At 52.7% G+C, this 133,739-nt stretch overlaps 11 protein-coding genes and 1 long non-coding RNA gene across 27 annotated transcripts; 6 read left to right on the top strand and 6 right to left on the bottom strand.

Annotated features, from left to right (window-relative positions):
• Window positions 1-2,158: 2,158 nt before the first annotated feature.
• Window positions 2,159-7,438, bottom strand: GATD1 (glutamine amidotransferase class 1 domain containing 1; the record flags this gene model as incomplete). 2 transcript variants are annotated; one of them, XM_084772325.1, is made up of 8 exons in its annotated part: window positions 7,310-7,438; window positions 5,814-5,890; window positions 4,861-4,966; window positions 4,667-4,774; window positions 3,725-3,819; window positions 3,171-3,264; window positions 2,844-2,955; window positions 2,159-2,725 (listed from the first exon to the last, which is right to left on the bottom strand). In XM_084772325.1, exons 1-8 carry the CDS (start codon window positions 7,371-7,373, stop codon window positions 2,719-2,721), a joined length of 663 nt encoding a protein of 220 aa, XP_084628451.1. In that variant the 5' UTR covers window positions 7,374-7,438. The 2 variants fall into 2 exon arrangements, with proteins under 2 accessions (XP_084628451.1, XP_084628452.1); XM_084772326.1 differs by lacking the exon at window positions 2,159-2,725 and having other exon boundaries at window positions 2,840-2,955.
• A 185-nt stretch (window positions 7,439-7,623) lies between these two features.
• LOC311592220 lies at window positions 7,624-13,064 on the top strand. Its single transcript, XR_014777345.1, has 3 exons — window positions 7,624-7,852; window positions 11,912-12,045; window positions 12,353-13,064. It is a non-coding gene; the product is annotated as an uncharacterized lncRNA (long non-coding RNA).
• Window positions 13,065-21,803: 8,739 nt separating this feature from the next.
• Window positions 21,804-24,855, bottom strand: CEND1 (cell cycle exit and neuronal differentiation 1). Its single transcript, XM_084755632.1, has 2 exons — window positions 24,706-24,855; window positions 21,804-23,386 (listed from the first exon to the last, which is right to left on the bottom strand). Exon 2 carries the CDS (start codon window positions 23,286-23,288, stop codon window positions 22,836-22,838), a length of 453 nt encoding a protein of 150 aa, XP_084611758.1. The 5' UTR covers window positions 23,289-23,386; window positions 24,706-24,855; the 3' UTR covers window positions 21,804-22,835.
• Window positions 24,856-25,141: 286 nt separating this feature from the next.
• SLC25A22 (solute carrier family 25 member 22) lies at window positions 25,142-33,479 on the bottom strand. Its single transcript, XM_084755622.1, has 10 exons — window positions 33,372-33,479; window positions 29,518-29,687; window positions 29,252-29,377; window positions 28,946-29,001; window positions 28,068-28,158; window positions 27,430-27,548; window positions 27,148-27,322; window positions 26,917-27,071; window positions 26,756-26,831; window positions 25,142-26,662 (listed from the first exon to the last, which is right to left on the bottom strand). Exons 2-10 carry the CDS (start codon window positions 29,535-29,537, stop codon window positions 26,509-26,511), a joined length of 972 nt encoding a protein of 323 aa, XP_084611748.1. The 5' UTR covers window positions 29,538-29,687; window positions 33,372-33,479; the 3' UTR covers window positions 25,142-26,508.
• A 489-nt stretch (window positions 33,480-33,968) lies between these two features.
• Window positions 33,969-41,413, bottom strand: PIDD1 (p53-induced death domain protein 1). Of its 2 annotated transcripts, none has more exons than XM_084772322.1 (16): window positions 39,916-41,412; window positions 38,999-39,384; window positions 38,159-38,572; window positions 37,597-37,806; window positions 37,464-37,518; window positions 37,160-37,361; window positions 36,956-37,081; window positions 36,665-36,844; window positions 36,440-36,587; window positions 36,213-36,348; window positions 35,985-36,135; window positions 35,766-35,889; window positions 35,572-35,690; window positions 35,377-35,490; window positions 35,080-35,279; window positions 33,969-34,800 (listed from the first exon to the last, which is right to left on the bottom strand). In XM_084772322.1, the coding sequence occupies exons 2-16, from the start codon at window positions 39,306-39,308 to the stop codon at window positions 34,542-34,544; spliced, it is 2,748 nt and encodes a 915-aa protein (XP_084628448.1). In that variant the 5' UTR covers window positions 39,309-39,384; window positions 39,916-41,412; the 3' UTR covers window positions 33,969-34,541. The 2 variants fall into 2 exon arrangements, with proteins under 2 accessions (XP_084628448.1, XP_084628449.1); XM_084772323.1 differs by having other exon boundaries at window positions 34,576-34,781; window positions 39,916-41,413.
• Window positions 41,414-50,275: 8,862 nt separating this feature from the next.
• On the top strand, window positions 50,276-54,241 carry RPLP2 (ribosomal protein lateral stalk subunit P2). Of its 2 annotated transcripts, none has more exons than XM_084771868.1 (5): window positions 50,276-50,429; window positions 50,620-50,743; window positions 51,152-51,200; window positions 53,895-53,993; window positions 54,125-54,241. In XM_084771868.1, exons 2-5 carry the CDS (start codon window positions 50,621-50,623, stop codon window positions 54,196-54,198), a joined length of 345 nt encoding a protein of 114 aa, XP_084627994.1. In that variant the 5' UTR covers window positions 50,276-50,429; window position 50,620; the 3' UTR covers window positions 54,199-54,241. The 2 variants fall into 2 exon arrangements, with proteins under 2 accessions (XP_084627994.1, XP_084627993.1); XM_084771867.1 differs by having other exon boundaries at window positions 54,122-54,241.
• Window positions 54,242-56,795: 2,554 nt separating this feature from the next.
• Window positions 56,796-62,223, top strand: PNPLA2 (patatin like domain 2, triacylglycerol lipase). Of its 2 annotated transcripts, XM_084771852.1 has the most exons (10): window positions 56,796-56,811; window positions 57,442-57,704; window positions 59,461-59,693; window positions 59,776-59,841; window positions 60,192-60,401; window positions 60,590-60,650; window positions 60,750-60,911; window positions 60,990-61,122; window positions 61,301-61,423; window positions 61,515-62,223. In XM_084771852.1, exons 2-10 carry the CDS (start codon window positions 57,518-57,520, stop codon window positions 61,792-61,794), a joined length of 1,455 nt encoding a protein of 484 aa, XP_084627978.1. In that variant the 5' UTR covers window positions 56,796-56,811; window positions 57,442-57,517; the 3' UTR covers window positions 61,795-62,223. The 2 variants fall into 2 exon arrangements, with proteins under 2 accessions (XP_084627978.1, XP_084627977.1); XM_084771851.1 differs by lacking the exon at window positions 56,796-56,811 and having other exon boundaries at window positions 57,399-57,704.
• Window positions 62,224-62,768: 545 nt separating this feature from the next.
• Window positions 62,769-69,039, top strand: CRACR2B (calcium release activated channel regulator 2B). 4 transcript variants are annotated; one of them, XM_084771855.1, is made up of 10 exons: window positions 62,769-62,790; window positions 65,712-65,900; window positions 65,985-66,096; window positions 66,448-66,607; window positions 67,004-67,150; window positions 67,248-67,344; window positions 67,563-67,655; window positions 67,799-67,965; window positions 68,044-68,115; window positions 68,645-69,039. In XM_084771855.1, the coding sequence occupies exons 2-10, from the start codon at window positions 65,739-65,741 to the stop codon at window positions 68,820-68,822; spliced, it is 1,188 nt and encodes a 395-aa protein (XP_084627981.1). In that variant the 5' UTR covers window positions 62,769-62,790; window positions 65,712-65,738; the 3' UTR covers window positions 68,823-69,039. The 4 variants fall into 4 exon arrangements, with proteins under 4 accessions (XP_084627981.1, XP_084627980.1, XP_084627982.1 ...); XM_084771854.1 differs by lacking the exon at window positions 62,769-62,790 and adding an exon at window positions 63,262-63,414; XM_084771853.1 differs by lacking the exon at window positions 62,769-62,790 and adding an exon at window positions 63,476-64,157.
• A 661-nt stretch (window positions 69,040-69,700) lies between these two features.
• On the top strand, window positions 69,701-74,180 carry CD151 (CD151 molecule (Raph blood group)). 3 transcript variants are annotated; one of them, XM_084771864.1, is made up of 9 exons: window positions 69,701-69,837; window positions 70,789-70,917; window positions 71,601-71,691; window positions 71,814-72,005; window positions 72,305-72,379; window positions 72,796-72,900; window positions 72,988-73,146; window positions 73,241-73,327; window positions 73,415-74,180. In XM_084771864.1, the coding sequence occupies exons 3-9, from the start codon at window positions 71,608-71,610 to the stop codon at window positions 73,472-73,474; spliced, it is 762 nt and encodes a 253-aa protein (XP_084627990.1). In that variant the 5' UTR covers window positions 69,701-69,837; window positions 70,789-70,917; window positions 71,601-71,607; the 3' UTR covers window positions 73,475-74,180. The 3 variants fall into 3 exon arrangements, with proteins under 3 accessions (XP_084627990.1, XP_084627992.1, XP_084627991.1); XM_084771866.1 differs by having other exon boundaries at window positions 69,749-69,837; window positions 70,822-70,917; XM_084771865.1 differs by lacking the exon at window positions 69,701-69,837 and adding an exon at window positions 70,346-70,562.
• Window positions 74,181-76,443: 2,263 nt separating this feature from the next.
• On the bottom strand, window positions 76,444-79,326 carry POLR2L (RNA polymerase II, I and III subunit L). 3 transcript variants are annotated; one of them, XM_084771871.1, is made up of 3 exons: window positions 79,208-79,326; window positions 78,570-78,684; window positions 76,444-76,709 (listed from the first exon to the last, which is right to left on the bottom strand). In XM_084771871.1, the coding sequence occupies exons 2-3, from the start codon at window positions 78,662-78,664 to the stop codon at window positions 76,601-76,603; spliced, it is 204 nt and encodes a 67-aa protein (XP_084627997.1). In that variant the 5' UTR covers window positions 78,665-78,684; window positions 79,208-79,326; the 3' UTR covers window positions 76,444-76,600. The 3 variants fall into 3 exon arrangements, with proteins under 3 accessions (XP_084627997.1, XP_084627996.1, XP_084627995.1); XM_084771870.1 differs by lacking the exon at window positions 79,208-79,326 and adding an exon at window positions 78,831-78,968; XM_084771869.1 differs by lacking the exon at window positions 79,208-79,326 and having other exon boundaries at window positions 78,570-78,744.
• Window positions 78,901-96,602, top strand: TSPAN4 (tetraspanin 4). Of its 4 annotated transcripts, none has more exons than XM_084771861.1 (8): window positions 78,901-79,041; window positions 85,927-86,006; window positions 92,792-92,983; window positions 94,313-94,387; window positions 95,040-95,141; window positions 95,243-95,374; window positions 95,450-95,533; window positions 96,058-96,602. In XM_084771861.1, exons 2-8 carry the CDS (start codon window positions 85,944-85,946, stop codon window positions 96,124-96,126), a joined length of 717 nt encoding a protein of 238 aa, XP_084627987.1. In that variant the 5' UTR covers window positions 78,901-79,041; window positions 85,927-85,943; the 3' UTR covers window positions 96,127-96,602. The 4 variants fall into 4 exon arrangements, with proteins under 4 accessions (XP_084627987.1, XP_084627988.1, XP_084627986.1 ...); XM_084771862.1 differs by lacking the exon at window positions 78,901-79,041 and adding an exon at window positions 79,214-79,343; XM_084771860.1 differs by lacking the exon at window positions 78,901-79,041 and adding an exon at window positions 79,370-80,008.
• A 2,510-nt stretch (window positions 96,603-99,112) lies between these two features.
• On the bottom strand, window positions 99,113-132,802 carry CHID1 (chitinase domain containing 1). Of its 2 annotated transcripts, none has more exons than XM_084771857.1 (13): window positions 132,651-132,802; window positions 124,598-124,751; window positions 122,789-122,938; window positions 122,268-122,400; window positions 121,569-121,613; window positions 120,650-120,756; window positions 119,632-119,693; window positions 115,661-115,753; window positions 112,656-112,757; window positions 110,688-110,843; window positions 99,745-99,825; window positions 99,521-99,563; window positions 99,113-99,298 (listed from the first exon to the last, which is right to left on the bottom strand). In XM_084771857.1, exons 2-13 carry the CDS (start codon window positions 124,706-124,708, stop codon window positions 99,200-99,202), a joined length of 1,182 nt encoding a protein of 393 aa, XP_084627983.1. In that variant the 5' UTR covers window positions 124,709-124,751; window positions 132,651-132,802; the 3' UTR covers window positions 99,113-99,199. The 2 variants fall into 2 exon arrangements, with proteins under 2 accessions (XP_084627983.1, XP_084627984.1); XM_084771858.1 differs by lacking the exon at window positions 132,651-132,802 and adding an exon at window positions 132,482-132,609.
• Window positions 132,803-133,739: the final 937 nt, after the last annotated feature.

The raw sequence follows: 133,739 nt of genomic DNA, 5'->3' as shown, positions 1-133,739 counted from the left end.
AGTGGGCACACACATCAGGGATACATATTGAAGTTAGAGGACTTTATTTTTTTTTCTTTGAGACAGGGCTTCTCTGGGTAGCCTTGGCTGTCCTGGACTCCCTTTTTAGACCAGGCTGGCCTCGAACTCACAGTGATCCGCCTGCCTCTGTCTTCCGAGTGCTGGGATTAAAGGTGTGCGCCACCATGCCCTGCCTTTTCAGTCTTTATTGTAAGTAATTCTGCCGTCAACATCTGTGTAAGGTTTCATTTCTTTTAAGTAATTATAAATGTGTTTGTAAACATACCCTGAGCTCAGATGCCACTTTTCCACTTTTCTTCATTCTCTCTTCTCTAGCCTGCTCTCCCCTCCTCCACCTAGGACTGGGCAGTGGGGAAGACCCTTGGAGCAGAGGCCTGGCACAGTCATTCACCTCATCCGCTATAGTGATGTGAAGCCTTTAGTGGTGGCACATGTCTGCAGTCCGGAGGCAGAGGTGTGTGGATTGTTGAGTTCGAGGCCAGCCTGGTCTACAAAGAGAGTCCAGGACAGCCAGGGCTACACAGAGAAACCCTGTCTCAAAAAACAAAACAAAAATACGCAGAGCCAGCCAATTTGAACCTCTAAAACCCTATCAGCATGGTACTGCTTCCCCAGTGTCTAAAAGCTGTTCCCTAATTCATGCTAAAACCTTTGCTCCCAGGGCTGGAGAGATAGCTCAGACATTATAAGCACTGGCTACTCTTCCAAAGGTCCTAGGTTCAATTCTGAGCAACGATGTGGTAACTCACAACTATCTATAGTGAGATCTGGTGCCTTCTTCTGGTGTGCAGGTGTACATGCAGGCAGAACACTGAATACATAATAAATCTTTAAAAAACACAACAGCCGGGCATGGTGGCACATGCCTTTAATCCCATCACTTGGGAGGCATAAGCAGGCAGATCGCTGTGAGTTTGAGGCCAGCCTGGTCTACAAAGTGACTCCAGGACAGCCAAGACTACACAGAGAAACCCTGTCTCAAAAAACCAAAACCAAAAAACCCCACAAAATCCAGGTGGTGGTGGCACATGCCTTTAATCTCCACATTTGGGAGGCAGAGACAGGTGGATCACTCTGAGTTCTTGCAAGACTGGTCTACAAAGTGAGTCCAGGACAACCAGGGTGACACAGAGAAACCCTGTCTCAAAGAAGGAAAAAAAAAAACACCCCCCCCACAAAACCCACCACACAGCTAAGGCTACACAGAGATCCTGTCTCAAAAAACCAAAAATAAATAAAAACCACAACAAAGCCTTGGCTCCCAACTGATGGTGTTAAGTGGGGCACCCAGTGACCTCTGGAGAGGTTCCAGAGAGCACCTAACCCGTTCCCACTAGGCAGGAAGTGGTCGGAGCCAGGGAGCCCTACCAGATGCAGCTGGCATGCTGACTTTGTCTTCAAGCTTTAAGAATATATTCGTTGTTTACAGGCCACCCAGCCTATGTCTGAACCAGCCACGTCTAGGCACAGACAGCCTGAGGGTTTTAAGGTCTTGTTCAGAAATACCCACCATTACATAGTGTGTATGGCAGTTGGGGGCAGTGCAAGGCCAGGGAGGACTCTAGGGAAAGTGGGCTGTCCTGTATCTTTCTTCCACTTTGTTCCAGACTTTCCTCATTAAAGCTTTATAACTTTTAATGAGCTTGGGATATGCTAAGTTAAATGGAGATGGAAGTTGAAAGGTCCAAGTTATTTGGGAGGCTCTATTTCAGAGCTAGAGGCGGCTCACCAGTCCTGGCTACAGTCCAGGCCAGGTACCCAGACAGCAAATGGTAGGCTACCCCCCCCCACCCCACCCCCCCCCGGTTCCATGTAGCTCGAGCCCTTCTGTGGCCATTCCTTCTAGGAGTAGATGAAATGCCTGGGCTGAGGCTTCTGTAAGCCAGAGGCCATTGGACAGGATCTCAAGGTGTGACACTAATATTTTCTTCTATGTGCCATATGCGACTGGGTGACATCACGGTGTCCACGTCAAGGGCCCAGGCCCATGCCAGGCTGAGGTGACACCTCAACTACATTCAAATCCACAGCCCAGTAGGAGTTAAAGGGCTGGCTCCTTCAGCAAGAATGCTGCCTGTTCAAGGCTGGGATAGCATACACTGTTCACCTTGGGAAAGATGAGTTCATAGCCAGGCAGTGGTGGCGCACGCCTTTAATTCCAGTCGTCAGGGAGGCAGAAGCACATGGATCTCTGAGTTCGAGGCCAGCCTGGTCTACAGAGTGAGTTCTAGGACAGCCAAGGCTACACAGAGACCCTGTCTCAAAAAACAACAACAAAGGGGTGGGGTGGGGATGAGAGTTCAAAGTAACTCTCATCCTACTGTTCCGCCCACGTGGTCCCCAGGAACAGCTCACAGGATGGGAATAGCCAAAAGGCCGCAGAAGAGCAACACCCCATCCCAAGACCCCAGAGCTGGGCTTCCATGGATGATTCTTCTTGGAATGTTCAGTTTGGAGTTCTCAGGAACTGCCTGGCCTGCCGACACGCTCCACACTGTGTGCTGGGTATGGAGGGAGGGGTGCGTCATCTGCATTAGAACTGATACTCCTCAAGTTTAATTCCTGGAGGCTTCTGGTGTTCCACAAGGTCCAGATAGAGGCTTGAGTGGCCTGTCCAGCAAGGACCACCAGAAAAGGCCACAGTGCATTCAGTTGTTGTCTGGTCTCTAGGCCACCAGGACATCTAGGCATCCAAGTCTACTTCCTATAGGATGAATACATGGTCCAGGCTCAGCAGGCAGAGCGTCACAGATAAAACTGCCCAGCAGAGGGAGCCAGTCACAAAGCAGGAATCCACCCAAACCCCTTCCCAGGAACCTCACCGGCTACCACAGAGGAAGAGCAGGTTCTGGACAGCAGGAACAGTAGAGTTGGCATTCTGGCCAGTGACCAGGTGGCGATCCAGCACCACGTGAACAGCGTCAGGCTCACTGGCTAAGGCAAAAGGCACAAGCCTTAGGCACACAAGGACTAGGCCCAGTCCCACTCCCAGCTACTGAGAAGCTGTGAGCACCCAGGGTCAGTAGAAGAGCCTGCCTACCCACATGAACCACCATGGCCACAGGGGTATGCAAGACCTAAAGCACCAAGCCCAAGACACAGCAGGTATCCCTACCCATCTGAGTGTAGAGACATCAACTTGGGCTCACCACTGAAGCCAGCACCAGAGTCCTTCACAAAGTCCTCAACGACCAGTGGCAGGCGGGCAAAGCCAGGCGCCCTGATGAGCTCGTACACAGAAGGCTGCAAGGGCAGGGACTGAGTCAGACCAGCTGGTGGCTCTACCAGGCCCAGTGCCCTCTTGTCCCCAAGACCAACCCCAGGGACCAGGCTGGCCAAATCGGAGCCAGCAGCCTCAGCTACCACATGCGGGAAAACAGGCAAAGGTAAAGCTCAGTTGTCGTTTGGGGACTAAGCCACTATGACTTGGAGTGCCTGGCTCTTGCAGCATCAAGGCATCTGTGACCAGAATGAGATGGGTTGACCTATGGAAGGGGTCCCTTGGAGGGTTCCCTGATAGCCATGTACGGGGCCGAGGCTCACTCTAGAGGGTTCCAGACTGTGCTCTGCCCTCTTACACTGGGCAGAGAGAGAATTGGTCTAGCAGCACAGGGAAGGGCAGGTCACATTGGGAACCTCCTGGTTCAAAGAGGGGGAAGGAGACAGGATGAACAGGACACTGGCTTGTCCGTGAGGTACTCACCCCTGTCAGGCTGTAGCCCTGGAACACCCAGGACCTGTCTTCACTGGTAGCACAGCACAGGGCAGCAACACCATGGCCAATGGCACAGATGGGTTCTAAAAGCAAAGTACTCTGAGGCCCTGGATGCTGTCCTGGGTAGGGCCCCCTCCTAAGTGTCCCCTTACCCAAGGTGGATGCCTCAAGACTAGAGTTTAGTTAGAGCCCGTGTTACCTCAGTTTTGAGACATGGGCTAGCACGCAGGACTCCAGTCCATGTACCAAACCGCTGCTTCAAGCTACAGAGAAGCCACTGAGGGTGGCACTCCCAGCCGATACCCTGCTCTGCGACAGAACTACCCTGGCTCCTCCTCAAAGGCAACTTAACGGCCAGTGCATTCTCATGGCTGAGGTGGCTAGGAACCAACTGCTGCCTGTTTCAGCCCAGACGACCAGCTCTCACCAACAAAGGACATCGTGTGTAGCCTGTCTGCATGCCAGCCTCTGATGAGCATCCTGCCCCAGCATACAGATGTGCCTATCACAACAGATGTTGCCCATTCCCGCTGGGATCCAGACAGCATCCTGACTAGCCTACCATGAAAAGCGCTAAGAAGCCATGGTCACCAGACCTCTCTCAACTTGAAAAGGTCCATAGTGCATAGACTGACAGTGACAATGCACATATTATGTCTAGTGGGATGACTCTGTTGTGCACATGGTCACAGAAGAAACTTCTCTGTGTGCAGCTCAGAGCCACTGCAGCTGTCCACCTCCATCCGATGGGCTGATGACATCACCAGGCAGGCCCAGTCCTGAACATAAGCCCTGAATCCAATATCCACTCCACAGCTCCCTTCCAAGCCTAGCCTCTGGTTCCCTGTCCCCCACTGTTTTGGTCACTCCCTCCTACTTCCCACCCGGGTGTCTGGCTGCCAGCCTGTTCTCCAGTTTCTTGTCACCCACTGCTCTCGGAGCGGAAGTGCTGCAGTATTCGAGCCAGCGACCCACTACTGGCAAGGTCAGCCAGGGCTCCAGGACAGCTAGGAATCAGGAGAGCATGGTACCGCGCACCTGGAGGGAAACCACAGGTCAGAGGCAAAACCAGGACACAGGGACCCACTACCTAGACGTCACCACTTGTCACTTTCCCCACCTACCATCTATAGACTCAAGCTTAGCAGGGCTGGCATATGCCTTGAGGCGGAAGTCTTGTACCCAACGGGCATTATTCTCAGTCACATCCACAAAGTCCATGGCCTTTCCCTATAGAAGCAGAGCCGACAGGTGAAAAGTCAGCACTGGATCTTCCCCCAAACTCAGATGACAGAGAACTTAGAAAGGCTGACAGACTTAAAAACAGCCCCCAGGGCACAAACGCCCAGCTAGACAGTCTCCACTGGCTGGCTCAGGCAGGGAGCCTCCAGTGGCTTTACAAAGAAAAAAACTCAAGTTCAAGGAAGACCCAGAGAACCAACCCCCAGTATGTGGAGCCCTGCGCAACTCAATGGCGAGGTCTTACCACACCATTCCCTCATGACCACCACTCGTGACTTCAAAACATGCAATGTCACAAATGCACAATACACACTTGCTGTGACCCATTTGTATCGTATGTCCCCAGGGCCACAATGCAAGAATCAAGAATCTCTCTCCAAGCTGGGCGTGGTGGCGCACATTTTTAATCCCAGCAGTCGGGAGGCAGAGGCAGGCGGATCGCGGTGAGTTTGAGGCCAGCCTGGTCTACATAGCAAGTCCAGGACAGCCAAGGCTACACAGAGAAACCTTGTCTTGGGGGGTGGGGGGGGGGTGGGGAAGAAGCTCTCCAATTAGGGGCAAATGTGCAGGACCTGCTTATTAGGGTCAAACCTTATCTTTCACTTACAGACCTGACAAAAACGAAGGCCACAAAAACCAAAACCAAAACCCTCCCTTAAAACAGGTAGTCAGAGTCCATGGAACTGGGGCCATGACTTAAGGATGACACCAAGTTTGGTGTCCCCTTACCTGCAGGGGATCTACTATTAACTATAGAAAACTCTCTACATTCTGCTACCCTCAACCCAGGAAAGGAGAGGACCTCAGGGGTTCCCTGGAGAAGGGTGATACTCACCCCAGGGGTGGCCACCTGCAGGTTGAAGGCAGCACTGGCCAGTGTGAAACAGTGGAAGAAGGACTGGGCTGACACACCTGCAAGAGAGGGTTCCAGAAAGGCAAGAGTATGACAGGGCCAACTGTCCCACCTCTTCCTCAGCGACTGCTCCAGTGCTCCTGGGGACTATCCTGGCCCCAGAAAGATGTGCAGGTGCCCCAGTGGTTCTGTAGCTTCCCAGAACAGGCTCTCTGCTTGACCTAATACCTTCAGGCCCCCAGCCCGCCTTAACTGTCCACCAACACTCCTAGGCCCTTTGGCACCATCCTACCCTTTCCCACACAGTTACTTCCAAAGGCAAGCCACCTGGCTCACTCCCTACAGACCCACCAGGATCCAAGCTCCCCACAGCTTGGGGACAGCAGCAGTGAACATGTTATGGATGTAAAAACAGCAGAGAACATGGCCTCTGGGGCACTCTCCACACCCAGGACACCTGGTGGGGGAGGTCCCATCTTTTTAAGAACAATATATTCTACCCCCACCATGCCATTCGCAGCCCTCTTCTGCCCACTAAAGACTCCATAAAAAAGGAACAAATTTTGCCCAGTTCAGAAGACTGTGCCTGCGTTTAATCCCAGCACTAGGGAGGCAGAGGCAGGTAGATCGCTGTGAGTTTGAGGCCAGCCTGGTTTACAAAGTGAGTCCAGGACAGCCAAGGCTACACAGAGAAACCCTGTCTCAAAAAACCAAAAAACAAACAAACAAACAAAACCAACAAGGCCCCAGAGGTTTTGTGGGAACAACTTAGCCTCCCCTTAGCTAGGGAGTAGAATTTTGTCTAGTTTCTTTACTTTTATGAGTCAATACATTTTCAGTGACTAATCCCAGATTATCCCCACCAGCTCCTGAATCTCTCCCCAACTCTCTCAAGTAAGGCCTACTCCAGGAGCAGCTGTAGATTCTCCCAAACCTCTTAAGGAGTGGCCCCTCCCATCTCCACCTGGAGGGTCACTTTGGAACCCAGTCTAGGATTCCGCAGCACTCTCTGGCTTACTACCTCTCTGGCTCCACCACCTCGCAATGACTAGCTCGGGCCAGTCAGTTCAATAAGGACCAGCGAAGTAATCATTTGCCCAGAGCCCCAGAAACACACCTGGCCGATGGAACCCATATGAAGCCAACAGACCCCCCCCTTATGTGTGCGGCTCCTTTCTGTGCAGCTCTTTTGAGCAACCTCTTTCAGGATCGCTTCCTGGAGGTGCATGAAAATAAGCCCAAGATCAGGGGAACAGAAAAGCAGGAACCGTGGGCAGAGTACCGAGCCCCTGCGGGTGACACAGGGGCAGGGTCATCTCCGCAGCCGCGATCCATCCCCGCCTCCCAGCGCAGACAACACAGGCCAGCCCCAGGGAAACAAGTGTAGGGTCCCAGGATCCCAACTCCGCAGGCGCAAACGTTGGCCTGGAGTCTGGAAGGCAGTCCACTGCGCCACACGGCTGCCCTGCGCGCCTCACCTTCGGAAGCGCCGCTGGCCACCAAGAGACAGGCAGGTCTGCTGGGCAATCTCTCGGACGCCATGGTTGCAGACCCGGGCTGATTAGAGAGCTAGGGGCGGGGTGGGGCGGGGCTCGCCTGCCGGGAGTGGAATACGCGTGCGCGAGGTACGGAGGGCGGGATGGCCTGCAGGATGAGCGGGGAGGGGGGGTGCGGGGAGAAAGGGGGCGGTGCAGAACCTGCTTGACGGCTTGGGCAGCAGCCTACGCGTGCGCAATGCGTGGGGGCCCGGACGCGCGAGTGTATGGGGCGGGGGCAGGGGCAGGGGCGGGGACGGGACACTCTACGGGTCCTTGAATGACCGTTACCCGAAGCTGGCAGGCGGGACTGGCTTGCAGCCCAGGGTCACACCTCAATTAAGCGCCGTGGGCCCGCTAGACGTTACTCAGGGTCCGAGTCCGCCACAAAGCTACTACGCCTTGGGCCTTTGCCCGCAAGTTGAGCCCGGCTAAATGTGTCCCGGAACGAACACCGGTCGGGCCGACTGGGTGAAGGGCGAGGAGGTGGGTCGCATGTGGGCGAGCCTTCCTCTGCGGGTTTGGGAAGGGCCAAAGACGCCTGGGTTCCTTGAGTTTTGTATGATCCTGGGGAGAATGGAATGTCACTTCCTAAGCCCCCTATGGGGGCTGATGTTGAGTTTCCTGAGGAAAGGCCAGGTGGGGAGTCTTCAGGAGGAAAGTATTTAATTCAACTCCCGGGTGTGAGATACAAGTTTGGGGTGGGAGATAAAGAGACCACCGTCCCTGCTAAAGTGTCTAGACAAGGCAGATTTTCCTCCTGACCCAGAGAGTGAGCTCCAGGAAGAGTGAACGACACACTAAGATGGGAAGCGCATTTGAATTTTATTCTCGCTTAGGCGGTGTCTGTGTCCTTCTCCCTGTTGCCTGGGGTCTGGCCTCACGATCTTAGACAGTTGACTAGGAGGAAGAAGGGGGAAATAGTCCCTGACTGAAGGAGGGGGGCTCTCTGTACCAAGACATCAAATTCCTAGACTAGAGAGTAGTAGTGGGTCTTTGTATAAACAAAGCTTTTACTAGGTGGGGAGGATTAAACACTTGCATAAAAGTCTTCTAAGGGCCGGGTGGTGGTGGCGCACACCTTTAATCCCAGCACTCGGGAGGGAGAGGCTAGCGGATCGCTGTGAGTTCGAGGCCAGCCTGGTCTACAAAGTAAGTCCAGGACAGCCAAGGCTACACAGAGAAACCCTGTCTAGCAAAACAAAATAAAAAAGTCTTACAAGGTGGGGGAGATAAAAATACTTTAATTCAGCCGTGCGGTGGTGGCGCACGCCTTTAGTCCCACCACTTGCCAGCCTGGTCTACAGAGAGAGTTCCAGGACAGCAGAGCTGTTACACAGAGAAACCCTGTCTCTAAAAACCAAAAAGAAAAAAGAAAAAAAAATTAATTCGCCGGGCGTGGTGGTACACAACTGTAATCTCAGCACTCCACTCAGGAGGCAGAGGCAGGCAGATTTCCATGAGTTCGAGGACAGCATGGTGTACAAAGTGAATCCAGGACAGCCAGGGCTATTACACAGAGAAACCCTGTCTCAAAAAACAAAAACAAAACAAAATATTTTACTTCCTTATTCTAAACACAAGTTTTATAGTATTTGGTAGAAAAGACTAATATTTGCTGGGGTTTGGTGGCCATGCCTTCAATCTCAGCACTCAGAGGCAGAGGCAGGTGGATCTGAGTCTGGGCCACACAGAGAAAACATGTCTCAAAAAGAAGAAGACTGGGCTGGAGAGAGATGGTGCAGTGGTTAAGAGCACTGACCGCTCTTCCAGAGGTCATGAGTTCACCACGTGGTGGCTCACAACCATCTATAATGTGATCTGATGCCCTTCTCTGGCCTGTAGATGTATATGCAGGCAGAGCTCTCTCTACATAATAATAAAACTTTAAAAAGAAAAAGACTAATATTTGTTATATTTTTTAAAAGATTTCTTACTATGTATACAGTGCTCTGCCTGCATGTACACCTGCAGGCCAGAAGAGGGCATCATATCAAAGGCCAGAAGAGGGCATCATATCTCATAGATGCTTGTGAGCCACCATGTAGTTGCTGGGAATTGAACTCAGGACCTCTGGAAGAACATTAACAGCCCAAGTATTTGATATTTTTATACAGGTTACAGTCCTGAGGGAAATCAGAGCAGGAACTGCTTCAGCGACCATGAAGGAACAACTTTTTTTTTTCTTCTTTTTTATTTTTTTGAGACAGAGTTTCTGTGTGTAATACCCCTGGCTGCTCTGGAACTCTCTTTGTAGACCAGGCTGGCCTCAAACTCCTCTGCCTCCAGAGTGTTGGGATTAAAAACATGTGCCAGCATGCCCAATGTCAGGCACCAATATTTTAAAAACAACCTAAAGGTACTTTTGTTGTTGTTCCTGTTTTTTGAGACAGGGTTTCTCAGTATAGCCCTGGCTGTTTTGGAACTCACTCTGTAGACCAGGCTGGCCACAAACACGGAGATCTGCCTGCCTCTGCCTCCCACTGTTGGGATTAAAGGTGTGTGCCACTGCCTGGCTTTAGGTACCTTTCTCTTTTTTTTAATATTTATTATTATGTATACAGTGCTCTGCCTACATATACATCTGAAGACCAGAAGAGGGCATGAGATCACGTTATAGATGGTTGTGAGCCACCATGTGGTTGCTGGGAATTGAACTCAGGACCTCTGGAAGAGCAGTCAGTGCTCTTAACCACTGAGCCATCTCACCAGCCCCTTAGGTACCTTTCTTATACAGCCTAGGCCCACCCAGCCGGGAAAGGCACCTCACATACTGGGCTAACTGCCCCCCACCAAGCAATCAAGAAATGCTCCACACATACCCAGGAGCCAGGCTGATGCAGAACCTCACTTGAGGCTCCCTCTTAGGTGTGTCAGGTTGACAACTGAAGCCAACTATGAAGCTTCACTCTGGGGTATCCACCGTCCCCACAGATTGCCTCCTTGTGCACCAGAACTTAAGTCATTATCTGGTTCTGAGTGAGAGATGGAGGAGGAAGTTGAGGCTCCATCCCTGACCCCAGCAGTGAGGCTACTGTGTGTTTCAGCCCAAGGCTGGTGGTGTGTGCCATGCCTGACAGGTGAGTCACATAGCTGGGGGGATGCTTAAGTAAGTCTGTGACCTGTGTCCAGAGTGGCCTGTTTGTGAGTTAGCAAATGTCTGGTTTCCGGTAGAGCCTGTGAGACTACTTAGGATCCCCATGGAGTTCAGCATTCAGGCCTAAACAGGCAGATGTTACTGATAAGCAGTGGATGGCCAGGGGCCATGCTCTGGATCTGACCTTCCCAGACCACCTTCCCTTTGTCTCCTGTGCTCAGTGGGAAGGAGTCCAGGTCTTAACACATTGCCTGGAGTCAGGTCTTAGTGTAGAGTTACCTGCCACATTGCCTGTTGCTGAGCAGCATCCTGGATCCTGAGTACTCAAGTAGGCACACTGGTCCATTCGCCCTGCCCCCCCAGGATCTTCCTGCTACAGTGACTAACATCTGGGCCTGGACACCTAGACAAGATCAGGGCTCCTGTGGGGAATAATGGGCAGGCCTTGCCACTTGAAGCAGAGCACTGATGGCCTCTGGATGTCCCTAGGCGAGACTCATGACCTCATCATGAGTGCGGCTCAGTGCCCCATCCTGCCCTGTGGAGCTTCAGTCTCCTTCATGGCCAAGTCAAAGGTCCTGATTGTGAGGCTTAAACACCTGAGCCCTGGACTTGGAGTGCTAGGACATCAGATCTGTCGGCAAGTGCTCATATGCTGAAGGGAGGGGGCAGTTGAGGACTACATATGTAGGGTCTGCTTGTGTTTAGAGATCCTGAGCCATAGGAACTCATGATGTTGATGGCAAGTCGGGTATCAAGAAGGAGGCACTCGGCCAAGCATTGGTGGCGCACACCTTTAATCCCAGCACTCGGGAGGCAGAAGCAGGCGGATCACTGAGTTTGAGGCCAGCCTGGTCTACAAAGAGAGTCCAGGACAGCCAAGGCTTCACAGAGAAACCCTGTCTCAAAAAACAAAAAAACAAAAAAACAAAAAAAAAAAAAAAAAAAAAGAAAGAAAGAAAGAAAGGAAAGGAGGCACTCACTCGTCCATATCCAGAACCTGCTTCTACTGGAATGTAAGGGGGGGAGGGGAGTGTCAGAAGTCCTGGGAGACTCCTGTCCTGCAAGGCCTCTGCCTCCTGTCATTCCTGCTGCCTCTGTGATTTTTCCTGCCAGCCACGCTCATCTGGGAGCGCCTTTCTATCAAGCACCCAACTGTCTTAAAAGCAGGGGCGCCAGCGGCAGCATCTGCTCGGTATTGCCCTGGCGAGAACACCCTCACATGCATGTTGCCTTGAGTGCCCCTCTGTTAGTTGAGGTCACCATCAAGTGGTCCTTGGATACGAGGACTAAATGTTCAGAGACATAGGGTTTTCTTGGAATTGGGGCGGGCTTCACAGGCAATCCTTGCCATGTAAACATTCTTTAGCGTAGAGGAGGTGCCTAGAGATGGGAGGGAGCCCTCAAGTGGCCTTCAAGACCCAGATGAAGCCTTTTCCCCATTATAGGGCTCAGGTGGGGCTCTCCTGGACCAAGCAGATTGGGTGAAGGAAGTCTGGAGCTTCGAAGCTACACAAGCAAGCCGAATGCAGCCAACAGCCTATCTGTCGTGAACGGGCTTGTGAAGGTGACGTCACCTGAGGTGGGTCCTCTGCAGTGTTGGTGAGAATGCTAAAGCAGCTGGCTAGCCCGATACTGTCTACCATATGGGCAAGTGATGGCATTGTGGCCTTAAGCAGGGTGATGCGGCTAGGAAGCAGGCACAAATGGGTCCCCATGAGTAACAAGGAAGGGGAACGCAGAAGACAGGGTTTGGAGCTTCACTCAGACACCCCTAGATCCATGGGGCTAGAGGGGCCAGACCGGAAGCTTAGTGTAGGGGTGTACCTTCTCCTGATGAAGAACTTATCTGGCCTGGGGACAGAGCGCCACCTCATCTGTCCTCTCAGGATTTAACTGCAGCACCGTGCCCTTTTTCCTTCTTGGAATTGTAAGGCCAAGAAATAAAACCAGTCACTGTGAAGAAGCCAAGAAGGTTCTGTTCTTGGCCAAAGAATTAAGAGAATCCTGAATTGAGCTCAAATCCATTCTCAGCGTGGCAGCCGGAGGGCATAGGTAAGGCTGAGAATACTGGGGGGCTGGTGGAAGGGGGTGTGCAGGCATGGAAAGAGATGTCTGTCTCCCCACCTGCTATTCCCCCCCCAACCCCACCCCACCCCACCCCACCCCACCCCACCCCCGTTTACTGTGTGGCCCGGAGTGAGTCTGGGATCGGGATTGCGGGTGAGAAGTTTCTAAGAATTGAGTGCTGGTTCTCTCTGACGCAGCCGTTGTCCTGCGGCTTGTCATGCATCACGGCATTCCTTAAAGGGCAGGGCCTTTACTGATGCACCCAGGGCTGAGTGGGCGGGCAGCTGGCCAACTTCCTTATTTCTAGGATGCAGAAAGCATGGCTCATGTACTCTAAGCCACTCTGAAAGCACCAACAAGCAGGCGCTTAGTTTTTGGTTACGTTTTTCTGAGACTGGCCTATAACAGGTGGGGCCACATCTTGACCAGGGCTGTTAACTATGTACATCCTGATGTAAGTTTCCTTCTCTCCTCCTACCCACCCCCAAGTTATGCGTGCCGCTTACCCTCTAAACCTAAACCTCTTGCTGGAACCACAAAGGTGGGCTTGAGGTCCACTGAACTCCAGTGTTTTCATCCACTGTGAATAAATCTCTGGTTTTCTTTTCTTTCTTTCTTTCTTTCTTTCTTTCTTTCTTTCTTTTTTTTTAAGACAGGGTCTCACTGTGTAGCCTTTGCTCTTCTGGAACTCTGAACTAGACTGACCTCGAACTTAGAGATCTACCTATGTGTGTGAGTGTGTGTGGGTGTGTGTGTGAGTGTGTGTGGGTGTGTGTGGGTGGGTGTGTGGGTGTGTGTGGGTGTGTGAGTGTGTGTGGGTGTGTGTGGGTGTGTGTGGGTGTGTATGGGTGTGTGTGGGTGTGTGTATGGGTGTGTGAGGGTGTGTGTATGGGTGTGTGTGGGTGTGTGTGGGTGTGTGTATGGGTATGTGTATGGGTGTGTGTGAGTGTGTGGGGGGTGTGTATGGGTGTGTGTGGGTGTGTATGGGTGTGTGTGGGGGTGTGTATGGGTGTGTGAGTGTGTGTGGGTGTGTGTGAGTGTGTGGGTGTGTGTGGGTGTGTGTATGGGTGTGTGAGTGTGTGTGGGTGTGTGTGGGTGTGTGTATGGGTGTGTGTGGGTGTGTGTGGGTGTGTGTATGGGTATGTGTATGGGTGTGTATGGGTGTGTGTGTGAGTGTGTGTGGGGGTGTGTATGGGTGTGTGTGGGTGTGTATGGGTGTGTGTGGGTGTGTGTATGGGTGTGTGAGTGTGTGTGGGTGTGTGTATGGGTGTGTGTGGGTGTGTGTATGGGTGTGTGTGGGTGTGTGTATGGGTATGTGTATGGGTGTGTGTGAGTGTGTGTGTGTGGGTGTGTATGGGTGTGTGTGGGTGTGTATGGGTGTGTGTGGGTGTGTGTGTGGGTGTGGGGGGGTGGTATGTGATTGCAGGTACTGATTACCAGGCCTTGTTTTTATTTTTTTTAAACAAACAAAAAAAAAATAAGTGGGTTCTGGGGTTGTACTCAGGGCCTCATGATTTCAAGGAAAGTACTTGTCCACTGAGCTATCTCCCCAGCTCCTCATTTTCCTCTTACTAATGTAGCTGGCATATTGGGAATGGGTGGCCAAGCCTCGCTTGGTAGGACTGTCAAAGGCCAGACTTTGAACCAAACAACTTTTGGAACAGTTTGTTTGGTAGTGCTGTTGACGCAAAACAGGACTTTCACTTCAAAGTGAGCAAGAGGTGTTTATTCTGACCCAAATGTGAGTGTTCATGGCCCAGGAACACCAGGCATGTCGCCCCGCGTGGGCTTCAGTGTGGAAGTGGAACTCTATAGTTATAAAACAAAAAGTCGAAACTCAAGGCATTTGCCAGGCGTCTTGGAACGGAGGCGTCAGCTGGCAAAGTCCCTGCCATAGGTTTCGTCAGTAGAAGTCAGAGTTAAGACAGTCCAAAGGTTCTTCCTGATAGAGGGATAGAAATCAGATGCCGAGATGGACAATGAGTAACTACAAAGGCAACTAAGGACAGCCCGCGATCAGCTGGGCTCAGATCTGGACCGCTCCCACTCTACACATCAGCCACGAGGCTCTACTCATTCAGTAAGCCTTGTAGAATTTTTTTTATGATTTGTTTCTATCTTATTTGCCTTGGTGTTTTGTCTGTGTGAGGGGTCAGATCCCCTGGCACTGGAGCTTCAGACAGTTTGAGCCATTATAGGGATGCTAGGAATTGAACCCTGATCTTCCAGAAGAGCAGCTAGCTTTTTTGTTTGTTTGTTTGTTTTTTGTTTTTCGAGACAGGGTTTCTCTGTGTAGCCTTGGCTGTCCTGGACTCACTTTGTAGACCAGGCTGGCCTCGAACTCACAGCGATCCACCTGCCTCTGCCTCCCGAGTGCTGGGATTAAAGGCATGCGCCACCACGCCCAGAACAGCCAGTTCTTAACTACTGAGCTCATGTCTCAGCCCTGCCTTGTAGAATCTCCAGTGTAGGTGTGGCTTTCCCCCCAGCATCTTGAGTTTGCAGGACTCAGCAATGTTGCCCTTTCCACCTGTCTCCTTTGCCCTGTCCACATCTAAGGGAAAGCTGAGAGGTGATCACCATCAAACTGAGGAGGCATTCTAGGGTGTGGGTCCCTAAACGAGCTGCACATGGGTGCTAGAGAGTGCCCATCCCACACGTGTCCTGCAGGAACCCCATGTGTGTCGGCGGCGCAAGACATGGACAGAGAACTGCTTTGTGCTGGCCCAGATGCTGAGAAGAGACAAGTGCTGATGGTGGCCAGGGCTCTTGGGGCTCATGAGCCTGGTGAGGACACAGCTTTAAAACAGGAACTTAGAAGCTGCTGCTTCTGAGCCTGTGAAATGGTCCAGTGGCAGGAAGACTGACAACCTGCGCCTCGTTCCTAGGACACACATGATGGGGAAGAGAGTGGATGCTCACAGTAGTTTCTTTCTTTTCTTTTCTTTCTTTCTTTCTTTTTTTTTTTTTTTTTTTTTTTTTTTTTTTTTGGTTTTTCGAGATAGGGTTTCTCTGTGTAGCCTTGACTGACCTGGAACTTGCTCTGTGGACCAGCTGACCTCGAACTCACAGAGATCCCCCTGCCTCTGCCTCCTGAGTGCTGGCACTTGGCTACTTTTGATTGTCTTGGTAGGTTGCAGAATTGCCGTGAAAACAAGAGTGCCCAGATGAGGTTGGAGGGTGTGAGATGACCCACACTAAATGTGAGGCCCCAATTCCATAAGCTGGGGTCCCGGACTCTGAGCTGGGCACGTGCAGTGTGAGAGCTGCCTCATGTTCTTCCTCCTGTGCCTCTCCATCCTGAAGGACTGCAGCCTTGAAATCTGGGCACAAACAAACCATTACGTTGCTTTCTTCCGGTATTTTGCCAGAGCAATGAGAAAAGAAGCTGATAGAGTGAGTAAGGGCAGGAGGAAAGCTTTTCTCATTTTCTTTGGCTCCTCTGCTTGCATCTTCAGGTCACTATGCTAATCACTCCAAGATTGTGTGTCTAGCCTCTTGTGTTCAAGACTGAAGACACAGAGCTAAGTCACTGTTCTAAGCAGGAGAGAAAAACACCCAGCTGTCTACAGAGCGAATCCAGGAGAGCAGCCAGGGCTGCACGGTAAAAACCTGTCTCAGAAAAACCAAACCAAACAAACCCCCAGCTCCTGGAGGATCAGACTGCTTCCGGAGCAGAGGTCATCTCTCCTGAGAGCCACATTTGAACCACTTTGTAGCATCAGAGACGAGACAGGAGCCTGCTCCTTACCCACTTCTTTGTCTGTGACAACCTAAAGCCCATGTCAGTATCCCTCAAAGGGCTTGAGGGTCACTGCGGCCCCTTTTGCTCTTCCTCTTTCCACCGTGACTGACTGGATCGCCTCCCTGTTCTCGCCATTAGCTAGCGCTTCCATGGCCCCAGGGACTGAGCTAGCCTATTCCTGATGCTTGAGCTGGAACTTTTGCCCTGAGACAGGAGTTAGATCCTCCCTCCAGCAGTGTCCAGCCCAAGGACACCTCTGTGGAGGTTATATGACCTATCAGAATATTTCAGTTCCACAGGTCTGTGTGTGACTTGGCATACATGAGCATGTTTTTGAAACAAGTGAATATTTTTCACCTTTTTCCAAGACAGGGTTTCTCTGTGTAGCCTTGGCAATTTCTCTTTGTAGACCAGGATAGCCTCGGACTCACAGAGATCCACCTGCCGCCTCCATGAGAGCTGGGATCACAGGTGCTCATCACCGTGCATGGATCTGAATATTTTCTATATCTGCATGTATTTAGACTATGAAAGTGATATAAAAAAATTAATTTAAGACAGGCATGGTGGTGCTCGCCTTTAATCCCAGCACTCAGGAGGCAGAGGCAGACTGATCTCTGTGAGTTCGAGGCCAGCCTGGTCTACAAAGCAAGTCCAGGACAGCCAGGGCTACATAGAGAAGCCCTGTCTCCAAAAAGCAAAAAACAAAACCAAAACCAAAACCCAAAGACTTGCACAGATAGGAAAGTGTCCCACTGGTAGGCCACACCGCAACCCTCTTTTTCACAGGGATCTCACTGAAGTTTATGATCCTCCTGACTTGGCCTCACAAGTAACTGAGATTACAGACTTGGACCAGGAGGACCAACTTTGTCTGGCTTTGTTCTCATCTGTTCTCGTGCTGTAGTCCAGGCTGTCGGAGACTCTCCACCCTCCTGACTCTGCCTCCTGCAGGCTGAAATTACAGATGTGTTCCTCCATGCTTATCTTGCTCCTGTTCTCCTGCTCCTCTGGAGTGAGCAGAGTAGGATGTGGGGAAAGTGCAGAAAGGATTTACAGAGCTGCAGTCTCAGGAGGCAGGTGCAGGCTGTGCTAAGAGCACGAGGAGATGGGGTCACGAGTGGGTGGCTGGTGTCACGAGTGGGTGGCTGGGGCCTGTCGGCTCTGTGAGGCTGAAGCCGTCTTGGCTCTAATGGAGCAGAAACACCTTCCGAGCCCTGACTGATCCCCCACAGAGTGTCTCCGTGCCCAAATGGACTAAGTGTGAAGGCATTCTCTGATTGTCCCACTAGATGATATGGCAGAGTCTCACCGGGTGTGGTGGCGCACGCCTTTAATCCCAGCACTCTGGAGGCAGAGGCAGGCGGATCACTGTGAGTTCGAGGCCAGCCTGGTCTACAAAGGAGTCCAAGACAGCCAGGGCTACACAGAGAAACTCTGATTGAAAAACAAAACAAACAAACAAAATGACAAAAACAAAAACCAGGTCTCCTAACCAAGAGTCCAAAAGCAAAGGGACAGTGTGACATTTGGTAAACCTCTGCTGCTGTACCAACTGAGAAATCATTTGCAATAAACTGCAGCACTAAAGGCTTAGAATGCAAAAAAAAAAAAAAAAAAAAAAAAAAGGTAAGAGGGGAAATGGCTCAATCAAATGACCTGAGTTGGTTCCCTAGAAACCACATAAAACAAACAAGGAGCTGGAGAGCACTGCTGCTGCTTTTCCAGAGGATCCAGCAGGGTTCAATTCCCAACACCCACAAAACAGCTCACAACTGTAACTTCTGTTCCAGGGGATCTGACATCCTCACACAGACATACATGTAGTCAAAACACCAATGTACATAAAAAAATTATTAACTGGGCGTAGTGGCTTATGCCTGTAATCCCAGCACTCGGGAGGCAGAGGCAGGCGGATTGCTGTGAGTTCACCACCAGCCTGGTCTACAAAGTGAGTCCCGGACAGCAAGGGCTATTACATAGGGAAACCCTGTCTTGAAAAACAAAAACAAAAACAAAAACACAACAAAATAGATCTGGGGCTGGAGAGATGCTCAGCAGGAAGAGTAGTCCTATTGTTCCAGACGACTGGAGTTCAATTCCCAGGACCCAGAGGAGAGCTCACAACTGTCTGTAATCCAGCTCCACGTGATTTGATACCATCACAAGACATGCATGCAAACAAAACACCAATGCACATAAAAATAGTAAATCAAGCCAGGCGGTGGTGGTGACGCATGCCTTTAATCCCAGCACTTGGGGTGCAGAAGCAGGCAGATAGCAGTGAGTCCAGGTCAGTCAAATATACACAGACGAACCCTGTCTCAAAAAAAAAAAAACAAAAAGTAAATAGAAAAAGAATAGCTAATGCAAGGCTTGGTGATTCAGTTGTGACTTCAGTACCAGGGAGAAACAGGAATTCCTAAGGGTTGCTGATCAGCTAGCCTAGCCTACTTACTCCCAGACCAGTGAGGGAGCCTGTGTCAAAACAAAAAGCAGATCGGGCTAGAGAGATGCCTCAGCAGTTAGTAGCACCCCCTGTTCTTCCAGTCCCAGTACCCATGAGGCAGCTGTAGCTCCACCTATAGCTCGACTTCTAAAGGTACTTACTGTGCCCTCCTCTGGCCTCTTGCCACCAGGCACGCAAGGGATGCACAGGCGCAAATGCAGGCAAAACAGTCATACACACACTGAAAACAAAGAGGTAGATAAACAGTGCTTAAGGCTTGGTGTCTGTGATGACCTATGATGTGTCTGCCTGTCTCTCTCTGTCTCTGTGTCCCCCCCCCCCCCCCGTCCCCCCCCCCCCCCCCCCCCCCCCCCCCCCCCGTGTTTTAGCCAGGCCTGGTGTTGCAACCCTGTAATCTTAGCACTCACAGTAGTCAGGAAGCTAAGATTCAAAGCCATTCTTGGTTACGTATTGCAACAATGTCTACAAAACCAAAACAGCCCACCAACCCCCAAACCAAGCACACAGGTCGGGAAGATGGTGGCTCCATAGTTAATTAAAACCACTTGTTACTCTTGAGAGGACTCAGTTCGGCACACACACGTGGCCGCTCACAACAGTTTGTAACTACAGTTCTGGGCATCTTAAGCTCTCTTTTTTGCCCTCCACAGGCACCAGATATATATGCAGTGCACACATACATACATACATACATTCATACATACATACATACATACAGGCAAATACTCATTTTTTTGGAGACAGGGTCTTTCTGTGTAGCAGTGACTGTCCTGGAATTCATTATGTAGACCAGGCTGGCCTTGAACTTATAAAGATCCACCTGCCTCTACTTCCCAAGTGCTGGGATCAAAGGTATATACCACCATACCTGGCTGGAAATTAACAATAACAGGCAAATAACAACCAACTACCCCCCCCCATGACCTGAAGTTCTCTTTCTTAGCTCTACCCTTGCTATTGTCACTACCTTCCAGTGGCATAGCAGCTGAGCACCGTGCCTACAGTACAACTCTGGCTATAAAGCACACCTTTAATCCCAGCACTCCAGAGGAGGCAGACGCAGGTGGATCTCTGAATTCAAGGCTAGCCTGGTCTACAAAGGGAGTCCAGGACAGTCAAGACTATACAGAGAAACCCTGTCTCAAAAAACAAAAATAAAAAACATCTCAGATCTAAAGATTTTCATTCTCACCTTGTCTAAGGGTGCCAATATTTCCTTTAACTATTAAAAAAAAAAAAAGATTTATTTAGTGCTCTGCCTGCATATACACCTGCATGCCAGAAGAGGGCACCAGATCTGACTATAGATGGTTACGAGTCACTATGTGGTTGCTGGGAATTGAACTCAGGCCCTTTGGAAGAACAGACAGTGCTGAGCCATCTCTCCAGCCCCCTTTAACTGAGATTTAAAATTATGTGTATGAATTCCCTGGAACTGCAGTTAGAGTTTGTAAGCTACCACATAGGTTCTGAGAATCAAAGTCAGGTCCTTGGAAGAGCAGTCAGCACTCTTTTTTTTTTTTTTTTTTTTTTTTTGAGACAGGGTTTCTCTATGTAGCCTTGGCTGTCCTGGATTCGCTTTGTAGACCAGGCTGGCCTCGAACTCACAGCTATCCGCATGCCTCTGCCTCCCGAGTGCTGGGATTAAAGGCTTGCGCCACCACGCCCGGCTTTTTTTTTTTTTTTTTAAAGACAGGGTTAGCCGGGCATGGTGGCGCACGCCTATAATCCCAGCACTCGGGAGGCAGAGGCAGGTGGATTGCTGTGAGTTCGAGGCCAGCCTGGTCTACAAAGCGGGTCCAGGACAGCCAAGGCTACACAGAGAGACCCTGTCTGGGGAAAAAAAAAAAAAAGACAGGGTTTTCCTGTATAACCTTGGCTGCCTGAACTCACTTTGTAGACCAGGCTGGCCTCAAACTCCCAGCGATCCACCTGTCTCTGAGTGGTAGGATTTAAAAGCATGTACCACCATGCCTGACAACCTAAAGGTACTCTAATTGAGAATCAATAAAGGAGTAAAGCATGAGCAGAATGTCACTTCACAGTGCCAGCTCTTCGCGGTTCACTCCAGCAGACACTCAGTCACCTGTGCAGCCTCTCAGGGCAATAAATGGCCCAAAAGTGCTTAAGATGCAAGGCAAAGTGTGGGTGGGTGAGAGTAGGTACATGAGGCAGCGAGCGAGGGGCCACCTGGCAGTGCTGACTGAGCACCTGCAGTGCGGAGGAGCTGGTCATGGCTACGTGTCTGTCCAACATGTCCAGAAGCCTGTTTTCAGGAATCCCTGGCTCAGGCAGCTGCCAGCCTGCACAGGGGTCAAAGGGAGACCAGGAAGAGTGGTCTGATCAGGGACAAGTGGCCCATTTCAGATCTCTTCATTTTCTTAGAGTTGTCCAGTGTTGAATGGGATGTGTTATGTGGGCAGAGCTACTACTCCAAGCAGGGTGGCTACCAAGAGATTGGCAAAACAAAACACCAGCTCAAAGAAGCCTCAGGGAGAAAGTGGTCAACAGGCTCTCGCCTGCCAGCCTCAGTGGTCTCTAGGGCGGAGGAGGGTCCCGGGATAGTGTATTCAAAAATGACCCTTGCTCTTTGCAGCCTGTTACCTCACTCTCAGCTGGAGCCACGGTTATCCCCACCTACTGAACACCAGGTCAGGATGGGCTCCGAGGGCTGAGGAAGAGAGCTGACTAGAGGAGGGGGCCCTACCTCCGCTGCTCCTGCATTTCATGGACACAGGGGCTTCCTTGCTGGCAGGCAGTTTTTTTTTGTTTTTTGTTTTTTGTTTTTTTTGGTTTTTCTGGCAGGCAGTTTCTGAGGAACAAAGGAATGGTGCTACCCAGTGCACTGTGGGTAGCCGTCCAGGCTGAGGGGTGGGGGGGAGGTCCTTGGGGCTGTGGATACACATAGCCCATAAGGCTCAGGGCATGAAGGAATACCTGGGACTTCCTACCTGTTCCCTGGAAAGCCCACATGGTCACTCTGTGGCCCACACATACCCAAGTAGGAAGTCTCTGCCCCTCCCAAGCCCCATGCAGGTGAGGACACCAGCCCAACTTTTATATTGTAACAGTTTATTTCAATCTCAGCCTCCACTCAGGCCCAAGGTCCCTGCAGCCACTGGCCAGGTGAGGGCAATGTTTCCGTAGAGCCCACTGCAGCCTTCTGGAAACCTGCCCGCTGTCACCACACCAAGGGGCAAGCTGGGGCCAGATGCACTAAGGGGGGCTGCACAGCAGGTCTTCCTGCAGGCAGCGGGTGCCTGGCACCCACTGGGCAGTTCTTCTCTACCTGTGTTATTGCATTTATACGCTGTTAGACTCAAGGGGGGGTTGGGTGCAGGCAGGAAGGGCAGCCTATTGGGGAGTATTGGGCAGGCAGAACTGTAATGTGGCTCCTCCATGGTTCCTGCCTCCCTAACCAGGCTTCCAGCCTCCCCCTACCCCCCCCCCCCCAACAATTGCTGCTCTGGGCATGAAGTAAGGTGGTCCTAGCCTCAGGAGCTGTCCTGGGGCACATATTGAAAAAGAGAAAGGGGGAGATCCCATCCCAAATTTAGCTGTTAAGCTTTGCCTTTCCACTCAGCCAGGAACAGGGACAGTGGGTAGAGGTAGCTCTGCAGATTTGAATCCCACCTCAGGTCAGTCCCCCTGCACCAGGCCCAGACAGACTGCGCTCAGTGGCTTAAGAGAAAAGTGGGAAGAGTAAAATAGCCATGCCCTTTAATGTCCCCACAGGGCCAGCCTACTCCACCACTTATCTTTCAGAGGCCATACCCAGCATCTGTTCCTAGTTGTCTGGCCCAGGCTGTCCCTCTGCCCCGTACTAGCACTTCCTGCAAACTGCAGAGCTGGGCGCCTGCCCCAGAACTTGGGAGAGGGTGTGCTGGGGTCAGTGGAGGTGGACTCACTGTCTCTTTCTCTCCTACTCCATGGATGTATGTAGCATACATGTGTCTGTGTGTGCGCGTGTCTCTGTGTGTGTGTGATGTGTGTGTGTGCGTATAGATAAGTATCTAGGACCTTGCATGCACTATATATTCATGTCTGTACAGAAAACGGCTCTACGCCCTGACCTGGACACCAGGCATCATTTTTTCCGGGCTAGGAAGGCCACACCAAGAATTAGGGCCATGGTAGCCACAGCCACACCCCCAGCTACCAGCAAAGGGGTCAAGTTCTCGCAAGGCCAGGGACCTCGGCTTCCCGTGTTGGACTCGTCCTCCTCTGCCCCATCCCCAGGACCCTTGGGCTCTGAGGTGGCATCAGGACTATTGGGAGCTGCCGCTGGCGCCGCGGGAGTTGGCTTCAGGTTGCTGTGATTATTGAGAAGTACAGGATCCGCCTTGGCCGGGGTCTTCTTGGTTGTGGCCGGCCCGGGGGCCGCGGGTTGTTCCTGCTTCTCCGCTTGGTTTTCCTTCTTCACAGGCTTGGTCATGGGGGCTTTCCCGTCGGCAGCTGGAGTGGTCTTGGCCTCAGCCGTGGCCTGAGGCACCTTGGTGTCTGGCTTGGGGCTGCTGGCTGACTTTCCTCGGGACTCCATGACGACTTGTGCGGGCGGCTGGTTTTGGGGCTTGTGGCACTGGCAGGTGGCTGGACCACAGAGTCTCAGGACAGCTCACCTCTGGGCATTATATGGGTCTGGAGAGAGACACAAGTGAGGTGGTCAAAAATGACAGGACACCCTCAGTATAGCTCTCCTACCCCTGACCCACAGACACACCCTTCCCAATACCCTGAACTGCCCAGAAGCTCCAGCCAAGGAGTACTCTGTAAGCCCAGTCCCTTCTCTTCCAAGGCCTGGCCTCTATCTGCTCTGCCCATTCTTGGATAAACCCCTCTGGCCTCAGTTGCCTCACCTATAATCTAGTCTTGCTTCACACGCACTGTGTTTACCCCACGGGCAGGGGTAGGGAGGCTCTGCGTAGACATATGGATCTAACTCTGGAATCTAGAAGAGAAAGTCTTTGCTCTAAGCAGGCAGAAAGGAGTCGTGGTGAGCTCTGACAGAACTGAGTGCTGCAGGCTATCCTGAGAGCTTGTTGCTGCCTCACAGAATGGGACGCTATGGCGCCTTGACCTCAGCTTGAGCAGAGTCTATGAGGAAGGGAAGGACAGGGAAGGAACCCAGAGTCTGGGCTCTTAGACTGTCAGGGGAGCGTGGATCCAGGTCACCAGGACTATCAGGACAAGAAGGTGATTAAAATGGAGGAAGAGAAGCCATCAGGAAATCTGCTGGCCTGTGCCTCTGGTCAGCCATCCATCTGCCCCACCCAGCTTAGCTCTAAGTGCCCTTTCCCCAAAATGGGCCACAGCTTCATCCAGCTCAAGGGCAAGAGTTACTTGCTGAGCTCAAAGCAGGAGCAAAGCAGAGTATGGGCCCCCAGGCTATAGAAAGACCTCACCTTGATTCTCTGTGTCCTAGCCAGGAAGACTGGGCCCTGGCCATCCTGCCCCAAAAAGGATCCTGTCTAGAAGACCCAGGACCACCTGTCTGCCTCCACCCTGGGAGGACAAATGGCCCGGGGGGAAGGAAGGGGAGCCAGTTTGAGAAGCCGAGCTCAGGCTCTAAGTGCCCCCCCCACAATTAACACATTGAAGGTCATTTGAAGGTCACACCATGATGGAAATGACCAGGGCAGAAGCCCAGATGCTGCTCACCTCCCAGAAAGCCCTGGTGTCCCCTCCCTGGTACAGTTCTGGAGAGGCCTTAGGCATTGGGCATCAAGTTTGTACAGAGCAGGAGATCTGCCCTTGGTTAATTTTGGCTTACATCCTATTCTTCCAACTGCCTCCTTTGCCTCCCCAGGGCTGCTGAGCCCGGGAGGGTAAAGTGCTCATGTCACAACCTCGATGACCTTCAAGACCAAAGCACTACTGTTTGGCCACCAAACCAGACGCCCCCAACCCCACCCCACCTCCCTGTCCCTGCCCACCCTCCGAAGGGCCTCTAGCCTTACGTCTTCCTCCAGGCCTCCAGCTTCTAGCTGCGCACTCGCTTCACGGGATGACAGCGGGCGGTGGCTGCAGATACCAAGGAGTGCTCAGGAGTTTCCCACAATGCACCACTCTGGGCGCAAACCAGAAGGACCAGCGGCAAGGGGGCGGGGACAGCGGCTGCGTCACCAGGGCCACGCCTGCGTGCTCCACCCTGGGAACCCAGGGGGATAGGATTTCCTATGCTTAGCTCTTCTCACATCTAAAGAGACTCACGCAGAAGGCGGGGCAAGGTTGCCTGCCTGTATCCTATCCAAACTGTAAGATAGGAGGGAGGTGGTTCCAAAGTAGGTCTGCAAGGGTGGAGACCTAGGCAATGCGGGTCTGCAGAGGCGAGAGCCTGGAGAAGTCCGCCTTTTTTCTTACTGTGTACACAAGCACAGACTCTGAAAGCAAGCATCTATTTAGAATATTTATTTATCTTTTACATGACAAGACACAAAAAAGTTACAACTTCTTAAAACTCTTCAAAAGAAAAAAATATAATTCTGTAAGCAGCAGCAGCAGCTTTCAAGGTACAGACATGACAAGAGGGGTGGCTCCCAGGAGCAACCGTGAACTCGGGGGAGGGCTGGGGGTGGGGGTGGTGGCCCAGACTTGAGCCCCAGGTAGTGTCACTGGGAAGGGGCCTCCACGGAGGGGGTTGGGCTTGAGGGACACAGCACCAGCACTTCAGTCAATCACCAAACACAATCACATGGCCAGGGCAGGGGAAGAGAACTGCTTTGATTCAGAACAGAGGATCCAGGGCTGGAAGGGCGGGGCTTTCCAAATATGGACAGAGGCCCAGAAAGCAGGGTAGCCCAGACTCCATACTGGCCTTCATGCCTGCCCTTCCCCCAACAAGCAATCTCCATCCAGGAGTAGGGCTGTATCACAAGAGCTACCGGGCCGGAGGACTAAATTCTTGGACATGGTCAGCAGAAGGCCTGAGGCACACACAGCAGGGGTGCCTGACTCCAGGGAGAAAGGCAACTGTGTCCTTAGGGACCCATCTCCAAGCAGCCTGGCCTGCTCATTGCTGAGGGTTGGGGGGGGGGAGCAAGCTGCCCACCACAGGCACACAAAGACCTCAAGCAATCTGGGCCCCCCATGGTGGGGGCCCAAAAGCTCACCAGGAAGAGTATGTGTGGGGTGCCTGGGATGAAAACTGAACCCAGCCTAGGGATCTTAGCTTGACATGATTAGGACACTCCAAGCCTCCTGTAAGGCTGGCTGGGGAGGCAGAGTGGGGTCCTGGATGAGGGGGAAAGAGCAGCAGGGGCAAAAAGACTGATGGACGGAGAACAGGAAGAGCCACACGGGCCCAGCAAATTCAATAAATAATTTCGTGTGTTGTGGCGGGGGTCCCCTTTGTAGACCAGTAAAGCCTCAGAGCCCAGAGCCAGTGGACTACGGGGTAGAGTCTGCCTGCCCAGACCAGGCCTGGGAGCCCCAGCCCAGAGACCAGCTCTGTCTCAGGGGGTGTTCAGGCCAGATGGAACTGGGTTGAGGTACAGGGATGGGACAAGACTGGCTCAACAGGACTGGCTTGAGGAATGTACAGAGTTCTGCATTTTCTACATAAATAAGACCTTGATCCCAATTTCCTTTCCCTTCAGGACCCCATGGGGGCCCTATGTGTGCACCGCCCATGTGGACCCTGCACCCTCCCCTTGCCTTCCTGTTTGATGGGGAGGACTGGGGAGAGGCCATTCCTCCTCAGGCTTATGCTGGTCACCCTGTTCTGGTCCCAGCCCATAGGCTGGGGAGAAGCAGCCATGGGCTCAGGCCTGGGGTTCCTGCAGCAGGCCCAGGAGGGACTCAGCGATGCCCAGAAAGTAGACCACCTGGGCGATGCCAAACAGCGGGGCGATGACCAGTGCACGGCAGTATGCACCTTTCAGGAAGGCTGAAGGACCTTCGTGTCTCCAGATCTTTCTGAAAAGGGGGAGAAGGTCAGAACTGGTGCTCAGCCCAGCGCTGCCCCAGCCCAGCCTCCCACCCCCCCCAGGCTCACGGGCCCTGGCCCACCTGGCACAGTCCAGAAACCCGGAGTAAGTGTCCTCATTGACACCTCGCTCAAGTGACTGAAGCCGAGTCTTCACCACTGCAAGGGACATACGAGTCATTATGGGGGCTCCTGTCCCGTCCCCCACTCCCACCCCCAAGTGGGACCCAGACCTAGCACTGACCATCACAGGGGTTGACCGCCACGGCAGCTGCACTCCCAGCCACACAGCCTGCCAGGAAGGACACATAGAAAGGTGACTTCTCTTCAGAAGATGGGCGGCCCAGCTGGTTGAGGTTGGCAAACAAGGGGAAGTAGACAATGGAGAAGGGGACATCCCTGTGGAGAGGGAGGGAGTGACGCTGGCAGTAGAGGCTAGCAGGCAGACCTCCTCCCCCATGTGCCGTCTTTCCACCTGAGCAGCGTGGCCCCTAGACCCTTGTAGAGGCCAGCAATGCCATGGTTCCGCAGCAGGTCACGGGTCAGCTGGGTGGCCGTGGGCCGAGGAGCGGCGGGAGCCTCTACTGAGGGCTGGGCACCTCCCTGAGCCGAGAGCTGAGCCTGGGCAGCCAGAATCTTCCTCTGAGCAGCTGGTGAGAAAGGGTCTCTGGTCTCTTCCTCCTGGCTTGAGGGAGGGGCAGGGGACAGGGTCTAGCTGTTGTCCCCACCCGAGCTCTGTCCCCTCCCTGCACCTTACCAATGCGGCCTGCATCTTGCAACTGGATCTTCAGCATCTCCATGGGGGTGGTCACAATCACCTGGCAGGTGCCGGCCCCGCAGCCGGCCAACATCTCCTTAGGCAAGGTCAGCTTCTGTCTATAGGGCAGGGGCAGGGTTGTGACTGAGATGACGAGAGAGCTCCCTACATGGGCAGGTACTGTCTGCTTCACGGGTGTAAAGGGGGATGGGAGCTGTGGAGGTCCCATGGGGGCACAGCCCCGGGCTCCAGACCCTCCAGCAATAGGCATCCAGCCCAAAGGACAGACGCTGTCATATACAAGGGCTCGTAAGGAGAAACGAATGGAAGGGATCAACCTTGTAGCCCCACACTCCAGCGATGGGGTGGCTGTTTAGCGCCCCCAAATTCTGGCAGCAGACAGTGGCTAGGGGCCAGCAGCCACTGACTCAGCTGCTGCCTTGCACCTCCTCACGTGGGCAGAGGCGGAGCGCCCGCCCTCACAAGGTCAGGGATGTTGAGCAAACGGACTGAGGTAGAGGAGCCTCTCTCTGGGGGTCTGTTACCAGCCTAGGGGACTGCGGGGCTATGGGAGGGTCTAGCAACACACCCTTCCGTAGGACCCGGGCCCTAGCAGCCAGGGCCGCTGAGCCTCTCACCCATCCTTAGAGAGCTGATGTCTGAAGAAGTCATTAGCTGCCAGCTTGATGGCCTTCTCGGGGGTGACCAGGGTCAGGTTTACAGCTGCTCCTGTGGGGCATGTGAGGGTAAGCTGTGGCTTACGGGACCCAGGCAGGCCAGGTGGGGACAGACTTGCTGGGGAGCTTAGGTTAGGGAGACTATGGGCTAGCACTTTGTTCCACACTGGCAAAGCCCTGCCTGGCACTCCTTGGCTGCAGCCGCCTGCCCTCTCACCCACATATGGGCTTGTTTTGTGCCAGGCAGGCGGGAACCAGGCAGGATGGGGTGGCGCTGTGTCCTCCCTCCCCAGCATTCCACCTCCATCTGTCTCTGATTTTGGCAGCACAAGCCTCTCCTGAAAGGCAAGGAAGAGCAGGCCCTCAGAGACTGTAGTGAGCCTCCCTCCTGGGGACAGGTGCGCCCACTGGCAGGACCACGAGGGTGGGTCCGGGCTCAGGGAAGGCTGCTCAGGGCTGAGGGCTCAGTGCTTCCCAGCATCTGGGCAAATCCACCCTCAGGGATTGTTTTGTAAGCTGCTTTGTATAATGGCTCCTGCCCTAGGCTCTAGGCGCAGATGTGGTCCTGCCTGTCACACAGGAGATTTGAGGCACTAGAATAGAGAAAAGAAACAAATCCCAGCCTGCTCTAGGAGGTGAGGGTTGAGACCCACCCCCCTGCAGAAGACCTGTCCACTCAGGCATCCGATTCCCCCAGCACGAAGGCTCAGCAGATGCCCCCACTGTGCTCAGGTGCTACCAGCACCATACAACATGTCCATACCTACAGACCAAGCCCAGGCATGCATCCCTGCCCCTGCTCCCAGCCAGACCCGTCGGTCACCCATCCCAAGCCTCACCCCTGTACATGCCGAAGTAGCCCTCAGAGCGGATGGTCTTGATGAGGCAGTCAGACCTGTAGCCAAGGGGATGGCAGTAAGCTGTGGCCAGCTGGACCCTGCCTGGCCCTGAGTCAGGCAAGGGCAGCCAGCACAGTCTCTGGCCAGTGTGATCGTCCAGGGCCCCACAGAGAAGCCAAAGACTCTGTCAGGGATAGGATCTTCCTCAGGCCTGCCCTGTTTCCCCCTTATCAAACCCCCAGGTGCAGGAGCAGAGATCAAAGGTGGAAGCTGCACCCTCATCCCGCCTAGTCAGCTCTCACTCACATGCTGGCGTACATGCGCTGCCCATTCTGCTGGTTCTGCAGCCGGGTCTTAGCCAGGTCGATGGGGAACACGCAGGTGACCCCGATTAGCCCAGCGATGCCACCATTGATGAGCTTGGCCGGCAGGCTGTGTATGCAGGGTCAAGTGTCAGGATTAACATCCACAACCACAGGACAGGGGGGTGGGGAGGTCATGCTGGGGAGGAGGGGGGGGCGGTGTGAAAGCCAAGCCCAAAGCCCAGGGCGGGGGTGGGGGGTCCCTCTAACCTGATCTGCTTATCAGCCATTTACACCCCGTGAAGCAGGAGGCTGACTCAGGCCAGGCGATGCAAGTGGAGGCACTGGTAGGGAGGAGCTGATGAGGACAATGTGGGTGGCTGGCGGCGGTGGGGGAGGGGATGTCCTCACCTTCAGAGCAATTTCAAGACTTCTGCCACCTGAAAGAAAGAAGGACAGAATGAGTGGTGGAAGGGGCCTGTCAGAGAAAGAAGCCTCTCACCCACCCACACCACCTCACAGGAACCTCTCACTCCCTAGACCCCGTGCTCCAGGCTGCAGCCATCAAGGTGCCCTGGGGATACACTGAAGGGTGGTTGTTAGAAGAAAGGGAGGCCACCCATCCCTGGGGCCACCTGGCTTCCCTTCAATGCCCTCCCCGGCATTGAATGCTCCTCCCAGGCAGCCAGGAACTCACGCTCACACGCATAAGCTCACGCACAGAAGGCAAGCTCCAGTTTTTAAAGGGCCAGGTGCCTTTTAGTGCAGTGGTCCTTGGACCCTGGACTTGAGCTGTGATAACGAGTTCTCATCCTTAAGGAGACGCAGCTAGCATCTCCTATTGTCAGTGGGATGGGGGGGGGCGGGGAGGGGCAGAGACACGGGGTGTCTCCTTTGTGGAGCTCCTGGGAGGAGCAGACCCGGTTCCATAGCAGCTCACAATGGGCCACGGGAGCCCCTTCCCATAGGGAAACAAGACTCCCACCCACCCTGCCAAGCTGGTTGCCCATCTTCCTGTCCACTTCCCAAAGGAAGTGTTTCACTCCCAACAGATGCAGGAGCCTAGGGGACGGGAGGACGGGAATAATTGCTATGAAGAAAGCAGAGCGACGCTGTCTCCTAAAGCATCTGTGGCTGCTGTGCCCGCTTCCTTTAGAAGGGGCCTCTTCTATTAGCAGCAAGGATGGGAATCCAAGAGCCAGCCTCAGGGGGCTCCCATGAGGGACACAGTCATAAAAACAAGTCCTGGGTCCTCCCCTGTGTCTTTTCCTGAACCCTCAGGGGTCAGCTGTCACACACACAGGCTAGTATCCTCAGTGCTGCCACATGAGGTCACATGGCTCTCACGCTAAAGAGCCCCCAGACGACTGCGACCCTGGACCTGCTACCCAACCCCCATCCCCAACAGCCTGTGGGCCACGCTCACCTAGAGAGCACCCCAGAGCGCGCACAACCGCTTCTCCACCGCTCCAACAAGTATGCTCACTGAGAGGATAGAGACACTGGCCGGGGGAGGAGGCAAAAGGCTACAGGGATTGGCTGAGGGGCGGGGCGGGGCGGGCCCCGGTATATGTGTGTGTGTGGGGGGGGGAGGACTTTCTCTTTCACTTTGGGCTAGATGGATGGTAATCACTGCAGCTTTGGGAAAAGGAGGAGGGGGCGAGACAATTTCTGGGGGTCTGGGGCTCTGCCCAGCTTGGATGCTGAAGAAGGGGAGGACTAGGCTGGCGCACGCCTTTAATCCCAGCACTCGGGAGGCAGAGGCAGGTGGATCACTGTGACTTCGAGGCCAGCCTGGTCTACATAGTGAGCCCAGGACAGGTACGGCCATTACACACAGAAATCCTGTCTCAGAAAACAAAACAAGGACGGACTAACCTTGAGAACCAGGTTGCCTACCCATAGGGATTCCAGCCCCAGGCCTCCGTGTTCTCAGGCCACTCAGTAGGCTTCTGTCTGCAGGCTATGGGGCGAACACAGATCTGTCTACAGCCCTGAAACCGCAGGGAAAGGCACCCTGTATGGACCTGTTAACATGTGCTTCTGAGAAGTGGGTCAGCACCCACCGTGCTGTGACACCTGGGTGTGCCTATCAGGGAACTTACGTTAGGACATGAGAAGGCATACCTGTTCTCAGGAAAGGGCAGCGAAGGGATGCTTGGCTTTCAAAGCCACCACTGCCAGGTACAGGCTCTGCTCACCTGGCAGGTCCAGAGGGCACGGAGGCGGTGCTCCAGGCGCCCTCTGCCCTCTGCCCCACCGCTGCACTGGGGCCTCAGTGGAAGAGTACCTGTCCCTCCTAACCCTGGTGTGTGGCAAAGTCCTGACCTCTGAACTGTCATCTGATTTCTCCCTCTGCATACCATGCTCCAAGTGTAAACTAGCTACAGCAGCTCCCCCTGCCCCCCATCTCTAGGAGAACCCCATCCTTCTTCCGACTCTTCCTCAGGAGCAGTGAGCCTGCTGTCCCTCGGATGCTACCCTCCCTCCTATCTGAGATCTGGGCACCTGGGCATTGCATGTGTCCTGGAGGTCAGACCACCTGAAGCTCAGGGAAGAGCAAGGCAGGCACTGAGATCCCAAGGACTGAGTCAGCCCTGCACCCAGAACTAAACGAGCAACAGCAAGCACAGCCGCTGAGCTGAGCGAGTGGGGTTTTGCTGCCTGGAACAACAGGCAAGGGGAGCCCTCTGGGCTGTTCTCTCCCTCCCTGACCCCCAGGGTTTGGATTTTGTTATTTCTTAGTTTGGTTTTTTTTGAGACAAGATTTTTCAGCTGGGGGCATGGTGGTGCACACACTCGGGGAGGCAGAGGCAGGTGAATCCCTGTGAGTTTGAGGCCAGCCTGGTCTACAAAGTGAGTCTAGGACATCCAAGGCTACACAGAGAAACTCTGTCTTGAAAAGAAAAAGTTTTCTGTAGCAGCCTGTTTGTCTTGGAAGGGAACTCACTCTGTAGACCAAGCTGGACTCAAAATACAAATAGGCCTGACTCTGTCGCCTGAGCGCTGGGATTAAAGGCATGTGCCACCACCCCTGGCTTATTTTTCGTGTTTTGTGTGTGTGTGTGTGTGTGTGTGTGTGTGTGTGTGTGTGTGTGTGTGTGTGTGTTCTTTAACTCTCATCAGTTTGAGACAGCTGTCAGGGCTCCCTCAGCACTGTCTGTTACCATAGAAACCTGACCAGATCTAGTCAAGCCACCAAGGATCCAGAGCTTTCTGCCGAGTTGTCTAGCAACCCCAGTCAGGCCTCAGGACAACTGAGAGAGATCAGGTTAACATAGAGGCTAACAGTTTCAAACAGCTTCTTCCCAAATTTCCATGAATGAAGCTACCTGTTTCCTATCAAACAGAAAAAAACAGCCTGACGCTTGTGGCCCCCCCCCCTTTTAATCCCACCTCTTGGGAGGCAGAGGCAGGTGGATCTCTGTGAGTTCAAAGCAAGCCTGGTCTACAAAGAGTTCCAGGGCAGCCAGTGTCAGTCACATAGACCCAGTCTCGGTAAGAGAAAAAAAAAAAAGAAAGAAAGAAAGAAAGAAAAGCGACTGGGCTGGAGCTAAGCCCCGTCACCAGCGTGCCCCTCCCCCGAATCTAGTCTTCCTCGCCCCATCCTCTTTAGAGAAGTTAACTTTGCCTACCTAGCTATAGGGGCTACAAAGAGGTCCCCCACTGTGAGGTACTTAAGATGTCCCACAAAGGAAAACCAGGATTGGGGCACATCCTCCGCTCCCGACCAGATCATGTCCTTTACCCCACGGTCGCGGTTAGACTCGCTATCTCCAGCCAGACCACACAGACTCTGACCGTGTACGCGCCCACGCAAGACCAGTGGATTCCCACGTGTACGGCACCCCCACCCCCGGTAAAAGTAACTCCAGTCAGAGCTCTGGAGCTTCCACACTGCTGGGACACGTGTGCGCAGGGAGCGCGCCCGGCAGAGCCGAGACCGAGTACGGCCTTCCGCACCCGGGAGACAGCCGGGCGAGGTACCCGCCGATCCGTGCTCCGCCAGTGCCGCAGCGTCTGAGCAGATGTCACCTCTCCCAGACACCAATGCCGCCCTTTTGCTCCCCGCAACCCAGCCAGATTTGGGTGGGTGCCACGAGAACTGACCCGCTAACACTCACCACGCAGCCGCTGCCGGGATCGCCTCCCCGCTGTGCCGCGCGCCAGGCCTGCACCTAGGCTGGGAGGCGCGTCGCTCGGAGGCGCGCCCGCTCCGCCCTAAGCCCTCGCTGCGGTCGGCTCCCCCTCCCGGCCGGCGTGGCCACTGCCACCAGCCACAGCCTCAGGCCATCCTTGAGGCGGTGGGCTTTCTGGAGTATCCCTAGGCTCTCTCCTTGGCTTCTCAAGGAGGGATAGGGACCCAGAACTGAAGGCAGGAGGCGTGTGGATGGGGTGACCTGGGAGAAGTTTGGTCCTGGAGCTTTACGATAGATGCTCCTTAGACACCAGACACCTCCCATAAGATCCTGGTAGGCAGGCCTTATGCACCATTTTGTCACATATGACTTTGTATCCTGACCTGTGGCAGGGTTATTATGTAGAATGGCTCCTCCCGACTCCTGGGGAATATACTCGTGAGGGCCTAGGAATGGCTCACTGGGTAAAAACTATGTGCAACCAAGCCTGATGACGCTGATTTCATCCCCAGGACCCACTTGGAAGGAGAGAACAAAGAACAGCCTCTGCAAAGTTACTCTGTGACACACACACACACACACTCAACAGTAAATAGCTTTTATTTTATGTGCATGGATGTTTTCCTGCATGCATGTCCTCGCACTGTGTGCGCCTGGTGTTTGTGGAGGCCAAAGGAAAGTTTCTGATTCTTTAGAACTGAAGTTACAGACTGTTCTGAGCCATCATGGAGGTCCTGGGGATTGAAACTGGTTCCCCTGAAAGAGCAGACAGTGCTGTCAACTACTGAGCCATCTCTCAAGGCATTCTTCTCTGCCTTTATCTTAACAGGAGGGCCTGGCACGGTAAGAAATATAGACACACAGGGACTATGCTTCAGATCACTAGGCAGCCGTCCCCTGAATCCTATAAATAAATCAATCTCTGAGGTGCTCCCCTGAATCCTATAAATAAATCAATCTCTGAGGTGCACTGGGAGTTGGAGGCTAGCTTGGGCTAGACAGTTAAGACCCTGTCTCAAAAAGTAAACAATAAACCAAGCTTTCTAAACAGCAAGGAGTCTCTGTATGCTGGCGCTCTGGACCACACAGGCGAGGTAGGACAGGGGCTCTAGCCACTGGCCAAGTCAAGTCAAAGGCCACCTTAAGTCTGTAAGCCTAGGCCTGGGCAGACTCTGGGGTCTGTGAAGCTGAGGTGCCAGGCAGATCAGAGTCCCCTGGGGCCAGCCCCGTGCGCCGGATGCTGTCCTGGTACTTGTGGCGGCCAAGCTCCAAGATGGCGCGCACTTCCTCAGCCACATCCTGCCGGTCGCTCTGTTCCAAGGCCTTTACCAGGCGTCCCACGGCTCCCGGCCGTCCAGTCTGGCGCTCAGCCCAGGAGAAGAGCATGTGACGAATCTGCCCATCCAGGTCATCCCTCGGTGGGGAAAAGGGTGTTCATGAAGGTGTTTTGCCCAGGAACACACACACACACACACACACACACACACACACACACACACACACACACACAGGCTCAATATAGCTCTAAAGGAAGTTGCCTGGGCTAGTGATCAGACCCTCCTCAGACTGGTGTTTGCTTCCACCTCCATCCCCTTGAAAGCCGTCAGCTAGTGTGAGGGGACGGGTGGGGGAGTGTCCGCGCTGAAGCTGCGGCCGGCAGTGAGAAGGCTCACCAGAACTTACAGAGGCTTACCTGAACTCATGCCTGATACGCTGTAGCTCACGGTAGGGCATGCCTAGGTGCAGGCCCACAGCTGGCCAGTCAGGACCCAGGCGTGAGGCCACGCTCAGCAGGTTGCTCTGAGTCAGGAAACCAGTTTCCGCATCACCCAGGTTTAGAGGCATCAAGGAGAAGTCAGTCCCCCGTCCATTCCCCTGGGGTCCCCGGAGTCTCTGTCAGGAGACAGTAAGCTTGAATCCTCCGTTCTTTTGTCTTTGGTCACCCGGGGTCTCTATCTCCTCTTGTCAGCTTAAGCCTCTCCAGTCTCACCGGTAGCTTGATGGGCAAGGTGGCCATCCACAGTGCATCCATGCCCTTCCTCTGCCGGGCGGCCTCAGCCTCTTGAGGCACCTCCGTGGGAAGTGAACCCCGATAAAAGGACACCTGGGGAAGGATCAGGTGGGGTTCAGAGCTCTGGCCTCAGATCCAGGTACCTCGGTCCAGGGTCCTCACACCCCAGCCCACCTGGCCTCGAACAGCCTGAGCTTCTCGGTCCAAGGCCGTGGTAATATACACCTCCTTTGCATTCCTCAGGTGTGAATAGAAAACAAAGCAGATTCTGCCATCCACACAGTCTGGACGGTCTGCGGAGGGAGGCAAACTCAGCAGGAGGAGCCAAAGTGGCACACCCCACTGCCCCCAGGAGGAGAGAGACCTACCAGCGTCCACGTCAATGCCCCGCTCAAAGGCTGCGAAGAACTTCTCACCCTCAAACATTTCCACAGTCTCGGAGGGTTCAGGGCCACGGTAGCGATCCAGCAGCCGGCCCAGGGCGGCATCCACCTGTGAGGCACCCACAAAAGATCAGAGGCCCCAAGCTCTGTACCCACCCTGGCCTTCAGGTCACCCCACCCTACTCCCTTCTTGCTGCCCCCCACCTTATTCCGGGGCAGGCACTGCAGCAAGACCTGCTCAGGGTCTCGGCGCCTCTGCAGTGCAATGAGGTTCACACGGTGCAGCCGCAGCCGTTCCCAGGCCTTCCGTGCCAGGCCCCCCACACAGTTTTTGGTGGTATACCAGAGCCAGTACCTGGAAGTGCCAGAGTTGAGGTACGGCCACCCAGATGAAGGGCAGAAGGGGTGCTGAGGACGAGAGGGGACACTGACCAGGAAAAGTGTGTGACCTGGAAGCGTGCGTACAGGTGGGTGAGTTCCAGTGCCACCTGAGTGGTGATGTCATCCCAGGTGGCTGTCAGGGGTGTTCGGTACAGCAGGTGTAGGTGGGAACGGTCTAGACTGAAGCCTAAACAGGAAATGGCAGAAGGCTAAAGCCCCTCTAAATGCTGTTTCCCCTTCTAAGCACCCGTCTTTGGTCCTGTAGCATGCAGCTTCACCTGTGACGCCAGGGGGCAAGGGCAACTGCACAGTGACTGGTTGGAGGAAGCTGGGGGGGCCGCTTTGTGACAGGCACAGCAAGGGGCTTACTGCTGCCTCTGATTCTTCCAGGAGAGCTCTCAGCTCGACTCCAGCCATATGCACTACCTGGTCGGAGAACCATTTGAGTGCCCTTCTGTATGCCGAGGTACCTCCTGCCACCCTTAGCACTGCCCTGCCCTTACCTGCATGGAGACCTGTCGAGGCTCCTCTGTGGCCCCTGCGGGGAAAGTGACTTTGACCCCAGGATGACCCGAAGAGCACAGAAGGGCTCCCTCTGGTGGCAACAGACAAGCGTTGGATACTGGGCGTAAAACAACAAGGAACCAGGAGAAGTGGGGTACCTGGCAGCGAGCCCAGAGCCTCTAGAACACATGGGAGGACTGGGTCAGGGCAGAAGACTCTGGGCAGGCGCGGGTGGTGTCAGGGCAAGCGGCTCCTGTGCCCTCACTCCCAGGGGCCTAGGTAGCTGTCACCTTGGGTGCCTCTTCCTCCAGGTGGGTCTCTAGGTCGTTCCAGCTACTGTCACTCCGCGTCCTCACCACCACTTCACGGCAGCGACGGACTCGTGGGGGGACAAAGAGCAGCCATAAGCTTACATCCTGTCAGACAGTGGTAATGTGTGAGACAGGGCCCAGCCAAGGCTACCCGCACCTGCCCCCTACCCAGTCTGGACATGCCTGCTGGAAAGCCACCCCGTGAGGTCGCAGCTCTAAGACGCCACTAAGCAGGAAGTCATGAGGTCCCAGGGAGACCAGGCCTGGCTCGGGCAACCACCGTCGATAGTGGATGGTGGTGGGTGTGGTGGTGGCTCCTGCTGGGAACTGTAGGCGGACACCACAGGCCAGGGTCACAGAACAGCCATGGGGAGTCACAAGGAAGCTGAGTGAGAAAAGAAGTCATGAGGGCAGACGGACAAGGTGCCCAGGGCGGCCAGGGAGTCAGGGTAGACAGATGTCTTTCTCGCCACCGTCCCATTAATACCTGTCCAAATCTGAGGTCAGGAACAGCCTGGGCATTTCTGGAATCTGGGCTACGTCTGCACAAGGGACAGGTCCGTGGTCAGAATGATGACGGGGCCTTCATCCTCTCAGAGGCCGCCCACGCCCACACCTACCTGGGGGACTTGGGGGTACTGGAGAGGCCTCACCCAGAGGGTTCCCCTGCAGGCGCACAAAGGGAGCGTCTAGTAGCTCAGCAGGTAGGTCCCGGAGCTGGTTGTCCCTCAGGTCAAGTCGAGTGATCAGTGGCAGGTGGGCCAGGCCAGCAGGCACTGAGGTCAGGAGATTGCTGTGCAGAACAAGGAGGCGCAGGGACCGCAGGCCCGCTGCAGGCAAGTGCTGGCTTAGGGTTGGCAGAGGGCCACTCACGGTGGGCCTGGGCTTATATAACGAGACACTCACACGAAAGGCCTCAGGCTCTATCACATGGTGGGACAATGACACCAGTGGACCACAGGCGACCAAGGAGGGAGAAGGGAAGTCAAGGGGCCACTGGGGAGCAGTGAGGGTTCACAGGCCAAGCCTGGGGTACAGGGGCCTCTGTGGAAGAGGAAGGGGCCAGAGACTCAAGACTTTAGGACTGCAGGGGCCACATGGGAGTTGGCGTTCCGGGCAGTGGCTGAGGGGCACCCATTTGATACTGGCTAGTGAACCAAAGCTCGTATCATGGCTACTCACCAAGGGAAGCTGGGAGGCAACGCAGCCGGTTGGAGGCTAGATTAAGTTCACTGAGGTTGCTCAGGTCTCCAACCTCAGAGGGTATGGTATCTAGAAGGTTCTCAGAGAGATCAAGACGCTGAAGGCTGGACAGGGATCCCAGCGTTGTGGGTAGCCTTTCTAGGCGGTTGTGTGTCACAGTAAGGAAGGTAAGGGTGTGCAGGGCCCCCAGGGCCTCCGGCAGCTCTGAGATACGGTTGTGAGAAAGCAGCAACGCATCCAAGCTGCGCAGTTCCAAGACACAGGCCGGCAGCGTCTCCAGCCTGTTGAAGCTCAGGTCCAGGTGGGCCAGGCAGGCCAAATCACTCAGGCCAGCAGGCAGAGTGGTCAGGGTACCATGGAGGCAGGCACCCAGGGCACCTCGGCTCTGGCCACCTGGAAGGGGGGGAAGGAGGGAGGACAGCTGTAGCCCTCAGAGCTGGAGTCTCCATTCAGCTCTGAGGGCCAGAGAAAACACTCGGGAGAAAGCATCCCCTTTAAGCCAGCCAGAGGGACAGAGAAAGAAAGGAAAGCAGAGGCGATTACCAGTTCATGCCAGCTGACAGTACCACCCAAGAACAACCGGGATCTGCAGAGGCCCCAAGGGCACCTTCAGGAGACAGCGCCCAGCTAGCCTCATTTTGGGGAGGAAGGTGACAGGGCAAAGGACAGGCAACAGGTGTGAGGCAGGGGTTCACACGTGAGGTGCAGGGAGAAGAGAGGGCTGGAGCGAGAGCTGGGACAAGAATGGCCTTTGTGACCAAGAAGTGGAGTCACGGTAGGGCTAGAGATGAGGACAAGGTCAGGAGCAAGGGGACTCACCCTTAAGGACCAGAGAGCGAAGGGGCATCAGACTCCATGGAACCTGGGCTAGAGTGTCACCTAGCAGTTGAGGGTCCTCGTGGGTGCTGAGCCGCAAGAACTCCACCAGCAGCAGCTGTGGGGGCTGCTGGGAACACAGGTACTGCAGTCGATGGCAGCCCCCTGGGTGTAGGTCCAAGTTCAACTGGTTCCCAACCAGGAGAAACGGAGCCCCAGGGCTGGAGTCCACGGCCTCCACAACGGATCTTGCAGCATCCTCTGCAGCAGCTGTCGTTTCCTCTGCCTCCAGCCCCTCCAACACTGCAGCCATCACCCACGGAAGGTCCTTGGGGACCAGACATGTCCCAGCTTGTCAAGCAAGCCAGCTCAGGCAAGGCTGAGGGAAGCTGCAGAAATAGGGGGGGAGGGGTGGGTTGTCAGGGACCAGCTCCTCTTCCAGGTCAGAGCAACAACAGCTCAGCTTGGAAAAAGGGGAGCTCTTGAAACCACCCTTCCAAGAACCCAGGGCACGAGGGGTACAGACAGGGGTGGTCGCTGCTGCCCTAAAGCCTCCATCTGTGCTTTTAATGGATCCTTCTGCCTGGAACGGGGAACCAGGCAGGAAGAAACTGTGAATAGCGTAGCCTAGAGAACTCTGGTCGGCCTAAGACAAGGAGAGATTTTCCATCTCAATTCTGCAATCTGGCCACGTGACCCCTGACCCCAGCTATAGAGCTCGTGTAATAAGGGCCCACTTTCAATCTCCACACCCACCAGCTTGGGAGGACGTAGCATCCCCTTCCGCTGCAGGCGTCGCTGTGACCCACCCTGTCAATAAACAGTGCAAAGGGAAGCCAAGACGGCTTTGGGTCCCAGGGCTCGGATCTCACATCGTGGCCCCTGGAAGACACTCTTGCGCCACAATTCCCAATTCACACCTCCGTCATATGGGGAACGCAGAGAGGGTCTCAGTCTGCTCGGGGTTGCTTTTGGTCCCGCCTCTGCAGCAAACTTCCCGCCGCCCAGTGAGTACCTGCCACGCTGATCTCCCCGCCAGTATAGGCGCGCTCCACGCCGGCTTCCCGCCGGCGCGCTTCCGGGCGGGCGGTGGCTCGGGCTCCGCCCCTCCGGACAAGCCAGTAGGAGTTCCCAGGGGCTCTGACTGCCACCTCCTCTTAGGTTTCCAGCAACCGGGAGGCGGGCATAGGGCATGGAAACTCACCCTTTCAGACCTCTGCAACCCCAGCACTGCTGTGGCACTGCGTAGTCTGGGCTCTAAGTGCATTCTAAGGCAGGAATTTTGGGAAGAACTTTAGGGAATTGTCGCACTCCTTGCTAGAAGCTAGCTGCAGATGTGCAGCCAGTACCGAGGGCTTCCAGGGAGAACCGTCTAAGACAGTGGGTCTCAACCTTTGGGTCGAGACCCTTCTGACAACCGGCTGTATACAAGAATATTTACATTACGATTACATATCAATGGGAAAATGAGCCGGGCACCGTGAAGAACGCTTGTAATCCCAGCTCTCAGGGAGGCAGAAACAGGTGATCTCTGTGATCCAGTCTGGTCTACAGAGTCCAGGGCAGTCAAAACTACACAGAGAAATTCTGTCTTGAAGAAACAAGCAAACAAAAAAGCAAAATTACTCTTTTTTTTTTTCTTTTTTCCTTTTGGTTTTTCGAGACAAGGTTTCTCTGTGTAGTCTTGACTGTCCTGGACTCACTTTTTAGACCAGGCTGGCCTGGAACTCACAGTGATCCACCTGCGTCTGCCTCCCAAGTGCTGGGATTAAAGGTATGCACCACCACTGCCCAGCTGAAAAATTACTCTTATGAAAATAATTTTACGGCTGGGTCAACACAACATGAGGAACTGTCCAAGCATTAAGAAGGTTGAGAACCACAGTATAGGACCTATTGGTTTTTTGTTTTGTTTTTGAGAAGGTTTCTCTGTGTAGTCCTGGCTGCCCTGGACTCACTCTGTAAACCGGGCTGGCCTGGAATTCATAGAGATCCGCCTGCCTCTGCCTCCCCAGGACCTGTTGTTTTTAACAAAATCTCAGTCGTTCAATTTTACAAATGAAGATTCCAGAGCCAGTTGCTGGGGTGAAAGCCTGCTAGCTCAGACGGACAGAGAAAGCAATCCGCTGCCCTTCCTTCTCTCTGCCTGACTCCCAGAAAGGAACTCTCCTTCTTCCAGGCCCTCTTAAAAACCTCGAAAACTGAATGTCCCTCCCTTCTACTTCCTGTGTGTCTCTGTCCATCCTCATGACTTCCTCTTACTCTGTTTTGCTTTGTTTTTTCCTTAATAATCCTATGTGCTTGAGTTTATTTAATCCTGTTTACAATATTTAAACAGAAAGCTCTTGGATTAAAGGTGTGTGCTAAGGCTGAGCCACATCACAACTAAAATCAGGTTTTCCAATAAATAACACTATCTTGGGGTTCACAGTGTGATCAAATAGCCTGCAACATTCTCCCTTTTTGTCTAAATAAAAAGGAAAGATTTTAACTCTTTGTTTGTTTTGTGGTTTCATGAGACAGGGTTTCTCTGTGTAGCCTTGGCTGTCCTAGACTTGCTTTCTAGACCAGGCTGGCCTCAAACTCACCGTGATCTCCCTGCCTCTGCTTCCCAAGTGCTGGGATTAATGGCGTGTGCCACCACGCCTGGCTTGTTTGTTTTTAAATAATTTTATTTTTATTTTATGTGTATTAGTGTTTTGCCTGCATGTATGTCTGTGTGAGGGTGTCAGGTCTTCAGGAACTGGAGTTATAGACAGTTGTGAGGTGCTATGTGGGTGCTGGGAATTGAACCTAGGTCCTCTAGACAAGCAGTCAGTGCTCTTAACCACTGAGCCATCTCTAGCCCCTGGTTTTTTGTTTATTTGTTTGTTTGTTTTGTTTTGTTTTTTTGGGCAAAGTTTCTGTGTCTAACAGCCCTGGCTGTCTTGGACTCACTTTGTAGACCAGCTGGCCTTGAATTCACAGTGATCCACCTGCCTCTTCCTCTGGAGTGCTGGGATTAAAGGTGACACCACACCCAGCCATATTTTAACTTGTTTGTTTGTTTGTTTGTTTGGAGACAGGGTTTCTCTGTGTAGCTTTGGCTGTCCTGGACTTACTTTGTAGACCAGACTGGCCTGGAATTTACATCAATCTGCCTGTTTCTGCCTCCCCAGTGCTGGGATTAAAGGTGTACACCACCACACCTGACTAGATTTTAGCTCTTAACTCAGTAAAACTGTTTACAATAATGAAGCTATTTCTGCCAAGCTTTCCACAAAGTCCAGTTAGGTGCTGGGGGTGGTAGTGCACACCTTTAATCCCAGCACTTGGGAGGCAGAGGCAAGGGGACCACTGCGAGTTCGAGGCCAGCCTAATCTACAAAAGGAGCCCAGGACAGACAAGGCTACACAGTGAAACCCTGTCTGACGGGGAGTGGTAGGGGGGAAGAAAATAGTCCCTTATTTTTTGTTTTCCTCTGTCCCACACCAGGTGGCTCCTCTGATATAAGACAGTAATTTTGGATTTCCTTTAACAAGCATGGATGGTTTAGAGGAGAGACCCATGCTCCAACCACAAAGCCAGTTTTAATTTATAATTGAATTGGGATCACATGACAAGCAAAGACAAGCATTTGAGAATCTGCCATGGGCCTGGCGGTGGTGGCACACGCCTTAATCCCAGCACTTGGGAGGCAGACGCAGGTGGATCACTGTGAGTTCGAGGACAGCCTGATCTACAAAAGGGAGTCCAGGAAAGCCAGGACTGTTACACAGAGAAACTCTGCCTCGAAAAACCAAAAGGAAAAAAAAATTCTCGTCTTAGTGCCAAATGCTCCACTATTTCATTCTGTCTTCTCTGTGTGAGCTAGATAAAATTTGGTGTCTTTGCTAAGTTTTGCCATTTTCTTTGTCATTTCATTTCTTTTTCTTTTGTTTTCTTTTGTTTTGTTTTCCAAGTCAGAGTTTCTTGTATATCCTTGACTGTCCTGGAACTCTCTTTGTAGACCATACTGGCCTTGAACCAGAAATTATCCTGCCTCTGCAGACAAGTGCTGAGGTTAAGGGCATGTGCCACCACGCCTGGCTGGTTTTGCCATTTTCATTCATGCCTTTCCATGACCAGATTTCTTTGCCATTCATCTACCAGTTAGTGGTTTTCCTTTTTTTTTTTTTTCCCCCATTTTTTTCCTGAGACAGTGTTTCCCTGTGTAGCCTTGGCTGTCCTGAGCTATCTTATAGACCAGGCTGGCACCTCCCGAGTGCTGACGCCCGGCTCAGTGGTTTTCCATATTGATGACCATATAGCTATACCATGAATAGGAGAAGATAGATTTTTCCTTTTGTTTTCCTAGTTGTCTTATAGCCAATAGTGCTGCGCTGAATTTGTGGTTCCTTTCTTAGTGTTGGACATTCCATTTCCTGGTCTATAGGCTACCAATTTCAATTAGTTTTGGTTCCATCAGTGGCTGAGGAACCATCTAGAATCCATGCCTTAGCTAAATGTTATGGCCGTGCCATCGGTCCCCATAGTTCAATAGGTGCTTCTTTTGAGGGAGGAGTAAGCAGTTAAGGTAACTGAGCTATTTCCTCAATGTGGGAAGGAACAGACCCCTTTGCCACCACATCCTGGTCGTGAAGGAACTCAGGTAGGTACCACTTCCACGGGAACACCTTTCATTCCATGGCTAAGCCTGGGAAGGACTCCGTCGTCCATCAGCTCCAACCCATCAGTGTAAGGGGCTCCCTAATGACCACAGGGTGGCTGGCAATGATTGAATATAAGGTTCTCCATGCCTTGTAAAATGTCCATATTTGTTTCTCAAAGACAGAATATTTATTCTCTGTATATGGAAAGCATTTGCAATAGAACCCAACAGGCAAGGGCTGGAGAGATGGTGCAGAGGTTAAGAGTACTGCCTGCTCTTCTAAAGGTCCTGGGTTCAAAGCCCAGAAACCATATGATGGCTCACAACCATCTACAATGAAATCTGGTGTCCTCTTCTGGCTTACCGGTGTTACGTGTGGGCAGGACACTGTATACATAATAAATAAATCTTAAAAAAAAAGAAAAAAGAAAAGAAAAAAAGAATCCAACAGGCAAATGTCGATGGACTTCATTTTGTTTTATAAAGAGTAACATCCATAATTAGGGTGCCATCTGGTTCAATATTGGTTAAGGTTGCATGCATGGAAGTGAGCTTGTCTGCAGTCACAAAACCTGCTCTTTGTTCCTATTACCAGTGGAATTTAACTGTCTTTCTTTTTTTTTTTTTTTTTTGTTTTTCGAGACAGGGTCTCTCTGTGTAGCCTTGGCCATCCTGGACTCACTCTGTAGACCAGGCTGGCCTCGAACTCACAGCGATCCGCCTGCCTCTGCCTCCTGAGTGCTGGGATTAAAAGGGTGTGCCACCACGCCCGGCTGCCCTTGCCCTTTTTTAAGCTTAGTGAATTAAAATCTAGTTTTTTGGCTCTTTTTGTCTTTATTTTAATAAAGTGTAGTCCGGCCTTTCACAAGCCAGAGGCCCCTTCCCCCTCTGGAAGGGATATAGATTTCTACTGTCTCAACCTGGCTGAGAGCAACTGCCCTGCGCTCCCTCCCTGCCCAGGCCTTTTTTGTGGCCTGTCTCAGGACAGGGCTTTCTTCAGCTAGTCTCCAGAAGGCTGAAGAAAACTCTGTGACCAGATTCTCAGCCCAGCTTCTCAGAGAAAGGAAAACACACACACACACACACAGTGGCTCACAACCATCTATAATGACATTTGGTGCTCTCTTCTGGCATGCAGGTGTATATGCAGAAAGAACACTGTATACATAATAAATAAATAAATCCTTTTAAAAATATTTATTTATTTATTATGTATACAGTGCTCTGCCTACTTATACACTTGCAGGCCAGAAGAGGGAATCAGATCACATAATAGATGGTTGTGAACCACCATGTGGTTGCTGGAAATTGAACTCAGGACCTCTGGAACAGCAGTCAGTGTTCTTAAACTCTGAGCCAACTCTCTAGCCCAAATAAATAAATCTTTAGAAAAAAAAGGGCCGGATGTGGCAGTACAAGCCTTTAATCCCAGCACTCTGGAGGCAGAGGCAGGCGGATCACTGTGAGTTCAAGGCCAGCTTAGTCTACAAAGCAAGTCCAGGACAGCAAAGGCTAACATAGAAACCCTGTCTTGAAAAACAAAAACAAAAATAAAAAAAGGCTGGAGAGAATGGCACAGTTAAGAGCACTCTTTGCTCTTCCTGAGGTCCTGAGTTCTGTTCCCAGCAACCACATGACCATCTGTAATGAGATGTGATGTGCTGCCTTCTTCTGGAGGGCAGGCACACAGGCAAGCAGACAATACATAATAAATAAATAAATCTTTTTTTTTTTTTCCGAGACAGGGTTTCTGTGTTTAGGCATGGCTGTCCTGGACTCACTGTGTAGATCAGGCAGGACTCAAATTCACAGTGATCTGATCCATCTGCCTCTGCTTCCCAAATCCTGGGATTTAAAGGCATGTGCTATCTCGCCCAGTGCTAAATAAATAAATCTTAAAAAATAAAAAGCAAAAAATAAAAATAAAGTTAAAAAAAAAAAGCATAATTACAGGCAGTGGTGATACACACCTTTAATCCGAGCACTTGGGAGGCAGAGGCAGGCGGATCTTTGTGAGTTTGAGGCCAGCCTGGTCTACAAAGCAAGTCTAGGACTGCCAAGGCTACACAGAGAAACCCTGTCTCAAATAATAATAATAATAATAATAATAATAATAATAATAATAATAATAATAATAATAATAATAATAAAAAAAACAGAATCACAAGAGCTGGAGAGAGCACTAGTTCTTCCAAAGGTCCTGTGAGTTTAATACTCAGCAATCAGATTGTGGCTCACAATCATCTATAATGAGATCTGGTGCCCTCTTCTGGCATGCAGGTGTACATGCAAGCAGAATACTTTATAATAAATATTTTATTTTTATTTTTTACTTTTTTCTAGACAGTATTTCTCTATGTAGCCTTGACTGTCCTGGACTCGTTTTGTAGACCAGCCTGGCCTCGAACTCACAGCGATCCACCTGCCTCTTCCTCCTAAGTGCAGGAATTAAAATTGTTTAAATTTTATTTCTTTCTTTTCTTTCTTTTTTTGGAGGCAGGGCTTCGTTGTGCAGTCTTGGCTGTCCTGGACTTGCTCTGTAGACCAGGCTGGCCTTGAACTCACAGATTTCCACCTGCCTCTGCTTCCCTGGGTGCTGGGATAACAGGAGTGTGCCACTGGGCCTGGCTAATGATAAATCTTTGAAAAAAATCACAACACACACACACACACTCATGGCAGGTAGGGTATGCATTATAGCTGGCCTTTGCTACTTTGTGGGTTCTTTTTCCCAATCTTACTCTTGCCCCTGTTTTACCCATTTTCACTAGATAGGAGAGAAAGGATAGGGACGAGAGAGAGAGAGAGAGAGAGAGAGAGAGAGAGAGAGAGAGAGAGAGAGAGAGAGAGAGAATCTGAATCTAATTTCTTTCTTCTTGTTTTTTCTTTGAACACAGCTGCTAAGAAACCACAACTAACCTCCCTGAACCACCAGCAATCCCTAGCCCCTCCTATTGAGGCTCTAGCCTTTATAGACCCTCTGAGAAATTCCCAGAATTCCAAACGTCACACAATTGCATAACCTATTTGCAGCTGGCAAAACCATGTCTCTGCTACAGAATGAGGCAAATCTTGGTCAGGTGCTTTGGATAGTCCAAAGAAGCCCCATATCCCCACACCTGGGATTAAAACAAAGATTTACCCCTTATTAATTTTTTTGGTTTTTTGTTATGTTTTGTTTTTTAGGTTTTTTTCTGAGTCAGTGTTTCTCTGTCCTGTCCTGGAACTAACTCTGTAGACCAGGCTGGTCTTGAACTTGCAGAAATCCTCCTGCCTCTGCCTCCCCAGTGCTCAGATTAAAGGTGTGCACCACCACCGCCCAGCTATTGCTCTGTATTTTTAAAGATTTGTTTATTTATTCATTTTATGTATATGAGTACTCTATTTGCACGTACACTTAGTGCCAGAAGAGGGCATCAAATCACATTACAGATGGTTGTGAACCATCATGTGGTTGCTGGGAATTGAACTCAGGACCTCTGGAAGGCCAGAAAGTGGTCTTAACCGCTGAGCCATTTCTCCAGCCCTAGTTCTCTACTTTGTTTTTTGATTTTTCAAGACAGGGTTTCTCCATGTGGCCTTGGCTGTCCTAGACTTTGCTAGTTCTCTATTTTTTTAAAGAAACCAACACTGGGCTTGGTGGCGCACACCTTTAATCCCAGCACTCGGGAGGCAGAGGCAGGAGGATCGCTGTGAGTTCGAGGCCAGCCTGGTCTACAAAGCAAGTCTAGGACAGCCAAAGCTACACAGAGAAACCCTGTCTTGAAAAATCAAAAAAAGAAAAAATAAAGTAACAAAGTGAGTCCAGGACAGCCAAGGCTACACAGAGAGACCCTGTCTCAAAAAACCAAAAAAAAAAAAAAAAAAAATTGAAGTCAGGCATTGTGGCGCATGCCTTTATTTCCAGCACTCAGGAGGCAGAGGCAGTTGGATTGCTGTGAGTTCGAGGCCAGCCTGGTCTACAAAGCGAGTCCAGGACAGTCAAGGCTACAGAGAAACCCTGTCTCAAAAATAATAACAACAACACGCCCCTCCCCACCAAAAAAACCAAAACTAAATATTTAGAAAAGTGAGAAAAATCACAACATGCAGTCTAGCTTAAAACGTTTGCTTTGTTTTGTTTTTTGTGATTCAGAAGGAACTGTACCTTTTAAGAGTGGCTTCCTTGGGCTGAAGAAATGGCACAGAGGTCCTGAGTTCAATTCCCAGCAGCCATAGAGTGACTCATAACCATCTATAACTTGATCTGATGCCCTCTTCTCGCCTGCAGGTTTACATGCACACAGAGCATGTATACATAATAAAAATAAATAAATCTCGTGTTGGAGTGCGTTAAGGGCACTGACTGCTCTTCCAGCAGAGGTCCTGAGTTCAATTCCCAGCCACCACATGGTGGCTCACAACCATCTAATGTGATCTGATATCCTCTTCTGGCCTGCAGGTGTACATGCATGCAGAACACTGTATACATAATGGTAAATAAATCTTAAAAAAAAAAAAAAAAGAGGCTGGGCATGGTGGCGCACGCCTTTAATCCAAGCATTTGGGAGGCAGAGGCAGGAGGACCGCTGTGAGTTCGAGGCCAGTCTGGTCAACAAAATGAGTCCAGGACAGCCAAGGCTATACAGAGAGACCCTGTCTCGAAAAACCAAAAATAAATAAATTAATTAAAAATTTAAAAAGTGGCTTGTTTACTTTGTCCCAGCTCTTTTATTTATTTATTTAGGTTTTTCGAGACAGGGTTTCTCTGTGTAGCTTTGGCCATCCTGGACTCACTTTGTGGACCAGGCTGGCCTCGAACTCACAGCGATCCGCCTGCCTCTGCCTCCCGAGTGCTGGGATTAAAGGCGTGCGCCACCACGCCCGGCTTTGTCCCAGCTCTTTAAGGAAGACCTTCTGTGCCCCAAAAGTGGGCAACAGGGACTCAGAAGTGTGCGGCTGGCCCAATGGTTGGGTTCTGCCAGAATGACACATCATCTACAGCCAACTTTTAGCCTTAGCATGGCAGAGCAGGCCACTCATCTTTCTTCTCAAAGTTCTTACTTGTGAAGATTTGATCAGGAAAACTGGTCTTGTAAGAGAAAAGCTTCCTGACCTAAAGCTCAGACTTTTCATTTTTTGTTTTCCGAACAGGGTTCCTCTATGTATCCTTGGCTGTCCTGGACTAGCTTTGTAGACCAGGCTGACCTCAAACTCACAGCGATCCTCCTGCCTCTGCCTCCCCAGTGCCACCACCGCCCGGCTAGACTTTTCTTTCTTTCCTTCTTCCGTTCTTCTTCTTTAAGTTTATATATGCGTGCCTGTCCCAGGGTGAGATGACAACTTGTGAGTGTAACTTTCTTTTCTCAATGTGGGTTCTGGAATGGAGCTCAGGCTGCCATGCATGGTCACATGCGCCTTTACTGGCTAAACTGTCTTGATGGTCTGTCCTGGGGAGAGAGAGACAAAATGGGGCTGAGAACGCAGTCTTCATCAGTACCCAAGGGCATGAGTTAATGCTCCAGGGGTTTGGGGAGATTCAGGCCCAAGGCAGGTGAGCTGTGGTAACACAGGCCTTTAATCCCAGCACTCCGGAGGCCAACTCTCGGAGTTCAAGACCAGCCAAGCCAAGGCTACACAGAGAAACCTTGTCTCAAATAAACCAAATATAAGAAAGGGGATGAAGAAAGGAGGTCTCTAGAGCCTGGTGTAGAGGAATACTTTTGTTGTTGTTATGTTTTGTTGAAACAGGGTTTCTATGTAGCCCTAGCTGTTCTGGAACTTGCTCTATAGACCAGGCTGACCTCAAACTCAGAGAGACCCACCTGCCTCTGACTTTTTTTTTTCTTCTTCTTCTTTTGGTTTTTCTAGACAGGGTGTCTCTGTGTATCCTTGACTGTCCTGGACTCACTTTGTAGACCAAGGTGGCCTCGAACTCACAGAGATCCGCCTGCCTCTGCCTCTCGAGCGCTGGGATTGAAGGCGTGCGCCACCACCGCCTGGCTCTGCCTCTGCCCTGCTAGGATAAAAGGCGTGAAGCACTACTACTCTGGAGGCAGAGGCAGAAGGATGTCTGCGAGTTCACAGCCAGCCTACATAGAGAGGTCCAGGATAGCCACGGCTAAATAGAGAAACTTCGCAAAAAGAAAAAAAAAGGTATGTATCCAGATACGGCCGCAGTCACCAGTTCCCCAGACAGGTCGCCCACCTTTCCCAGACCAGTCAAACATAGGAACCACTAGCTCCAGCACAACTTCGGACCTCTGGTGCCCAAAGCTAGGAAACGCGTCACACAACTACAGTCTGAACCTCCAGCCATAGAACTAACCCACGTGCAAGAAGAAAAGCTAGACGGGAGGAGCACTTCCGGTGACACGTCCATTACGGCAGTGATGCATCATGGGATTTGCAGTTTGCCTGGATAGTTTACGCGGCCGTGCGGAGACTTCTGCAGTGCATGTTGGGAGCCGTGGCGCCGCGTTGCATGCTGGGAATGAGAGGCGTTAAGGGGGATTGAAAGCTCCTTGAGGTCCTTCCTTCGTGCCTTCAGGGATTTCGGGGAACTCTCGCCCACGTTGCACAAGTGCCTGGCACCTGAACCAAGCAACCAACCCCTTGTGTTTGTTGTGAGAGAAAACCTGACTTAGGGGCAATGGCTTCCTTCCGGCGCACCCTTTTCGTCAATGGGAGGCGCCCCCGTGCGGCGCCGTGCGCGTCCCGGGGTCTTCTGGGTAGCCGTTTACCCCCGCCCACTGCGTCACAGTCTTCCTTTCGCTGCCCGACGCCGCCGAGGTCGCACGCGTGAGGCCCGTCCGCCGCTGCCGAGTGAGTAGGGTGTCCATCTGAGCGGCGACCAGGGTTCGGGACCGAGGGGCGGGGGTCGATGGGTGTACGGCTTTTCATGGTCGGAGGCCTCGGGCCTCACGCGGCCTCACTTACTGGCTAACGTGGAGGAGGGGAAGCAGCAGGCCTCTGGGTAACGCCACCGCCATACCTTCCCACCCGTCCCATGCAGCATGCGTTACGTCGCCTCTTACCTGCTGGCCGCCCTCGGGGGCAACTCCTCTCCCAGCGCCAAAGACATCAAGAAGATACTAGACAGCGTGGGCATCGAGGCGGACGATGACCGGCTCAACAAGGTAGCTTGTTGCTTCCCTGGACCCGGTGGGTCCAAATGCCCATCAACGGGGACCCTTATCCTGTTACAAGCGGGACTTAGCTTTAGCGAATATATAGGTGAGCCTGTTGAAAAAGATGGAGGAAGGAGGCCGACCCGAGTCTGAAAAAAACAGAACAAAACAGTAGTCCAGACCTTCGCTTCCTACGATACCTCTAGAAAGGGGTTTTCCGCTCCCTCTAGGCTCCGCGGGGATAAAAAGTAAACTGAGTCACAAGTCTTAGAATCTTAGCATCTAAAACTTTACGTTACCAACATGTGTAATGGTTAGTGACTGGGTGTATAGTGTAGACCTAGAAGCTTCCGACTGTCTTTCCTGATTAGTGCTAGGGTTATGATGCTGACCTCTACCTATGGTTGTCTGCTGCAGGTTATCAGTGAGCTGAATGGAAAAAACATTGAGGATGTCATTGCTCAGGGTGAGTTCTTTTAGGGGGGTATTTTACGTGTTTATGGTCCATCCTAATACCTGCTGGTCAGTCAGTGATCTGCCGGGCTTCGCTTGTGGACCAGAGCATCCTAGAAGCCATGCCAGAGTTGAGCAAGGCCCCTTTAGGCTTTTGCCGGTGGCGCTTCTGAACACGCTCAGGAGCTGGCAATGGGGGCCCCTGCGGTGCCCCCTCCCCCTCTTTTTTTTCCTACCAAGGTGTGAAAATCTGAGCAGGGGCTGTGGGTCCTAAACATTGGTACAGGCTCTTACCTCTTGCTAGACCTGTTTCTGATGCCACCACAATTGGACTTATATGCAATTTGAGCAATAGTGCCCTAATCCTGTGCATATGACAAGCAAAACTAGATTAGCAAATGGTCTGCTTTGTAAGCTCACCCCTGTGGCAAAAGATCCTGGAATTTGGGGCACTCAAGATAAACATGTTCAGTTTTGTTTTTATTTTGTTATTTTTGGCGGGGGGGGGGGGGGGAGGTTGATACAGGGTTTTCTCTGAAGCCTTACTTGTCCTGAACTCACTTTGTAGACCAGGCTGGCCTCTGCCTCCCGGAGTGCTGGAATTAGGGCATGCACCACGCCTGGCTCACATGTTCAGTTCCCAACTCCCACAGGGTTTCTCTGTAGCTGGACTGTCCTGTCCTTGAAATTGAGTGATCTGCCTGGCTCCCAAGTGCTGGGATTAAAGGCATGCACCATCGGCCCCAACGACACATTATTAGTATTTGTTTTTGAGACAGGGTTTCTCTGGCTGTTCTGGACTCTGGACCAGGCTGGCTTGGAACTCAGAAATCCTACCACCTCTGCAGCTCTGTCTCTGGTCTCCCGGGTGCTGGGATTAAAGCAGTATATCACTCTGCCTGGCTCCATTTTGAATTTTTTTTTTTTTAAGACGGTTTCTCTGTAGCCTGGCTGGCCTCAAATTCACAGCAATCAGCCTGCCTCTTCCTCCTGAGTGCTGGGATTAAAGATGTAGCTAAAAAGTTTTTTTGTTTTCTTTTTCATGACAGTTTTCTCTGTAGCCTTGACTATCCTGACTCTGTAGACCAGGACGGCCTCAAACTCAAATTTCTCTGCATCCTGAGTGCTGGGATTATAAAAATTTTGGTTTGTTTTTTCAAGATAAGGTTTCTCTGTGTATCCTTGAATGTTCTAGACTCGCTTTGTAGACCAGGCTGGCCTTGAACTCAGGTGCCTGCCTCTGTCTCCCCAGTGCTGGGATTACAGGCGTGCACCACCACACCTGGCTTATAAAAGGGTTTGGTGGCGCACGCCTTTAATCCTAGCACTTGGGAGGCAGAGGCAGGCGGGAAAAACTTTTTTGTTTTGTTTTTTGAGACAAGGTTTCTCTGTGGCAGCCATAGCTGTCCTAAAATCTGATTTGTAAACCAGGCTGGCCTTAAGTTCACAGAGATCTTCCTGATGCCTGAGTACTAGGACTAAAGGTGTGTGCTCCCACATCCAACCTAGTTTTATTTATTTGGGGCAGGGTTTCTCTGAGTAGCTATGGCTGTCCTGGAACTCACTGTGTAGGCAAAATTGGCATAGAACTCAAGAGATCCTGCTGGGGTTAAAGATGTGTCAAACTCCTGGCTTGTACATCTTAAGGTGGATGTTATGGTCATGCTAATTTCTAGAAACCAACTTCTTTTTTTGTAGCCTTTACTGTCCTGGGTTTGCTTTGTATTTGTAGACCAGGCTGGCCTCAATGAATAGCAATCCACCTGCCTTTGCCTTCCAAGTGCTGGGATTAAAGGTGTGTACCACCGCTGCCCAGTTTAGAAACCAACTTCTTAATGAGTCAGGATAGGGGAAAAGAAAGTTCTAAAAAGCATTATGTTCCTTGGTGTGTTTAAAGTTGCCTCTTGCTTTAGAGTGAAACAGTGGTGGTGAGCCACTGGTAAAATGCCGTTGGGGTGGTCACTACCCCTATGGGACATTTTGTTTGTTTCTCTTTTCCTGGACTCCACTGTTGTGGGATGGTCTGATGTATAGTGATGCTAATTATTGTTACTGTCTCTGTGACTTTTGCTTAATAAAAAGCCATCCCACCTGGGCAGGGCAAAAGAGATAGGTGGGGCTAGGGGAGAGAGAAGTTCTGGGGAGAAGAAGGGAGACCTGAGGGAAGAGAGGAAGGCTGCCATGGGTTAGATGGAAGGGAAACGCATGGCTGGCGTGGATGGAGAATCTGGCCCAGGTGACGAACATGAGCAAATAATATGGTTTGTAGATAAGAGGTAGCTTGATAGAAGTTATTAGAAGCAGATGGCGTGAGATTGAGACAGGGACCCCGTGCCTGAGGCCATGCTATGGGAAGTAGTTAGAGATTGATGTCTGCCCTGCCCGAGGTTAGCTAAGGCTATCTTAAACTATAACAGGTGTGTGTTGATTGATTCCTAGCCGGGTCTATAGATAATACATGTAATCCACTACTCCTGGCAGAACAGCTTTTGTTTTGTTTTGTTTTGTTTTTCCGAGACAGGGTTTCTCTGTGTAGCCTTGGCTGTCCTAGACTCACTTTGTAGACCAGGCTGTCCTCGAACTCAGCGATCCACCTGCCTCTGCCTCCCAAGTGCTGAGATTAAAGGCGTGCGCCACCACGCCCTGCTCCAGAACAGCTTTTTTATCTGGCCTGCACCTGGTCTCACGTCCTTTCTGTTTAATGTAGGTGTTGGCAAGCTCGCCAGTGTGCCTGCTGGTGGGGCTGTAGCTGTTTCTGCTGCCCCTGGCTCAGCAGCTCCTGCTGCTGGTTCTGCCCCTGCTGCAGGTAAGTAGAGGTCTGATACATGGATGATGATCAAAGGGGATTGGTACTCAAGATTTACTGTTGGCTGGGTTCCCAGGGTCAACCTGGATGAGTTGTTGGGCAGTGCTTACTATGGTGTTCTTCCACAGCAGAGGAGAAGAAAGATGAGAAGAAGGAGGAGTCCGAAGAGTCAGATGATGACATGGGATTTGGCTTGTTTGATTAAATTCTTGCTCCCTTGCAAATAAAACCTTTCTATGTATTATGTATCTTGAGTGGTCTCAGCACCTGATACCCTGTGTCCACAACCAAGGCTCTACCCAGAGGACCAAAGTATGTTGGGTGAATGGGGTGGAACAAGACTTCCAAGGGCCTTGGTTTCAGAGAACTGTCAGATCCTGTGAGATAAATCCTTGCAGTTTTCATAGAACATTCTGGAGAAACTGGTATGAGGATGTAAGCCTGAGTTGAGATGCTGTTTGAGTAATTTCATAGGCTCTGCTTTAAGGAAAGTGGTTCCTGGAGCCTCTTGGTTCATAGATGAAGGTCCCTTTTAAGCTCAGCTTGAGGGTGGGGATGACCCTAAGTTTCCTTGTAAGCATTGTGGGGTGAAGGTATTGATAGCTTAAACTTTTAAAGAGTGTTCTTGCTATCTAATGGCCAGTTCTGAGGTGAGGTACAGGTAAATATGGGACAAAGTGCAGAAGAGTCTCAGAGAGGTAGGTCCAGGGCTCTGGACAAAGCTCAGTTCTATCTAGTCTGGACTTTAGGGGGCCTGTGCTACTTAAGGTTCTCATGGGAATTATCCAGCCTCAGGATTCCGAGAAAGGCCAGCCCTGTTCTTGGCACTGGTGTCTCCCAGGGGCCTGAAAGGAAGTGTACCCAAACAGCCTGACCCTCTGTGGAAATAAGAGCAGAGGTCCTGCAGAGCTGGAGCAGTGCTGTCCTTCAGACCTATTACTGGAATAAAATTGTGGGAAGACCTTAGGTTCTTGGTTTCTTCTGTGGGCACTGTGATAAACCCAGGAGTTATGGCTGACTGAGGACTTCCTCCTACTGAATCATGCCTCTGTGCTCCTGGTCATATCAGTCAGGCTATACCTCCAACTTGAGAACATTTGTCCTCAGGCACACCATGTGGTCCAAGCCATTATGGAACAGATTTACCCAGCATAAAAGACCTTTAAAGGTTAATCTGTGAGCTGGCCAGTGAGGGCTCACCCCTCTGATCCCAGCACTCTGGGATCTTATCAGGGGACTGTAGTTAAGATCCCTGCATCTGTTAGGTGGCTCACAAATGCCTGTAACTCCAGAAACAAGATCTTGAGCCTCTTTGATTTCTGGGTACCTACACACTAAAAGTAAGCTCTGTGTTGTCCACTTGGGAAGTAGAAGCAGGAAGGGCTTGGAGTTCCAGGATAGGTACAGCGGCAAAGACTCCCCAAAACAAAATTCTGTCCCATCTCCCCTTGCCCACCCTTGGGTCCTTAATCTCAGTTACTCTCAGCCTACACGCACCCTACCTTTTGGTTTCTAGTTGAAGTATTATAGATGTATTTCTTGCACCTATGCCTACACTTAGTTTGCTGAGTGTGAAATGGCTGTCACAAGATGGGTCATCCTGGCTTCAGAGAAATGTCTCAGTATCTCTTGTGTCTGCCCTGGAGCCACACTTCTCCATTCCAAATGGTGTGGCCTCCGCTTTCTCCTACCAGCCCCACCATGTTTTCTTGCTTCACTCCCAATTAGTCCTTGCCCATGGGACCGCTAGAGGGATTTTTAAACCAGCCTGGGCACCCATTTGCCCTGCCCTCGCTCTGCTGGTGCCCTTTTCCTTCTCTGGATGGCTGATATCCAAGGTTTTTCAACATAACTGACCAGACCATCTGCCAAAGAACTGTACTCCCTTTTCTAAGAAGTCTTCACAAACAAAATGGCTAATAAACTGCCTCAGTCCCAGCCTCATGGCGTGTCTATGGACCCCTGCAGTGTTTTCTTCACCCTTCTCCAGCTGCAGGCATGCATGGTATATCTTTTTAAGGTGCTTAAAGTTAAATTAGGGACCTCTAATCCCAGCACTTGGGATGTGGGAGGCATGTTCTGAACATAGGACTGAAGCCCATAGATAAATACACAAGCACATCCATTACCTTACATCTATAATTAGTTTATTTGTAGATTCAAAGTGCACCCAGGTCACATACACAGCTACTGCTCAGGCACTTTGTTTTTCCCCCTTCTCTGTGTAGCCCTGGCTGTCTTGGACTTGCTCTGTACACCAGGTGAACCTTCGAACTCACAGCCTGCCTCTGCCTTCCTAGTGCAGGGATTAAAGGCGTGCGCCAGCTCCACCAGACACCTGAGCGCATTTCTAAGGCCCGCACTTGCCTCTTAAGTACCTTAACTATTATTACTGGTCTTGAAATTCTTTGTGTGTGTCAAGGCCTGCATCACCTGAGTAAGAGTCACTTGCTCAGAGATCTTCAGGCTGAATCATTGGCAATAGTTATATTTCTGCTGTTGTGACAGATCTAGAGCTGAGCTTATGGAAGTGAGAATTTCTGGGCGAAAAGACACACAGTCATCCATTACCACAGCGTAGGCTAGTCCCTTGTTTGGGGTGGAGCAAGGTGAGGGCTGTTTCTAACTCTGAGCCGGTCCTACAGCTGAAGGAACAATGTGGGAAAAGGATGGGAGGGTGACATTACCCAGGAGTGCACGGCTTCCTGGGACAATTACTTGGGGTAAGGTCTTTGTCTGAGACCAGGTAGACCCCAAAATCGGAGAAGCCAGAGTCAGACAGCTGTAATCCTGGTGAATCAAGACAACTGTAATTCAGGTGAGCAGCCGGGATACTGAGGGGCCCCTTGGGGTAATGGAACAAGACTTGGGTGTGTGACAGTATTTGCTGAGCCAGCGTCAGTCTATTGGGCCGGTTGGTCTTGGAGGCTGAAGTCAGTTCAGGTTTTCAGGCCGGGGGGAAGAGGGGAGTATTGTCGCCTCGATTTCGCCCAGGTTCCAGCTCTTCTGTGTCTGGGTGGGTGTCCCTGGAAAAGGAGGAGGCCTCTACTCACAAACCCCAAGATCACTACAAAACTGTACTGCCAGAGAGAGGCGGATCGCTGTGAGTTCGAGGCCACCCTGGTCTAACAAAGTTCCAGGACAGCCAGAGCTACACAGAGAAACCCTGTCTCGAAAAAACAAAACTCGGACCTCTCCACGCAGAGGCTGCCCACGCGGTGGGGTTGAAGAAGCTATGGGGATGAAGGAGGGAGGCTGAAATACTGGAAACCCCTCCTGATAGCTCAGATGGCTTTGCCAAGCAGGTGTCGCGGAGGGGCGGGGTCTCGGGGGCGCGGCAGTTCCCTGCGCCTTCCAGTTGGGTCGCGAGCCTAGGTCCTGCCTCCTGCCGACCAGACCCCGCCCTCGTCCCGCACTAAAACACCACCACCTCTGCCTCCCGGCACAGCGTCTCCGCCTCCGCCGGCGGAGACCCCAGGCTACCGCGACTGCGGGACCCACTGCCCGCGGGACACTGAGCCACAATGTTCCCGAGGGAAACCAAGTGGAACATCTCGTTCGCTGGCTGCGGCTTCCTAGGCGTCTACCACATTGGCGTGGCCTCCTGCCTCCGAGAGCACGCGCCCTTCCTGGTGGCCAACGCCACGCACATCTACGGCGCCTCAGCAGGAGCGCTTACCGCCACGGCGCTAGTCACTGGGGCCTGCCTTGGTGAGCCGGGTTGCGCGGAAGTTGGGTAGGGTGTGGTGGCCGTGCAGGCGGGGGGGCGGGGGGGGGGAGGATGCTCTGGCGTCCCACGCACAGCCCTCACGGGGAAGCTGATCCAGCCACTAGTGTAGTGGGCGCGGTGGAGGGGGCGTCTCCACCTGTATCCCGGAACCACGGCCAAAAGTCCAATTCTGAGCCCTGGTCCGGGGCGGATTCTGGTTTGTTTTGTTCTAAAAGTGTTCAGGGACTGGGGTGGGGCCTGACGCGATACGGGCTGATGGCATTCTCTCTGGTGCCGGTGTAGCCCGCCTCAGGGGGCACAAAGGTTAGGGTAGGGCAGGTGCTGCCAGACTGTATTATTGGAAAGAGAAAGTAAATCGTGGGCGGGACTATGAGCGCGAGAGAGGAGGGGCATATGTCGTCCAAACAGGCTGCCAGCGGTCACTGTGTCCTGAGGATCTGCCATTGCAAACTGCTGTGCCCCTGGGGCCTAGAACAGGGATACCTCAAATGGGCACTTGAACACTGTGGCATGGTGTCTAAGGGGAACTACTCTGAAGGCATAGTCCAGCTGGGCGTAAGTGCTTTCTCAGACCCCGGTGTTTTGACAACTTGGTTCCTCAGCTGTGGTCAGCTGACCCCCTTCAAGAAGTACTGTGCTCTGAAGGGTTTCAGGAATACAGAGATGGGAAGGGGGGCTGGGTCTTGCATTTCCGGCTACCACGTGGGTTGTTGTTTACAGCACACAACGTTCTTCCTCCTTACTGGGAGTCCTGGGAACCGATGCCCATCCCCCGTCCCATAGGTCAGCCAAGGCGACAAGGGCGTCCTGCTCAGCAGGAGTCTGTCTAGGGTTTTCTGCTGTCTCTTTCCCATCACCTTTGCCCTGAGGAGGGAAAAGGAAAGGAACATAGATCTTAGTTCTTGGTACCTGGGGTTCACCCTGTGATCCTGCCCACTGGCTTTCCTGGAGGCCTTCAGAGGAGTGGGTATGGAGGCCAGCTGGTCTCAGGACATAGATGAAAACTGTACCTGAGTTGAGAATGAATTAGGAATACCAGTCTCACAGAACTACTCACTCCAGTACTTTTCACAGGGCTCTTGGGCAGCTAGAACCGCAACAGTGCGGCAAGTGTCAGCGGTCAGCCCTTGCTCTGTCTGCCGCACACCTGAGGAAGGACACAGGTGTTCTGGGGGAAAAGCCCTAGCCTCTCCTTTCTCTGACTACCCTGCTCTTGTTCTGGGCTAGCTCCTAAGTGTTTGTGGCAGTCTGGGCTCCTAACAGTGCTTGCTTTTGGCTGAAGTGGGACAAGCATGTCTTCCCACCACTTTACAATAATGTTCTCCTGGGCTGAACTGAGCTTAGTGGGTCTGCCTACCCACCCACATCTGGCCAAGTAGGTGAAGGCTGAAGCAGGTCAGAGTTGACCCTCTGTCTTCCCCACTCTCTGGGTCACGTGCCATACCATGTTAGGCCCAGTGACTCATGGGGCTAGGCAGTTGGGAAATACCAGGAATAGGGCAGGTTCCAATCACAGCTGGCCAGCCCCTGCTGTATGCCATCCCCCAGGGTGGTGACTTGCCTCCTTCTGCTTAGGTGGCAAAGTCCCAACTCTGAGCCAGTCCCTGTGTAGGAATGGGAGTCTTCAGGGTCAATGGAATGTGACACATCTGGAGTGCATCCTCAGTGTGGCGTCGTGGGGCAAGGATGGTTCCTAAGCTGAATGTGTTGTCTCTGATCCTGGCCCTGCTGTCCCAGGTGAAGCAGGTGCCAACATTATTGAGGTGTCCAAGGAGGCCCGGAAGCGGTTCTTGGGCCCTCTGCACCCCTCCTTCAACCTGGTGAAGACTATCCGTGGCTGTCTACTGAAGACCCTGCCTGCTGATTGCCATGAGCGTGCCAGTGGGCGCCTGGGCATCTCCCTGACTCGTGTTTCGGATGGAGAGAACGTCATCATATCCCAGTTTAGCTCCAAGGATGAGCTCATCCAGGTAGGCCCTGGAGAAACTGGGGTGGGGCATGGGATTAACTCAAGGCCAAGCCTTGCCTTCTATCCTGTGTCTTGGTCTTCAGGCCAATGTCTGCAGCACTTTTATCCCGGTGTACTGTGGCCTCATCCCTCCTACCCTCCAAGGGGTGGTAAGTATCTCTGCTTGGCCCTGCCCTGCAATGACAAGCGTCACCTACTGTCTGGGCTGTAGGGTGAAGGGTGGAGGAGAAAGGCCATCGGGACACCTCTCTCCCTCTCCGGTCCCACACTGCCTGTTTCCTCACTTCCCATGACTCAAGATCCGGGCCAGCCTTGGGGAGGTGCACACTTCCTGTGGCTGGTGCCCATCCCAACTCCATCTGTCCAGCCATTTGCTGAGTCCCCAGCGGCCAGTGCTTAGTAGGCAAAAGGCTCCGGTGGCGTGCAGTCACTGAATAGGGCTGCCAGAACGCCCTATAGGCCCCACAGAGCGTGACTATGAATGTGTGTTCTTGCAAAGCGCTATGTGGATGGCGGCATTTCAGACAACCTGCCACTTTATGAGCTGAAGAATACCATCACGGTGTCCCCGTTCTCAGGCGAGAGTGACATCTGCCCACAGGACAGCTCTACCAACATCCACGAGCTCCGTGTCACCAACACCAGCATCCAATTCAACCTGCGCAATCTCTACCGCCTCTCGAAGGCTCTCTTCCCGCCGGAGCCCATGGTGAGCCAGCACAACTAATCCTGACTAAGCTCCACAGGAGAGAGTTCCTGGGGACTTCTGAGCACCGGGACAACACTGGGGCTTTTGGATACTTTCCAGTGTTTAGAGCACTTCAAGCCAGGGCAGGTCGTTGGTGGGAATGGCTGTTACAGGACTCTACAGCAGGACTTTGTGTACCTCTGTCACAGGTTCTCCGAGAGATGTGCAAACAGGGCTACAGAGATGGACTTCGATTCCTTAGGAGGAATGGTGTGTGGGCAGCCCTAGGTGGGAGAAGCTGGCTCTGCGGTGCCCCCTGCCGGCCATAAACCCTGATAGCAGCTCCCTGTCACCCCTCCCCCAATCCAGGCCTACTGAACCAGCCCAACCCCTTGCTGGCGCTGCCCCCGGTTGTCCCCCAGGAAGAGGATGCAGAGGAAGCTGCTGAGGAGAGGACTGGAGAGGAGGACCAATTGCAGCCCCACGGAGAAGATCGGATTCTAGAGCACCTGCCTGCCAGACTCAATGAGGGTGTGCCATGGGGGGAAGCTTGGCCAGGAGCCTTCCGAGGCGTCCACTTCCCTGACTGACCACACATCCTGTCCGCAGCCCTGCTGGAGGCCTGTGTGGAACCTAAGGACCTGATGACCACCCTTTCCAACATGCTGCCTGTGCGCCTGGCCACTGCCATGATGGTCCCCTATACTCTGCCGCTGGAGAGTGCAGTGTCCTTCACCATCCGGTGAGGGTGGGAAGGGGAGTGTGGGGAGGACACATCAACTATACATCGGGGACACAGGTCTAGGGTCACCCATGAGCAATGAGCTACTTGGGAGATTTGGGGAGGATAGGACTTGGGCAAGTGAGCATCAGAACCCAGTCGGTTGTTTCTGAGATCATGCTTGGTGCTCCCTTCTCAGCTTGTTGGAGTGGCTGCCTGATGTTCCTGAGGATATCCGGTGGATGAAGGAGCAGACAGGTAGCATCTGCCAGTATTTGGTGATGAGGGCCAAGAGGAAATTGGGTGACCATCTGCCTTCCAGGTGAGCTGCCCTGACTGCCTATCCACCTGGGGCCTGGAATCTTGACTCTCCGCTAAGCCTTCCTTTTCTTCCGTGCCTCTCCATCCTGCAGACTGTCTGAACAGATGGAACTGCGCCGAGCCCAGTCTCTGCCCGCTGTGCCACTGTCTTGTGCCACCTACAGTGAGGCACTGCCCAACTGGGTGCGAAACAACCTCTCACTGGGAGACGCACTGGCCAAGTGGGAGGAATGCCAGCGTCAGCTACTGCTGGGTCTCTTCTGCACCAACGTGGCCTTCCCTCCGGATGCCTTGCGCATGCGCACACCTGCCAGCCCCACCTCCGCAGATCCTGCCACCCCACAGCATCCACCTGGCCTCCCACCTTGCTGAAAACCACCACTCCCACCTTGCCGGGGCTACCAGCCAAGCTCCTAGTTGCCCTAGCCCACAAAGAGGAGCCCTGGAGCAGAACAAGTCCCTGTGCTCGGGCTCTCCCCCTTACATGCTGTGGAATGAGGACATAGGACCCTGCACGGCTGCAAGGGGGGGGGGTGATGTAAAACCTTTCAGCAGCCATTCACTCTGCTACTCCTGGTGGGGAGGGGTGAGGAGTACCTGCTCCTCCGGAGCCCACAGAGCCCCTCCCCTCACCTGTGCCTTACTCTCCTGCCCACCACCTTTCCAGTGCAGGGTCAGTCTTAAGAACTCCACATCTGCTGTTCCTCCCTGGTTTTCAAGTTTCCTTGCAGTGTGAAGACTTTATTTATTTTTGCCAAAGCAGACACAATAAAAGCCACAGCTCAGCTCTTGCCTTCCACACTTCTGCATGATACTCTTTCTTGCCTCTGACCGAGGTCAGTGGACAGAGCCTCCTCTCAGTTGATCAGTGTCTCAGTATCTAACAGTTGGGCCTCACAGGGCTGCTTTGAGACCAGGCAGCTGGGGACCCTCTCCTAAGGTCAGCCCTTTGACAGGGACACATGCACGCCGCTCGGTTTTCTCTGAGGCTTGCTGACTGTTTCTTGGGCAGTGTTTCAAGGTCCAGCTGATATGTTTGGGACTTTGAGACCCTTAGTGTAATAGAAACTAAAATGTTGGGTAGGAGTAGCTCCACTGAACACCTGTCCGGCATGCACCAGGCCCAGATGCCTTCTCAAGCACTAGGGGAAAAAAATGTTTACAAAAGGTGTCACCCACACATCCGATCCACATGGTGACACAGTGAGGGTGTGGAGCTGGCATCAGGGCTGGGTCCCTGTGAAGGGTGAAGCTTCTAGAACTGAGGCTTGGGGACAAGGGAAGATCAGTCCCTGACCCACACTGGGCGTCCTGCCAGAACTTTGTGCTTGGCTCTTCCTTCTTGGTTGTCACATTCCTCGTTGCCAGGTACGTGTGCCTCTTCCTACAGTAACCATGCCTGTTTCCCTCCAGAGCCTTGGGAGAGGTCTGGAGTACTGAGACCAGGTAGTGAGTTCCTAACTCAAGGAGTTAGGTTCACCATGTTCCCTGCAAGTATCCTCTTTCTTTCTCTCTCTCTCTCTCTCTCTCTCTCTCTCTCTCTCTCTCTCTCTCTCTCTCTCTCTCGTGTGTTTGTGTGTTGTACAGTCTTGGAGGAAGGGTAACTGAATGAGGTGTGAGCTTAGCTGTCTCTTTGTGGGACTTAGTCCTTCCTGCTTAGCACCCACTCACCCCTCCCCCAAAGGGGTGGGCTTGGCTGTCGATCTGCAGGACTTAGCTTAGTCCTATGCGTTCAGCACCCACTTGCCCCTCCCAAAAGGTGCACAGTGTCTGCGGTTGCAGCCCCTAGCCAACAATAACGGTTGGTCTGGTTATGGGACAGCAGGACTGGGCGAGCCGGCCAGGCAGGTCCCTGGCCTAGGTGCCAGGGGCCGCCCTCCTCTTGTCTCCAGGTCCTGTCCTATAGGGCCAGCCTGTTGTAGTTCCACTTGAGAAGCACAGGGCACCCCAGCAGCGCCTCTGCAGCCTGTGATAGCCAGGCCAGCTTTTCAGGTCAGTTTAGGGGCTTGGTGGGGGTCGTACCCTTGGAAGCGGATGGGTTTCCTTCTAAGTAGGACTTTGGCAGAATCTTCCAGAGGAAGCATCAAGACCCAGGGGGACTCTGACTGAGACTGTGCCCCTAAAGGACTGCTGGGGGCAGACTGCTGAGGCGGTCTCACTCTGCCCCCATAACACTTCGCTCATACAGGAGTGCTGCTAACTTACATGTCATTCTCTAGGTATTAAAACTTACGAGACTCTAAATTGGAAAAGTATAGAGAAGAAAGTCTAGTGTCCCCAGCCCTGGGTACAGCCTCTGAAAGTATTTGGTTTATTTCCTGCTCGGCATTTTCCTACACACAGTTTTTGGCACCCTAAGTCTGGATACTCCGGGCCGGGTGGGGGCTGGTATCTGCACATCCACGGCTTTGATTCTGCCCCGAAAGGGTCTTGGAAGGGTGGCAGTCGGAGTGAGGGACACGACGTCAACATTACTGCCCCCTGTGGTTCTCCCGGGAGAGCTAGCCATCCTGGGTCGGGCCACCAGGGCAGGAGAGGCGGGACAAAGCAACGGCAGTGCTCTGGTGGATCCACTTGGACGTGCTGTCCGGGGTCTCCCGTCCTGTAAGGCCGCAAAGTCACTCTGGGTCCGCACCCCTCTTGAGTAGTCGGGGTCCCCGCAGGGGCGGGGCGTGCCCCGCGCGTTTCCGGGAGGAGCGGCTGGCCTGCTGCAGGTGCGGCGGCGTTGCTCGCAGGTAGGCATTTGCTCGCAGGTCCCGCGGCTGGGGTCCCAGCGCCGTGCTCGCCGGGCTTCCCAACCACCAACCCAGGGCTCCCGGCTCTCGTGGTCGTACCTTTGGACCGCCATGTGGAGCTGCGACAGGCGACCGTACACGTCTCTGTCTGGGACGGCTGTGTTGCTGGGGTGCACAGCAGTTAGCCCAGACGTGTGTGGACGAGGTTTGCCTGTGGGCCCACCCGCTGCCCTTCCTCTGGACTCCCTGGAGACTGGCTGCAGCGCAGCTTCCGGCTAGGATGGACCTCCGGTCCCGCGGAGCTGTAGCGCCTAGGAGCAGTTGGTGGGGTAGTGACCATGCCTGGTTGAGATGAGGGTAGCCATGGGGGGGGGGGCAATGACTCCGGGTGCCTGCCTTATGTGTTTGCTTGTTGAATTATCCTTCTCCTCCCAGAATGTGGGTAGAAGGAAGATGACCCTAAGGACTGAGAAGTTAAGATAGCGGGTCCGAGTCGGTGTCACTGGGCTGTAGCTTTGGGAAATCTGGGGTTAACACACTGTGGGACTGACAGGTGGCTCTGGATAGAGGTGGGATGTCCGTCCCAGGAGGTGAGGAGAAAGCACCAGAGGCTGTGCTAAACCAAGCTGTGGGGGAGTTTCTTACAAAAGCTGTCCAGTGCCCAGGGCTGGGACCTTGCACCTGCACACTTAAGGCCCGACTGGCAGGTGGGAGGGGCTGGTGGAGTTTACTCTCCGCTTGCTTGCCAGCTGTCAGAAGGCCAGGGTGTCACAGGCTTAGTCCTGAGGCTAAGGACTTGGTCAGAAGTGTTTCAACCCTCTACCTTAGGCAGTCCCGGCTTGGGATCGCCCAAGTCCAGGATGTGGCAGACTCTTTACCCTCTGGGCTTCCTCTTTCACTATAAAATCTTTCTCCTGGCTGCCAAGAGCTAGCCACCTGATTTTGCAAGTTTTAAGGCCATACTCACTTTCTTTTTTTCTTTTCTTTTCTTTTCTTTTTTTTTTTTTTTTTTTTTTTTTTTTTTTTTTGAGACAGTGTCTCACACTGTGTAGCCCTGGCTGTCTTAGAATCCACTTTGTAGACCAGGCTGGCCTTGAAACTCAGAGATCCGTCTGCCTCTGCCTCCCAAGTGCTGGGGTTAAAGGCGTGTGCCACCATACCTGGCTTAGTCTCTCACTTTCTTTTTTGTTTTGCTTTGAGGTAGGATGTCTTGAAACCTGCTATGTAGACCAGCCTGGCCTTGAACTCACAGATATCTGCCTAACCCTGCCTCCTGAGTGCTGGGATTAAAAATGTATGCCACCATAGCTCTCACTGTCTTGTGCTGGTTCCTTCCTGGGATCCAGCCTTTCCCCAGAATATCTACTTCCTGAAATGCCTGGTCCTAGGCAGCAACTCTGGTACCTAGTCAGCTTCATCTCGTCCCCGTGACCCTAGAACAGCCTTGTCTCAATTCTGTCTATTTTCCACCCAAGGAGGCCCCAACCCTGTCTGCACCCTCTGCCACACTTTCATCCTCCTGCCATGTCTTCTGATCTTCCCTTGGCTTCGCAGCACCTACCAGAGCCAAGCCTTGCTCCTATGGCCAGCCCTGGGCAGCCTGGGGCTGCGGAGGGCCAGGAGGAAGAGGAGACAAAGGGGGTTTCAGCAGGGCATCGTGCAGAGGTGCTGCGACAGGCCCAGGAGCTCTTTCTGCTGTGTGACAAGGACGCCAAGGGCTTCATCACTCAGCAAGATTTGCAGGTGAGCGCCCGCCCCCTGTTCCAAGAGGCTGCAAGGCTCAAGGCTGATCTTCGCTGCTCACCTTGGCCCCTCTTGCCTGGTCAGGGTCTGCAGAGTGATCTTCCCCTTACACCTGAGCAGCTGGAGGCTGTGTTTGAAAGTCTGGACCAGGCCCACACTGGCTTCCTCACAGCCCGGGAGTTCTGCCTAGGCCTAGGTGAGCAACTCCCAGCCGTCTGGAGACCCCCTCCAGGCCCCAGTTTGAAAGCCTGTGCCTTTTCCAACTTCCTAGGCATCCTGGTGTCTACAGACAAGGGCCTCATAAGCTGCACCACCCACAGCTACTCTGCAGTGTATGCTCTGCCCTCCCCCAATCCCTTCTTTGCCAACCCAGGTGGGGCGGGGGAGCTGGCTGTCATTTCCCATTCTCAGGCCAGTAGAGCCAGAACAAGGAAGAAAAACAGGAAACTGGGCCCTGAGAGAGGGCAGGGTATGTTGTGTGTGGCCCAGGGAGTTGGGAAGATGTGTTAACCCATGGTCCTGGTAATCTTCCCTCCTATGTCTGCAGGGAAGTTTGTGGGGGTGGAGTCGGCCCAAGGTGGGTCCCCCTTGAGGACTCCTGAGGAAACCTTTGAGTCAGGCACTGGGGGCTCTCTGGAGGAGGAGGACGATGTTGAGACTTTCTGCACTTCCTTGGAGAAGCTGGGAGTGGCCCGGGTCCTGGGCGAGTGAGTTAATGCTGGGCCCACTCCCTTTCCCCCTCCTCTGCACGACCTGTCCACCTTGCGCACCTGTCTGCTGCTACTGAACCCCTAGGCAAGGCCAGTCCATCCTTTGTCAGCTGAGGCTAGCAGGAGAGCTGGCCCGTGATTTTCCTCAGGATTTGCATTTCAGGAGGCCATAGCTATGCGGGGCGGGGCACCAACTAGACACCAAGCCACTCACTGACACAGCTCCTGGTATGCTGGCCATTTCACTTATAGAGGCCAAGCAAGCATGAAAGTACCAAGCAAGGGATGGATGGCCTGTGCCCAGCAGACGAGCCAGTTCTGGGCCGCTGGGTTCTCCAGGGGGTTTACACACACCGGCCCCTGCCAGCTCTAGTCACCACTTGCATCCTCCAGGCAATGGGCTGTGAGGACACTCTGGGTCGGGCTGCAGCGCGAGCGACCCGAACTGTTGGGCTCTCTGGAGGAAGTTCTGATACGCGCGTCCGCCTGCCTGGAGGTGGCGGCCCGGGAGCGGGACGGTCTTGAGCAGGCGCTGCGGCGGTGAGGGCTGGCCTGGCGAGGACTGGGGACTCATCATGCCTGTAATATCCCGGTTCCTCGTAAATGATCATGCCTGTGGTATCCTGGTTCCCCGAAGGCGGGAGAGTGAGCACGAGAGGGAAGTGCGCGGACTGTATGAAGAACTGGAGCAGCAGCTCGGAGAGCAGCGACACCGACACCACAGACAGAGCCAGGTGGGCCCCCGCACGTGCCGCGCGCCCAGACTCGCTGCTTTTCTGGCTCCACCTTCCCCGAATTGGTCCCCTCCCCAAAGGTCACCTCCAGGAGTCCAAGCTACCCCAAGTCCAGGGAACTCTGCTCTGCTACAGCAAGTGCCACTTCCCGCCCCCCCGCCCCCCCCCCGCCCCCCCTGAGCCGAGAGCGAAGGCTCTAGTTCGGTTGTACATCCCAGAACCTACCCCGGGAGGAACAGAGGGGCCACCTGGAGCTGGAGCTGCTATCCCGAGAGCAGGAGTTGGAGCTGGCAAGTCTGAGGCAGCGGCAGGTAAGTCCTCGGAGCAAAGGGGTGCGGGGGTGGGGGTGTGGGATGCCCTGTGCCTTTAAGTCCTCAACCAGGAGTCGCTGGGGTGAGGGGCCAGCTTCACTGCAGGGGTGTGGTTCGCCAGCCAGCATTCCACCATTTCTCAGCTGGAACAGCAGCTTCAGGCCCGGGCTGCAGAACAGTTAGAGGCACAGGCCCAGCACACCCAACTGCAGAGGGCCTATGAGGCTGTTCGGGCACAGCTAGACCAGGCACAAGAGCTGCTCAGCCGACTGGAGGGCGAAGCACAGGGTCGTCAGAAGCAAACCCAAAGGTGTGGTGAAGTGCCTGTGGTGAGGTTAGCGGGCCTCTTCCACCACCTTGGATCTGGATCGCCACCTTCTCCCCACAGAGATGTGGTTGCTGTCTCCAGAAATATGCAGAAAGAGAAACTTAGCCTCCTAAGGCAGCTGGAGCTGTTGAGGTGGGTCAGGCTTACCTAGGCTGTGTGGAGTAATATTTCTGCCTGGAAGCCCATATGTCTGCCCTCTAGCTTTCATGCTGCAGTCTCTGTAGTCCTCTGAACTCAGGGGAGCCGTCTCCTCCACCCACTGTTTTCTCTAAGATCTCCCCCCCCTTTTTTTTTTTTGGCCTCCAACTTAAAGAGATCCATCCACCTGTCTCTGACTCCTGAGTGCTGGGATTACTAGGGGTGCACCACTGCACGGGGGTGGGGGGTGGTGGTGTTTCCTCTAGATCTTTTTTTTTAAAGATTTTTAAAAAAGATTTATTTATTTATTATTATGTATACAGTGCTCTGTCTGCATGTACACCTGCATGCCAGAAGAGGGCACCAGATCTTGTTATAGATGGTTGTGAGCCACCATGTGGTTGCTGGGAATTGAACTCAGGACCGTTGGAAGAGCAGGCGGTGCTCTTAACCTCTGAGCCATCTCTCCAGCCCCGTTTCCTCTAGATCTTCGCTTCCTCAGTCTCTCACTCCTCTTCTCTAGGGAGCTGAATCTGCGGCTTCGAGATGAGAGGGATGCCTGTGAGACCAAGCTGTTGGGTGGTAGCCACAGGAAGGCTCTAGCTCTTCCCCACAGACCCGGGCCCACCTACTGCTGCTGCTGCTGTGCCTGGGCTCGGCCCCCCAGGCGAGGTTCTGGCCAGCTTCCCAGTGCCCGATGACCAGCCCCAGATGACCCACTGGGCTATCCTTATCAAGAGGAACTACTCCTAGAAGGGGACAGGTCTTGGGTGGTGGTTGCTTGCAAAGGTGTGGCCCTCCCTACCCAGAAAGCATCACCTGCCCAAAGGAATTAACCTCAGAGTAGTCAAGATCTTTCGTCTCCATCCCGTCTTCTTCGTCTTTGTCTATCAGACCAATAAATGTCACTGACCACTGTGCACTTCTCGCCTCTCTTTCGTGCGTCTGGGAGCCACAGTGCATTGTGGCTCATTCCTGGTGTCCGCGGCACAAGGTGACATGGAGAGGTACACACCACCCTGGCATCACCAAGCCCTCATCGCCCCTCACAGCTGAAGTGCCAAGGACTGGGGTTTCAGCAGTGTCCACCCCCGTGGTACTCCTCATATGGACAGTCCCGCCCCTCACTTCCGTGGTCAGCTAGCTCTCTGGCCCGGATCCTTTCTCCCTCCTCCTCCTCTGACATTGCTCCTAGACAGACCATATGCCCTCCACCCTGGGGACCTTTCACAGGGCTCTCATGCCTCTTTGGGATCTTCCAGCGTCCTCCACACTGTACCCGGAGCTTCCCCTCTGGTGTTTCCTCCGCCGGTAGAACCTGCAGCCTCAGCGTGGTTCCCCGGGCTTAGACTGGAGGAGAAATTGGTTTGGGCCTCAGTTCTGCGCCTCTGGTGGCCTAGGTGCCACCTTCTCCTCTTCACTCCCCACCTGGCTTCTGTTTCTGGCCTAGTTCTTCTATTTCTGGGGTGAGCGGGGAGTCTTGTTGATAACTGGAGCACGCAAACTAACTTTCAGACCTATAGACAGGCAGGCCGATTCCCTGGTCCCTCCCGCGCGCCCTAGCACCAAACCAGTTAGGACATGCACTGCCCAGGCCGGCCGTGGGCGGGGCTGCGCGCGGGGCGTGTCCTCGCAGGCCCCGGGCCGAGCATTCTCTACCTTCAGAGCGGTCGCTTCTACAGTGGCTCCCGGGGCTAGTGCTTCAAAGCGTGGTTGGTGAGTGCTTGGCGGACCCAGGCCGAAGGGTGTGGGGAGCAGTGTCCTGTGTACCTCGCGCACTGGTGTCCCTAGTCTCTACTGCTGGTCTCGGGGACGCCCAGGAGGCAGAGCTCATAGGACTGGGCAGTAGGCTGCTTTCCGGAAGATCGACGCCGGGACCAGGCGGCTTTAAGCGTACGGGGCGGGGGTGGGTGAGTGGGGAGCCTCCAGGTTCTTGGGGCAGGTCTGGCGGTCTCTTTCAAGTGGAAACCCGGAAAGTCAAAGTCTGATCACACTATTCATTGTCCCTGAACACCGGTTCCCTCCCCTGAGACTACAGGAAGCCTTGCTAGCACCTAGGCGGGTGTGTGTGTGTGTGTGTGTGTTGCGGGGGGCGGGCAGCGGTGGTGACTTCATCTCGATGACGAGGGATTCCTCGGCTTCAGTGCCTCATCTCCTCGGTGGGGCGGGTGCCGAGTGCCTTCGAGGGCCCGGGGGAGCGGGGGCAGGGTCCAGGAGGAGTGTAGGGTGGTTGTGTCCAGGCCGCAGGAGCTATTTCTGACTGGTCGCAGCTCCCACGCCGGCACTTTCTCAGGGAATTCACATTCAGTCTGCTGATTGTGTTTGGCTTACGTTCTGGGCTTTTAGAGCCTACCCTGGAGGCTTGCATTGCAGTCAGGCCTATGTTTTTATCTTTGCCCGCCTCCAGAGAGCACTTATTTGGATCCTATCTCCAAATGGAGGTCTGTAATCTCTCGTACTCCCTGCGGTGTACAGTTGATGTCTCTCCCCCACCCCCTTTTGCAGTAGCTGCTGTTTGGTGGGGGAGGGGCAGTGATGGCTAGGTCTTGGGAGGGTGGGGCACTTGGAGAAGGCGTTTGGTCCCTCCCTAGATCAGGCTGGCCAGCAATGTCTCTGCCCCACCCTGGTCCAGAAGAAAATAGGCCTGGCCGTTATGCCTATTTCCAGATCCAGTGGCTCTGAGAATCATTCTAACCACAGCTCCAGTCACCATAGGAGTAGCAAGATCCACCTGCCAGGTGAAGGGCAGACCTGTGACTTTTGACTTGTACCTGCTGGTCCTCCTGACTTACAGAGGTGAGTTCTGGTGTTTGGGCAGAGCCTGCAGGTGGTGGGTGAAACGAGCTGCCTAGGTGCCTGGCCTGGGGTGCTCAGCTGAGGTCTGTATACTGTCCTCGGTTCAGACACCAGTGTGTCTAGGGCACCCCTATGGGAATGGCACATCCACATCTGTGGAACCCGGGCCTGCCCCTATAGTCTGGAGGGGAGCCTGATCTTGCGGGCTCCACCTACTGGCATGGTATTGTCCCTGCCCTGGCTGGGCATAGAGAGCTCTGAGTCTACCTGAGGTTGGTCTGAGCTCTCTGCTTCTCTGTCACATCTGGGGATGAGAATGAGTGGTAAATACTGTTCAGCCCATGATGTGGGGCTCAGGCAGTGCTGTGGGGGTGGCAATCCACAGGTCGGCTAGGGCTCTTTCCCCTAGTTGCCAGCAGGAGTGAGTCAGCAAATGGCTTGGGGGTCCTCCCTGATAACCCAGTATGTGTCTGTGAGGGGTGTCAGACCTCATCTGGTGTCCAGGAAGTGACTCATATGGATCCTGGGAAGGCTCCTCTTAAGGCAGACAGCTGGCTGAGCTCCAAATCCTGGAAGCATCTGGGGACTGCTGCATCCCCTCCTGCCTCCATTGGTTCCCAGCTCTCTTCCGAGCTGGAGGCCTGGTGCTTCAGGCCATCTTGACTTCCTTCCCGTTTCTCCAGGCCCAGGATGGGTGAATTCAATGAGAAGAAGGCGACATGTGGCACGGTCTGCCTCAAGTACCTGCTGTTCACCTATAACTGCTGCTTCTGGGTGAGAGAGAAGCCCTACGTTCTTATATCCCCGTTCCTCCTCATCTTGGAGGCCTGGCCTATGGGTTCAGCCCAGCTTCCAGACCCAGGCCAGATGTGGTGACCAGTTTATTCTTCCTGCAGCTGGCCGGCCTGGCGGTCATGGCAGTGGGCATTTGGACACTGGCCCTCAAGAGTGACTACATTAGTCTGCTGGCTTCAAGCACCTACCTAGCCACAGCCTACATCTTAGTAGTGGCTGGTGTTGTCGTCATGGTGACCGGGGTCCTGGGCTGCTGTGCCACTTTCAAGGAGCGACGGAACCTATTACGCTTGGTCAGCAGGGCCCTGGTGGCACATGGTGGGAGTGGTGGGGGCTAGGGATGCCTGGCATGGATTTCTCAGGGGCCTCTGGTACTTTCTGGGGCTTGACTGGTTGAGCATGTTACTGCAGGCTGCTCCTGTTGAACTCACTGGGGCATACACCAGCTTCTAGAGAAGCAGCAAGGAGCTAGGTAGCCCCAGCCTGTAGCAGCTGGCTGGATTCCTCCTGCTTGGCCTCTTGGGTTAGGGGCTTGGCTTATGTGATGCTCTGGTGCTAGGAACCCCCAACTCACTGGGTGCTTGCTCCCTAGTACTTCATCCTGCTCCTCTTCATCTTCCTACTGGAGATCATTGCTGGCATCCTGGCCTATGTCTATTACCAGCAGGTAAGGGCCTAAACAGGCCTCGGGGCATGTCCAGAACATGTGTGCACACAGGAGGTGGGTCCCAGGGCTGACGTGGGGCTTCTGGGGAGGCAGGCATTCGTGTCACTCACTCCAGGATGACCTTGTGCTTGCCCACATGGTGATGCCTCTAGTCTGGTCAGTCCCACTTTGGGGCCTTGTCTCCTGCTTTGCAATCGGAGGCCTTAGGCCGGGCGTGGTGGCGCACACCTTTAATCCCAGCACTCGGGAGGCAGAGGCCGGTGGATCGCTGTGAGTTCGAGGCCAGCCTGGTCTACAAAGTGAGTCCAGGACGGCCAAGGCTAACACAGAGAGACCCTGTCTCGAAAAACCAAAAAAAAAAAAAAAAAAAAAAAAAAAAAGCAATCGGAGGCCTTAGGCTCTGATCCTATCCACAGCTGAACACGGAGCTCAAGGAGAATCTGAAGGACACCATGATCAAGAGATACAACCAGACAGGCCACGAGGGCGTGACCAGTGCTGTGGACAAGCTGCAGCAAGAGGTGGGTGTCCCCTTGTAGCTTCCTGATTTCCCAGCATGGTGCTACCGTACTGGCAGGCTGAAGGGCTCAGCCACATACCCCTTGTAGTTCCACTGTTGTGGCAGCAACAACTCTCAAGATTGGCGAGACAGTGAGTGGATCCGTTCCGGCAAGGCAGACAACCGTGTGGTTCCTGACAGCTGCTGTAAGACTTTGGTACTTGGCTGTGGTAGGCGGGACCATGCCTCCAACATCTATAAAGTGGAGGTAGGTGGGTGCTCAGTGAGGGGCTAGGCTGCCTGGTGCGATAGGGCTGCACGTGGGGAACCAGCGAGCTCCACCACCACTATCTCCCCACTAGGGCGGCTGCATCACTAAGCTGGAGACATTCATTCAGGAGCACCTGCGGGTCATTGGGGCTGTGGGCATCGGCATCGCCTGTGTGCAGGTACAGAAACGGGGAGGTGACATAGGTGGGAACGCTGGGGTGGCTGGTGGTCCACCACCCTGTTCACACCCGCCTGGTCTCATGCAGGTTTTCGGCATGATCTTCACCTGCTGCTTGTACAGGAGCCTCAAGTTGGAGCACTACTGACCATGGTGCCAGGCCAGGCTGCCAGCCTCGCACTACGCCCCACCCCCTACTACTAAGTACTACTGAGTTAGACTGCTGCCTGCCAGAGATGTAGCTGTCCTCACGCCATCACTATGACCCCTGGCGACTCTATCTCAGGGGCGGCTTCCAGTGCCTTTCATTGCATACCAAAGTCCCAAGGCTTGAGGCAGTGTACTTGCCCCAGCGTAAGAAGAGGGGACAGGTATGCCAGTGTTGGCCTAGGCCTGGCTGGTGAACTAGGGTTTAGATTATTTGACAGAAGTGCCTCTTGTCCACAGGCTGCTTCCCTTTGGGTAGCCCTGATTGGCAGTTAAGTTTGGGGAGAACCTGGGGGTACCACCTGCAGGCGGGAAGGGGCCTGTCTGGGTCTGGATGGGCTAGGCACCTTTCATGCCTGCTGCTGGGAACCCTCAGATCTGCTTGCCCTAAACAAATGGGGGAAGCTGAAGGGAACTCCAATCTCATACATAGTATGTGCCCTGTCCTCTCCACACAGGCCTCTCTTGCTCCCAACAGTGTAAGCTCTGGCTTTTTCTCACTACTGACAACATCACGCATATGCCCCATGTTCCTATACACTGTCTCCTTTTGGAACATCTTCGAATGGGGCATGGCTGTTTTCCATCCATCCACTGCTGTATCCCAGATGCCCACAAAGGTGCTCAATAAATGTGTAAACAGTCAAGTCAGCTTGCTGATGGGACCTTAGGGTCCAGAGTGGCTGGAATACTCAGAGTGAAGGATGGGGAAGCCCGGTGGTGCGAACAGTTAAGCTGACCTCTGGAAGCTGGAGGGCCTCTAGCTCACTGGGGCCCGGACTTAGCTGGGCATTGGAGTGCCCATACCAAGCCTGTGGGCTCTACTAGGGTCAGAGGTCAGGAGAGGCACCATGGTCTGTTGGAGCTCCCCTAGCTCCTGTTCGTTGGGCTTAGCCTATGTGAGCAGTTGAATACCGGCCCTGAGAAGGTACCCTAAGGTGATTCCCTGCCCCCAAGACAGGGTTTCCCTGTATAACCTTGGCTGTCCTAGACTTTGTAGACCAGGCTGGCCTCGAACTTATATAGGGATCCGCCTGCCTCTGCCTCCTAAACTGATTCTTTGTCCCCTCACATCCTATGCTCTTCAGTGTTAGCTGGAGGAGTGGGGGCCATCTGGAATCTAGCCCAAGGCAAAGCCTTTCTCTTAAAAACAAACAAACAAACAAACCAGGGGTACAGTGCGACATGCTGCGCCACACACTGTTAATTCCATCACTCAAGAGGAGCAGAGGCACCAGGCAGCGGTGGTGCACACCTTTGATCCCAGCAATTGGGAGGCAGATCTCTGAGTTTGAGGCCAGCCTGGTCCACAAAGTGAGTCCAGGTCACACAAAGAGAAACCCTGTTTCAAAAAAAAAAAAAAAAAAGGCAAGCAGGTTGGAACTGCCGGAAGGAGAAAATGTTATCCCTGCTTTTTTGCAAAGGGCCCCAAAATCTGTTCCCTTGAATTTCCACAAGAATCACTTTCATGAAGAATGGGTGAGCCTGAAAGCTTAACCAGTGTCCATCACGAGGCCCACTTGTAATCCTGGCACTGGGGCTGCTGAGACAGATGGAGAGTTGGAGGTCAAGCAAGGCATGGTGGGGCACATCTGCGATCCCAGCACTCCAGAGAGGCAGAGACAGGTGATCTCTTGTGAGTTTGAGGCCAGTCTGGTCTACCTTTAAACTGAGTCCAGGACAGCCAGGACTACAAGAGAAACCCTGACTTGAACCCCATACACCCAGCTCCTAAAAAAAAAAAAAAAGCAGAGGCAGGCCAACTGCTGTGAGTGTCAGACCAACTAAGGCTACATAGTAACACCCTGTCTCAAAACAAACAAAACCCAAAACAAAAATCTCAGACGGATCAATGTTCTAGAACTAACCTTGGGAGCTGGGTGGGCACATCTTTAATCCCAGCACTTGGGAGTCGGATCTTTGAGAGTTCAAGGACAGCCACGACACAGAGAAACCCTACCTTGAAAAACCAAAACCAACCAAACAAAAACAACCTACCACCAATGAAAAATAAAAAGCCCTGGGGACTTAATGCAGATACCCAGGAGCCAGAGCCTTAAATGGACTTCCTTTGGCCTTGAGTAGGTTTCTCAGGCCTGGGTGCTGTTCCATTCCTGCGGGCTTTGGGTCAAGGGGCCGTAACTGCTGGCCTGGGAAGATGCTGGAGACAAGATCCTCAGGCCCCTGAGCAGATGGGTTCACAGCTTATTTTCTTTAGGACCCAGGAAATCTGTGAGGCCTTGGCCTTGGGAACACTCACACTGGAAATGGCTCAGAGGTTAAGTACTTCCACAGCACCTAGGTTCGGTTGGATGGTGGTGGCACACGCCTTTAATCTCAGGTCTGAGGAGGCAGTGGGACCTCTTGAGTTTGAGGCTAGCCTGGTCTACAGAGTTCATTGGGGGGGGGGGGTGTTGGAGAATATCTGGGTTTGATTCCCAGCACCCACATGGCAGCTTATACTGTCTTTAGCTTTTCTTCCATGGGATCTGGCCTCTGTGGGTACACAAGTGGCACAGACATATACGCAGACAAAACACCCAAACATAAATAATTCCCATAGCTCGGGGACGGGACACTTGGGTGGGCCTCCAAGCACTTCAGCATTCCAAAGGAGTGTCCTCCCAAGGTTTGGGTCCTGCCTTGTGGGCGGTGTGGTGGCCACGTCTACTCTGCCCACCTGGACACTGGCAGGAAGAGGAAAGGCCCTAGCACACTGAGAATGTACTGTGGTAGACCAACCTGGTCAAGGCCCAGAGAAACAGAAGCAAGGGGCTCCCCACAGACTGGACTCCTAAGTCAGGGGAGGGGAAGGAGACCAGACCCAGGGGAAAGACTGAAGCCAGGCCAGGTAGCCTCACAGCCAGCACAGCCGTGGATGTGGAGAACCTTACAGATTTGACCAGTTGGTGGTTCTGCCAAAGTCTTTACTGAACAGTTCCTTCCAGGGCGAGGGGACTTAGCCACAGGGTCATAGCCAGGCCCTGCACCCACCTCCCCAACACCTCAGTTTTAATTCAGCAGAGTGCCCATGGTCAGCGGCGGTGGCGGAGGGGAAGCTCAGCAGTCATTTCTCTAGGGGCGCGTAGTTCAGCAGCTTTTCAATCAGGTCCACGTGTGCCAGCAGCATGCGGCGGCAGCAGTAGCGCTTCAGGCCCAGAGCGTCCAGGGCGTCCCTGTGAGGAGGAGAGGAATGGGGCCGGATGTACTCTCTACAGTCTGCATAGGTGTGGAGCACCTCCTCCGGCTCGCCCCTGTGTATTACTGTGGACAGGGGTTTATCAGGGCAGGGACAGAAGCCTGACAGCAGACCACAGGGAGATGGGTGGAGCCAGGTGAGGCCCCTTTCCCACCCAGGTTACACCTCTGCCATGTATGTGCCCAAGTGCCAGTCTTCAGCCTTAATGTCCTATACCCTTACCTGACTTCTGCCTATACTTGCTTTTTAAAATTTAATTGTATGTGTATATGAGTATTTTGCACGTGTATACTTGGTGCCTGAGGAAGCCCAAAGGAGTTACGGACATTTGTACCCTACCGCGTGGGTTCTAGGAATTGAACCTGGGTCCCCTAAAAGGACAGCCAGTGTTCTTAACAGCTGTGCCATCTCTCTAAGTGCCCATCTCTGCTTTGGGCTCTCTTGCCCGGGGCTGGAGTAGCTTTATGGGCCTCCAGAGTTATTTGGGAAAGCTTAGGAGACCAACATCCCTTTATCAAGGGGCTGAATTCCAGGCCCCACAGGTGGACTCTGAGCAAATGCCACGAACTGGCTGTTGTCTCCCTCCCTGGCTCTGCACTCCCAAATCCAGGAGTGAGGTTGCCCAAACAAACTAGGTTTAATTTCTCTGGGACCAAGACAGCTTGAGAGGTTCCTGTCCAGGCAAAGAAGGTCCCAGAAAGCTAGCAGCTGCTTACCCAAGCTGGTTAAGCCCTACTGACTCTATGGCATGTGGAGAGAACGGGACACCCTCTAGTATTGACATGGTGACCAGAGGTCTGACTACTATGGCAAAAGTCATCATAGTAACTGCACAGAGAAGGGACAGCACAAGATGATGCCCACAGAACCTGAATATCAGAGTCGGTCCTGCAAGTTAAGGGGGGCCATAAGGGTCCATACATAAGGGTAGGCCTGAAAGCAGACAGGTTAGGGAGCAGGGCCATGCGGGGACAGACTTGAGTGCTCTGCTGCAGATGGAGAACTGACTGTCACAAAGGATGCTCCTAAGTTTCCAAAAGGCCAGCAGCTTGAAACCCACCGACCAGACCTCAGAGAGCCTGGGCATGATATCGCACACCTTTAATCCCAACACTCAGGAGGGCAGCAGGGGGGAATCGCTGAGAGTTCAAGACCAGTCTCCTTTACATAGAGTTCCAGGCTAGCCAGGGCTACACAGGGAAACGTTTGCCTCGAAAACAGACTAAAGAGAGAATCATTCAGCCAGGCGTGGTGGCAACACGCCTTGAATTAGGCAGTTCGAGGCCAGCCTGTTCTACAGACAGAGTCCAGGACAATTGGGTTGTTGCAGAGACAGAGGGGGTTGTTACACTGAGAAACCCGAGAGAAAGGGACCGGGAGAGAGGGAGGGAGGGAGGGGGGAGAGCGGGGCGGGGGGGAGAGAGAAGAGATTCTACTGGGAATACACCCACAAGGCTAAAGGACACCCCAGAATTTGACCTTTTTTTTGTTTTTTCGAAACAAGGTTTCTCTGTGTAGTCTTGGCTGTCCTGGACTCACTTTGTAGACCAGGCTGGCCTCGAACTCACAGTGATCCGCCTGCCTCTGCCTCCCGAGTGCTGGAATTTGAAATCCTTAACGTATAAGTTCCCTACTCTCCCTGCCTCAGACTCTTCTCCTCATCCGACCCCACAATCCCTGCCCTGCCAATTCTCCATCCAAAGTCTTCACCTATCCCTGGCCCAGGATACCTCCGTCTCATCCCCGGGTCCGCGGCACAACTCTCGCCCCGGGCCCTTCGGCTTGATGACCCCAGCCCGGCCTTCCCGCCTCCTCCCCCGCAGGCCCGCCGCCTCACCCCTCGGTGTACTCGGCCTGCAGCAGACCCAGGTAGGCTTCCCATTTGTTGCCGACGATCTTCCCGCAGGTGAAGCAGCGCACCGGGATGATCATGGCGGCGTCTGGCGTGCAAGCTGCCGGCAGCAGTACTTCAAGGCCCGCCCCAGGCGCGCCCACAGCGCGGGGCCCGTTGCGCCCGAGCTCCGCCCCGTATGATCCTGAGCCCCGCCCCGCATCTCCCCGAAGCCCGCCGCAGCCCAGCCCCTGCTCCCGCGATCACCCTTAAGCAGCGGTGTTCTCTGATCGCCCCTACTCGGTGCTCCTAGAGCCGGCTCTCCCGTTGCAGCATCCCAGTAGCCCCCCTCTCGCCGTGGTGGTACAACCCGGCGCTACGGCGTCCGAGCAAGGCCGAAAAGTCCGCGGCGCCGGCGGTTCGCGTTTCTCGTGGCGGCTTGACTGACAGCTGCTCCGCGAAGTGGCGGCGCGCGCAGGTACGGCGGGTCTGCGGGCTGGGGTCCCGCCGGCCGGATCGCATTGCAGACTCGAGCCAAGAAATGGCAACAAGTGGTGTTGGCGCGGCCGGTGCGCGGGCTTCCCGCCTCCTGGCCGGGACTCCAAGGTGGGGGGGGGGGGCGGTCTGAGTCTTGGAGCCCTTACCTTGAAGTTTGGGGCGTTCCTTCCCTTCAGCGGTTGCAGAGCCCTCGGCGGTATGGTGACCCCAGGCCCCGACGGCCGCCTCCTGCGCTTCTAACAGAAGGAACTAGAAGAGGCTTTCCCCGCGGAGAGGAGCAGGGTATAGTGGTCAGGGAAGGCGTCGTGGAGGCGGCACCCTATGAGCAGGCCTAATCTCTTTCTCCCGGGGTATTTGGCTGAGGCGTGGAGATTGCCTACGGGACCGCTAGGGGCCACAGGTCTGCCTCACCTGGAGTGAAGGACTTACGGGAGTGGATGAGGTGCTGGTTTCTGGGGAATGTATCACTCTGGCCGCAAAGCCTTCGTGCTGTGCCGGGGGCGGCGGGGGGGGGGGGGCGCGGTTACCCTTGGGAGGACGAGGCAGCTTGCAGGGAGAAGTTGAGCTTGGGACGTTTGGGGTCTGGTTAGAGTGAAAGCCTCTGCGATCCTAGACATAGCGAAAGGTGCCTCCGAGAAGCAAACGCTGTCCTCTCCTTTGTCGCAGGGGAAGTCGAGAAGGGTCTCCTGGGTCTTGAGTGTGGTTGGTTAGAGCCACTGCCAGACTTTGGTGCTTGTGCCCCCGCTGTCACCCTGAACAGCCTCCCTAAGCAGCTTTTTGCCATCCCCCATGGAGCCACGTGCAGAGCCACGAGCTAGGCGACTTCCCGCTCCTGTCCCCTCCCCCAAACATCCTGCCCTGGCCAGAGGGGCAGTGGGGGCCCCTGTGAGTCACTGTGGCCTGGGATCCGACTCACGATCAGGACTGAAGACTGCTGTTGGCCAGAGGTGAGGGTGGCAGGGGAGTGGGTTAGGGGACGATCGGAAAGGTGGGCCCCTAAGGAGCGGGTGGAGGCCAAAGGCTTCTGGGAGGTGGGGCCCAGTTCGGTCCTGCCCCTGGAAGACTTGTTTACTTAAGAAGAGTTGGGAAAAGAAGTCTGTGCCAAGTTGACATTCCTGGAATTCCTGTGTGTGTGTGTGTGTGTGTGTGTGTGTGTGTGTGTGTGTGTGTAGCCCACTAACTTCCAGCTCCTATTGTGGGGGGTGGCGTCCTCTCCTCCCCGAGTTCCTGCTCCAGCTCCCAGGATTTCCAGAAATGCTCCAGGCTAGAGAACTCCAGGCTGTCGCTTACCCCCCCTCAGCCTTTGCTTATCCCAGAGTGCTGTTTGGGGCAGTAGTGGTGGATGCTGTGGGTCACTTCTCTCCAGAGCCCTGGCCAGGATCCCAGGCTCAGCTTCAGCCCCCTACCCTTTCCTAACTGCTGGGTCTCATTTGTACCTGCCAGTTGGGCTAGTGATCTCCCCCCCACCCCCCCCTTCCCCAGTACAAACTGGTCGTGGCCTGGCTTTATGAGAATGGGTGCTCAGCCTCCTGTAGGGGTGGAGGGCAGTTTCTAACCCATCTGCCACAGTTCCTGCCAGAGGAGGGGGTCACTTCAGGGCAGGGGACAAGGAGGAAACCCATGATTGAAGTTTTAGCTGCCCAGCCCCTCCCACACTGGGTGTTGCCCTGAAAACAGCCAAAAGAGGGTGCTGAACTGTGGTCTGGAGCGCTGGGCTGGGTTTCAGCTGGCTTTGCCAGCCTGGACTCAGATCACAGCCTTAGTTTCCCCGTTTGTAAAGCTCTCTTGGGACCTGAAGCGTCCACTGGGGGCTGGGGGTGGGGTTCAACTCCTCCACTTAAGGGTGGCTGTGAGCTGGGGGAAGTAAATGGTCGAAAGTGACTTCTTTCCAGAACTCCAGCCTCGGGCCCTCTGGCTTGCGCATGTATGACAGTTTATCACCCTTAGGGTGTGAAGTTTTAACATACCTTCACACTCACCTAAGACCTCACACCCAGGCTGTTCTTGCTGCTGCAGCAGACACACTAATTGTGTCTGGTACTTGCTGTCCAAATAGCTCTCAGAGAGCCTATGGCTGAAACTGAACCCTTTGGGCAATTGAGGCCAGGGCACTTGGAACCCAGTGCCTGGGGGGGTCCCCAGCATGGGGGGGGGCAGGTGGGCTTTGTCCACAAGATAAGCGTCTCCTGGGTCTCAACTAGATCCCTTCTATTTCTACCACCACAGATGCTGTTTGGGGGTGGCCAGAGTGCCTAGGAAGAAAGGCAAGCCCCTTTGCTGGCTTCACACAGAGAGGCCTGCACCCCCATCCCTGGCTCTGTGGGACGCAAAAGATGTGTCTTCAGTTACCAGGAGCTCCTGTAGGGTTCTGTGTGCAGCAATCAGTGCCTGTTTCTAGGTGGGGGGTGTCAGCCTACTGGACTGGGAATTTGTGGTGTTCCTGCCCAGGGTGGGGGGCTAGGGCAGGCACTGGGGCCGTGCAGGGGCTGAAGCCACAGCAGGAAGGCAGACACCACAGCCTGTTTGTATTGGCAAGGCTCTCCCTGCCTCCTCAAAGAAACCGCAGAACCTCTCAGCCAAGGGACAGGGTGGGTGGTGCTGGTCTGGTCTCCCTCCTGAGCTAGCTGGGCTAGGAGTGGTTGGTTACTCAGAGGTCTAAACAAGCTTCTGGGCAAACTCCGTGCTGCCACCCCACTGAGGGGTCCACACGTTTTGCTTTCTGGCAACTACTTGCCCCAGGCAGACATGATCAAACTTTGTCTAGAGTTTGAGCAGGTCTCTTTTTGAGTGGGAACCTGGTCTGGCCCCTTGTGGCCTATCCCCCAGGGAGGGCTTGCCATTTGTACCTACTCACAGCTGAGGAAGGCTTGGAGCCCTGCTGACTGATGGCTCCTATGTTCAGACCACTGGGCCTGGGTGTTGAAAAAAAGCACCCCTTCTGGCTCAGATAGGGTGGCCTTGCCTTGGCCCTTCACTGTTATTGATCAGCCTGTGAATTCTGTAATTGGCAACAGGAACAGACCTGGTCCTGAAGTTTGCTAGATCATTCTTTGTTCATGTTGGTTTTATATATAGGTAGGGCTTCTAGGCAGGAGAGGGGCACATAATTCAGAGGGCAGCATCCGAAATGCTGGCCTCGGTGCAGAAACCAGGCTGGCCGTCCTTTGTCCTTTTGGCACCTCATGGGGACCCCGTTCCATCCCTTCCAGTTTGGGCCCTGTTATTTACTTTCTGTTGCTGTGAAAGAACATGACCAAAGCAATTTGGAGAGATTTCCTTTTTTTTTTTTTTTAAGTTGTAGAATGAATTAAAACAAAACAAAGCCATATTCTTTCATACATTACATCCTGACCACAGTTTCCCCTCCCTCCACTCCTCCCAGAATCCCCCCCAACCTCCCTGCTCCCCAGATCAACTCCTCCTCCACTTCCCTTCCGAAAAGAGCAGGCCTCCCAGGGACAGCAACTGAACAGGGCAGAACAAGTTAGAGTAAGACCAGGCACAAGAGCCCTCGTATCAAGGCTGGATGAGGTAACCCAGCGGGAGGAAAAGGGTTCCAAGAGCAGGCGGAAGAGTCAGAGACACCCCCACTCCCACTGTTAGGAGTCCCACAAGAACACCAAGCTGCACAACCAGAGCGTATATGCAGAGGGCCTAGCTCAGAGCCATACAGGCTCCCCGGTTGTTGCTTCCGTGAGAGACTGCCATCCGTTATGAAGGGAAGGTCAGAGCAGGAACTTGAGGCACAAACGGAAGTGGAGGCCAAGGAGGAGTGCGGCTCATTGCCTCGTCTTCGTGGCTCTCTTAGCTTGCTTTCTTGTACATCACATGACCGCATCCCCAGGGTGGCACCTCTCACGAGTGTTCTTTCACATCCACCCCCAATCAAGAAGATGTCCTACAGATTTGTCTACAGCTACTTCTTAAAATGTTTTATTTTTAAATGTATATAGGTGTTATGTCTGCATGTATGTCTGTATACCATGTGCATTCCTGGTGCCCATGGGGGCCAGAAGAGGGCATCAGATGCCCTGGAACTGGAGTTACAGATACTTGTAAGCTGCTGTAAGATGCTGGAACTCAAACTTAGATCCTCTTAAAAGACATCCAGTTGCTGGGCGTGGTGGCGCACGCCTTTAATCCCAGCACTTGGGAGGCAGAGAGGCAGGCAGATCACCATGAGTTCGAGGCCAGCCTGGTCTACAAAGTGAGGCCAGGACAGCCAAGGCTACACAGAGAAACCCTGCCTCAAAAAACCAAAACCAAAAAAGTATCCAGTGCTTTTAACTGTTGAGCCATCTCCAGACTCCTCCTCCTCTTCCTCCTCCCCTTCTTCTTCTTTCTCCTTGGTTTTGAACTCACAGACATCCCCTTGCCTCTGCTTCCTTAATGTTGGGATTAAAGGCATGAACCACCATACCCAGCTTAAAGGCCATTTTTTCAACTGAGGTTCTCTTTTCAGGCAACCTTAGCTGGTGTCAAATTGACACAAAACTAACCAGCACAGCTACCCCTGAGGGAGAAGGGAACTGGGGTTCAGGATGGCTGTTCCTGGATTCCTGGATATCCCTTAGCCTGGCAACTCTGACCCCTGGCCTCCTCAGGGCCCCAGCTGATGCCCCCAGAGTTCATGATGGGGGAATTGCAACCCAGTCCCAAGTGTAGGGATAAAGGTAACCAAGTAGATGGCAGGCACTGCCGGGAGCTCAGCTGTGTGTTTAACCTCAGGCCTCAGGGTCACCTTCGGGGGTGACCTGGTAGCTAATCCCCTTGGGGTGATGTCAGTATGGATGATGTTTGGTCCAGGGTAGGGGTATAGTCTTTTTGGTCAGTTCTAGATCTTTCCTGGGCCCTGTGGCTCCTCTCTTTACTGGTGCCTAGACACTTGTGTCTGTCCATGGCCTCTGACATGTACAGTATCGTTTATACATGTTACCCCGCCACCCCAGCCCTGAGTGCTATATGTCTGACTGAATTAGGCCAAGGGAAGAAGGCCAGGGTCCACGGGTTGAGAGGTTTTTTTTTTAGGAGTTAAGCAGCTGCCTGTTGCTCTCTAGCTAGAGCCTGCAGGCTCTGCTGGGTTGTGGGTATGGTCTCACCCAGCTCTGTCCCTTTCATGGGGTCCAGACATATCAAAGAAAACTTGAGGGGAATGGCAAGATAGGGGGTTGAGGTAAACCCCAAGCTGAGCAGGCCCTTCCTGGCACGCTTTCTGCACTCTAGGGGTTCCCATGCACCCACACCCCAAAGACTGGGCTCCTGAGCTTGCCACCCTGTGGGCTGGGGTTGCAGTTCCTCATGGTATCCTCTGGAGGGCAGCAGTAGGCTTGTGCAGTGAACTTAGGTGCTGGGCTGGGAGCTGCAAACCTCTAGGCATCTGGGGCTTCCACTAAGATGCAGTCCCTTACGAGCGGCTCATTTTTTTTTTCTTTTCCTTGTTCCTCCCTCTACCTCCTCTGCTGCTTCACTCAGGGACCTTTAGCAGAAGCGTTTCCTTGTTCTCCTTCCTGTTGTCTGCGCTACAGATCAGATGGGTAACCGTGGCCCTATGTTAGTACCTGGCCCACACTTTGAGGCTCTTATGATCTGAATCCTTTGGCAGGATTGGTGCTCAGCGATTGGAGGATGGGCCCAGCAAGGAGCTATCATCTCCGCATCTTTGATTGATGGGTTAGTGTGTATCTGGGCACACCTGCAAGGCGCCACTTACCATGTGCTTGTCTGCCTGGGAGGAGGTCGAGCTCATTAGTCAGGCTGATTCTTCCTGAGCTGGTCAGACTGAACTTCCAAGTCCCTGGTTCTGCAGTTAAAGAGAGTTGCAGAATGGCGCCAATGGGACTCTCAAAATGGCCCGTGGCTGTGATAGAATCTGGCCTTGCTCCCACCATCCCTGGGAGAATGGACTGGACCGGAGGCCAAGTTGATTCAGTGAGCCCTCTGGGCCAGCAGGGGGCCATCTGGGGTTCTTTGGCGTCTCTCCTGCTACTTAGGTCCTTGAAATTCTCTTTTTAAGTTAGAAAGCCTCATGGACACCTCACCCTTCCAGGCACCACGGGCTCCCTAAGGTGCTTGAATGCTAGAGCCGCCCAAGTTGCTACCAACAGCAACTGGGTCACCTCTTCATTTACTCAGGGCTTTGCACATCATTGGTGTGGTTGGAGATTTGCTGCAGAATGGGCAGCGGGCCTGTTGGATGTGGTCTGGGGTGCAGGTTTGGGACCGAGAGCTTCTGTGGTCTTATCATTCCTGGCCCAGTCTCCTCAAACGCTCCCCTTGTCCTTCAGCTGCATCTTCCTCGGAGACCCCCGGGAGGGTAACAGGGAGGCGGGGGCTCTGGGTCGCTGCGATTGGCCGGTGGGGCGGGGTCCTCGAGGGGCGGGGCCGCGCTGGATTGGCCGGGCGCGCGCGGGGCGCAGCGGGCCGGCCCGCAGGTGTCTAGCCGCGGGGTGGGAGCCAAGCCGCGCGCCCGCTGCTACGGCGGGGCCGGAGAGGGGCGGGAGCCCGGCGGCGTGGGGCGGATGGGGCGTCCGGGGCCAGCGGGCGCGAAGCGCTGACAACGGCCGCAGCTAGTGATCCTGGCGGCGGGGGCCCAGCCTCCCCAGCGCGATGCGCCGCTCCAGCACGGACGAGTCCACGTACCGGCGCAGCCCTTCTCCGGAGAGCAAGGAGCCGGGCTTTGCGCGCGGCGGCCCCTTTCGGCGCTGCAGCAGCTTGTACGGGCGCGCGGACGCCGGGGATGCGGGCGGCGGCTTCTTCGGCCTGCACGCGAACCCCGGCCCCAAGGCTGCCCAGGCGCGCTATACGACGCCCAAGGGCAACAAGTATGTGGTCTTCTACCTAGACCTCTCCTTCATCTTCCTTCTAGAGCTAAAGCGCTGCAGCATGGCGCGCGGCTGCCTCCAGGGCGTCAAGTACCTCATGTTCGCCTTCAACCTGCTCTTCTGGGTGAGTGTGGGGCCCTGAAGGGCCGGGGTTCGCTGTTTCCCAGTTGCTGCCAGGAGCCTTCTCTCTTCTCTGCTGTGGAGACAGGGTGTGTGCGCACGTGCTCACAGGACCAAGCAGTACCAAGCCTTGCCTCTCCTGGGCTCCACGCATAGAACTGATCAAAGTCTCTGTGCACAGAGCCATGGGTGCCTTCCTCAGCCTCCTCCCTCCCCCCCCCCCCCCCAGCCTACGTCCTTGCCTCACCACCTTCACACTCTGCCCTACTGGGAGATTGACCCACCAAGTCCTGGTCCCCAGCTGGTCTCCCAGGATCCAGAAGATCAAGGATATGTGCACTGCTCGATTGATTAGGGCCTAGAGAGGTATCCCAGACACTGGTCAGGGACTCTCCATGGACATGGGTGACACCTGGCCTCCTGCCACCTCATCAGAGACTCTAACTTTTGCTGGAGTATGCCGAGGTTGCCCATACAATGGGTAACGTTCAGTTGGGATTGCATGGTGATAGAGCAAAAGATGGCCCCCTCCAGTGTGTAGGGAGGACAGTTTGGACACCCTCACCCCTGTGGACTGGGGCAAGTATCACGTCTGGTTACCACCTGGTGTTGGGGCTTGGCTGAACCCGGAGCCAGGATGCTGGATTTGATTAGAGGTGACCCTGCATTACCTGGCCATGGCCTGGACCTTCACTTACTAGCTGTGACGCTTGGAGAATGGTGCCCAAGGTCATTCCTCACCTTGGTTCCTGAGCCAACTTTCAGGGAGTGTGTGTGTGTGTGTGGCTGAGGACGAGGGGTGTGGTTGGGAGTGAGGGAGTACAGCTTGAGAGTGAGGATGAGGGGCATCACTGGGATCCCCACTTGCTGCTCATTTGCATACAGTCTAGTTCAAGTCAAATGTGCAGAAACCTAGGCCCATTTACCTCACCTCCCTTTTCTTATAGTCCTGACCCAGGGCAGGAGTTGGAATTTGCTGGGACCCTGAGCTGCCTGTGGACAGCCTGTGGGCAATAGCCCAGGGAGGTGCTGCTGCCCTCCCAATCCCATTTTCCCTACTCCTATCAAGAGCTCCCTGCTAGAGGCTCCTGGGTGGGATGGGCCCAGATGTGGGAGTACTCAAATCGGGTGGTGAGCATCAGGGATAGGTGTGGGCTGAAGCTGTAAGCAGCCCACGTAAGGTGAAGGCTTCTGTTTGAAGGACTTCAGTGGGCACCTGTGTGGCCAGTAGTAACTGGGTGGCAGGGTCAGGGTGCCTCTGGCATTGTGGGGAGGGGGACGACTACAGGCAATAGTAAGACAGGTGGAAAAGGCCCAGGAGCTGCAAATGACAGTGTGACAGGTGGACAAGTGTAACGTTGTGACCAGATCTGACAGCTGTAGGTCACTATGATGGTAGCAGGCAGTGTAGGTGGCAGAAGGGGGTTAGCAGGCAGCGGTGTGGGGGTTGGGCGGCAGCAGCTGGGTAGTCTTTGGGCTGGGAAGACAGAGGCTGCTGCATTCATTGCCCTCTTCCTGATCTGGACACCTGGCCACAGGGAGGAGGGCCCACCTGCTACAGAGCAGGCACATGTCACGGACCACTGGATGACATCCTCTACCAGAGTACGCCTCCATGGTAGGCCTCGTATGCTGAAAACCCAGCTACCTTCTGTTATTAACATGGAGCTCCAGCTTTGCACACAGGGGCATGTGCCTCAGCATCCTCGTGGCTTCTCCCTCTCTCCCTCCACAGTTCCAGTGAGGGGTTGTAGGCAACCATGTGAAGGGTGCTGTGAACAGCGTGGCTTTGCCTAGAAGTGCTTGTGTTGGGCTTGGCAGAGTCCATCTGGGCTAGCAAGTGTGAGAATCCATCCATCTGGCCTGGTCAGTATGACGTCAATCCACCTTGTCCCTGGCATCTGTGAACTGAACTCCCCTCCTGCTGGTGACAGGCTATGGTGGGAGGGCCAGAGCATCCCCTACCCAAGACCCTGACTCCTTTGCCAGACTCTTATAGGAGAGAGAGGCTTTGATGCCCATTTGATACTTATAAATGCAAGATCAACAGACAGGACCCCAGCCTCTGCCATGTGCCCTGCCTAAGTCTCCCTATTAGAATTAACCAGACAACTGGAGTCAGAGCTGCACTGACCCTGTAAACCTGTGGGGACCTGAGGAGTCCTGCCTTCTTTCAGCAAACAGGCTTTCACTGGGCAATGATGCTCAACTCTATTGAGCAGTTGCCCAACCTGCCTCTGAGATGTGCATGGAGTAAGGACTACCTGGTTGGGGTTGGGAGTGCCTCAGAGAAATGGGGTGAGTAATGGCCCTTGACCACACTTGAGTGGGTAGGTGGTGTTGGGTGCTGGCCACTGGCAGTAAGGGAGTGGGGGCTGAACAGCCCCTGGGACCCCTGTCTCAAGCCTCTGAGGCTGCTTTGTCAGCTGGGCCTCTGCCAGCAAAGCTCTTCTTGTAATGGAAGTTGAGGTCCCCTGGGATCAAGAGGAGTCAGTGAAGCCTGGTTCTTCCTGCCTCCTCTCTCCTTTGCCCTCCCCTGCCCTGGGCTTACGGAGCATCTACCTTCCTGGGCAACTACTGTAGTGGAAGGACTAGTGTGAGTGGGGCTGAACTCCTCAGCAAGGAAAGGATCTTTCCATGGCTCTTCTGTGCCCTGGGGCTAGAGATGCTAGCCAGGCCTGAGCCATGTGCTTGGCTCCTCTCACACATGTACTGACCAGTCTGAGGCTCTTCCTCTAGTGCTCCCAGGCAGGTGTCCCTCCCCATTCCTCAGTGTAGCAAAAGGTACAGCTAGCTGTTCCTTGCATGGTCAGTGTCCATCTGGATGGACAAGATGGCAGTTAGAGTCATGCCTGCCACCCAGATACTGTGTGACCTGAGAAAACCCTATATTCTTGGGGTCTCAGATGCTCTATCTTGACCACACTGGGTCATGCAAGGTGACGAAAAGGTGTGTGGATCAAGGTCCCTCAGCTCCTACCCAGCTTGCCTGTGATGACCTTAGAGGCCCAGAGCTGGAGGAGGTACAGAGTCAAGCTGCACTTGTCTTTCCTTCGGGGAGGGGACTGGGGCCCTGCCCTGACCCTGCTCTGCCTGGGCTGTCACCATTGCAGCCTCAGTACCTTGCCTTATGCTGTCCCAGAAGAAGGTCCTGCTGGGCGGCACTGGGATAGTGCCCCCACCCTGGCAGCAAGATGCAGGGCACACGCCTTGCTAGGTTCTTGGTTGACTGTTGCCTTTGGTGAGCTGAGATGGTATCTGATGGACAGTGTTCCTACTGTTCTCTGGTACTTTCGGTCTGGTGGACGAGGGCACCAGGAAATGGTAAAGGGCTCTGTGTCAGCTCCTTGGAAGAGCCAGGACACTCCGGGACAGGGAGACCTCTTTGCTTCCTGTAGCAGCAAACAGGGTCACAGGGACTGTCCAATGCAGGAAGCATGGTCTTTTTTGAGGGGTGTTGGTGGCTCTGACAATGCCCTGAGCAGGGAGAAAACAAATTATATTTTTTAAGTATTTTGAGACAGTTACACTTATCCCAATCTTTCCTTACGTAGGATGACATTGAACTCCTAAGCCTGCTGCTTCCACCTTTCAAGTTCCAGGGATATGGTGTGCACCACCACACATGGTTTATATGAAGCTGGGTATCTAATCCAGCGCATGCTTGGCAAACAGGCTACTAACTCAGCTACATCCCCAGGCGTACATTCAATTTTAAGTGCACAAAGTCACCCCACTGGGATAACCAACATCTTAGCCAAGTTGAAGAAGGTTCCTGCCAGCCTGTCAGGAGAGGGGTTTCTGGACATAGCCTTGGCTTATTCGGTCGGGGGGGGGGGGGGGGCGGGGACAGTCCCTCCACCTCCACCAAAGATGTGGCTAGCTGCCTGGCCATCTGCTACATTGAGCTCTATGGCTGGAGGGGTGGTGATAGAGGCCTGTTGGCACATTTGGTGGGCACCCAGCACTATATGGCACTCAGCCTGAGGCTGATTCCCGGGGCTAAAGGCTAAAGCACCTGCTGTGCACAGATTTGGGTGGTGCCTGGGTGGCAGCTCATTACACCTCTCAGGGACTGTTGTTGGGCATCACAGCAGAATGCCTAGCGGGTGGGTGAGGTGAGCTGTGCTTGGGGCCAGGCATGCTGCATGAAGATCATCCAGAAGGCTGGGATGGAGGACCGCGGCGGCAGAGGCTTGTCTACAGACTGCTGTGGGGAGGGGGCCGTGCCTCCCACCAGAGCTTCTGTCTAGCCTGGGGGTATAGCTGCAGAGGAGTAAGTCAACAATGGGGTTTAGGATGCTGGGGGAACATTGCAGATTTGGGGGGTGGTCTTAGCCCCATCCCTAGTTTTGATTGAGAACAGACCAGGTCTCCAGGACTCAGCCCTGAGTCCTGCCTTTCTCATCTTCTGAGTCTGATGGGCCCATTTTTCTCTTGTGCTTTGAAGCTGTAATTTTCCTGCCAAAATGTTTAAAAGTTAAAAATGCACTGAAACATCTTCAAAATGACAGGTACGGTGCTCTTACCACATGCATGATTTCATTAGTGCACCCATACATGTGGCATTGGCTTAGGTTGAGACGGGTGGCTCCACGTGTGCTGCTCATGTGTGACAATGCATGTGATACCACTGGGTGGCAGTGGGGACCATCTGGGCTAGTGTTTGTCTTTGTCACAGGAAGGGTGACAGGCTATATGGCAGTGAGTGGTTATGTCTTTCCTGCTGTCTCCGGTGAAGGGGAGCATGTCGCACCATGTCAGTGAAGGAGACTGGTTCTCTTCTGGGTGTGGGGTCCCTTCCTGCCAGTCCTGTCTTGGAAATTGTCCCTTCCTGGCCTCCTGGAACGGGGTATCTCCCCCTACCCCCAGTGGTTCCAGCTGCTTTGTACAGCAGTGTCCTCCCCATGTCCTTCTGGGTCCCATGGGGCCAGGGGCGCTGCAACAGCTCACTTTTCTTGCTGACATGAGCTGTCTGCTGCCCTTGGAAGGGAGAGGCGGATGGTGCAGACAGCTTGGGTCTTGGTGACATTAATCACTGTTGTACCAGCATCCCCCCTCCCCCTGTTCAAGGACCTCCCATCATAAGCATGAATGCTCAGCTTGGATGTGACCCTCCCAGATAAGACTCATTTGGGGTCGTGGCTCCTCTGGGCAGTGTTATGCCTGAGGCCAGCCCTGTGGGTTGGTGTCTCTTGAGGCCTCTTGCTGCTTTTGACTTCCAGCTCTTCTGGGGCAGGTACAGTGGGGAGGCCTCCTCTTCTTGCTTCAGTCGGTATTTCTGATCCTGTCCAAGGTAGCAAGCAGGGCATTACTTCTGTCTAGAGGCGTGGGGGCCGTGGCGGTCCTTACATACCTGTGTCACCCTGCTGGGTCCTGGAAGATCTTAAGATGCTTGGGAACTTGTGGAGACCATGAGACTGGCACATGGAGACAGGTGAGGCCCTGCTTGCTGTTGCCCTAGAGAAGCCTCCCAGATCAGCCTTGTGCTTGTGGAGTGATGGTGTGCCTTGTGGTTGGTGATTTAGTGAATATCACCTGACCAGATATCCATTAGGAGCATTCAGCTGCCTTACTTGGTTAATACCATAGATGGCACCACCTCAGCCTCTGCAGGGCTCTCTCCCATCACAAAGGAGGCGTCTCTGTAGACTGGCTCACCAGAGCTGCTGTGACGAGGGATCTCTAAGTAGAAGTTGCTCAGGGCAGATGCACACCTTTCTCTGGCAGGTTCCCTGAACCTTCTCCAGGATCCAGGGCTACCCATATGGGCAGCCTTTCCAGGTTCCTTGCTTCCTGAAGATTCCTCAGTAATGTCCCCAGGAGCTACCCGGAGCTCAGAACCTTGGGTCAGCGCCCATATCAATGGTCTCCGGGGCCATGTCCTTTCCAGTTATTCTCTATTGGAGTGCCAGGCCTTTTCCCAGAGCCCATCAGCTGTTGGTCCACTAATTCCTGAAATGCATCTTTCCTTCTCATTTGACAGCCCAAGGCCTCCTGTGAGGGTGGGGCAATAGTCCTCCCGTCCCATGGCAGCCCTGTATCCTGAGGCCGAGTACATGTCTGTCTCCATGCCATGATGCCAGAGACAACAACCGCGTGCCTTCCTTCCCTGATTTCTCCTATTCCGATAGTTATGAGTGATGAGAGCCTGGTGTGGTGGCATGCACTTTTAATCCCAGCACTCGGGAGGCAGAAGCCCAAAGCAGCCTGGTCTACAAAGCAAGTTCCAGGACAGCCAGGATTACCCAGAGAAACCCTTTCTCAAAAAACCAAAAATTGGGGGGGGAAAAAAAAAGGATAACTCAGGGAGGGAGGTGCTTTGGTGAGATCTTCTGGTTGGTACCACAGAACTACTGTAACTAGATAGTGTTTCAAGCCAGGGCTTTGCCTGCTCAGGGTTATAGGTAGCTCAGGACACCAGACACCCAGGGGAGGAGGCCACACGGCTCAGTGGGTCACTCAACTGCCATGGCCTCCATAGGGTCAGAGGGGCCAGAAGAGATTCAGTCCTGCTGACCAGGCACGGGGCTGGTGGATGCTTCCTGCAGGGAATCTGAAGGCATAGTCTCTCTGGGGCGTGTATAAGGAGGCTCTGCTACAGGCCACTGTCAAAGTAGGGAAGGGAAGGGACCTGAGTGGAGCCCTGTTGCAAGAATTAAACTGTCTCTGGTGCCTCCCAGGCTGACAATGTTGGCCTGAGCTTGTGGGTGGAGCCTTGCCCTAGGGGTCAGGAGCCCTGCCAGTCACTTCACCCTCTCTCTCTCTTTCCCATTGCTGTTGTCATAGCTGGGCGGCTGTGGTGTCCTGGGTGTTGGCATCTGGTTGGCTGCCACACAGGGAAACTTTGCCACCCTGTCATCCTCATTCCCATCCTTGTCGGCTGCCAATCTGCTCATCGTCACCGGTACCTTCGTCATGGCCATCGGCTTCGTGGGCTGCATTGGGGCCCTCAAGGAGAACAAGTGCCTACTGCTCACCGTAAGTTGCTGGGCCGCTCTTTGTGGCTCCATCACCTTAACCTCTGGGGCCTGTCCAGCACCGAGGCTCTGTGGGGTCTTCCAGACTAGGTACGGCTGGAAGGGTTGCTCAAGAGAACACATTACAGCTGGCTCTGGGCTGAGGCAGGAGGATCATGAGGTCCAAATTGGTCTGCGGCACAGAGTGAGACTCAATCTCAACATAAAGTTTAAAGAGGGGAGGGGGGCCGGGTAGAGCACTGGCTGCTCTTCCGGAGGACCTGGGTTCAATTCCCAGCAACCACACAACAGAGCACAACTGTCTGTAACTCCAGTTCCAGGTGATCCAACATCCTCATAAAGACATACATGCAGGCAAATTGCCAATGTACATAAAATAAGTTATAAAGAATATGTCTAATGGAATGCTTGTATGATATGTATGAATGAGGTTTGAGTCCTAGCACCACACATAGAGAAAAGCACATCATAGCTTGGAGGGACTTTTCTTTTTTGTTTTTTGAGACAGGGTTTCTCTGTGTAGTCTTGGCTGTCCCGGAATTACTTTGTAGACCAGGCTGCCTCAATCCACCTACCTCTGCCTCCCTGAGTGCTGGGATTAAAGGCGCGCGCCGCCAAGCCCAGCAGAGGGACTTTTCTTGACATGGCAGACTCAAGAACTTATGCATACCCACAAGTGACCTTTACTGGACTGTTCTGAGACTCATCCTGGTGGTAGCTCCACCCCCCCGCCCCGCCCTCTGTGGAAAGCTCACAGTACTATTTGGCCTTGGGAATATACCTATGGGGTGGAAGCTATTTCTTCCTCCACAGTTTATAAAGTTAATCACAGGTAATTAGGAAAGGCTTCCTGAGGTTCTTACAAATTAATGTGCCTGGCAGAGGCCTCGAGCGGCATGGCAGGTGGACTGAAGTTCCACGTCGACAGGCTTTGAATGGCTCCTTTCCCCTTTCTGGGGTAGGATTTTGCTCAGGGCTCAATCCCTTGCAGAGACAAACTATTCCCTCCCCTGCTCTTTTAGTGGGGCCCTGCAGAATGTTTGCAGGCCTCTGATAGGTGGTATTTGGGGTCTCTTTTAAATCCCCAAATTGTGGCTGGGAATGGAGCTCGGCTGTACTTACCTAACATATATCCCAGTTTGGGGTGGGGGTGGGGAGATGTCAGGCCAGGAGCCTGGGGAATAGGAACATATACTCACACGGGGATGTTTAGATCAGGCCCGGGAGTAGACTGTAGGCCAGCAGGCCATTGAGGCTGAGGGGGACGGTGTGGTGGGACCTCTGGGCTCTCCAGGAGCAGGGCTGTGACTAAGGAGCATGTTCTCTACAGTTCTTCGTGCTCCTGCTGCTGGTGTTCCTGCTGGAAGCCACCATTGCTGTGCTCTTCTTTGCCTACAGTGACAAGGTATGTTGCTGCAAATGGACAGCACATGGAGACTCAGTGCAGAGAGACAGGGATCTGTGTTGTGGCTCTGGTTGTATGGGTGTGACAACAGCACTCTCAATTCCTAGGATACTTGGCCAGGGCTCTCTAGTGAGTGCAGGTTGCTGAGGGTACACTGTCCCAGTCACCCCAACCCCACTGCTGCTTTCTGTGTCATGTGTTGTTTTCCACACCCATCTGTCTGGTCACACTGCTGGGTGCGTTTACTGACACATTTTAGCATCTTGGGCTATAGCTAGTGCTGTGTTCCCAGCTCCTGTGTCCCTGACCTCCCTATAGGCCCTCCTTTCTGTAAAGCACCTCTGGACTACAGGAGACTCCGTGTACAGGCTGGAGTTGCCCCCTCAGTGCCTTCGTTTGTTTCCTGGAGAGCTCGGATGCTGCCCACTCCCCCCGCTGTAGAGCAGATGCCTGCTGGTACTAGCAAGTAGACTGCAGTCCTCCTCTTAGAGCTTCTGGGAGGACACGAGCTTGGGCCTGTGTCCTGAGTGTGATAGAGCAGGGGGTCATCCCGGGAAACAGGCAAGAGAGTCAGGTGGGAGGCCTGGGGTATTGATGAGGGGCGGTGGCCTGCTTTGGACTGAAGAGGGTATTCACGATGTCCTGTTAACAGATTGACAGTTATGCCCAGCAAGACCTGAAGAAGGGCCTGCATCTGTACGGCACACAGGGCAACGTGGGCCTCACCAACGCCTGGAGCATCATCCAGACTGATGTGAGGCTTGGGCAGCCTTCTTGGTATGGCGGGACAGGCTGGCAGGGGTGGGTGTTGTGGCTGCCTCTCCACCCAGTCCTCTGCTTTCCTCCTGCTCCTAGTTCCGTTGCTGTGGCGTCTCCAATTACACCGACTGGTTTGAGGTATACAATGCCACTCGTGTGCCTGACTCCTGCTGTCTAGAGTTCAGTGACAGCTGTGGGTTGCATGAACCTGGTACCTGGTGGAAATCGGTAAGAAAGAGCTTTCCCCTCCTGGTGGGTGGCTGCAGGGGTGGGACCCCCCAGCTGATCCTGGCTCTCTTGCAGCCCTGTTATGAAACAGTGAAGGCCTGGCTCCAGGAGAACCTGCTAGCTGTGGGCATCTTTGGACTGTGTACGGCACTGGTTCAGGTGAGCTGAGCAGGGCAGGGCCTGGGTAGACAGGTAGTAATGCAGATTGTAAGAAGCCAGGGTCTCAGACAGAGGGGAGGTGACCTTTGGTATCTCAAGGACCAAGTGCTGCAGAGACTGTTGTCACCTAGTGGGCCAACACAGCCAGGCAGCCATACTTGTTGGTAGTGACAGGACTTCCCAGCGCAGAATGAGGGTGGCACTTGAGACCCTATTCTCCCCTCCTAGGTTCACAGCCATCTGTGCTGAGGGTTGGCAGTGTGATGCTCCAGGCTAAGTGGGACAGACCTATAGTCCACCCAGCAGATACTCAGTTGGCTGCAGCTAGGACAAGTGGGTACAGCAGGATAGGTGGCAGGGCTTAGACCAGGTGTGGAGGGGGTGTGACCTAACTGTATAGAACACAACTAGCCCTGGGGATGAGTTGCCAGAGTGCGGTGGTAGCAGGCTGCCCCAGGAAGCCCAATCTGAGCACAGACGGGGCACCGCTGAAGCAAAGGCCCATGCCCTCTTTGTCTCCACAGATCCTAGGCCTCACCTTCGCTATGACCATGTACTGCCAGGTGGTAAAGGCGGACACCTACTGCGCGTAGGTCGCACACAGCCTCCACTTCTCTGCCAAAGGACCCTTCCACACGGGGAGATCCCCAGACTCACTTCCCATGCAGGACTTGGTGCTCCGCTGAAAGCAAGGGGAAGAGCTTGAGGCCAGAGCATCTGGGACCTATCCCTGCACCTGAGGGGCCTCTGCTTGGGTGGCTGGTTACCAGAGTATAGAGTTGGTGCCAAGTGGTACCCAGGGCTAAGGGCCCAGGGAACTTTGACACTTTTTTATATCCATATATCTTCCAGTGTTGACACAGGATGGGGTCCCAGCCTTGCGTGAGTGCCAGGTTGGGGGCAGGCCCACTCTGCTCAAGGTCCACGATGGTCCTGATGCTCCAGGCAGGGGCAGGTCCCATGATCCACATTCCATGACAGTGTCGTGGTTCCAGGTGCATATTAATAAAGTGTGGGTGGTCCCTGTGTCTAGCTGGACACACAAAGGTTGTACAGCCACAGCCTTCAATTGAGGGTGTTCTTTCATTAGCTAGGGGTCAGCAAAGGTCAGGAGAGCACTGCTGACCTTTTAGTTGGGGGGAAGAGATGGCCTCTGTCCACTCCTGTTTCTCCTGGAGTATTTCAGGTACTCTTGTATCTCTGTCCTAGCACCTCTGGCCCTGGATTAGTTTGGATAGACTACAAATTCCAACATTAGGACCCTTGCCGCTGGCCAGAGTCAGTTAGAGAGCATCAAGCCATAGTCAAGACAGGCAGTCTTTTTAAACTAGGGACTAAAGAAGAACCCAAGGTGAGGGCCTCTGACAGTAGAGTGGGACTCTGGGGGTCCAGGCTAAGAAGAGCCCCTCCCAGGACCCTTAGGAGCTATGAGGCACTAGAGAGAATTTGACACAACCGTCTGTAGGGCTTCCGCTACCCCTCTCTGGCTCTGAGCTGAGTCCTTATGTCCCACTGTCCTCCCTCTGGTGGAAGCCATAGGACCTTGAAGAATCTCTGAGATTTACTGTGGAGTCAGCAACTGCTAATTAGCAAAGAGCCCTGTTACTTATAGATGACCAAACTGAGAGGAAGCTATACTCAGGGTACAGTGAGGTGTTGACCCTCCCCTGCCCAAAGCCCTAGCCCTTCTGAGCTTCATTCAGGTCCTACGCTGCCCTCTCATCACCAAGCTAAGCAGCTGTCATGTATGGCTGACCAGCCTATCAGAGCCACTGACAGCCCACAGTGCCTTGCCCCTCATGGACTACATTTCTGCCTACCATTCTGTCAGTTCTTGGGCAGCACCTCCAGACACTTCAACTTTGTTGACCCCAACCCAGAACCTGAAGGTTACTATTCAGTGGGGATGCCCCTATACGGTTCTGGGGTCAATCTCTAGCACCAATGGGGAGGCAGGGATAAGAGATGAACTGGCTGCCCACTTTTCTGTGGCCCCAGAGAATTCACCCACCTTCCAATCTATTCCCACCATTTGCCTCCCTGCCTCAACCAAGACCTCTGACCTATACTGCCTTGTCCCCCACACCACCCTAGTCACTCCATCTGCTCACAGCTGGACACACCTGATCTCCGGCCTGCTTCTGTCATTATGCCAGGGCTCTGCTGAAACTAGGTAAGCGCCATGTACCTCACTTCTTACAGTCTTCTTACATCCACTAAACCCTCAGATTCAAGTGTGGAGGGACCCAGGCTCAGTCAGTCACTAGGCAGCCACTGTGAGACCGAGCTTTTTCATGGCCCCACGGTGCTAGCCAGTGTCCTAACTTCTACCACCCCTGCAACACATGAGCATGAATGGGAGGCCTCTCTGTCTCCTTACCCTGGCTTTCTTGTCCTGGCCTGGCTGTACCCAGGCTGTACCCTGGTCTGCAGAGCTGTGTCCCTCTCCCAAAGCCAGTGGGGTCAGGGTAGTCCCACAAGACCTTGGCAGGTGTCAGACAGTTGGCATAGTATCCACCTCAGGGATCCCCTGGCCCAGCACCCCAAGTTCTCAGCCTTGGCTACACTGGCCTGAGTGAGTGGCAAGGGACCACCTCTATTTTAGCAGGTTACAGTCAGTAGGTGGTCCAGCTGATGACAGGGTAGGGCTTTGCCCACTCCAAAGCAACTCCAAGTGGAAGAGATCTGGCAGTGACTCATGAGTTGGGCCTGGCCCTGTTGTCTTAGTATCTTCCCCATCACAACACTCAGGATCCTGAGCTGCAAATCTCAGAAACTCACATGGCAGAGTCCTGCTTGGGGTCTCTGGCCTCTGTGGGTTGGGGCTTGGCCAGTGACTTAGAAAGCTCTACCTAAGGGCCTGCGAGACCCTACCTAAGGGTGAGAGCTCTACCTAAGGGATCACTGCCTTGAGATCATACCCAGCAGGGCACGAGGGGACTTGGAATGAAGCAGTGAAGAAATAAGGGTCAGCTATTCTTCCTTTGTTGATGCTTCAAAATTCCTGGACATTTCCCCAGCAGTGGCTCAGCCTGCTACAGTTCATTAGGGAAGAACTCCTCTGGTCTCATGGTGCCTGTCCCACTCACCCTGCAGGCAGGCCCCATACTGTCATCTGGTAGACACGGCCTGGACTGTGGCCCAGGGCATTTCACAGAAATAAATCCAGCTTTTCTAGATCAGTTTTTCCTACATGGTCCCACAGCCTGGTCACATCCAGCTAGTGGGTGTAGCACCTGCTGCAGGTATTGGGCATCTTGTTTGAATACATACCTGTGTCTGTGGCAGGCAAAGCCCTCGGTACTGCCCATGTGAGGCTTTAGGGTGATGCTAGGAAGGGCTGTCTTTGCCAGGACTAGCAGACTCTGTGATGGTTCATGTCTTCCAAACCCGTATCTCACACAGGCCTTGCAAAGCACTCTGAGCCCAGCGCCAGGCTGTCCTAGGGGGTGTGAGCTGTGTTTTTCACCCGGCTCACAGCAGGTAGCAGTGAGTAGTGGGTAGGAAGGGCCCCAGTTCTCATCCTGGGCCAGGAAACACCCAAGCCTGTGGGTGCTGCTGAGTACCACAGCAGAGGTCTCACAGTAAACAGAGAAGAGGCCTGTATTTCACCAATTACTCCACGGCTTAGAAAAGTCCACAGTCACTTGGGGGTTGCTGTCCAGCCTACAGCAGGTCATAGAAGTAATCCAGGCCTTGGCCCAGCTCCCAGATGGAGACCCCGACGCCCAGCTCCCTGGCTAGCTCCAGCCGCACCTGCAGAGACTGTGGGCAGACAGAGGTGTAGGCACCTGCTCCACCCACTTCCTCACTACCCCAATGTACCCAAAGTTATCCCAAACATGGGGCAGTGTGTGGCTTGGAATCAAGACCACAGGACAGACCTCCAATGCAGATGCCAAGTACTGATACCATCAATGTCATCTGGCTAAAACTGTCACCCCCACCACACCATTATGGTTGACGGCCAAAGCACATGGCACATACCTTCAGAGTTGGGTAGAAGACAACATGCCTCCCGCCGCGATTCCTGCAGAAGAGATGGGACCATGAACCCTGCCTTCTGGCTAGGCCCAAGGACAGTACTCTCCTCCTGCCAGGGTTAAGGCCCACCAGTCCCAGCCCCCCACTGTCCCCCATCCTCTGTTGCTCCCTTATCAGTGTCCTCCCCACAAGGCTTCCTGCCTACAACTTGGTGGGCTACAACTCACTTCTTGTACTCAAAGAAGTGTTCCGCAGCTTGGCTGTCCCACACCACTCGTGGCCTGTGGTCCTTCAGCGTCTGTATGTACCTGGAGAGATGAGGTTATGGGTGTAAGAGCTGGCTAGCCACATACCCCAGGCCAATCCTAACCCCCTGCTTCTGTGTGGCTGTGGCTGTCACAGAAAGGGTGAGGAATACATTGTCACTAAAGATCCACAAAGAGCCAGCAGCACTCTGTTATGTTCAGCCAGAAGGCTTGGGCAGTCAAACCTCAAGGTCCCACTGTTCACAAGTCCTGCATTAGGAAACCACACTTTTTATGAGCTTCCTCGGGGAAGTCAGTGCTCAGACCACCTGATGCACCCCCAAAATGAGATATTCAGTGTCTAGATGACAACTGCTCCACCAGGCTGTGGGCCAAAGATTAAAGGACAAGCTTTTGCCAGGACAGTGGCCAGAAACATTGGCTTTGATAGGCTGAGTCTTCCAGGCTTTCCTGTCCCCAGGGAGACACTGCTGCCTCATTTCTAGAGCTGCAGTGCTGCCCTTCCCAAAGAAAGGCCTGTTCTCTACTGCTGGGGCCAGGACTGGAGTTTCCTAAACAGTGCAAGGAGGACCAGGGGCACACAGCCAATCATGTGCTGCCCATCTGAGATGAGAGCAGCGTCCCTACCAGAGAAAGGCCACCACAGCCACAAGCATGTTAATAGACTGTCCTCTGTAGGTAGAGGTCTTCTCCCAGGCCCAGCAGTAGTCAGGACCTGTTGTGGGAGGGTGCTCACAGGGTACATGCAGCTGGAGCCTCAAGTGGGATGGTCTTCAGGGATACTGGTCTGGGCTCTGAGAGAAGACACAGGGGACAGCAGGGGCTCCAGCAACCTGGTCTATGAGGCATGGGAACCTCTAGTACATGGGAGCTTGGGATGGATGGAGTAGCAGAGGGGCTGCCTTCTAGATCTGAGTTGTGGTTGTCTTAGGCTCCTGACAAAAGGAGGAACAGTGCTGGGCAGGGCAGGGCAGAGCCCCAGCAGCCCCCAAAGGGATCTTAGAGACTTGAAGAACTTTCATCTTGTCCAGCAGTGCTTAAGAGAGTGTAAGGCCCTGGAGAATGGCCCTGACCTCATAGTGCATTGAAAGTCCCAGCCAACTTCAGAGAGCTGGGTTCCTTCTCAGCTAGTGTGTGTATGTGTGTGCATGCTCCACCCTGTGGGAGCAGGAGTGACCAGAACAGAAGGACTGTATGCCTGCATTCAGCAGGAACTGCCTAGGCTTGGAGCCATCTACAGCTTCTGTGACTCCAGTGGAACATCATGTGAAGGGCAAGCTCCTCCTGAGAGCCAGGTTTCCAGGCACGACAGCAAGCGCCGCCACGCCTTTCTGAGATGAGGCATACGTAATCAGGATAGGAGACAATGTGTGCAGCATGGGTAAGGGGCTATGTGAGAGGAGACATATAGAAAAATAAAAAAGGTAAACAAGCCTGGAGGGGGAGCTGGAGAGATGGCTCAGAGGGTAAGAGCACTGACTGCTCTTCCAGAGGTCCTGAGTTCAATTCCCAGCAACCACATGGTGGCTCACAGCCATCAATGATGAGATCTGATGCCCTCTTCTGGCCTGCAGGTGTACATTGCAGGTAGAGCACTCTACATAATAACTTAAAAAATAAACATACAAACAAACAAAGGTAAGAAAGCGCAGAGGATGGCATGGGAAACTGGTCATGAGCATCACTTGAAGCCTACAGGAAGGTACAGTAAATCCTTAGGTTAGAAGAAGTTGGAACGTCTGTAGTCAGCAAGCTCACTTGTGTCTAGGGATTGGGCTAGCTCAGAGACACAACAACTTCAGGGAAGAAGAACTAAGGACCAGGCACTTCCCTCAGCTAAGAAAGGCCTCAACCACACAGTGACCGATTCCATTCTCATGCAACACTCACAACAGGCATGTCTTCAGGGACACGACCCAGGGTGTAGGCCAAGAGGAACTGAGAGATTGAAGCATGACTAGTAAGGGGTAAAAGGCTTCTTTTGGGGGGAATGATGAAATGTTCTGAAATTGGAAAGGGTCATACAACTTTGTGAATATACTATTTACACACTCTGAAATGGGGGGCGGTGAGTAATGGTATATGACACAAGACCTCAGATGAAAGGGTCAGGAACGCTGATGAAACCACGTGAGGAGCTTAGAGCACCAGTGATAAGATTCTCAGGCCTTCCTGGCTCACAGCCTAATGAGTGCACTGATTTTTAGGCAGGGACAGAGGATAAAACTGCTCAGCGACGGGAAAGGAACTCCCACTCTCAAACTTCAAATCTGCAGTAGGATCCTCAGCCTCCCATGATGGGGCCGGCAGTGATAACTCAGAACAAGGTTACGACCCCACACAGCTGACACTGTGGCCCTGGTCCTTTCTAGCTCAGCTGTATATGGGTCCTGTGACATCACACTAAACTCAAAGTTCCAAGAGGAACTGACTACCAGGAGTACCAACAAAAGCTATTTTGGGGCAGGCTAGGGAGATAATTCAGCACGTAAGAGCACTTACTGCTCTTGCAGAGGATCCACGATTGGTTCCTAGTACCTACATAGTAGCTCACAACTGTCCAGAATTCCGGTTCCAGGAGCTTTGGATCTCTCTCTTTTTTAAAACCTCTGTGGGCACCAGGCATGCACATGGTGCACATGCATACATGCAGGCAGAACATTCATACACATAAGGATAAATAAATAGGGGGCTGGAAAGATGGCTGCTCTTCCAGAGGACATGGGTTCAATTCCCAGCATCCATATGGTAGCTCACGGCTGTCTGTTATTCCTGCTCTAGGAGATCCAGTGCTCTCTTCTGGCCTCTGTGGGCACTAGGTATGCATGTAGTACCCAGACATACATGCAGGTAAAACACCCACACACATAAAATAACTTCCTTAAAAAATTAAAAATATGAACAAGTAAATATTTTTTCCTTTTCCTTTTCTTTTCTTGTTTGTTTGTTTGTTTGTTTGTTTTTTGGTTTTTCAAGACAGGGTTTTTCTGTGAAGCACTGGCTGTCCTGGACTCACTTTGTAGACCAGGCTAGCCTTGAACTCACAGCGATCCGCCTGCCTCTGCCTCCTGAGTGCTGGGATTAAAGACTTGTGCCACCATGCCCGGCTTAAATATAAACAAGCAAATCTTTAAGCCTAGCTTGGAGTCATCCCTACAAGACAGAAGTCTGGTATTTCCACTACCATGATCTGCCCAGGGCCTAACCCTGCAAGCTCAGTCTAGAAGGAGCCCTATCATCTCCTTAGGGTACCCCTCACAAGACATCTGTGCTGAGGGCCAACTCCAAGGCTAGTATCATAGGCTGACCATGCAGAGCTGGCAGGTGACAGAAAGCCTTTTTCTAGGCTCTGTTCATGAGATCTCCTAAAAACCAGGGCTGTCAAACAGAAGAATTACATCCCATCATTTGCAGGAGAATGGATACCATCAGAGATAATCATATTAGTGAGTTAAGTTATAGACACACACACACACACACACACACACACACACATGCATTTAATCCCAGCACTCAGGAGGCAGAGGCAAGCGAATCTCTGAGTTCAAGGCCAGCCTGGTCTACAGAGTAAGTTTCAGGGCAGCCAGGGTTTCACAGAGAAACCCTGTTTCAAACAAACAAAATAAAACAAAAAGGTGGCCCAGCAGTTAAGAGTACATAGTGAGTACTGTTCTTGCAAAGGACCCAAATTTGCTTCCCAACACCTACATTGGGATAGTCACGTCACACCCACCTGCTGTAACTCTAGCTCCAGGGGGATCTGGTATCTCTGACATCTGCATTCATATACATACACCCCACCACCACAGTACATATAATCAATAATAAAAACAAATTAAAAATTAATTTAAGAAACAAAACAGGGCCGGTGAGATGGCTCAGTGGGTAAAGTTGCTTGCCAACAAGACTGATGACCTGAGTTTTATTCCCCAGAATCCATATAGTAAAAAAGAGAAAAGCCAACTGCTGTATGCTGCCCCCAACTCCACACGAGTGCTGTGGCAGGCGTGTGCTTTCCCACCCCAAAAATAAATTAATAAAAGTTAAACAAAATGAGCCAGCCGGTCATGGTGACACATACCTTTAATCTCAGCACTTAGGAGGCAGAGACAGGTGGATTTCTGTGACTTTGAGGCCAGCCTGGTCAACAAAGCTAGTCCAGAACAGCAGGGCTATACAGAAAAACCCTGTCTCAAAAAAAAATATATTTATTTATTATTTATACAATATTCTGCATGTACATCTGCATGCCAGAAGAGGACACCAGATCTCATTATAGATGGTTGTGAGCCACCATGTGATTGCTGGGAATTGAACTCAGGATCTTTGGAAGAACAGTCAGTGCTCTTAACCTCTGAGCCATCTCTCCAGCCTGGGCATCCGGTTTCTCTCTTTGCCATAGTTAAGAGTTCTCAATACAGGACACAAAGTTATCAGCTATGTTGATAACAGAACTTGCCTTGGCTTCACAGGGTAAAGCGGAACAGGGTAGAGATGCTCATTAGCACCAAGACTGGCTCTCCATTGGACAGGCTGCCTGGACCATGATGCCTTCCAAGTATATCACAGGATAATTACAGCATCACCATGTTGGGAGGATCCCACATACTTCCTGGCCAGCTGGCCTGGGTTCATCACATCACCAAGTAAACTATAGCTCATCACTAGGATGATTCTATGGCCTGCAGGCAGGGTGGAGTCAGAGGACATGGCCCAAGTGAGTTTAGTTTTCATAGGGCAGAAGGGAGGAGGTAGCTGTCTAATAAGGGCATGAAAGCCCATGTATGTGCAGTGGCTTAGTTGTGGTGTGTAATCAGCCAAGTGAGGGGACCAGGACAGGCATCCTGAGCCTCATTTCTGTTACTGTGAGGTGCCATAACTCTAAAGACAGGCAATGAGCAGGCCATCCCAGAGCTTCCGCCGTATCGATAAGGGGCACTACTCTGCCAACCCCACCACAGGGCAGGCACAGATGGTCGGCCCGGCTGGTAGAAGCAAACATGCCACAGTCATTGGCTTGAGTGAGCTGGTCAGTCAGCCCATCACAGGACCTTGGCTTCATCTACAGCTGAGCAGATGGTTAGGTGGCTGAACCATGTCTTTCCTTGGAGAGGACTAGAGCTCTGTGCTGGAGGCTTGGATTATCACAAAAAGGGCAACTGAAAGGCTGGAGAGATGGCTCAGTGGTTAAGAGCCCTGGCTGCTCTTCCAGAGGACCTGGGCTCAATCCCAGCACCCATATGGCAGCTCACAACTGTCTGTAACTCCAATTCCAAAGGATCTGATACTCTCGCACAAACATACATGCAGGCGAAACATCAATGTATATAAAATATATAAATCTTAAAAAAAAAAAAAGGTAGCTGAATCCTATAGGGCTTAGGCCACTCACCTGCTTCCTTGGTGAGTAGCAGTAGGACCCTAGTCAACAGGTCCCCTCACCTTCCCCTAGATGCTGTGCCTGGCCTGGGGGCCTAGGGGGCTTCTGTTGAGCCTTGGCAGCAGGGGACAGGTCTGCTTGTCACACAGCTACCTCTCTTATCGAGATTCAACCATACCAGAGCGGTCGGACTATAACATGGAAGAAACTGTGACCCGTGGCCGCAGGATTCCCTGTGCATTCTGCTTTGAGAAAAGAAGCCAGTTGAAATCTTTGTAGAGGGCCTGTCTATGAACGGCCCCTTGATCCTATACACAAGTCTAAGGGAACTTGGTGGGTGAGCCACGGGCAGGGTTGAGCCCTAGAAGGAAGGATGAGGTTGACACAATGTCAGATGGGTGTTATCACTGGTAGGGTACCAGGCAAGGTCAGGTTTGGCAACCTCAGAAGCAAAGCTGAGATGCTCAGTGGGGTGCAGCTTTGAGAGTATGGGGACTAAAATGAGTAAAGCCAGGAAGTGAAGATGATAGACTTGCCTGACCTGGTATGCTGCTCCCTGTGTCCATCCATGGCCAAAGCCTAACCAAAGGTGGCCCAGGCATGAGAAAACACAGCAGGTGAAACTGATGCTCCCTTATGAGGCCCATCACTGAGAACAGAACATGTGCAGGCCTGTGGGCTGAGCACACTAACTGGGTCCAGATATGAAAACACTTTGTACATAGGAGACCTAGCTACCTCTACCCAGAGCCAGTTTGGGGCTCAAATTTTACATAAGAGACTCTTCCTTGGAACCCTGGGCTCCCTACAGGGTTCTACAGCCAGCCCCAGGCCTGGCAGGGGTAGGGCACTGGTGAGACCCTCCCTTCCCAAGGCCCAGATCTGCTGAGAGGAGATGGATAATGGCAGGGCCAGCCCAAACCTGCCCTGTGAGCAGCAAACCCTTAGGCCAGACATTCAAGGCTTTGTAGATTTAAAGGTCTCTCACAGCTTACGGTGGGTCTCTGCTGGCTTCGTAGCAGATGCACAGCCTCCTCTGGGGGACTCTCATGTTTCTGGTATAGGGCTCCCATGGAATACTCTCTTATACTATAAAACCGCTGATGAGCCCAATTTGCCACCTGTCCTGGCAGATGGGCTTATGGTTGAGGTTTATACTTCATCAGTGAATGCCACTTAAAGCCAGGGTGCCCAAAGTTACGACTTGGGGACCTTGAAGGAAAGAGAATTCATACCACTGGCTGTCAGATGATGCTTGGAATTTTGGGAGTGTAGGTATAAGGTTATTGTGAAATTTAAATGCTGATTTCTCTTAAACCGTGCCCCACTCCCATATCTGGTTTTAATCCTTGTTCTGAGAATCTCCTGTCTCAATGTTATGTAAAGACTGTTCCCCAATTGTTCCCTGATATGCCAATAAAGCAGCTTACAGCCAATCACTGAGCAGGGAAGAGAATAAGGCGGGACTTCCTGCCGGCCAGGGGAGGAGGAGCTAGAGGGGGAAGAGGGGGATTCAGCATGGAGAGCTCTGGAGACATGAAGAAGGAACTGGGGCAGGGGAAACTACATCTCTAGGATGTACGCTGGGAGGAAGCCAAATTAGCTTGGAGGGTTAAGAATAGATTAATAACTCCTCAGTTTTTATGCCATGAAGCTTGTTTAAATAATATAAAAGAGTCTCAATTATTGGTGTGATAGCTGGGTTAAGGGAGAAACTGAGAAACAAACACAGTTTTAAAACAACAACAACAACAACAACAACAAAACCTGTAGGCCGGGTGTGGTGGCACACGCCTTTAATGCCAGCACTCGGGAGACAGGCAGGTGGATCTCTCTGAGTTTGAGGCCGGCCTAGTCTATAAGGAGAGTTCTAAGACAGCCAGGGTTCTTACACAGAGAAACCCTGTCTCGAAAAAACAAAAAACAAAACAAAAACCAAACCAGATAAGGAAGAAAACAGGTGGCTTCCATGAATTTGGGCAGCAGAGACAAAGAAGACGACAGCACTGGATTTGTTCTGTCTTGCCACGCGCCCTGTACATATCCCAGTGGGAGGAGAGAAACAGGCTGAACGGATGGGAGGTCCTCACTTTGGAAAGACATGGCTGGGAGGGGACCCCATGAGCAATGTCACCGGGCACCATACAAAGTGTGTAGGATGGGCTGGGAGTAGCAGATTGCTTTACCCAAGGAAAAGGACCAACCACAGTTGACAGCGACATCAGTGAGCAGAAGGCGAAGGCAGAGGATGAGGAAAGCCCTGAGCTAAAAATATAAGCACTTCTAGAAATAAGGATAATGAACCCCAGATTTAGGCACTGGAAGGAGAAGACCCCACAGGATACCCCCAAACAGAAGGCCTATCTTACCCTGTGCTCCTGTAAAGTGGTGGACACCACACAGCTGAGGCATAATCATGTGAGTGTAAGGGAAAGGGGACTAATGGACAGGGTAAGAAGTAAGCATGGGGGGCTGGAGAGATGGCTCAGAGGTTAAGAGCACTGACTGCTCTTCCTGAGGACCTGGGTTCAATCCCCAGCTCCCACATGACAGCTCACAACTGTCTGTAACTCCAAGATCTGACACCCACAGACATAACATGCAGGAAAACACCAACGCACATAAAATACATAAATTAAAAAAAAGAAGTAAGCATATGAGTTGGGCATGGTAGCACATGCCTTTAATGCCAGCATTCCCAGAGGGAGGCAGGTCTCTGTGAGGTTGAGGCCAGCCTGGTCTATAAATTGAGCTCAGGATAGCCACAGCTATGCAGAGAAACAAAACAATGAAGAGGAAGAGGAAGAGGAGGAGGGGGAGGAGGAGGAGGAAGTAGTAGTGGTAAACAGAGGAAGCTTGTCTGCAGGGAGGGGTCGGATGTCACTGGGGGTGAGCTGTACCCACTTAGGGGACCTCCGCTGTCCTGAGGCAGAAATCTCCCAAGAAAAGGCTCTAGCAGTTGCACACATCAAGCTGCCCGCTGGCAGTGCTTGTGGGACGTTCCTGCTGTGCCCTCCTAGGTCTCTGTCCCTGCAGGTCAGCCCTATAGTCCTGAACAAAATGAGGGCACATGCTCCTGATAAGTACCATCGAGCCAGGAGTCAACTGCAGGGTCAGCGCTCTGGCTGATTCTATAGCCATGAGGATGGCTATGTAAGTCTGGCTGGTTATTTACTCTGGCCTTGGGGGAAGTGGCCCTGCTGAGTGGGCATCGACACTGCTGCCCTGACAAGGTGAGGCTGGGCAGGAAGCATCTTTCTGCACGGACAGGCTGGCAAAAGCAACCGGCTGCCAGACCTAGCCCCAGGGAAACTACTTTCTCCACCTAATTGTTTCCCTTGGGTAGGCCCATATCCAGGTTGGAGCATACATGCCCTCATCTTCCCTCAGAGGAGCCATTAGCGAGACGAGGGCTGAGAGGTACTGCCTTCCTTCCCTAGCGAGGCGCAGCCTAAGGAGGCTAAGAAGAGCTTGTGTGGATTATGTGTGCTCTGAGTGGGGCAGCCCCATGTCTAGTTCCTGTGCACATATCTTCAGCTTCAGACACAGGACATAGACGTGAGAGGCTGACTTCACAACAATCTACTGGAAAACAGTAGGTGACCAGCCAAGGCCTTGACCAGCTTCCTACCCTGTCTGCCCCATGTGTGGGGATCCTTCTCAGTCAGCAACCCCGCCCTACCCTGTTTGCTGTTAGTCCTAGGCTCGTGACACAAAACAAGCCCAGCAGCTATGGGCTAGGAGAACAGCTTGTAACTCAAGTCTGTAATGAACCCCAGATGTTAGGACCAGTTGTGAGGATACAGAAGAGTGCACATGTGTGAGGAAGGCAGAATTGCCACCCACGGCTTTGGAGCATGGTCCACCCTAACACCCCACCATGGAGAGGCCAATGCAAGAGTGGTTGGATGAGAGGTGGTCTCAGCTTTGATGAGTGTAACTCCACAGAGTACAAACAGCCAGGGGCTGCAGAGAAGTGTTCCAGCTCTTCCACTCACTGCAAGCTCAGCTAAGGGCCAGCTAAGTCAGCTCTGGCTTTGTCCTGGCCAAGCTGGAGAGAAACCTTGAAGCAGAGACTAAAGAGAGCATCAGCACTCAGTACAAGGTGGCAGCCTGGCTTCTGCTCACTGGCCCTGGGTAACACACGCATAGCACCCTCTGTAGAATTTGCCTGGGGGTCAGAAAGCAATGGCTGCACCCAGGGGTAAGAGCAACCAAATCTCAGTCTCTGGATACCACTCTCCACCAGAAGCCACTGGGAAAGTGGGAAGTTTAAATGGCTTGTTTTTGTTTGAAACAGTGTGTCAGTGTGTATCCCTGGCTGGCCCGGAACTTGTTACATAGATCCACGCTGTCCTGAAACTCACAGAAATCCACCTGCCTCAGTCTTCCAAGTAGTGGAATTAAAGGCATGTACCATCATGCTTAGTTAGGCTTCTAAGCAACTAACTGCACCCAAAACAAAGACCCCAGACTGGTACGGAGGCTAAACTATCTAGCATTTAATAGTGAAATTCACAACATCTAACACCCTCAGAGAGGGCTACACAACAGTCCCCACCCCCTCACTGAGGGAGAAGTTACCCACGGAGGCCAGCCAGAACCCACCCAGAGGTCAGAATGTGCAGAGGGAGACCTTGAGCAGCACCTCGACTGAATCCACAGAGACATGAACGAGAAAACTAGTAGATGTGACATGAAAAGAACCTGGGTGTGGTTAGTGGCAGAGAGAGGATGGCAAAAGACACCAGCCTCCTCAGAGACAGCAACAGAGAGCAACCAAAATCAGAAGAAAACCATCTCAAGTCCAACACATCTCAGGAGCCAAGGAGCGGCCTCATCAGGCCAGCACACACCCACATCTGAGGGAGCAGAGAGGGAGGGAGTTGAGGCAACTCCCAAATGCTTCCCAAACCTAGTAGAAAGTGTGAGTGCACAATCCGTGGAGGCTCGAACACTCGCACAGGCAGCACAGATTGAGGTAGTCAAATTGCTGAAACCCAACAGCTAGTACTGAGGCTGGCAGTGGGGAAATGTGTACACAAAGAGAAAGTGGAAGCAATGCTTTAAAACAGTGATGCTTGGGTTCATTAAAAGCACGGAGCTAAGACATTGGAGGAGACCCTCAGTGGAAGAAATGATGGGGCCGGAATAGGAAGGGCCGGTCCTGGCCAAGTCCACATGACACAGGTGCTGCCTAGAGGACCCATGCACAAGCCATGTCCAACCCAGCCAGCATGACCAACCCTCTTCCCAGTAGCAGGACAACTGATCACGGATGCAGACCTTGGCTATGACACCGACACTGTGGGGGAGGTGCTAACCATCACGGGCCTGGGGTGTGTCCAGCAGAGGACTAGGACTTTCTACCCAATCTATATCTCAGATGCCACAGTCTGTGAAGCCCAAAAGCACCTACCCTTAACCTTCTCAGTCCCAACCTTTATCCCTTTCCCCAGGGATTGGAACCACACCTCTATGACTGGTCACACCTGGAATGTGACCAGGAGGGTCCTGGGCTCACCTGGCCCCAATGACAGGCTCACGGGCATCCTTGGAGGCTGCATAATCCATGCCGTAGAAGTTCAGTCCCAGGAGGATCTTGCTTCGCCACTGTGACTTAGGATCCAGGACCTGGACACAGGCTCGAATCCATGACAATGGAGCATTAGGGCCAGGCCTGCGAGTTCAATGGGGAATAGGGCCACTCTTAGCAGAAGGCAGGAAGCCCTGTGTCTGACTCTAGTTTGGTCCTCTAGGTCCCCTTGGGTCCATTTCCTTCAGTGTTATGGCAAATACCTCTCAAGGATTAGGAAGCCAGCTGGGCTCGGTGGCGCACGCCTTTAATCCCAGCACTCGGGAGGCAGAGGCAGGTGAATCACTGTGAGTTTGGGGCCAGCCTGGTCTACAAAGTGAGTCCAGGACAGCCAAGGCTACACAGAGAGACCCTGTCTCAAAAAACCAAAAAGAAAAAAAAAAGAAAAGAAAAACAAACAAACAAACAAACAAAAGAATTGGGAAGCCAGATGTCATGGCACACACCTTTAAACCCGCTTTCAGGAGGCAGAAGCAGGAGAGCACTATGAGTTCAAGGCCAGCCTGAAGCTCCAGGACAGCCAAGACTTCATAGAGAAATCCTGTCTTTAAAAACAAAAACAAAAACAAAAACAAAAACAGGGCTGTGGTTAAGGGTTTAAACTGCCCTTGCAGAGGACCTGAGTTAAGTTCCTATACCCAGAGGCTTACAAGTGCCTATAACTCCAGCCTCAGGGGATTCAACACCTCTGGACTCCTTGAGACCCCACAAACATGCCTATACCTCTAAATGAGACACATATATGTATAATTGAAAAATAACAAGATAAGGGGGCCTGGAGAGGTTGAGAGCACTGATTGCTCTTCCAGAGGTTCTGAGAAAACAAAACAAAATAACAACAACAACAAAAACTCAAAAGCCTGGTGTGGTGGCACAAGCCTTTAATCCCAGCACTGGGGAGGCATAGGCAGGCAGATCACTGTGAGTTCGTGGCCAGCCTGGTCTACAGTGAGAGTCCAGGACAGCCAAGGCTACACAGAGAAACCCTATCTCCTATCTCGAAAAAGCAAAAACAACAACAAAAAACCCTAGAAGTTCTGAATTCAATTCCCAGCAACCACTTGGTGGCTCACAACCATCTATAATGAGATTTGGTGCCCTCTTCTGGCCTGCAGGCACACATTCAGGCAGAACAATGTATAATAAATAAATAAATAAATCTTAAAAACAACTACAACGAAAAACCCGAGATAAATCTTAGAAAAATGAGACTTTGGAGCCAGGTATGGTGGCACACATCTTTAATCCTAGGACTCAGGAGGCAGAGGCAGGTGCATCGCTGTGAGTTCAAGGCCAGCCTGGTCTACAAAAGCAAGTCCAAGATAGCCAGGACTGTTACACAGAGAAACCCTATCTTTGAAAATGTAAAAAAAAAAAAAAAAAAAAAAAAAAGAAAGAAAGAAAGAAAGATGAGACACTGAACACATCACAAAAATTTTTTTACAAGGGTCAGAACCAGAAACATATCATTTAAGTTTTGCAGGCAAAGTGGCCCTGGCACCTTTTGATGGGACCCACAGGTGTCTTGCATGGGGCCAAGTACTTACGTGCACTCCCCTCCCCCTCCGCAGCCCTAGAGCAGTAAGAGCAGGTCTAAAATACTGAGCAAGGACGGGTCAGCAGACATGCAGCTGGGGCCAAGGCTCCAGGAAAGCAGTAGTGGCAGATAGACAGTCTATGCCTCTGTCACTGGTGACAGAAGTTCCACCCAGCAGGGACTTCCCAAAGAACCGTCACCAGCTTCCTTTTGGCAGCATTCAGATCCAGAAAAAGTGACTGTCCATGTATGCTGAGCCACAGAGCCCATAGGCAGATGTCTGTTTGAGAGAGCACGATGCAGGCCTCTATGTTCCTGAAGACCCACCTCACCTAAGCACCCTCCCGGCCCATACTCACTGCTGTGACGTGGAGTAGTCATATGTCATGAGGCTGAAGCCATCTAGTATGGGGGCCAGTTGCTCAAACTCCTTGTGTGTGAACATGCCCAGCTGGTCAGTCCTGTGACAAGGCAAGCATACCTACCTTGAGTTACTACGCACGGACTGCTGGGCTTCCCTACAGTCAGAGCGTGCATGCTGCCTAGGATCCCAGCCTGTGCCCCTTCTCCTCCCTCTAGGACAGTGGTTCTCAACCTTCCTAATGCTGGGGCCCTTTCACATAGTTCCTCATGTGGTGACTCCCAACCATAAAATTATTTTCATTGCTACTTCCTAACTGTAATTTTGCTACTGTTTGAATAGTAACGTAAATATCTGTGTTTCCAACAGTCTTAGACAATGCCTGAGAAAGGGTTGTTCTGCTCAAGGGGTCACAACCCACAGGTTGAGACTCATTACTTTAGGAAGCACTCCAGCCTATTTCCCCTCAGGGATGGAGCCAGTGTGCTATTTTCCAGGGTCATACATACTCTAGGTGCTAGGGTGAGGGCTGAGGTCAAACAGAGATGTCCCTCTTTCCTTACCTCTGGAAGGCTCTGAGCAAAAGAGGGGCAAGAGCTGTTCCAGAACCATTCCATAGTGGGAACATATAGAACAGGACAGACTCAGAGAGGTCTCTGTTGCCTAGACAAAGATGAACAATTTCCCTGTGCCCAAGGCCTGGGCCTCTGTACACACATTATCTTGGCCCCATAGTATAACAGCTGTTCCTATTCCTGCTCCCAATCCAATGGGTCCAAACATTCCATCTAAAAACATGATAAGGAAAAGCCAGGTGTGGTGGCACATGCCTGTAATCCTAGCACTCAGGAGGCAGAGGCAGGAGGATCGATGTGAGTTTGAGGCCAGCCTGGTCTACAAAGTGAGTGCAGGACAGCCAAGGCTACACAGAGAAACCTTGTCTCAAAAAAAAAAAAAAAAAAAAAAAAAGACTGATTGTTCAGTTGAGGGAAAAAATTTTTTTCTCTGCTACACCCTCACCAGCCCCAGGCAAACTCAAAGATCAGGGCGTCAGACAGTCTAAGTGTGCCATACAAAGAAGATGCAGCTTGGGGAATACACGGGCCCCAATCCCCGGACAAACGCCTGACTTGGGTTCCTCTCATTGGCAAGGGTGGGGTCTCTGAGATGCAGGAGCAGACCCAGCCTGGGATCCACCAAGGCAGAGATGGAAACCTCCTCACCTAGCACCGAGTGGTCAGCTCAGCAGACCCAGGAGAGGGAGGTTCTAGTAGGGAAGGGTCCTCAGAGCTGAGTCCCAGGGCAGGAAAGAAAAGCATCCCTGCACAACGCCAAGCGAAAGACAAACAGAACAGGGCCCCACTGCACACATATGTTCCATACATTAGAACAGAGCCAGCCAGCCCTACATAGTGAAACGTCTTCTCAAAAGAGTTAATGTAGCATCTGCAACAGGCGAGGGCAGCTGACATGGACTCTAGTTGCTGGAGACTTACCCTGTCTCCTAGTGCTGCCAGAGCTCACTCCTGGGCAAAGTGGCAGACCCCTCATGCTTTCCACTTCCCAGCTTCCCACCTCGAGGCACCAGAGCCCACTGCAGTGCAGAGCAGGACTCCTAGGATGGGCCTGAAACCAATGTGGACAGCTTGCTGTGTACTCAACGGTCCCCACTCATGGGCTGAGAGCTGAGGGAAGTTTATGGAGAAAAAAATTCAGACAGCAGGCAGATGTCCATGCTAAACAGAGGGGCCTGAGCACTGGCTTGAGCTCATAAGTCTTAAGCTTTGAACTGCCTGAGCAGTATAACCTGTAATGACAGGTGGCACTAAGTGACACAGGGAAGGTCTTCAGCAACTAGTGTCCCTGTTGGCTTCCCAGGCACCTTACAAGTGCTATATTAAGTGCAGTCACTTTTTTTTTTTTTTGAGACAATATCTCACTGTGTAACCCTGGCTAGCCTGGAACTTATCATGTAGACCGGGATGGCCTCAAACTCACAGAGCTCCACCTGCCTCAGCTTTCACCTTTATGAGACATGTAGCCTTGGCCGACCTGGAACTTGCTATATAGACCAGGTTGGTTTTAAACTCACAGAGATCTGCCCTCTTCTGCCTGCCAACTACTTGGATTAAAGGTGTGCACTATCATGCAAGGCATAAGTCATTTCTTTTATAAGCATCCATCAATTTGCCAATGATATCCCAGGCCTTGGAGGCATATCCAAACATATCCATCCAGCTACTGTTATTTCAGATAGCTGAAGATTCAGAGATGACCAGAGAGAAGGGTACTTTCTTCTAGTGTGTAGGCTAGGGAGCTCAGCATCCATCTGAGGGTTTAAATGCTAAACAGACAGGGCTGCCCTTGGACGCTTAAATACCATGAGGATTCCTAGGAATCCTACCCAATAGTTTTACTATCCCCCCCCCCCAAATATCTGCTCCTGCCTGCTGTGCCCCAGGTCTATCTTCAGATGAATCTGAGTCTCCTATTTCCCAGTATTGGTATTTCTAAGCCAAACACTGGTGATTTCTATGAGATGCTCTAGGCAGGGTGGACATGGGAATCCAATGGCTCCAGCTGTAGAACCTAGGTCACTACATCATGTCCCAAAGGTGCCAAAAGAGCTGCCTCACAGGGCTGGGAATGGTAAAGAGCCAGGGTCTGGAACAAAGGCCCAGGTCCACTCAGTGGTCCCAGCTGGCAGCAGCTTGCCCAGCTATAGTGTAATACGCTACAGGCATGAGTATTGACAGCCAACCCCTGAATCAGGTGACCTGGAGCCCCAGAGACAGATAATGAGTCTCAACTTGTGGATTCTCACGTTGATGAGCTTCTCAATAGTACGCAGAGGAACAAGACAGGTTAGAACTACAGTTTGGCTTCCCTCACCCCCATAACCAAAGCAGAATGTAATCAGAATCCAGACTTTGGTTTTGGTTTTGAGGGGGGAGCTCATGTTGACAACAGAGGGACTGTTTTCTACCCTCAGAGTGTACTTACCCAGGGGTGACGGCAGGTGGGATGACCAGAACGGCCAGCAGCCGGGCCTGGTGCAGCGCCTCAGCCAAGTGAGTAAGCATGTGGATGAGCCCTCTGCAAGAACCAAGAACCAAGGTTAGCCTAGAGCACCGGGGGGTGGGGGTCCTGGCACCCACTGCTTTCAGAACATAACAAATGAAATCCCAGCCTTAGTCTCTGTTGCAGAACTACAACTCTCTTCACAGAGTTTCCTGTAGCACCCTTCAGTGTGAACCCATGAAAGGAGCTGAGGAAAAGGAGACTCTGTATCCCAGTTGGGCTTGCCTTTCCTCATACTTGGGTATCCCTAGAAGAGTGGTGTCTTCAGGGCACCGAAGGGCCTAGAACACTGACCCAGAGGAATCCTAGTCACTGAGCAACTGGTTAGGGGTCCTGGGAAGCAAGATGGGGTCGGACACCTGAAGTAGATACCAGGAGAGCAGGGAGCAAGAGATGTGGAACCAGACAAGAGGGTGGAGGAGAGAGGCAGTTGGTGGTGTGTCTCAAATGTCAGCTTCTCTCCCCACATGGCCTGGGAGCCCACTCCTTACCCCTCTAGTGACCTGTGACATGCTCTAGAGACCTGTGACATGCTCTAGTGACCTGTGACATGCTCCACACCAGCTGCTTCCCTGAAAATGGCCATCTTAAAGGAATTGGCCTAACGAAACTACTATGAGGTCAGGCTTGTTATGCTGTGCTCACTCAGGGAGGAACTACTGCTGTTGTGTAAAGGAGCTCTTCTCTCCCTCTTGTACAGCCACACCATCAGGAGCAGCTCCATCTGCAGACAGGGTGACAAGTCCTACATTCACACAGCCAGAGCTGAGTATCCTACTGGCCCAAGACCTAGTACATCTCTAGAGTCCTCTTAGCGGCAATGGCTTCAGTCTCTCTGATGTGGCCCAAATTGAGCTATAACTTTTCAACACGAGTGTCAGTGATTCCAGTGTGACAACTCCAGCCATGAAGGTCTAAGGCCACTTAAGTCCAAGTTGTCTGTCCTTCTTTGGTCTTGTATACAATTTGCGGGTTGCAGTTGGCAATACAAGTATGATACGGAGTTTTCAGGCAGCCCATCCTCACTCTTCTGTGGCTTGTCATCTACCTGCACAGCACTTATGCAAGTGGACCATGCTGGAGACCAAAGTGGAGTACGTTGCCTGAGTGTTGACGTGCCAGAGGCTCAGAAATATGGAAAGCCAACCCCACCAAATGAGGTCTTTGCCTGACTATAGGACAACAGCAATATGATCTTTTTCCAGGGCATACAAGACTTAGGACTAAGGAGTGCCTAAGATGGTTCCAGAGCTTTCAGAAGAAAATGTGAGCCTACCTCATCCTCCTCAAGGGGATGTCCATAGCCACTATGGACATAAAGATTCATAAGACAACCAGATGGAGTTCTAGTGGGACTGGTAGTAGTAGTGCCTCCACAAAGGACTTAGCCAACAGCTCCTACAGGCAGCCTATCTCTGAGCTTGTGCTAAGTGGCATGTGGCCAGAAGCCACTGAGCCCAGCTTTAGGACTGGTACACTGAGATTAGACCAGGTGGGGGACACAGAAAATAGGGACTTGGTTAGCAGTCTCTTCTCCACCTTACTGAGGAACTAGCATCTTCCAGAGACAAGTTTACCATAGAGCTGACATGGCCAAAAATCTACTCTGTCTCCAACGGCCATTACTTCCCCTGCCACTGATGCCACCCACATTTTGGGGGGATTATTACTATAAAACCCCCTTGGTGTCTGGGATGAGCCTTGAATAGGACTGGATAAAGCCAGATTGCTGTCCATAGCACTACCTATTTTAGGGCCCCAAACTGACTGGTACTCCATGGGGACCAGGGGTTTGTCTCCTTCCCTGAAGAAGAGGCTTTGGTGGAGAAAGGGACCTAAAACTAAGTGGCTCTGAAGGCTGCCTGCCAAGCCTCTCCTGCTATGACTAGCAACTTCTGCCTAAGGATAGATAACTGTGACATATGACAATCTGAAGACAAATCCCCAGAGATGAGTCACACAGTTCCCTGACATATCCACTACGCTCTGGGAAAGTAGGGCAACAGGCCGTCTCCTGAGAGCATGAGTCATGGGCCCCACCATCACCTCAGACTAAGGGCAGGAACATATGTGCCGATCATGCTGACTTAGATGCCTATAACAAAGAGGTGGGAAATGGCAACCAGAGCACTAGTCTCCTTAAATATTCCCATTGTGGTTTTACCAAAACCAGGCTCATCCTGGGACAGGGTCCAAAGGAGTGACAAACCAGACGGCTTTGGGGGCTCAGGAGCTAGTCACTACCTATGCCTTAGCCCCATTAATGCTCTGCAAACAGTTCTCCACTGTCCCCTGAGCACAAAGGCCCATGTAGGCTGCTCCTACCTCCACCTCTGCTACTGTAGACTCAGAGACTCCCACCCCCTAGACCTCTCTATCTGATATTAATGATCCATTGCGAGCACAGACACAATATAGCCATATTTCACTGCATTGCTACTTGATGTGCTGAAACACAAATGAATTATAGCAAATCTCTGATGAATAGATCTGTAGTGTCCAGAATTAAAAGAAGGGATGTTGGCAGCAAAGTTAGCTGGGTGAGGCCCTTTGCCCAGCAAGGACACAGAGCTGGGCCTGGAGACAGCACGTGGCTGAGAGTCTGGGACACCTACCTCTCAGGTCAGAGCTGGGGTCCTTCAGGGGCACTGCAGGCAGAAGATTCCCCACTAACTCAGGGACATACTTCTTCCCCTGTGGTTTCTCCTGGGTGGTGTCTTTCATCACGATAAGGCCCAGGCACACCTGGATCTAGGCACACCTTCCTCTGGGCTCTCAGAATGGACATGACCTCCTCATTCTCAACCAGAACCTCCCTTGAAGGCTACAGGAGAGTCGTGTGAGGATGCTGCCTCCTAGTGGGCAGAGTTGAGACCTACAGTCTTCTGTAAATAGCAAAGCCTCTAAGAGTAACACTGGGGAAGGAGCCAGTAAAGGACAGTAAAGGACAGGAGAATGGCTCAGCCATCCTGAGCTGTGGCTTAGAGAGCATATGTGGAAAACTCCCTCATGCAGGAAACAGAGGTGGAGCTGATTCCAGAGCCTCTGCTGCCCAGACACCTGCTTTGGGCTGCAAACCTCTCCTGAGGTTATACGCGGACAACACCAGCCCTATGCAGGGCAAAATGTTCTTGTGTCATCTTCTAAAGGGTAGAATTCCCTTTAAATTCCTAAAAATACCTTAAAAAGGTAGCTATTTTAGGTGAGCCAAATAATCTGAGCTAAGGAGGAGCCATTCCTCAGTGCTGTGGCAGCCCCAAGCTATGCTGGGGCAGCTGGCACTTCCCATGATTCCCTCCTTTCCTGGTATCACTGGCAAGGGGCGGTAGGATCCTGTGAGGTTAAGGTGTGTTGGCTGTTGTATGGAACTGTGGCAGCAAGGAGACATGAGGGCCCCCCACAGCTTCCTCCCAGCATACCGCTCCCATGCACTTACACATCCCTTCCCCAGTAAACCTTGTGACCACCACACCCAGGTCTTGGCCACACTCTACCAGCCTCTTTTCAAGTCCCAGGGAGTCTTCTTTGTGAGGAGTTTCTGCAGTGAGGAAATCTCTACTTGGGTCCAAGCTGAACATCTATAGCACAGACCCGGCCACCCTTTTCTCACTGAGTCCTCTTGGGTGAGGATCCCCCATTTCTGTTAGACTTCCAGGAGGGACCTCCAGACTACAACAGTGATGTCGTCAGGAGAAGTTGCCTGCCCCACGGCTATTCCTAGCTTCTCTGGGTAGGCCTCCATCTTTTTTAGGGTCCCATCCCCTACCCAGAGCCCAGAGGCTGAGGAAGGAAGGCCCTTCCAGGCACATTCCCTCTTCCTTGGTCCTTCCTCTGGCTCCTCCAATCGCAGGGGCCAGAAAGAAAGCTAAGCAGCTGCCTATATCCCTACTCACACATGTTTCTGGCTCAGCAACTGGCTCCAGACCTCCACCACAAAACCGTCAAAATGCTGGTTCTGAAAGAAATCGGCAGGTGAGGAGAAATGGGAATTTAGGAGGACTGGGGGAAGACAGGAAAGATGCCACTGACCTGGCCCACCTGGCAAAGTAGCCCAGTAACTCATGAGGCAGCACGGGGAGGGGGTACCCCATAGCAGACAGGAGGACAGAGGTGCTCAGTTGCCCACATCTCTCTACCCTTGCTGTAGCCAGGCATACTGACGGCCAACAGGGATGTGCTCATCCCAGGGAGAGTTATGGGGTTTTAGCCAAAGGAAGTTTTTTTTGGCTCCAAAGACAAAAATTATCCCACCTTTGAGACTCCCAAAGGTGGTACAGCCTGAGGGGTTTATGCTATCCACCCCAGAAGACATAGGTTGCATAAGAAGATACCCAAGAAAAAAAGCCAGGCAGGAGGTGCCAGGTCATACTACCTGTAATCTCAGCCCTTGGGAGGCAGAGGCTGCTGGATCAGAAGTTCAAGTCTAGCCTCAGCCACACAGTGAATTCAAAGGTTAGTCTGGGCTTTGTGAGATACTGTCCTAAAAAATTTAAGTTAAAAAAGGCCACAGAGATAGCGTAGAAGGTAAGGGAGCTTTCTGCCAAGCCTGGAACCTCAAGTTTGATTCCTGGAATTCACATGGTAGGAAAGAACTCCAGCAAGCTGTCCTCTGTCCTTTACAAATATGTTGTGCCATTTGCCCTCTACACACACCACACAAAAACAAATAATTACGTTAAAGAAAAAAAAAAAGAGGGAACTGGCAGTGGTGGTACAGGTACACACCTTGTCTTGACCCCATCCCCCCAAACGAGGGAGGAGCCAAGTGGGGGCCTTTTGGAAGCCCCAGCCAGAGAGGAAAGCAAAGCAAGACAAGCAGGAGAGCTGGGAGTGGGAGGTACAGCCTGTCTCGGGAAGTGGGGCCCGGTGGCCTGCGCTCCCATCCTCGTCTGAGGAGCACACAGGTCTCACCTTTGCCACCTGTACCACAGTCTTGCTGAGCTCTTCTATCTCATCCTCACTGTCTAAGACATTCCGGAAATCATCATAAGTCCAGTCTTCAAACAGAAGCCGAGGCACTGGTGGCAAGAGAGAACACACAGAAAGGTCATGGCCAAAAAACACTGAATTACCCTCTGCTGTTTGCTATCTGCCAAAAAAAAAAAAAAAAATCCCTTGCCTCCCAGACCAGTCAGACCAGCGTCAACAGTGAGGCCATGCAAGGCTCTCATGGATCTGTCCAGTGCAGACATCCTATACCCACACAGCCTGGCAGGAGGAAGGGGAGAACAAAGAGATGCTAACATATCAAATATCTTTAGAGCTGACCTTACAGGAAACTGGCAGGGCCAGGCCCCCACTCATCTACATCCTTGCCACCCTGCCTACCTCAATCTAACTTGATGGCTTCCACTCCTGAACCACAGGACGGAATGACAGGTCCCCTGCTGTCACTGCTTCTGAGCCTCCCTGAGCCTGAGCCCGATGATAAGCTTCCTCTGCTGCCCTCAGGTTCCCCTTGTTCTTTGGGGGAAAATTCCTTCCTATGGCAGCTGTGAGCCTCAGAAGCACAGGAAGGGTAGGGGCAATGTCACCCTCAGGCCCAGCCTAGCGTCTGGCTCCAGGAAACTCAGTAACACTTGCTAGACAGGAAGAAAGAAGGAAGAGGGAGAACCATGTTGGAAAATCACCAGCCAAGGAGGGAGGTGGTGCTGGTGGTGGCCAAGCTCAGCTGACCGCTCAGAGCCCTGAGGGGAGAGATTTACCCTCAAGTAGCACAGCCTAGATTGGAAGGAGCATGCAAGTCTCTGCCCACACACAGGGAGGCTGTGCCATCCACATGGTATGGCTGGGGCTGCTCTCTGACCATGCCCAGGCCTGCTGGACTCACCTATGCGCACGCCTTTGGCATGCTTCTTGACAGCTCGCATCCACCCTGTCAGAGATGAAAGGGGCAGTCAGTAGTCCAGGCCAAGGATCTAGACCATTACTCATCCCTTCCGAGCCTGGGGCAACCCAGCAGTCACTCCTGTCCCCCTTCTCTTCTGTTCTACGCACCAGCCCCTTCCTCCCATCGTCCTTCCCGGATCTTCAAAGTATCAGAAAAAACTACTCCTGGTCTCATGAGTCCAAACGCAGCTAAGCCTCTCCTGTTAATTCTGTCCGAGGCCAATTGGATCTCGGTGAGTTCAAGGCCAACCTGGTCTACAAATTGAGTCCAGGACAGAAGGCTAACACAGACAGACCCTGCCTCAAAAAACAAAAACAACAGCCGGGGGTGGTGGCGCATGCCTTTAATCCCAGCACTCGGGAGGCAGAGGCAGGTGGATCGCTGTGAGTTCGAGGCCAGCCTGGTCTACAAAGTGAGTCCAGGATGGCCAAGGCTACATAGAGAAACGTTGTCTCGAAAAACCAAAAAAAAAAAAAAAAAAAAAAAAAAGGCATAATCAGAGTCACATACTCTCAGAAAGACAGACAGACAGACAGACAACCACACACGACACTTTTATATTCACACAGACACATGTACATACTATCATACTCTTGTTAGCCCTCAGGCCAAGCACAGATAATAAGGAAATGGAGAAACCTTGGTCCACATCATGGAGGCCAGTGATTTCAAACATCTCACGACCACGTCTCTTCAGCTGCAGCCAGACTGGTGAAATCTGTGTGAATTTGCTCCCAAAGACCTTGGCAACATCATAGCCATGGCTGTTCCACTGGCAGAGGAAGTAGAGGGCAGACAAAAGACAAGTGAATGTATCCCTGCACTGCGGCAGTGCTGTCACTTGATGCTTTGGACATGCCCAGGACAGCCATCAGTATCAACAGTGCTGGACTCTGAGCTGCCATCAGTCCCCTGCCTGGGATCAGGGCTCTACAGGCCTCAACTATGACCTCGGCAGCCCTAGAGCCCCTCTATACAGAGGAGGCATTGCTGCGGGTCACCTGAAGCCACAAGGAGCAAGCCCCAAGGGAGCCCTGGCACCCTTCTCTCTGACATCTCATGCTGGGTGTGCTCCTCCAGTCTCACAGTAGCAGCACCATGGAGGGCAGAACAGCAGCCAGGAAGACAGCCCTGTTCTACACCACAGAACCCTGACTTACTGGGGTGACGTAGCCTAGGGCCTCGCCAGCGAAGTTCCTCTCCCGAGCCCTTGCTGAGCAGTAGCTCCGATGTTCAAGAACCACATCCTCAGCTCTGATGTCCGTCACCACCAGGCCCCGATCCTGAACAGGTTTATCTGAAAACTGAGTCTGAAACAAAAGGGAGAGGGAAAAGCTGACCTCTCGTCTCAGCATGGAACGTGGCACTTGAAGCCACAGTGGCAGCAGCGAGGCCGTTCCATCCAGCCACAGACCATGTCTCTGGATTAACATGGCACTGCTGATCTGCCCCTGTGGGTAAAGGGTAAAGGGTAAAGGGTAAAGGGTAAGTGACTTCAGAAGGGCACTAGCACTTAGCAGGCACAGTAGCATTTGTCAGGGGCTATTCAGCCTTGATTTGGACTGTAGATCAAGCAGGAGTCTATGGTGGCTCCTTCTACATAGGAAGACTGACATTTAGCACTCAAACCACTGGGTTCTCATCTAGGCACCCCAAGTCCACACACTGAGAAGAGGGAACCTCAGTTAAGAAAATGCCTCCAGAAGATGAAGGGCCATACTCCATGGCCAAGCCCCATCTGAGTCCCCCAAGCTAGTACGCTTGCCTCTGCCCCACCTCTACTCCTAGAAGCCCTCCATCAGGTTCTCAACTTGCCACACTCTGGGGGCCCAGCTCAGCCTTCCCTAATAGTGGTTGATTTCCTGGTCTTCCTGTAAGAGACAGTGTCTTAGGGTTTCTATTGCTGTGATGAAACACCATGACCAAAGCAACTTGGGGAGTAAAGGAACTTGGGGACTAAAGGGTTTATTTGGCTTCCATATCACTGTTCATCATTAAAGGAAGTCAGAACAGGAATTCAAACAGCGCAGGAACCTGGAGGCAGGAAGGAGCTGATGCAGAGGCCATGGAGAGGTGCTGATTACTGGCCTGCTCAGCCTGCTTTCTCACAGAACCCAGGAGCACCAGCCCAGGATGGCACCACCTACAATGGGCCCGGCCCTCCCCTATCAATCAATAATTTAGAAAATGCCCTACAGACTTGCTTACAACCCGATCTTATGGAGGTCTTTCTTAATTGAGTTTCCCTCTTCTCAGATGACTTCAGCTTGTGTCAAGCTGACAAAAACCATCCAACACAGACTGAGATGCCCACTGTTTTGGTTTTTGTTTTGTTTTGGTTTTTTGTTTGTTTGTTTGTTTGGTTGGTTGGTTAGTTTTTTGATACAGGGTTTCTCTGTGTAGCTTTAGCTGTCCTGGACTCTCTTTGTAGACCAGGCTGGCCTTGACCTCATAGAGTTCCACCTGCCTCTGCCCCCCAGTGCTGGGATTACAGGTATGCGCCACCATGGCCTGCTCATTGTATCGGTAAAGAGCAGCTCTCGGTCCAGGCCTGGATCATAGGTATGGTCCTGTGCCAGCAGCCTGGCATGGGGACTGTTGGGGCTAAGGAGGGAGCTGGATGTGGCCTACCTTTGGGTTTGCAACCCCTAGGCATATCCCAAAGGAACAGCACAAGGGACATGATGGAAACACAGTCTGGGGCTGTAAAGATGAGAGAATTCAATAGCCATGGGATAGGAAAAGCAGACAGATGGAGACTGACAGAGTACAGAGTCTGAGTAGGGAAGATAATGACCTACTGCTTCCAGATCCAAGGCTGTAAACTCACAGCTCCAGCAAGATCCTTCCCCAGAGCACACCTGCCTGTTGGCTCAGACGAGCCTGTCAGAAAGTTGTGTAAGGAGCCAAGACCTTCATGTCCTGACTCACAAAGACCTCAGCCAGGAAGGTCACCTCGAGTTCCCTACCTTCTCCAGCAGCGTCTTTGAGGCAGCTTTTTTGGCATCTGACTTTGACAGGGTGGTGTGAACAGAGCCACAGGCCAGAGCAAGCCAGAGGACATGAAGAAGTGGCCACATGGTGGGCGTGTCACAGCAGGAACCAACCTCTGGGTCTAGGGGGCTGCAGAAAGAAAGAGGAACATGAGGGCGGATGACTAGCAGAGAGATGTGGCATGAACTAGACAGGATACTTATCCTAATAGGGCTTGAGTCCTTCCGGCCCTTAGGCCAGACCTGGTTACTAAATTAACCTAGAACTTCTAGGCTTCCCTGTCCAGATCACCGGGACCTCCTTGGACAACCATGAGCTGTCCAAAGCTTTCCTCCTGACCAAAACCAGCCAGCCATCTAAGAAAACTGGCTCCCATATTCCCTCAAACCAAAAGAAACCTCAGCAACAGTGGGGCCTGAGTGTGGAATAACAAAGCCACAGAAGGTACTTGAATAGACTATAGACAACTACTCATGTAATCCCAGAGCAGAGAAATCTTTTCCAAGTATATCGCTAAGGAAAGAGAATACAAAAGACAGTATCATCAAAGTTTAATGTTTAAAAATGTTTAACTTGGGGCTGGAGAGATGGCTCAGAGGTTAAGAGCACTGCCTGCTCTTCCAAAGGTCCTGAGTTCAACCATATGGTGGCTCACAACCATCCGTAATGAGATCTGGTGCCCTCTTCTGGCCTGCAAGCATACATACAGGCAGAGCACTATAAACATAATAAATCTTTAAAAAAAAGTTTAACTTGAGCTGGAGACATGGCTCAGTGGTTTAAGAGCACTGACTGCAACTTTAATGTGCACCTTTCACAGCTGGGTACCCTGTTAAGTGCCTATAGTCTCAGCCACTGAGGACGGTGAAACAAAAAGCCTGCTTGAACCCAAGGAGTTCATAGCTAGCTTAGGTGAAATAGCAAGACCCTGTCTCAAAACATGGAGGAAAACAGCTGTAATCCCAGCACCTGGGAGGCAGAGGCGGGCAGATCTCTGTGAGTTCGAAGCCAGCCTGGTCTACAGAGTGAGTTCTGGACAGCCAAGGCTACACAGAGAAATCATGTCTCGGGGAAAAAACAAAAACCCTAATCCTAAATAAGTAAAGAAATAGACAAATAAACAAAAGGCAGCCCAGTAAACAAGGTCCCACTATAAAAACAAGAACAAGTTTCAAATACAGAAATACTTAGAGCCCTAGAAATGAAACAAACACAGATGAGACACAAGATGGTGTCTCCACCTAGCATGTGAAGGGTTACAAAAAAATGATTCCTTGGGCTAAGCAGGAATTCCAGCTGGGAAAGGCCTTTTTGAATGACAATGTGGCCATAAATATTACACTGTCCACTGTACACTTCCTTCCTTTTCCAAGTTCCACTTCAAGGATGTCCCACACACAGGAACCAAGCTTAGGGACTCAGCACTTCCGATATCAGAACAAACAAGCACGGAGGTGCCTGTGATCGATGCAAAACACCACAGAGCTGCACTTCCTCAGCACAGTCTGCTTTCGTCTGAGACAGGATCTTCCTAGGTACATCCCAGCTGGCCTCCAACTCAAGGGCCTACTGCTTTAGCCTCCCAAGTGACAGGGTGTTTGCCATCACCTTAGCCTAACAGTCTTGTTTTTATGTGCATATGCTCACACATAAAAGGCTGCAAGGAATAAAACTAGAAGCAGATGGCGAACCACTGCTCATTTCTTTCTTTTTTTTTTTGGGGGGGGGGTGTTCCAAGACAGGGTTTCTCTGTGTGGCCTTGGCCATCCTGGACTCACTTTGTAAACCAGGATGGCCTTGAACTCACAGCGATTCGCCTATCTCTGCCTCCCAAGTGCTGGGATTAAAGGCATGCGCCACCACGCCCAGCTCAATTCTTTACTTCTATGTTCTGCACAGAATTTCCGTTAGTTGGGCAATTCACTTTTAGGTCCTAGGAAGTGCTGGATGGACACGGCCCAGCTGGACTGTCACTCCCACAATGGGACTTCAAGACAAAGTGCGCAAAAGTGTATCAACTAGTCTCATGTCCCTGATAACACATAGTCTGTTAGACCAAGTGAGGAGACCTACAAAGCCCAGGAGGGCTCTGTGGAGGCCGACCCGGCCTACTGCCCAACAGGTGAGCATATGGCTTTCCCCTCTGGTCTAGAGCACCTAAGGATGCCTGAACCTAGGCCGAGAGGCTCTGGACAGGCAGCCAGGCAGGATATAAGGCACTAATAGTAGCTTAGAGGTTAGAGGCAGGCTCAGCCCAGTGCCTGCCTGTCTGTTCCTATGACCTCCAGGGCTGACTGCTTGTTTCCCATCTGCTTCCTTTTGCTGCCACTTCTCTGTCACACACACACTGCTCCTGGTGTGACCTGAGGAAAGCTAGGAATGTGGCAGTAAGGCTCCAGGCTTTGACACCCAGAACACCAAGGCACCTGTATGAAGTTATGACTAACACATGGTCTTTAAGTAAGGCAAACTAGGAAGATTCCACTAGAAAACAGGCAGACCACAAGAAAGTCTAGACCCGAGTTTGAGGCTCTGAGGACCTAAGGAAAAAAAAAACTGTAGAGTATATAAAATAATGCTGGATTCTTTTTTGGGGGGTGGGGTGGGCGGTTTTCGAGACAAGGTCTCTCTGTGTAGCCCTGGCTGTCCTGGCCTCGCATTATAGACCAGGCTGGCCTCGAACTCACAGGGATCAACCTGCCTCTGCCTCCTGAGTGCTGGGATAAAAGGCATGTGCCACCACACCCAGCCAATGCTGGATGCTTGAAGCCTCCGGCAAAGGCAGTGATTGTTCTAAAAGCTGGCTGTTTAGAGAGGTGAGAGCCATGACTCTCTCACCCTAGTCTCCCATCCCACTAACTTCTCCCCCCACGGCAAGATGAAAATTAAGAGGAAATAACTTTGTGTATCTCACTTTACCTCAGCTCACCACCTTGCCCTCACAACTGGCAAGCTTAGACTCTGTGGCCCATAGCCCCTGGGAAATTGAAATCCTGAGCACAGTACAAGGTTGGGACCGGTGGCCCAGAAAAGCCCACAGCTTGCTGGGTCAGTTTGGGACTGTGACTACTTGAGCTCCCAGGGACGTCTTTAGCCTCTGCACCTACATAAGCACGGCTTCTCTCCTCCCTTGAGTGAAGAACTGGGTCACAGAAAGAAAGAAATAAGAACCAGGAGGTAAGGAGTCCAGGACTGAGAGTATGTCCAGGTGCTGGGTGACCGTGAGTCTCTACTAGTGTCTACTGCCTAGACTTGCAGCTGGTCACCTAGCCTAAAGCCCTCTGCCTACCGCCTCCTAATCCCCTGACCCTTGACTTTATACTCATAGGAAGAAGGGGTCAAAGAAGCCCAGCCCGGTGGCCCAGGCCTATTATCCCATTACTTGGGACTTGAGGTAGAAGAATCTAGCTAACATTAAAGCCTGTTTGGACAATGGCGTTCTAAGCCAGCCCGGGCTACTTATCAAGACCCTTTCTCAAAATAAAGGGGGGGGGGGGAGAAGGGCTGGACATGTAGTTCAGTAACTCAGCACTTTTGTAGAATGCAGGAGGCCCTGCATAAAATATTGCTGGAAGCTTGAAGCCCCCAGCAAAGGCAGTGGTTGCTCTAAAAGCAGGCTGTTGAGAGAGGTGAGAGCCATGACTCTCTCACCCTAGGCGCCCATCCCACCAGCCCGTATATCCACTTGCCCAAAATAAAGGAGGTGGGATGCGCTGAAGATGCACTAAGCACACACTGCTCTTGTAGGGGACCTGAGACAGGCCTCCAGCACCCATGTCGGGTACTCACAATGTAGAGGACCTGAGATAGGCCTCCAGCACCCATGTCGGGTACTCACAACTACCCATAACCTGTTCCAGGGGATCTGATGCCCCACTCTGAGTCCTATAAACACTTGCACTCACATCCTCACACACAGACACAAACATGTAAAAAATTAAACCTTTTTTAAAAGGTGGGGCCTATCTGGATACATGGAGGAAGGTAGGCCAGTTAGTTTGTGTCTGGCAGCAAGGGCCGAACCAGAATCAACACACTGCTCCCACCATGTACCCAGCTGCCCATAAACGTGGATCTCCAAAGCTGGGTGGTGGTGTGGTGCATGCCTTTAATCCCAGCACTTGGGAGGCAGAGGCAAGGGGATCGCTGTGAGTTCAAGGCCAGCCTGGTCTACAGAGCAAGTTCCAGGACAGCTAAAGCTACACAGAGAAACCCAGTCTCAAAAATAACTAAATAAGGAGATCCAGCTTTCTAGACCACCAGGGTGTGCATGGTAAGGCACATGCTATGATGTGAAGGGTGTCCAGGCTACGGCACCTTCTGTGGTTCCCAGTGACCACGGCTCTGACGGCCATCAGGGCAATTTCTCCATCATCTTCTTCATATAGCAGACTCCCAGCGTCACACATCAAAATGTGTTCGTTCCCAAGCATTAACGACCATCCTTTAGGCAGAAGGCCCTGTCTGCACACAGTGTGTCTTTGGCCTACTCGAGTCTTGGCTCCCGCTTCATACAAAGCTAACAGTGGAGAATATGCTATAGTCTTTCTAACTCTGGGACTATAAATCCCATTGCACTGGAAAGACTGCCTTAGTGAGGCTGACAAAGAGTCACGGCAGAAGCTTTCAAATGTTTCTGAAGCAGACTTAAGGCAAGAAATGTCAGGTGCTTTTTAAAAAACGCATTAATGTGTGCAAATGCAAACTGTGTGCATGTGCAGAGTGAAGAGCTAATCAGAGTTAACCCTTCTTTGTGATGCACTGTCAATTTTAGTTCTCTTTAAATAAAATAAAATAAAATAGCTAGCTTTAGGCCAGGCGGGGTGGCACATGCCTTTAATCCCAGCACTTGGGAGGCAGACGCAGGCAGATCGCTGTGAGTTCGAGGCCAGCCTGGTCTACAAAAGCGAGTCTAGGCAGCCAAGGCTACACAGAGAAACCTTGTCTCAAAAAAACAAAAACAAAACAAACAAACAAACAAAAAACAAACAAAAATTAAGAAAGAAAAGAACAGAACTAGCTTTAGGGGGGCTGGAGAGATGAGAGCTCATCGCCCTCTTCTGGCCTCTGTGAACACTGCATGCACACAGCACACAGACATAAATGCAGGCAAAACCCACATACACATAAAAATTAAGTTGGTGAGATCATTAAAAGGGGGTGAGAGTAGGATGAGCTGGAGAGAGAGCTCAGCAATTAAGACCACTGGCTACTCTTCCAGAGGACACGAGTTCAGTTCCCAGCATCCACATGGCAGTTCACAACTATCTGTAGCTCCAGATCAGAAGATGACACCCTCACACACATATACACGCAAGCAAAATGCCAATGTGCATAAAATAAAAATAAATAAATCATTTTTAAAAAATTAAAAAGACAGCCGGGTGATTGTGGTGCATGCCTTTAGTCCCAACAGAGGGAGGCAGAGGCACAGGCAGGGGGAGTGCTGTGAGTTCGAAGCCAGCATGGCCTACAAAGTGAGTCCAGGACAGTCAAGACTACACAGAGAAACCCTGTCTAGAAACCGAAGGGGGGGGGGGAGAACAGGACATGCCTTTAATCCCAGCACTCAGCAGGCAGAGGCAGGTGAGCGCAGTGAGTTCCAGGCCAGCCTGGTCTACAAAGCAAGGACAGCCAAGGCTAACACAGAGAGATCCTGTCTCCAACAAAAAAACAAAAAACCCCCCAAAACAAAAACAAACGAACAAAAACCCCAACAACAACAACAAAAAGGAAATTACTAGCTTTTGACAGTACTAGGAAGGTGGAACCAGAAAGATTAAGAGTTCAAGATCAAGCCAGGTGCGGTGGCACGATGTGAGTTCAGCGTGAGCTCGAGGCCAGCCTAGTCTATGAAACCAGTCCAGTCCAGTCAAGGCTACACAGAGAAAGCCTGTCTTGAAAAACCAAAAAAAAAAAAAAAAAAAAAAAAAAGGCCTTTGGCCCCCAGATTGATCTCCTGCTTTGGTGTTGCAGGATTTGAGGGACGAGCATCTGTTACTACCACTGCCTGTTATTAGTTCCGTAGTGCCAGGAAGTGAACCCACGGCTCCACCCATGCTAAGCAAACACTGGGCCATACTTTCAGCCCTGAGTTCTCTTAACAGATCCACAGCTCGTAGAGCGAGTACGGTGACCATCCTACATTTTCACTTCGGAGGTTTTTTTTCACTTTTGAGAACAAATTTTGGAGCGAACCGCTCATATGAGGAGGTGGGTGACTGTATGGTTGGAAATGAAGGTGACGGAAGAAGCGGGATGATCACAACCCCAGGTGACATTTATTGACCACACGTTGCATGCCAAACCCGGTTGAAGTCTGCACAAGGCCGTTCCACAGCCCAGGAGCCAGGCAGACATCACTGGTATCGCCAATCTCAGATGAGGAGACCAAGCTAGGGGGCAGGCCACCAAGCCTTCGGGCACGTGGCTACCATCCCGTGCCCAGCTGCACAACGCAATACAAACAGGACTGCTCTAAGATGGCCCAAGTCCCAGTTCTGTCACCAGCACAGTCCCCTGGCCTCTCTGGGCTCCAGTCTATGGAGACCCGTGGAAAGTCCTTTGGAATTTTTCCAGCACAGGGTGTTCAAGGCTTGAGGCTGTGCCGAGAGCAAGGCCTAGCCTCACATACCCAGCAAACTTGAAGGAGCCCACCCAGCTTGCTGTCTACCCTCCTACCTCAGGCTGGGCACGCCAGCGACCATTCGGACACACCGAGCTCATTCTCTATGCCCCACAGCCACTCTGGCCCCACTGACTTGTTTGCACACTCCCACTTGTGACTCCACAAGGTAGGCACACCAACTCACACATCTTGAAATCTCACTTCATTATCTCACACTCTGGCTCTTGTCTCTACTCCTTTACACATCCATGTTTCTCCACATACATGTGCACTCACAGTCATTACTGTGTTGATGGCCACATGCTTCCTGCTGTTTTCTGGCCCCTTCCCCCAACTCTTTTTTTTTTTTTTTAAAGATTTATTTATTTATATAGTAAACAGCTGGGGTTTTTTTTTTTTTTGCCTGCATGTACTCCTGAAGGCCAGAAGAGGGCACCAGCTCTCATCATAGATGGTTGTGAGCCACCAAGTGGTTGCTGGGACTTGGACACAGGATCTTAGGAAGAATAGCCAGTGCTCTTAGCCTCTGAGCCATCTCTCCAGCCTGCACCAACTCTTTTTTTTTTTCTTTTTAATTTTTAGAAAGGGTCTTGCTATGTAGCCCTGGCTGTCCTGAAACTCATTATACAGCCCAGGGTGGCCTATAACTCACACAGATCCATCTGCCTGCCTTTGCCTCCCAAGGGCTAGGGTTAGAGCCATGTGCCTCACTTCTGGCTCTCTTGATTTTATACAGTGACTTGTGCTCTCTCACACTCTCACATTACTGTTGGCTCCGAAGCCCCCTCGCATTAACACACTTGCCTTCACACCCTCCAAAACGCTGTCACTTTCTCTCCCACACCGCTCTCAGCCTAACCGTCCTGTCACACTAACACAGCTGCCCTTACCCTCACACTCATTCTCCCGTGCTTTGTCACCCTAATAAAGTCATCTTCACACTCAGTCTCACACATACACTCTCACAGGTTCTGGCCCTCACACTCCCTCTCACCCTCAGATCCGCTCTCTCTCTCACATACTCGATTACTCTCACGCTGACACACTCGCTCAGACCCTCCCATCGGTTTATCCGCACTAGCTCACACTGAACATCTGCCGGACTCACACTAGCTCACAGTCACATCTGCTCAGTTCTCACCCCGATCCCCACTTGGTTTATTCTCCTACCAGCTCGTTTCTCACACTGACACAATCGTTCTCCTCCTCTCCTTCTCACACACTTCCTCACCCTCACATGCCTCTCTCCCACATTCGCTCTCATCCGCGCGCTCTCCTTCCCGCTCACACTCTGCCCGCTCTGTCCGCGGAGAGCCTCGCTGCTCCACGTCTCCGCATCATGACGCGGAAGCTGAAGCAGTCCAAGAAGGAGCAGGCGTCGCCGCCGCTGCCGGGCTCACCTTCATGTCAGGAGACCGGCTAGACCCATCAAGCACGGCCGGAAGGCGATTCAGCGGACCGGAAGTCCCGCCCATAGACCACCACACGCTATCGCTGCGCCACGCCAGCTTCCTAAATGTCAAGCGCACGGCACACTGGGATGGGGCGGGACCAAGCCGGTTGGGGGCGGGATTAAAGGAGGAGCCTCGTAGCTGCGGAAAAGGGGGAGAAGGGTTTAGAGTGAGTCGGGACGCCGCAGTTGGGTGGGGACAGTGCGCGCGGATCGGGTACTGCGTGATCGTGGGTGCTGTTTCCGTTCCTGCAGCCAGTCTCCTTACTGTTCAGAGCCTGGCGTGCAGCAGAATCGTGGAATCAGATCCCGAGAACCTCGCAGGGATCCTGGTGGTGCTATTGAGCGTCCCCTACTCCAGGCGTGCTGGCTGGTTTCCTTAGCGCCCACGCTGAAGTCTACGTCATGTCCACATACGCGACCGTCCCTGCTAAGTCTGGGTGGCGCGGGTCACCACACGCGTAGTCAGTTCCAGGTGTGTCAGGACAGTCTCTACTTCATGAACTCTGTGCGCCAGGCTTTTGACCCTCTCCCCACATTATTCCCGCTGCCACATTTCTGTTGTCACTGTCCACAAGTCTGCTGTGCCCACTACAGGGTCTCCAGCAGGGACACCGTGCTCCGGGCAATGCACCCGTTCTTCTCCGGGTGGCCTTGCACAGGCGAACGTTCTACCTGTCCGAGTCCCAGAGCTGTTTCTGTCCTCATTTTGGCCTTGGAAATTGTAGGAGCTGGAACCCACAGAGGCAGAAAACACTCTCCCCACCCCCACCTCAGCCTTAGCAAGAGGAGCCCAGACGCTTCGTCGAGTGGGTTGAAAGCACACGTGACCAGCATTTTAATTTTTCATCAAGCTGACTAGTCCCCACCCCGATCCCTTGCTGTTCCCAGCAGTTTCCTGCAGAAAAACCACATTTGGCCTGTCCACACCCATCTTAAACCCTCGGCCCCACTCCACAAGGGTGTGTTCCAGGATTTGCAGTGCGGCTGTTTCCCCATTCCTGCTGCTGCGGAGGTTTCTCGCTGAGCAGAGTCTGTG

Source organism: Acomys minous (assembly GCF_964271855.1).
Source record: "Acomys minous genome assembly, chromosome: 2".
NCBI classification, from domain to species: domain Eukaryota; kingdom Metazoa; phylum Chordata; class Mammalia; order Rodentia; family Muridae; genus Acomys; species Acomys minous.
This window is presented reverse-complemented; position numbering and strand designations above follow the sequence as displayed.

Excerpts from the sequence above, each read along its gene's own strand:
- CEND1 (XM_084755632.1), bottom strand. The coding sequence starts at position 23,288 with ATGGAGTCCCGAGGAAAGTCAGCCAGCAGCCCCAAGCCAGACACCAAG.
- SLC25A22 (XM_084755622.1), bottom strand. The coding sequence starts at position 29,537 with ATGGCTGATAAGCAGATCAG. Across the intron at positions 29,002-29,251 it reads CAGCGCATGTACGCCAGCAT|GTCTGACTGCCTCATCAAGA; the intron begins GTGAGTGAGAGC and ends CCTTGGCTACAG. Across the intron at positions 26,832-26,916 it reads GGCGGTCAACCCCTGTGATG|TGGTGAAGACTCGGCTTCAG; the intron begins GTCAGTGCTAGG and ends TGTCCCTTGCAG.
- PIDD1 (XM_084772322.1), bottom strand. The coding sequence starts at position 39,308 with ATGGCTGCAGTGTTGGAGGGGCTGGAGGCAGAGGAAACGACAGCTGCT. Across the intron at positions 37,082-37,159 it reads ACGGGGTGGCTTTCCAGCAG|GATGTAAGCTTATGGCTGCT; the intron begins GCATGTCCAGAC and ends ACTGTCTGACAG. Across the intron at positions 36,136-36,212 it reads CAGGTCACACACTTTTCCTG|GTACTGGCTCTGGTATACCA; the intron begins GTCAGTGTCCCC and ends TGGCACTTCCAG.
- RPLP2 (XM_084771867.1), top strand. The coding sequence starts at position 50,621 with ATGCGTTACGTCGCCTCTTACCTGCTGGCCGCCCTCGGGGGCAACTCC. Across the intron at positions 50,744-51,151 it reads ACGATGACCGGCTCAACAAG|GTTATCAGTGAGCTGAATGG; the intron begins GTAGCTTGTTGC and ends TGTCTGCTGCAG. Across the intron at positions 53,994-54,121 it reads TGGTTCTGCCCCTGCTGCAG|CAGAGGAGAAGAAAGATGAG; the intron begins GTAAGTAGAGGT and ends GTTCTTCCACAG.
- PNPLA2 (XM_084771852.1), top strand. The coding sequence starts at position 57,518 with ATGTTCCCGAGGGAAACCAAGTGGAACATCTCGTTCGCTGGCTGCGGC. Across the intron at positions 59,694-59,775 it reads CCAAGGATGAGCTCATCCAG|GCCAATGTCTGCAGCACTTT; the intron begins GTAGGCCCTGGA and ends CTTGGTCTTCAG. Across the intron at positions 60,912-60,989 it reads GCCTGCCAGACTCAATGAGG|CCCTGCTGGAGGCCTGTGTG; the intron begins GTGTGCCATGGG and ends TCCTGTCCGCAG.
- CRACR2B (XM_084771855.1), top strand. The coding sequence starts at position 65,739 with ATGGCCAGCCCTGGGCAGCCTGGGGCTGCGGAGGGCCAGGAGGAAGAG. Across the intron at positions 66,097-66,447 it reads GGAGTTCTGCCTAGGCCTAG|GGAAGTTTGTGGGGGTGGAG; the intron begins GTGAGCAACTCC and ends CTATGTCTGCAG. Across the intron at positions 67,151-67,247 it reads CTTGAGCAGGCGCTGCGGCG|GCGGGAGAGTGAGCACGAGA; the intron begins GTGAGGGCTGGC and ends GGTTCCCCGAAG.
- CD151 (XM_084771864.1), top strand. The coding sequence starts at position 71,608 with ATGGGTGAATTCAATGAGAAGAAGGCGACATGTGGCACGGTCTGCCTC. Across the intron at positions 72,901-72,987 it reads TGGACAAGCTGCAGCAAGAG|TTCCACTGTTGTGGCAGCAA; the intron begins GTGGGTGTCCCC and ends TACCCCTTGTAG. Across the intron at positions 73,147-73,240 it reads CCAACATCTATAAAGTGGAG|GGCGGCTGCATCACTAAGCT; the intron begins GTAGGTGGGTGC and ends TCTCCCCACTAG.
- POLR2L (XM_084771871.1), bottom strand. The coding sequence starts at position 78,664 with ATGATCATCCCGGTGCGCTGCTTCACCTGCGGGAAGATCGTCGGCAAC. Across the intron at positions 76,710-78,569 it reads CAGGCCGAGTACACCGAGGG|GGACGCCCTGGACGCTCTGG; the intron begins GTGAGGCGGCGG and ends TCCTCCTCACAG.
- TSPAN4 (XM_084771859.1), top strand. The coding sequence starts at position 85,668 with ATGCGCCGCTCCAGCACGGACGAGTCCACGTACCGGCGCAGCCCTTCT. Across the intron at positions 86,007-92,791 it reads CCTTCAACCTGCTCTTCTGG|CTGGGCGGCTGTGGTGTCCT; the intron begins GTGAGTGTGGGG and ends CTGTTGTCATAG. Across the intron at positions 92,984-94,312 it reads ACAAGTGCCTACTGCTCACC|TTCTTCGTGCTCCTGCTGCT; the intron begins GTAAGTTGCTGG and ends TGTTCTCTACAG.
- CHID1 (XM_084771857.1), bottom strand. The coding sequence starts at position 124,708 with ATGTGGCCACTTCTTCATGTCCTCTGGCTTGCTCTGGCCTGTGGCTCT. Across the intron at positions 120,757-121,568 it reads TGCCAAAGGCGTGCGCATAG|TGCCTCGGCTTCTGTTTGAA; the intron begins GTGAGTCCAGCA and ends TCTTGCCACCAG. Across the intron at positions 119,694-120,649 it reads CTGTGGTACAGGTGGCAAAG|AACCAGCATTTTGACGGTTT; the intron begins GTGAGACCTGTG and ends GATTTCTTTCAG.